The sequence below is a fragment of the Rhipicephalus microplus genome, chromosome X, assembly GCF_043290135.1.
Source record: "Rhipicephalus microplus isolate Deutch F79 chromosome X, USDA_Rmic, whole genome shotgun sequence".
Taxonomy (NCBI): Eukaryota; Metazoa; Arthropoda; class Arachnida; order Ixodida; family Ixodidae; genus Rhipicephalus; species Rhipicephalus microplus.
In genome coordinates this window covers 135811330-135955508 of record NC_134710.1, presented here as the reverse complement: position 1 = coordinate 135955508, position 144179 = coordinate 135811330, and the positions used below count along the sequence as shown (strand labels likewise).

General features: G+C 45.2%; 2 protein-coding genes, 1 long non-coding RNA gene and 1 pseudogene across 3 annotated transcripts; 1 reads left to right on the top strand and 3 right to left on the bottom strand.

The window, feature by feature from the left end:
- Positions 1 to 53688: 53688 nt before the first annotated feature.
- Positions 53689 to 104969, bottom strand: LOC119186062 (uncharacterized). The gene is made up of 4 exons (XR_005111653.2): positions 104862 to 104969; positions 104692 to 104749; positions 104390 to 104593; positions 53689 to 54748 (listed from the first exon to the last, which is right to left on the bottom strand). It is a non-coding gene; the product is annotated as an uncharacterized LOC119186062 (long non-coding RNA).
- Positions 104970 to 116200: 11231 nt separating this feature from the next.
- Positions 116201 to 122089, top strand: LOC119186061 (mitochondrial fission process protein 1). Its single transcript, XM_037434844.2, has 3 exons — positions 116201 to 116353; positions 117359 to 117486; positions 119568 to 122089. Exons 1-3 carry the CDS (start codon positions 116227 to 116229, stop codon positions 119868 to 119870), a joined length of 558 nt encoding a protein of 185 aa, XP_037290741.2. The 5' UTR covers positions 116201 to 116226; the 3' UTR covers positions 119871 to 122089.
- A 349-nt stretch (positions 122090 to 122438) lies between these two features.
- Positions 122439 to 135122, bottom strand: LOC119183148 (tubulin alpha-1 chain-like). The gene is made up of 3 exons (XM_075877801.1): positions 134611 to 135122; positions 126038 to 126565; positions 122439 to 122789 (listed from the first exon to the last, which is right to left on the bottom strand). Exons 1-3 carry the CDS (start codon positions 134950 to 134952, stop codon positions 122490 to 122492), a joined length of 1170 nt encoding a protein of 389 aa, XP_075733916.1. The 5' UTR covers positions 134953 to 135122; the 3' UTR covers positions 122439 to 122489.
- A 7620-nt stretch (positions 135123 to 142742) lies between these two features.
- Positions 142743 to 144179, bottom strand: part of LOC119175807 (tubulin alpha-2/alpha-4 chain-like) — a 14262-nt pseudogene continuing 12825 nt past the window's right edge.

Sequence of the window (144179 nt, the reverse complement as noted above, 5' to 3'; positions counted from 1 at the left end):
TTTGTATAGGCTTCGTAATAAACTGAGTTAGGCGAAAGTCTTAACAAGCTTTTATAGTAAGGCATGGGCTACCTTATCACTAGCCGAGATAGATAAAGTGACAAAACTGATACCTGGAAGTTTAAAATCGCCGAACGTTTATAACTAACACTAAATTTGGCGTAGGTGAGGAGGCGACAAAATTTGTCAGTGGACCATCATATAAGGTCAGGAGGATTTTTCCTGGTCCTTTAGACCCACATGTTTTTGTCCTGCCACTGTTAAGCTTCAGTTATGGACTAAGTAGCCAAGAAGGGCATCTATTATTCTGTCTCTGTTATGAGAGATTAAGGTGAATGTGTCGTATCAGTTTAGGTCATCGTGCACAATGAATGCATGGATCTGATGCAAGCAAATCAACGCAATACAGGCATCACACATGAAGCAAGCACTTCAGCTCCTCAGTCAGACACATGATCGCAGCACTTCCAACCATGCCCTGGTCACCTCAATAGCGAGACGTGAAGACTCCGTAGATCATGTGAGTTTTTCGACAAAATTGTAGTGCTTTTGTAATCTAGCTGCTATAGGCAACATTGAAAGAGGCTCTCGTGCAGTGGCACTACCCATCATTTCCATGGTCGCTGAACGATCGCAGCGCCAGAACGCCCTCTAGTTAATATTGAGAAACTCTATGGCAGCGTCTCCTGCGCCGCGCGGCAACAGTGTACTAGAAGAGGGCAGCGGGCTTACTCCACAGCTACTCTGACGCTTTTGGCATCACATAAGAGAGATGGCGCCACAGGCATCTTCAATGGAAGCTTCACCTGCAGAAGCTGCTCGCCGATGGCCGCTCGTAAAAGTTGGAACGCGCATTTATTTGATATTTGTAATAAACTTGCATGCTTTGACTGCCCTCTGATTATATTAAGAGCTTCTGGCGCTCTCGCTTCACAGTGTTTTTTTTTTTCTTTTGCGATACAGCTTCCCGAAAATTAGTCCCATGGCAGCCGGTGCAGCCTGTGCATTCTCCTTTCAAGTGCGACGCAGCTAACGCTTTTTGTGTGTGTGTGTGCGTGTGTTTAGGAGGGTGTGTGCTTGAGTTAGTAGAGTATTCCTGATAAGCACTATATTTGTTCAGGCCATATCGTGTTTCCTCGAAAATAACACTTCGTCGAATAGGATGATGTATCCCACAAATTATATGTTTTGATACAGTGACCAAACGTACGGTTCATGCTGTTTAGACCGAACTTAAAAAGAATTCGCAACAAGATTATGCCCGCCCTTTCACGACATGATTAGAAAATAGTGCACGTTCATTTCCTAGAAAAGCTTTAACATGCAGGCGTGCTGGCTGGGTTTGCGCCTTCATTATAAAGTGGAATTGTAGTGCTTAAAAAACTTTTGTTCTGCTTCAGTTGTAGACCATGGCACAAGAATTTTCTCGGGGTCAATCATAATAATCATAATTATGCAGATATACGTATGTTAGACATACGCGAAGCGACATAGTGAAAAACTAAATAAAGATACACACGAAGCTTCTGCTCTTCACATGAAGCTCTTATTTGCAAGAACTGAAGTACACCATCTGGCCACTGATTTACACACCTTATTCACTTCATATGTGACGGCTCATCTTCAGCTGCTTAGCCCTCTGCCGCTTCCCTGCCTAATTGTCAGTGTTCAGTTCTTTCAAATTGAACGAATACGTGTGACAACGTAAAAAGTAATTACTTTCGCTTTGAGGGTAGCGGCGTGCACAGTGCAACCAACTTCAATCGAGAGTCTGCGCTGAACAATTGCCAGTATGTCCATAATGCTGTCAAAGTGCAGCTTACTCTGGTAAAAACATTCTGTGAAAATATCCTCGAGCTTTTTCATGAAGCTGTACAGCTGACTTGAGGGATGAAGGAGGCCTCCTCGGTCACAAAAGTTGGTCAACCGAACAAGTTGAAAACAGCCTCGGCGTAGATAATGGGTGAGAAATGCGCACTTTTTTTTTCATCGATAATATGCACAGACGCGGCTGCAAGTGGAGTTTGCAAACTGCGTTGGTGTCTTCCAGAAGTTTGTCCGCTCTGTGCTGGTTTTTCTCGCATTCTTTCGGCCTGTTTTCATCCTTCAGGACGCCAAACAATGACAGGTCCTGCTTACTCTTCACGAACACGTTGCCTGTTAGACACCCAAGCGCCTAACAGTGGTTTTGCCGTTGTCGCGGCATGGTTACAGTATGCACTGTAAAGCATACTGTCATCTTGCGTGGTGCGTAACGCTCAAAGCTGATGGCGAAAACTCGGCGCAACAATGTCCACAGCCACAAACGTGGCTCAAACTCTGTTGCTCTGCAGGACTTGACCGGCTCACAACCGGCTCAGCTGCAACGTCCCTCCCAAAATTCTTCTATTGATGGCGATGCCAGCGCCGCCGCTCGTCCGATCAGAGAACTACAAACAAGCGACATTTCTAGAGCTACCCCTCTGCATACCCTCCGCCGGAGAGTGAGCCCACTGCCCCCTTCTAGTACACTGTAGCGCGACGCAGCAGCCATACCACAGAGGAAGGTCCTGCGCGAGCCATCCCCACACAAAAGTGGCTCCTGCACCGCACGGAAGTGACGTCATTTATAAAAAAGTTAACGTAAATTTATTCAAATGTGCAAGTTATTACTTTATAATGCAATAAACTTACAAAAGTGTTATAAACAAATGTGTAACGTGTTTTTTAATGTACATAAATTAATTATTAACGCATTGTATAAAAAAGTTTGTTTTGTATAGTGTTTTTGTAATATTAGTATATATTGCTCAGTTTAACAACTAAACAAATTATTTTTTGGTTTATAAGTATTACTAAAAGGAAAATAAGTTGATTGTTTGTTCTGTGCTGAAGGGTGCAGCGGGTTTGCCCCTGGTTTCGGTTTGGAGCGTACTTTGATCCTTGACTACCCAAATTATTGTACAGTACATGTGTACGTTCTACATCGCAATGTGCCATGTTAACAGCATTCGCCGAACACCTTGTGATAAATCTGCTAAAGCGAGAGCATCGCACCGTCAACAGAGTGTTTCTTTGGTAGACCGAGAGGAAATCGGTGGTCTGGTGTCAAATTAATGTGCACTTTTGCCTATCGACAGAGTGTTTCTTTGGTAGACCGAGAGGAAATCGATGGTCTGGTGTCAAATTAATGGGCATCCTTGCCTTTCGTTCGCAAAATATATGCGTCCAGTGACGCTGTTCGGGTACCACGTCTACTGCGGCGCGTTTTTCTGTCATCAGAGCCTCAATAAATAGCACGAACAGCATTGCTTACCCAGTGGCGGAGGAAACGATGCAGTCAGCTGCATCGTTTTCACTTACGGGCCTGGAGTTTTGTGTGTCCTTGTATGTCTCGGCAGGAAAGTGCATCGATTGTTGAACAAGCGTATAAATGTCCAATTCTGCGAGGATAATCAAACACTCGAAATCCAAGGAGGTGGCATTCAGGAAGATCAGTCCAATATGTGCTTAGAAGAAACTTGTTAACTTGTGTCGCAGACAGCACATTATTGTTATTGATTTCAGCAGCGCTCTGAGGGACGAGGATCTTTCAGTGCGCTGCTAAAATCAAGAATCCATTCCAACTTGCGTATGCAAGTTTCAGTTTTCATGCAGCACATTATTGATCGCCTTATATGAAAAAGTTAACAAAAAAGTCATTTATGTACGTGTTATGTGTGCCACGTTAAGCTTCTGTGCTAACTATACCCTTGCACTGGATATTAAAATGCTTACATGCTTACACTCTGAGGAAGAGATTGTCCGCTTATTTCTTTTAAACATATCTGGAATGTTGGCCATGTCGCTTGTGCCTCTAGACCAGGTAGTCATGTCTGGACCACCAAGCAAACCAGCTTGACCTCCCTAATGCCCAGGGTCACACATCTTGATTCATGTGGCTACGGTGTGCTGCTGCACTTCCACTAAGTATGAGTTGAATATGTTCCCAAGTAGACTGCCATATAAAGCACTTGCAAGTTCTCTTAGTTTTTTTTCTTTCTTTAGCGCGTTATAGTGCAGCAATTGGTTCGCAGGTAGGACTTGCAAACCTTGTATGGCTATGAACAGGGCTGACTATTGTAGCTTCCTATACATGTAGAAACCTGTTCCAAGTAGAAAGGTTATTATCATCAACATAAGAGAAATGTATACAAGCTGTTTTCATCCAACCTTTCTTCACAAATCAGATAAAAATGACTAACCCATTACCACTTGAATTACTAGCCATACTGTACAGGTTGCCATCAGTTTAATCAATGCAACACCCAACATTAAAACCACACTAATTCATTAATTTCACCTGCGACAGCAATGTTACTACAGTCGACAATAGGCTGGCAATCCTGGCACTGCACGAGAGCCTCTTTCAATGTTGCCTATAGCAGCTAGATTACAAAAGCACTACAATTTTGTCAAAAAACTCACATGATCTACGAAGCCCTCACATCTCGCTATTGAGGTGACCAGGGCATGGTTGGAAGTGCTGCGATCATATGTCTGACTAAGGAGCTGAAGTGCTTGCTTCACGTGTGATGCCTGCATTGCGTTGATTTGTTTGCATCGGATCTATGCATTCATTGTGCACGATGACCTAAACTGATACGACACATGCACCTTAATCTCTCATAACAGAGACAGAATAAGAGTTGCCCTTCTTGGCTACTTAGTCCATAACTGAAGCTTAACAGTGGCAGGACAAAAACATGTGGGTCTAAAGGACCAGGAAAAATCCTCCTGACCTTATTTAATGGTCTACTGACAAATTTTGTCGCCTCCTCACCTACGCCAAATTTTAGTGTTAGTTATAAACGTTCGGCAATTTTAAACTTCCAGGTATCAGTTTTGTCACTTTATCTATCTCGGCTAGTTAAGGTAGCACATGCCTCACTATAAAAACCTGTTCAGACTTTCGCCTAACTCAGTTTATTACGAAGCCTATATACATTTTAGGTACTGATTTTGATGAGATCAACCTTGAAACTTCTCTTTCTGAGAGCCTTTTAGCTGTATGTTCTCCCCATTTTATAGAACGAAAGTAGACGCCGCTCAAAACTACCCGAACTGATTATACGACACATACCTGTTACAACAGTACGGTGTAGTAAATGCGCATTTTTGCCTCAAAGAGCCAATAAAACGAAGAAACAAAAATGTAAGTGTAGGTCTACACTGTACCCTATTAATCCTTGGGCATTCAACAGCAAATGATATGGATTACAGAAAACTGCTCAAAGCCTCAAGCCGTCAGTTGAGGTACTGTCCACTGTCATCATCATCATCAGCCTGACTACGTCAACTGCAGGACAAAGGCCTCTCCCATGTTCCGCCAGTTAACTCGGTCCTGTGCTTGCGGCTGCCACTTTACACCCACAAACTTCTTGATCTCATCTGCCCACCAAACCTTCTGTCTACCCCTAACTCTCATGCCTTCTCTGGGAATCCAGTTAGTTACACTTAATGACCAGCAGTCGTCCTGTCTACGCACTACATGCCCAGCCCATTTTTTCTTCTTGATTTCAACTATGATACCCTTAACCCCCGTTTGTTCCCTAATCCACTCTGCTTTCGTCTTGTCTCTTAAGGTTACACCTACCATTTTTCTTTCCATTGCTCGGTGCGTCATCCTCTATTTTAAGCTGAACCCTCTTTGTAAGTCTCCAGGTTTCTGCTCCGTAGCAAAGTACCGGCAATAAACAGCTGTTATGTACCATCCTCTTGAGGGATAGTGGCAATCTAGGTACCTGTCATAATTTGAGAGTGCTTGCCAAATGCGCTCCACCCCATTCTTATTCTTCTAGTTACTTCAATCTCTTGGTTCGGCTCCGCGGTTATTACCTGCACTAAGTAGACATAGTCTTTTACAACTTGAAGTGCACTATTACCTATCTCGAAGCGCTGCTCTCTTCCGAGGTTGTTGTACATTACTTTCGTTTTCTGCAGATTAATTTTAAGACCAAACTTTCTGCTCTCCTTGTCTAACTCTTTAATCATGAGCTGGAATTTGTCCCCTGACTTACTCAGCAATGAAATGTCATCGGCGAATCGCATGTTACTAAGGTACTCTCCATTAGCTCTAACGCCTAACTGTTCCCATTCTGTACTTTTGAAAACCTCCTGTAAGCACGCGGTAAATAACATTGGGGAGATTGTATGCCCCTGCCTTACACCCTTCTTGATTGGTATTCTGTTGTTTTCTTCATGAAGCATTATGGCAGCAGTTGATCCCCTGTAGATGTATTCCAGGATGTTTGTTGTATATGCTTCATCGACGCCTTGATTCCGCAGTGTCTGCATGACTGCTGATATTTTTACTGAATAAAACACCTTCTCGTAAATTATGAAGGCTATGTATAGTGGTTGGCTATATTCTGAGCATTTCTCTATTATCTGATTGATAGTATGAATGTGGTTGATTGTTGAGTAGCCTGTTCGAAATCCTCCTTGTTTTTTTGGTTGATCGAATTCTAATGTTTTATTAACTCTGTTAGCAATTACCTTTCTAAATAGCTTGTATACTACGGAGAGCAAGCTGGTCAGCCTGTAATTCTTTAAGACCTTGTCATCTCTTTTCTTATGTATTAAGGTGATGTTAGCATTCTTCCAAGACTCTAATAGTCTTCCCGTCAGGAGACACCTCGTAAACAGGGTGGCTAGTTTTCCTAACACAATTTGTTCACCATCTTTCAGCAGATCTGATGTTACCTGATGCTCACCAGCAGCTTTGCCTCTTTGCATGCTCTCCAAAGCTTTTCTGACTTCTTCTATCATTACTAGTGGGGTGTCATCTGGATTACTGCTTGATCTTATAGTATTAAGGTCGTGGTTGTCCTGGCTACTGTACAGATTTCTGTAAAACTCCTCCGTAATTTTAACTATATATCCATATTGGTATTTATTTTGCCTTCTTTGTCCCTTAGTGCATATATCCAATTTTCCCCTATTCCAAGTTTCCTCTTCACTGCTTTGACGCTTCCTCCATTTTCAGAGCGTGTTCAATTCTCTCCATGTTATAACTTCTTACATTGGATACCTTACGCTTATTAATCAACTTCGAAAGCTCTGACAGTTCTACTTTGTCTGTTGTACTTGAGACTTTTATGCCTTGACGCTTCTTAATGAGATTCCTTGTGTGCTGGGAAAGCTTGTGAGTGTCCTGTCTTACTGCCCTGCCTCCAACTTCCACTGCACACTCCGTAATGATACTCGTCAGATTATCTTTCATTGTATGTACGCTAAGGTTGGTTTCCTCAATAAGAGCCGAGTACCTGTTCTGAAGCGAGACTCTGAAGTCCTGTACTTTTCCTCTCATTGCTAGTTTATTGATTGGCTTCTTGCGTATCAGTTTCTGTCGTTCCTTCTTCAAGTGTAGGTGAAATCAAGACCGTACCATTCTATGGTCACTGCGTCATACCCTGCCAACCACTTCCACATCCTGCACGATGCCTGGGTGTGCACTCATTATAAAGTCTATTCCGTTCTTCCTTTCCCCATTCGGGCTCCTCCATGTCCACTTACGGTTTCCTCGTTTTCGGTAGAAGGTATTCAAAATCCGTAAATTATTGCGTTCTGCAAATTCTACTAGTAGCTCTCCTTTGGCATTTCTAGGACCGATGCCATAATATTCTACTGCCTGGTCTCCAGCCTGCCTTTTCCCTACTTTTTCGTTAAAGTCTGCCATCAGTATAGTATAGTGTGTTTTTACCTTATACTCATTGCCGATTCCACGTGCGTCTTCATAGAAGCTTTCAACTAATGCGTCATCATGGCTGGATGTAGGCATGTAAGGTTGTATCACCTTCATCTTGTAAGTCTTATTGAGTTTAACTACGATACCTACCACCGTTTCATTATTGCTATAGTATTCCTATATGTTGCCAGCTATGTTTCTGTGAATTAGAAACCCCACTCTCAGTTCTCTTTTGTCAGCCAAGCCCCGATAGCAAAGTACGTGCCCATTCTGTAGCACCGTATAGGCCTCATCTGTCTTCCTAACCTCAATGAGTTTTATTATATCCCACTTAACACCCTCTAGCTCCTCGAGTAGTACAGCTAGGCTTCCCTCACTAGATAAGGTTCTAGTGTTAAACGTTGCCAAGTTCAGGTTCTAATGGCGGCCTGTCTGGATCCAGAGATTCTTAGCACCCTCTGCTGCATTGCAGATCTGACCGCCGCCGGGGTCAGTTACTTCGCAGCTGCTGGGAATTGAGGGTCGTGAGTTAATTGACGTATGCATGTGAAAGGTAGTGGCCAGAGACTGCACCAGGGTGGCCAATTCATCTCTAGTGAGACCTCCCCTCTCCCCCGTTAGCTCGGGTCCGCGGTGTCGCTACACACCAATCGCCTGCTTACGCAGACGCCCCTGCGTGTCCACTATGCTATGTAATAAACCCTGGAGATTTTGGAATGTAATATAGGCCATATTTTCATCCTGATGCATCTGAACGTTGACTAGCTGGATGGCGTCCATTCTGCCTACCTTATTACAAAAGCGTTCTCATCTGTTTTCACTCTTGAAATGGTTACTCCTTTTCGAGTCTTTAGATCATTTCATGATTTCTTTATTCTATGCAATAAGTTTGAAGTCATCAGTAAAGATGGTATTTTTTCTTTACTTACAAACAATAAAGATGATGCAGGTATGGATGTCCTTGTTCTTAGCAACGATATATTAAAAAAATATATTTGGGAGTATTTTTGAAGCCTTCACTGCACTTTTTTATTGATCATTATTCTTTTGCTGCGTTCCTCATGACTGGTATGAAGCCAAGTTATGCAATGTTAAAATCAGGCGCCTGCCCATATTCTCTAAACTACAGACCTATTCCTTTAACTTACACCTTTTCCAAGCTCCTTGAAGGCATCATTCAAACTCAAATAAATAATTATTTCAAAGATTACATCATGTTTAAATAGCACAGTTTCTGTAAGGAATTTCCTTGTGATCATCAGCTGACATAATCTACTCATGGCTTATTAATAGACACTGGCATTCAAGTTGAAACCTTTTTTCCCAGTTTTTTCGATGCACTGATTGGGTCTCCGACCATAGGCCCGTATTCACTAACCATCCTCGGTGTTACCTCAAGTTTTAGTTATCAATTGTAAGCCTTTATTGCGCTTGATGTGCAAAGTTGGCCAATATTCGTGGACCAGTCTTGTAGTTTTTTACCTCCTTACCATTTTCGTGCCTTTATAACACATGTAGAGGGTACAGAAGCTTGAGGAGAACTCGAGGAAAGGCAAAGGTTGGTTTGTGAATGCAGGCCATAGACTGTGTAGTTAACGCAACTCAACATTCACAAACACATCTTAGTATACAAGGGTTCCTCTGATATCACAGCCAATTCCCCTTTTAATGGCTCTAACTCTTCGACGGCTCAACTAAGATCTGGCACTCTGCAGGGAAGTTTCCTTGGTCCCCTGTTTTTTTCTAATAATTATTAATTATTTGCGTAAATGTATTTTTTCTCAAATTAGACTTTTTACTGATGACCACATTTGTAGTGTACTGAACCATGAAAAGTAACTCTGGCTATCAGTTATTATAAAGCAACCTCTGTTCAATTACGACTTGGTGCTCATCATGGCTACATTTCTAAATAAGTGTAAGGCTAAACTTGTCACGTTTACAAAAAGTTTCATGCTGCTTTCTGAACTTCACATACTCCTAATGACATAAATGTTGATTCAGCTTCCACTGACAACTGTTTAAATGTTCATGCTATGTTTGACCTGACATGGAACCATCATACATATTTCGCTTTGTAGTTGCCACTACCTCTTTGCTTTTTAAATTGTAATCTACAACATGCTTCTGCACAGGTGCATAAACTCACCCACTTTACTTCAATTCACCCTAAAATATAGAGTATACTTCATAGATGTGGCACCTGGATTAGGCCTACATCATAGGTAACATCGATCTCTCTTGAAAAATGCAACATATTTTATTTTTTTTCTGATTACTACCATTTCATTGGTGAGTCAGTCCTAAAGGCTTGTGCTGGTCTTGATAACCTTTACCATCATTGTACCTTAGCTTGTTTACCTCTTTTTTATAAAATATACTGCCACTCATTACTTCAATTTTTTCCAATCATATTTCCACATCACCATCGTCCTTTCAAAATTAAACACATAGCTTGCCGTACTTCCAACTTTGCTAAATTATTCATCCTTAAAACCATTATCTAGTTGAACCAGCTGCCTCCTTATAATGCAACTGACATGAATACACTTAAATTTAATAAACTTATTAAAAATATTACCCAACTGTAGCCTGTCTCACTAGAGCCTTTCTATTTTCAGAACTGCATTTTTTGTTTGTTATGTCACACTTTTTTTAGGTGTTTGTTTGATGAGTATTGTTGTTCTTTTTTTATTATAGCTACAGCTTATCTGTTTTTCCCTCTTCCTTATGTAATATATCCCTACAAGTAAGGGCCTTGAGGCGTTTCTTGCAATAAAATTAGTAAATGACAATTCTAACGCACCAAAGTTCCCTTTCCTTTGAATCGAAACCCCTCTATCAATTTTTAGGCTTTTTAGTCATTGTCCATAAAGTTTGTGAATGTTTTTTTATTCCATTTTTAAGCCTGAAGAAAAAATAGGAAGAAAATACTTTAGCCACAAAAAAATCATTTTTTATTCATGAGAAACGCTTGCATGTATAGGCTAGTGCACATGTATGCGCTTATCGTTTTAGAGGTGGTGCCGCTTCAGTGGCTCATACAGTACCTGCCCAATAGATGCAGCTTTGATTGATCCAGACACCACGGTCGCATTTCTGTAGAACTGAAAACCTAGAAAACCACGCCAGGTTGAATACTAGAGCACAATAAAGAACCCACTGGGGTTCAAATTGTCTGGAGCCCTTCAATACACTGCATCGAAAAGGTCGTACTACTTTGTTAAACCTCTAAACCCAAATATAGAGGTAAAGCTCTAAAGTAAATCATAACAGTACACTGATGAAGTCATGCAATAAAAGTTTGGACACAGCATGGTGGAGTTGACGTGTCAGAATTATTGGTGTGAAAGTATTTGAAAAGTGCAAGTAGTATTGTGCAGTACCATTCAATTTGTTCTTTTGTTTGAATAACTCTAGGGGAATGTTTTTTGATTATTTAAAATTACAGCAAAATTTCAATAGTATCAAACAAGCACGAGATAAAGGTATAATAAATATAATCCAAAATGCCAGAATTTGTTAGATATAGAGAGCAATCACTTATACTTTTTAAGAAGAGTCACGAGATATTTTAGGCGCATGCCAAAGTAGCTCCAGTGTGTTACATGCCACAAATGTGCTACTGACATTCTTGTGGGCCCCAAATCGGAACGAAACATCGTAAATAGTGTAGTGCACGTGTGTGAGTGTACGTGTTGTGTGTTTATCACTGCATATATCATAGTTATCACACAGTATCTGGAGTAACATATCAGGCAAAAAGCCAGACAAACATCTCCCACTCTCCACTAAAATTATTCTCACTCTCGAACAGCTTTTTGCAAAATCTGGCTTAAAAATCACCACATTTTTCTTTGTATTTAAAACTTGCTCTGCTTGCTAATTTCTGTAGACGAAAATTTTCCTACTTGTTTGTGCTAGTTTGTAGCTTTTCGCCGACTCAGCTAGAGAGTATCAAACAACAATTTTCATTCAAAGGACGTCTATAGGGTGCACTCAATAAAATGGTGCTTATGGCAAGCTATTGAGATAATGTAACTATAAATAACTTGCTTATTTATGTATATAAACTCATTAGGGATTTTGGCACGAGCCAAAATGAATAAATTTGTGAAATTCGATATTCACTGTGGAAGCATGTCAAAATAAAACGGCACAAATAATATGTCATAGCAGCCTGTTCAACATGCTAAGAAGTAAAAAATGATTAAGGTGCTCAAGATATATCGTCTGGAAAAGAAATTCCAATTTCGCTTTTTTTTTTTAGAAAAAAGCTCAGTGTTCATTGAAAACCAACTTTGCTGGTCACTTAGTGGACTAAAAGTATTCATAAAGTTATATATTTTAGCTAAATATATGCGAATATACAGAGAGGTATTGTTTTTTGAACTCGAGAAATACTTAACTTTTTTCAATTTTGTAACAGTGTAAGCTTTTTGACGATGTAATGCAAGTGGCAACACACGTTCGCAACAGCAGCCGTAAGCCCAAGCCCACTGACCTGGGATGTAGACAGTGAACTTGGCACTGTCTATGAATGAAATGGCGTTATCATTGGCGTTTTATTGCCAACAGAGGCAATACAAGCAATGTGGTGAGACGGTGACAACATCCCTATGAGCCATCCAGCCATCCCAGATTTACGATCACAACATGCTACTTTCTTCAGAGGGTTCTGCAATCGAAATAGGTGTGTTTTGTATACTTATATAATGATAAATTAAATATTATGCATTTAATAAGCCAGATAGAGCACTGGTGCCATTCACGCAATACACGAATAAAAGCTGACCTTTTCCAGTTGTTTAACATGCAATGCATTTCTTAGTGAGCTTCTGTGACTCTAAATCAACACACACACACACACACACACACACACACACACACACACACACACACACACACACACACACACACACACACACACACACATATATATATATATATATATATATATATATATATATATATATATATATATATAAACACCTATCTTTCTATCTATCTGTCTATCTAGCCGCCTACGACCTCTTGTGCTCTCCTTATCATATCTTTAAGGGGATGTATACCAAAATTGGTATACATAACGTTATACAATGATTGGTACACTCCCAGCCGTTCCATTATACAGATATATGCCAAATATGATAGGACGAGATAATTTTGTACAAATAACATAAATTAAGGGTGTGGTAATGGAAAAACTATGACATGCATGTCATAAATGGGCTCACATACATGTCACGCTCATGGTGTACTTACGGTTAATTTGCTATAGCTTGGTTTATACCAAAATTAATATGACGGGACCATAGGTCAGCAAAACTTATGCAGCTCATTCAGACCGAGGCTCACGGCCTGATCTGAGTTCGATTGAGTCAACTCGTGGGTGAGTTCGCCAACCTATGGACGTGACTGCATGATGAACATAAAGAGCAAATGGTAACATGGAAATTATGACATACAATCATGCACCAAGTGATTTACATGCCGGGCTCTTGGTGTGCTTACGGCAAATTCGCTAGCTTAAAATACAGTGAAATTTGCATAGCATATCACTGTATGATGAACATAAATGACATTTCATAACATGCAAATCATAATATTCACGTCTTAATTGTACAGCATAGTTTCTTCCTTCCTGGCTGCTTCACATTATGCATCGATTCCTGTATACTGTGCATGGGATCTGTGTTTTCTTTTTCTTTTCGAAAAGAGCATCCTGCTTCTTGAGAGCCAAAGAATGTCATAGGACTAAAATATAGTCTAGCCTTATGACGCTGTTGTTTATGTTACAGTAACATGATGCACTGCGAGTGTCAGCGAAAGCTCCTGTGCATGTTACTCACAGCAGCCAACCCATGAATGGGGCCATGTTTGTGTCAGGTTGTTAGAATGGCGTGTATGAATTGCTGTGTGAATATACATACAAGAACTATATATATGTGCACCTGCAGCAATGTTTTTCAGTGTTCTGCTGTAACAATTATAATGCTTCAGAAACAGGTGGGAGCACGGGATTAGTGTACACCGTGTAAATTTGCAAGTGATTTTGCGGGCACATTTATAAAGTACATGTAGCTATAGTTTGTAGTATGCTCCATGCAAATTAATTAATATTTCTAATGCGCTGAACCGAAAGGCAGGCGGTAATATGATCTAGAGTCTGCATTCTACAATTTTTTGGCGGAAAATCTTCAACTGCAGATCCAGCAATTTTCCCTCGTACACTGGTGACATTTCATATGCCAAGCGTGTTATGGTCGAGTTCATTGCTGTGTGCGGCGTGACCACCCTTGCTGCGCATGCGTGTCCCCTCCCCGTCTCTCTTCTCTCCCACACTCCACCTCTCTCGACTCACACCACCGACGCAAGCAGCATCTGATGGCGAGTTCCTTGATAAAAGAAAAAAAAAACTACTGCTAGCTCTGCACAACCGTTCACTGGCCACCCCGTATTAGGCACTGGATATTGACCTCCAAGGTAGTGTTGGTGATAGATTTCTCTTGTGCGTTGTTGAACAATGAAAATGAGCAGAGTTCGCGTTATACTTAGTTAAGAGTGTACTGAGGGTCTCTGCGTCCAATACGAATCTTGTGTCTCTCACCCATTAGCAGTGATTGGGATGTTACAGTAAAAAACACCAGTCCAACACTGCGTGCTTAGCGCCTCGTCCCCAGGTTGATCTCTTGCGCAACGCCCCGATGAGAGCCAGCATCAACGGCGCCGCCTGTGTAAGCGTTAGCGCCCGCTGCTTCACACTTATGCATGGTTCGAATTCCCTTTAGTGGGAGAGAGCAATTTTTCTTCCACCATCAGTTTGTCTATCGGCGCAGATCGCAGACTGCGCAGCTCGTAAGCAGGAGCCGTACATTAGGAATAAGCCCTGCATGTCTGACCAAATGCATCGCGTACCACGAGATTTTAAATATTTATTTCCCATCTGCAGCAGTTAACCTAAACAGCACTGTGCACGCAATAAAAGCCACGCCACATCATTCTATCTATAGAAGTCTGTGACAGCTAAGGCATCTTGTGCAAAGCTGGCACGTGGCTAATTTACTCAAGGACTCATGCAAATTCATCTTGCGATCAACCAGCTATAGTTCCCAAAGTGAGCAATTAAAGAAATATAACAGCTATTATCACATCAGGTATTGCCTCTCACTCACATAATAACCTGACAAATGTGAGCAGCTTTAATACACCAACAGGTAGGTACGATGAATAAGGCATATGTCCTTTGATTGCTGCGCATCATTGATTTATAGGCTTTACCGCAATGCTTTCGCAATGCAGTGAAGCTTGACCATCTTATAGTAATTGTTCTTTTGTCTCCCTGAAACGGACGTGCCAAGGTGCATATTTGGCCTGAGCAGTCGCAAATGCTTATATTTGTTTGATGCACAAGTGACCTGTGCATGCGTTAATTTCGTATCATGTAGTGCTCTTCTGCTCACGCTGGCTTTGCCGCAGTGTTTTTGTAATGCAGTGAAGCTTGATCATATTTTAGTACTTGTTCTTTTATCTGCCTGAAATGGACGTACCAAGATAAATATTTGGCCTTAGCAGTCGCAAATGCTTACATTTGTTTGATGCACAAGTGGCCTGTGCATGCGTTCATTTCGTATCATGTAATGCTCTTCTGCCAACGTTGGCTTTACCGCAGTGAATTCACAATGCAGTGCAGCTTGACCATACTTGCTTTTATGAGTATTGCGACTTATAGAAGTTTTGTAATAGCTCAACTGTTCACGCTAGAAGTGATGCATTCTATGTGAAAGTTTGATATTTAACTTCGGTGATTCATGTTTTTGTAAAGTTTTCAAAATATATCAGTAAGACGATAGTTATAGCACGAGAACAAAACGACGGCACAGAGACAAGAAGGACACGAAAGACACGAGCGCTTCATGTCCTTCTTGTCTGTGTGTCGTCGTTTTGTTCTCGTGCTATAACTATCGTGATGCCATAACAACTAGCCCAAGCTGCCACATATCAGTAAGGTCGAGTTGGAAACTATGCATTCTTGGAAAATGGACACGAACACGACGGAGACACGAGATGAGAAAGACTCAGTACTTCGCCTTTGTCTTGTGCCTCCGTCGTTTTCACGTTCATTTTCAAAGTATCTATCAAAATGCTGACAACGCTGTTTCACTGCCAGCAACCTTTGGCGTGCAAGAAAGGGAGCTAAATTTTCTCTCAGCCTGTAAACCAAGCATTTGCGGTTACTTGATGTGAGATAAATAAAAGACCAATATCAAGAATGACCAGCTGATATCGATAACAGGTGCTCATAGCAGCACTTTTTTTGCTGTGCACTTGAATTCCTGTCTTATGTAATGTTATGGTCTGTGAATACACAGTGACACTACTACAACCAAGAAAAATTTTACTAACATTTATTTGTAAAATAACTGCTACAAAATAAAATTGTGATCCACTTCTTAGTAGTTGCATAATTTAGCTGGAAAAAGACAGCATCATCCAACGTTCTGACGACTTGACAACAGGGTGAGGCCACATTGTACTGGACCTGTACGAGATGAGGAAAACAGGTGAAAACAACAATATATAAATCAGAGTATAAAAAAATGGCACCTGAAACTTTCAACTTGCCCACCACAGCAGTGAAAAGACTCCTGTTGTCATATGTATTTTCTGCCTGTTGGTCCGCGGGCACAAGTGCCAGTCTTGTCTATTGAAGCTGCTTAGCATCACTTCATTGCAAGACTTTTCTCTATCCGCTACCCGAGAACGCGCTCTGTAGCGGTCAGGCTCCGCCTAGAGGCTTGTAGCAGTGCGACGTTAATGTGGGCAATATATACACAGACTTTGGTTGCTTAATTTGTAGCAAACTCATTGTGAGCAAATTTCATAGTTGAATTCATAAAATATTTGAATGTAATATAACACTAAAATGCTGAGGCTTCAGAACATTACAAACTCAGCCTGCCTACATTAACAATCCCAGTGCCACAGGCATGCAAGAACTGCTTCCATAAGCATGAATCAACTAAACCATTTTGATATATTGACAGGTTTTGAAAAATGACTATTTTTAAAAATTTGATATTCATATTTTTCTCCTAAAGGGCAAGTTACTGTTGATGAAAAGAAAAAAAGCAAATCATATACAATATCTGATACTTTTTTTTTTGCAGCTTATAGCTGCGCATGGTAAAACGCTGCATACATGAGTGTTTTTGTGTGCCATTCATGGTATTATTTCCGAAATCCTTATTCATTTGACATTTAGTGATCATCCTATGAATTTTCTTCTGTTTTTTTTTATTTTTCATTCCTGGCATTAGATATGAATATATTTTAGTTCAGGAAAATTTGCTCAACGAAGGAAAGTTTTTCTACTTTTGGCGAAAAAAGCAACAGACCAAAGCAAGAACTAGTCCTAGAATTTTCATGAAAGAGACAGGTTTGACGTGATGAGAATTGAATAAAGAAGGAATGCCACAGAAAGGATTGCCTCAACAAAGAAATTTGGTTCGTTGGGGTAACATACATTTGGCAATGTTTTTATGTACTCCTAGTTAACGCTCCACCACTTACAACAAGGCAAAAAAATAAGGTGGTGCATGCAGAAAGTTAACTCATCACATAACGTGAAAATTTGACCCAGGAAAAGAGAAGAAACAAAGACGAGTGCTCAATTCCAACAAGATTTATCTTGAAGAGCAAACAGATATGTACTCTTGAAATGCAAAAAAGCAGACAAATCATTCAAAAAGCCCACAACTGCCATGCACGAAAACCTTACCTCCTCAGGAAAAACAATTCATTTTGACAAATCCTTAGAGAGAGAGAGAGAAAGTGCTGACGCAGTTCAGCTCTAGTCTACAAATCCTTTTCGCCATGACAATTTCTCTTGTAGCTTTTTTTCCGATGAAAATGGTGTCACACAAAAGTGGTTTGGAGCCACACCTGCTGCAGTGCAAGGCCAAAAAACGATTGCGACCATTCTTGAGGTTACAAGCATGTTCATTGCAGCACGTATGGCTGCAAACTGCTTTTTGATGACACCATTATCACTGGAAGAAAAAACAACAAATAAAATGACAAGATAAATGATCGAGGCAAAGAGGATCTGTTGACTAGAGCTGAACTGCGTCAGCACTCTGTCTCGGGCTTTGTCAAAACGAATTGTCTTTCTTGAGAACGTAAGATATTTGTGCATGGCAGTTGTGGGCTTCTTGAATGATTTGCCTGATTTTCACATTTCAGGAGTATATATGTGTTCGCTCTTCAAGATAAATCTTCTTGAAATTGAGCCCTCGTGTTTGTTCCTTCTGTTGTCCTGGGTCAAATTTTTGTGCTGTGTGATCAGTTATGCATTACCAACATGCCTAACTTCATACTTTCGATCTCTGAAGTCAGTCCTTAAATTAAGGGCCACTCACCAGGTCCCATAACACATTTTAGTTAGACTGTGGAAGTTGTTGTGTGTCCGACGGAGAGCATTACACCACAAAAAGTTTTTTAATCGGTTCATTACGAGCTGAGAAAACACTTTTTTTTAAACAGCAGGAAACAAGGATGAAACGAGGCAAGCTCAAAACCCTTGCCACTTTCCGTGTAGCCTTCACAAGCCAAATTTATTTCCTACCCTCTCCAGCATCCAACCAAGAGGTCACGTGCACATGACGTGCTCAAACAAGCCCAACCCTCGAGCGCGCGAGCGGTGTTGTTTTGTTGATCAGCATTGTATTGTGTCTACTGCCTGTTTTTGCGACATTGTTTGGAAACGCTGGCTTTGATGCGGTTGAAAAGATGAGCATAATGAGTGCTCGAATGCACAGGACCATTAATTTCTTTTACAGGAAAGGAGTCTGCTTGATGCAGTAACCGCGGAGATACAAACGCATGCGAAACGCCAGCACATTAGCTCGGCATCTCGTTGCCATTCACGGGGAAAAAATGAAAAAGACAAACACATTCTCCTATTGCGTCTCAATATGTATCCCAAGTTTTACTAATTTCTTCAAGCAACAAATTACATTAACTACGCATGTCACGTTAAATAATTTCCTCCGTGTCACGTGCCACTGTTGGCAGCGTCAGAGCACAGTCGTATACATAGAGGACCAACATCACTGCACTGCTGTGTATGTAGGGCGATACATACGTGCACATCATAACCTCCTTTTCTGGGGGCGCGACCCAAAAAAAGGGGGGAGAAGCGTTCGTCTTGAAATTTGACCCATTTCCGCGACGCATAGAGTTGCAATGTTTGGAAAACGTGACCATAAACTCCCGATGTACGCATTGCGCTTGTCAGCTCAAAATCGTCAAACCCGGTGAGTGGCCCTTTAAAGAAAAGCAAAAATTAGAGGAGGAGACATAAAGAACAGTTAGAAATTTTGCCATATGTCTACACGAAAATGGAATGCTATTATTATTTAGGAGAACGTATCTTTTCCTTGGCAACCAGCAAACATGATTTAGAACACACGAATACTTTTTTGTTCAAGTTAGCCGCTAAAGAGCCGAGACAAGCTCCGTGAAATGCTCTTGAACAACCTGCTTATGTAATGTCCAATACTACCCCACCATGTAGCGGTTGCCGGCAGACACAATGTAACTTGTAAATACTATCTCTTGGCTGTACGCGAGCAGCCATGGAGTTTATGAGGGGAAAGTCTTCGATCATACCATTCTGTATGCATTGCAGCAAATGTTTGCGTAGCATAACTTGGTTAAGGTTCAAAGTTTCTGGTTTTCTGCCTGATGATATATAATACATGTGAGCAATTGCAAACAAGCCACAGTCAAGTGTGTTGCACTGGTTTTGTGCCTTCATTGTTTGAATGGTTAATGTTGGCGATTGTAATTTTAGAATATGACAGATTGGCCTGACAATATCGGGAGGGGTATCTTGATCAATTTGATATATGAAGACTGTGTTTTTGTCGGCACCAACATTTGTTACTGTAAGCCAATGATTGGGGTTCTGAACATGCAAAATTTGAACGAAAGGGCCTTTCATTTGAGTGAATTGTAAACATTGGCCCAGTAAGACATCTTGAAAGCCGATACAATAGGATATTTTTTCTGAATTAAATACTGTGCGACATTGATTACACTATCTGATATGTAGGTTCCCTGTACCAGAACATTTAAATCTGCACCTGAAAGAGAATACCGTTTGTAGACATTTAGCATGTCTACTTTAACCGTCGCAAGGCCTACCTTTTTTACTTGATTTGGGAAAAATTTACGCTTGACAGCTCTCACTTTTTTTGGCCGCCCCCTTTTTGCTTTAAGCAAAGGTACCACAAGTTTTGTACTGTTAGAATGCCCAACATAACTTGTGGCAGTAGTTTGTGCTAACTGAGCTTGTGCAGCCTTTATGGCTGCTTAAGTTTGGCTACGAGGTAATGTGGTTAAATTTCTGAAGAAAGACTCGCAAGACGAAAGTTTTTCCATTAACTCCTTCTCACCACAATTACATAATACGTTAGCCACGGATTTTGACATTTCGCAAAGACTCCTATAAGCATAAGTATACTTCTCTTGTGCAGCGTCAAGCTTCGCACAGGGTGGTGACTGAATGCTGCTTGTTACCACTGGTGTGGCACCAGTGGTTGTGCAGCTCTCACTCAGGAAATAATCCCTGCTCCACCTGTCCAGTATCCAGGCCTTGTCGAAAAGTTCTTGCTTGGTAAAGTCACGCACTGCTAAAACATGTGCGCAAGGCAGAGTGTACTGGTTATAAAAAGCACATGTGCAAGAAGTCAAGCACAATGAAACACTGTACTGTGATCTTGGTGAAACTACAACATAAGAATTAAGAATGAAAGTGACTTAATAACTTACATACACTTACTTAATAACTTACAATAACTTAGGAAGGAAGACGAAGTGATTCTTTGTAGAACACATCTCGCTCGTCTCAGTGCTTTTCTGGACTTTTCGCTGCAGTTGTGGGGTGTATTGCCCCGTAGGTTGCAGTAATGGATGTACAACCTCAGGAGGCAACGTCTGGCTCCGGTTCGACCGCGGCCACTACCTCGAGGAAGCGAGGAAACACATCCAGTGAGAGCGATGACACTGAGCTGTACTCCGCATCTTGCGACGAGTCCTCAGACGACGACTTTCAACCTGTCCTGCACCGCAAGGCCAAGCGACGGATCATCAATCCATCGCCGGTGTCAAGTACAGCCACCGTGAAAACGGCGCCCCAGTGATGGCCCCATTCCATCCTGTTTGTGCCAAAGAACGCTACCGAAAGTCGGCGTGTTCTGAACAGGCAAGCGCTTTCGCTCTATTTTGAGAACACTGTGCCGAACGAGATTAAAGACCTACGACTTAATACAAAAAGAAACATCCTGGCTGTCGATGTGCGGCACCCGAGTGCGCTGAGCACGCTGCAACAAGTAACACAACTGGGAAACATTGCAGTTAGGTCCATCATCCCAGCCGATGGTGCGACCACATATGGAGTCATTTACGACATTAACACGGAAATCCTAAACGCAGACCTTCCAATACTTATAAAACCAGCGAGTCAAGACAACGTCATTGTCAGCGTTGGACGGCTTGGAAACACACGCTGTGTGAGAGTAACGTTCTAAGGTGACTGTCTTCCCGCATACGTGAAGGTTGGCCATTTTCGTCAACAAGTTCAACCGTTCATTCCTAAACCCGTGCAATGCTTCAATTGTCAGAAGATCGGCCATGTAAAGGGTGTTTGCAGGAGCTCCGCAGCGTGCCCCCGGTGCACCGAACCACACGCGGAAGACAACTGTAGCGCTACCACACTGAAGTGTCCTAACTGTCAGGGTGCTGACAAGGCTTCTTCGAAAGAATGTCCGCACATAAAGAAAGAATTTTCTATTCTGAGGCAAATGGTACGAAACAGCTCAACCCACAAAGAAGCTGCCGAGAAAATCCGGCGAGGACGACGTCGCCGTCAAAGGTCGTCACGTCGAAGAGCGCCAACTTCAGGCGATAAGTCGACGCACCAGGAAAGATCGCCAGCTGCAGTTTACAGCACGGCAAACACAGACGTTGTAAAAGAGCAAAGGGGCAGACCAGTCTCTACAGAAGAGTGGCCTCCACTTACGCGTACACAACGCTCAGAAGATCCGCAGCAGAAGCCGTCTTCTTCAGAGCAAGCTACTGTAATGGAGGACTTGCGGAACACAGATCAGCAAGTGATAGCTCTTTTGCGACCATTATTTATTGCCATCCGCTTGTTGTTAAGCAACTTGCACACACCGTCAGCAAGAAGTGCATTGCAATTACTGGACGCTTTGAGTCCAGTACTCGCAGCGCTTGAGTAAATAATGGCTCACCAGCCACTGTATTTCAGAGAAGAAGTCAGAAAAGCAGCGATTATTCAATGGAATGCCCGGGGACTGAGGTCAAGCATCGCCGATTTCCGTCGGTTCGTGTACACCAATAAGTTCCCCATCATTGTCATCTGCGAGCCAAATTTGCAGAAAGAAATCAGACTTTCTGGTTATGAGTCATTCATGTCGTCTACAACTGTGGACAATAGCAAAGTTCTGATGTTTATTCACCGCGACCTCACCTACATTCATCATCCGGTGTCACCCCACGACGACAATCAATATATAAGTATAACAGTGAAAAGGATACTTACCATCATGGTTGTGGGTGCCTACCTCTCTCCGTCGAGTCGTTTCGACCATACTAGACTACAAGGTATCCTGTCAGCAACTTCTCACTCATGCATTATAATTGGCGGCTTCAACGCCCATCATACAATCTGGGGAAGTTCGAAGACCAATGTTAAAGGGAGAAAGTTCGTGTCCTTCGCCTCCGACAACCAACTTTTCTTGCTAAATGATGGCAGTCCAACGTTCCTACGTGGTTCAAGGTATAGCAGCTGCCTTGACCTGGCCTTTTTCTCACGAGGCCTCGTCAGGCATGCTGAGTGGTTTCCAGACATAGAAACGCATGGAAGTGACCACATTCCCACTTACGTCAAAATCGAAGGATTGTCCCATGCTAAGATACGCGACAGTGTTCAGAGAGTGGACTGGTTGAAATTCCAGTCTCGCATGGAAGAGCAATGTGAAGCAAACATAACCCTCGACATAGAGGAGATAATTAAAAGCACAATACACGATACTACGTGTACCCTCACCTGCTCCCCCAAAGTAACGGAATTTGACATCGAGCAAGAACGACTTCGAGCAATCCGACGGCGTGCTGAACGAAGATACCGACGCACGGAGGCAATAGAAGACTTACGGATTGCTCGACGTATACAAAAGAAGATTCAGCGCCGGATAAATAAACTCGAGTCATAACGTTGGACTGCTTTTTGTGAGTCACTTGACCCACGAAAACCTTTATCCCAATTGTGGAAGACGGTACGAGGTCTCCGCACAAAACCCACTCAGTGGTCACCATTCAGGGCTCTCGCACTTTTTGAACAGCGACGCAGCAATGACGTGGCAGAAGACTTCTGTGCCAGAGTATCTGGGCCACTCGCAGTGCCCAATAGCCTATTGCCCTCGACTTACTGTCCACAAACACTGGATTCCCGCATGGATATGCCTTTTTCCATTGTGGAGCTCAGAGCAGCACTAGCTTTGTGTGGACGCACGTCGGCACCAGGGCCCGATAGAATTTCTTATAGGGCATTGTGTCATCTGGGTGAACGCGTGAGAATCCTCCTTTTGGAGATGTACAACAAATCCTGGCAAGATGGAACGCTCCCGACAAGCTGGAAGACAAGTCGCCTAGTTCCACTTCTGAAGCCAGGCAAGTCACCGTTGGACCTCTCATCTTATCGTCCGATCGCATTGGCCAGTTGTGTAGGCAAAGTTATGGAGAGGATGATCCTGGGACGCCTGGAGTGGTTCTTGGAGTGTGACAAACATCTACCCAGATGCCATGGCAGGATTTTGGCGTGGTCGAGCATCGATAGACAACGTAGTCGACCTGGTCACTTATGTCCAACACGAGAAAGGCCGTAAGCGTCTCTGCGCATCTTTGTTCCTAGACGTCAAAGGGGCGTATGACAACGTTACGCATGAAGCTGTTCTCACCGCTCTCGAAGATATAGGAGTAGGTGGTCGCATGTATCGCTGGATACGTAGTTATTTGTCAATGCGATCCTTCTTTGTGAGCACTGAAGACAGTCCAACCTCTCCACATTACAGCCACCGTGGCGTCCCCCAGGGTGGCGTACTCAGCCCTGTGCTGTTTAATCTTACGTTAATTGCTCTCACTGAGCATCTGCCAAGCACGGTCAGGCTATCAATGTACGCAGATGACATCTGCATTTGGGCATCGGCTGTAACACGCCTGCAGTTACGAGAAAGAATTCAAAAAGCTGCCACTGAAACATTACACTACCTCCGAAATCGAGGCTTGGAAATTTCTGCCGAGAAATGCGCCCTCGTAGCTTTTACACGAAAGCCTATGGATAAGTACACTATAAGCATCAATGGTCAAACTGTACCATACGTTTGATTGCACAAGTTTTTGGGCGTCATAATTAACAGGAATCTCTCATGGAGCGATCACGTTTCGTACATGAAGAAACGGTTAATGGACATCTGTAATATACTGAAGTTCTTTGCAGGGATGACTTGGGGAATGTATCCCAGTGCAATGCTTTTTCTCGGTTTCCTGCGGTATAGTTTACCGGCATTGACCAACGCAAGCAAAACAAGCCTTCGAACGCTACAGAGTGTTCAGTCCCAGGCACTCCGGATTTGCTTCGGCTTGCCTCGTAGTGCGTCAGCAATGGCTACTATAGCTATCGCCGGTGACCACCTCATCACGACACATATCGACGTTGAGGCACTCCGGACACATATAAGGCATATTGCTCAGACACACTGCCACCACCTAGCCTCTTTACCAGCAGACAGACCACGTTCGTCATTTTGCCAAAGGGTCACCACATACCACGATTCTTTGCCAACATGCTTCACACCCGCCGCCAGGCCTTTGACTCCTCCGTGGTGCCTGACTCAGGCTAATATCAGGCTAACTATACCTGGCATCAAGAAAAAAAGCAGATATATCGTCACCTGCTCTTAGACAGCTTGCTCTGCTCTTGTTATACAAGACGTATCAAGGCTGTATACACGTATACACCGACGGCTCAGTTTTACAGAAGAGTTCAACGGCATCATTTGTTATACCGATAATAGACACGGCAAGAAAATTCAAGACCTCCCACCTTACGACATCAACGGGAGCAGAGCTCACAGCTCTTCGTGCCACATTGCAATTTATCAGCGATCAACAGCGACAAAAATGGACAATTTTCAGTGACTCAAAGGCGGCACTGCAATCCCTTCTATCCCCTTTACGCCACGGCCCGTACGAACAGCTGGTATTTGAGATTGCAGAAAAGACTCACCAATTCATTGAGGAAGGACAAGAAATAGCCTTTCAATGGCTGCCAAGTCTTTGTGGAATAAGTGGCAATCAATGGGCCGATAGAGCTGCCTGTTCTGCCCATACTGAAAGCGATGAAATATCAATTCTGCTTTCCAGAACTGACGCTGCACGGAAACTCCGCGTGCTTGCTCGCAAGCACACCACGTCACAATGGAACGAGTCACATTTCTTCCATGCACGGTTAGGTACTTTAGACCCAAGTCTCAGTCTTCGAATTCCTCCGGAATTACGCCGACGAGACGCTACTATGCTGTGCAGATTATGGTTGGGCGTCGCATTTACCAATGCGTACGCATTCCGCATAGGAGTGGCTGACACTGCTGCCTGCGACCATTGTGGCAGTGATGAAACAACTTGGCACATTCTGTGTGAATGCCCACAATACTGCTCGAAGAGACAGTCACTCTGCTGTGCATTAGATGAACTGGACAACCAGCCTCTTTCGGAAGAAAGACTGCGCTGCCGACAGGACTTTATGTCGCAGAAGAAGGCTGTGAAGGCGCTCATGCGCTTCTTGCGTTCAACCGGCCTGTCCAAACGACTGTGATTGGAACTCCCTGAATGTGTGTGCATGGGTTTTTTTTCTAATTTATTTTATATCTCTCTATAGCTATCCTCTATTCGACCCTTTTCCCCACCCCCATACAGGGTAGCAAACCAGTTCGTATAGGTTAACCTCCCTGTCTCTTCCTTTTAATTATTTCTCTCTCTCTCTCTACATTTTTAAACTTCTCATACTGCTCTAGTACTTTACTTGTAGCCTCAGAAGTGAAATTATGGGACAATTCTAGCTGAAATGGGTCCTTGAAATCATTTATGTTTAGGTTCAGCTTCATTTCTTTAAGCTTAGAGAACTGTATAGATAAAGAATCATTATCAATGTCACCTACCAATGCTTCTATTGCTTGAACCAAATGCATGCTTGAAGAGAGAAAATTTTTAATCTTTTGATTGTGGCACTCAATGCGATTATTAGTATTATTACCAAATGTAGGAAGGGCTCGCCGATATGCATGTACCCACATTTCCTTACACAAGTGCCAGTTATGCATATAGTAAGAAATGAAATCTGTGCAAGTCATAGCTTGGAGGTCAGCAAGCTTATAAAAGTAGTCTTGCTCAGTGGGGGAATAAACTAAGCTATTTAAGAGAGGAAACAACTGATCACGTTGCTGTCTAGCTTTTTCATTAACCTTTTGCTGGAAACAATGCAACACATGCCACGTACACAAAAGTATGTTAGAACTAGGAAGAATACTGGTTAAAATGTGCAGTTCATTGAGATCTTTATCAATCATCACTACTTTGCAAGCAGACACAACAAATGGGTTTAAATCTACAAACTTTGTGAACATGGGCTCAACAATTTCAGTTGTCTCATATCGTAAAAAGGCATAACACACAGGTCTCCCACGACCATCTTGAACTAATATAGAGTAAAGAATATAACCTTCAATATTCACTTTATACGTCCTATCAATAAATAGAATCTCTGGATACTTTTCCAAAACCTCACGCATGTGCGTTGTTTGAAGAAGTATGACTTGCAGGTTATTATTTTGATTCATCTCATAGTGAATAACCCAGTTTGGATTATTCTTTAGCGTGGGCAATCCAGCTGGCCCGGACAGCGGTGGAAAGGCTACGCCTCACCGCACAAAACGTAGGGGTGGCCTGAGCCCGGGCCGGTAACCCTGCAGGGTTTCTTTTTTTAATAAAGTTTTCCATCCATCCATCCATTATTCTTTAGCAAGGTCTCTACCTTCTCTAAAACCATTTCACCATGAGCCTGCTCATTGCGAATAGGAATAGAAAATCGTTGCTTGTAATTATTAATGTCCTTTGTAGTTAACTTCTTACCAGTTTTCTGCTCGACCAAGTTTTTAAAATCCTTTGCGCTAATATTACATTTAGCTAAGTCAAAGAATTCTCCTTTTCTCCATAATTCAGGAGCCTCTTCTGAGGATACAAATAATAATATTCTGTGGGATGGTCATGCTTAGCTTGTTGTTTAGTTATCTTGCAGTGCAGAGTGGGCAATATACATGGGCTTACCGATACTGTCATTTCACAGCCACTACCATTGTAAGCTTGCTTTGGTCGCTTTCATACCCCCCTGGGCTTTATTATGCGACTTTGAATACAGCTATATTTAATCCTATTATACTCAAAGTCCTTATCTTCTGATGTGAATGGACTTTTATTACTCTTATTTATCATGACTACATGCCTGCCCTCCCTGCACTACTCATCAAAGCTTTTCTTAAAAGAAGGAAAGTTATCAAATGTTGCATTTAAATAAACTTTGCTGCCCCGACCATATAGTGTATTTACTGGGTTATTGAGGACAATTGGGTTGGCACCAGTGTTTACACAAATAGCCTGGGCACCAGGGCTGGCAGGCCTGCTTCTGGATGTCAAAGCAGCCTCACAATACTTGCTTGTACTGCACAGTTGCAGTGCACCCAGCTTCCATAGGGTCACCAGCCTCTGTGCCAGGATCGCGCTCGATTCGCATGCAATCCCAAGTCAGTGCTGGTAGATGGCTTTTGCAGACAGAAACCTCATTCACAGCGTCATTCGTGACAGATTCACAGTGAGTCGCGGAACTAACTGAGCAGTCTTTCAACTGCTTGCTAGGAACACGCTGCACCTTTTTAAAACTATCACGAATGATGTTGTGCGATACACTGGCTCGTCCTTCAGGCTTTCTACCACAGAGAGCGGAAGAAGCAGACAATCTGTTTCTGGCTCACAACTGCTGTCATAGTTGAAGTGGACCTGATGAACTTGGCAGCTGTCACAGCAAGAACTTTGCCTTCACTGTCTGCACACAGTTTAGAGCTCTGTTCTTGCTTGTGCAGTGCCGCAGCCTTCCGTCGGCTCTTCTTTGACTGCACCAGTTTCCACTCACTGTCGCCACACTCGCCGACAGCCTGTGGCACAGCTGCTTTTCCAGCACTGGCCTCCTCTTCCCCCAAAGAAGAGCGCACAAGAGTACTCTCATGCTCCTGTGAGGCTCTTCTTATTTTCCTGTCACAAGTGGTGCTTGCACCTCGACTAGAGATCATTGGCTGAACAGGCCTCTCCTCAGTATTTCCCTTGCATGGTGCACTTGTGTAATGGAAAATGGGGGAAGACAGGCTGTCCCAGGTCCACCAAGCCTTGCTTCCCTTGCAGCGAATGCGGACACCACCAACGAGCGTAAAGCCAATACCATGAATGGTACTGGCCAGTTGGTCAGTGCCGTGTCTCTGCATGAGAGCACTGGTGGTTTTCCAGACAGGAGCCGGTGCAGCGGAAGGTCCACCTACTGCTGGGGAATATTGAACTGCATGCATACCAAGTGCAGGAAAATCGGCTTCCAAGTTGATGGCAAAGGGCTTCTGCCGAGCCCACCCACTCCATGCAGATGCCTTGTACTCCTCGTAGGACTGTTGGATGTGTCTCCTCTCTAGATGGGTGAACAAGGCAAAGGCCTCCCGGTGCAGGAAGTCTGCCAGCACCTTGTTGCCAAGCCGGCTGGGGTGGACACCATCCCTGCTCAGGAATCCAGGCCAGCTGCCCACAAGACTATTCAGGAAAGTGGAGCCCCTCTCCACGCAAAGCTGTGCGAGTGCGGCATTCACATTCCTGTAGGGGCCATTCAAATGACAAACAGCAGACAACTGTTCTTCCCCTTCGCGGTATCGATTCTGCCCCGAGGAAGAATGGCAGAAAAAGCTACATGCAACGTGGGATTGCTTTCGATGATTCCCTGAGCGAGCTGGCGATATTTGTCCATGCACATATTGACACTGTCAACAGTGTTGTTCGTGCCAACATGTACAATGACAACATCAAAACTGGCCAGCTTGTCAGCAATCACTGAAAGCAAGTGCTCAATCCTTATTCCTCTGTGTGCGGCAACGCTAACAGGCAAGCCACGGCGCGTTGGGAAATACTGGTCCACGTATTTAACTATCGAATCGCCAGCGACTAACACACACGTCATGTTGCGCACACTTTCAATTCAGAATTACACCATGAGAAAAAAGAAACAAGAAAGTGAATATTTAATCTAAAACACGGCTGTCAATTACGCAAATGCACTACGCCACAGATGCGAAGCACGTTAACACGGATGACCAAAGAAAGGGCCGCGTACAGTTACTGCTAAATCAGCCGACACGCAAAAAATCACAAAAATACGTATTGGGATGGATATAAACAACGTTAGTAAATATAAAATAGCAGTGAAAAATATATACATATATTTGTTCCCAAACCCTGACGAAGACAGGCCCACCGGTCGAAACCGTTGGTAATAAAATTAAGACAACCGCTAAGTTGTGTTTCTTCTCTTTTCAAGTACTTTTGGCCCATTGGAAAAACTTCTTCAGTATATATATATATATATATATATATATATATATATATATATATATATATATATATATATATATATATATATATATATATTTATATATATATATATATATATATATATATATATATTTATATATATATATATATATATATATATATATATATATATATATATATATATATATATATATATATATATATATATATATATCGTAGGAAACTATGCGAACGACGACGAAGAAGCAAGAAACGGCAAGCCACAGCGTTGGTACACACGCGCGACCCGAGCTTGCGCTTGTTTTGTATTTTCGGCCTGTTGACATTCCTCGCTCTTCTGGCGTTCCTTGGCCTTCCAGTAGGTCTATACGTAAATAAACTACGTGACATCTGGTGGAGGTGTGTGGACTCCCGTACAAACCTGGAACTTCGCTCCTGTAAGCTTCCCCCTCTACGTGACACGAACATGGCCACCGATACGCCTCTCCAGGTGGGACCTTCGACCGTCCACGTCACTTGCGGCGCCGATTACACTCAACGAGACCCTCCTATATTCACGGGCTCCACTGAGTCGGATGTCGAAGATTGGTTGGCGAGGTACGACAAAGTCGGCGCAAGTAACAAATGGGACGACCCAAGTAAGCTGGGCTACGTCACGTTCTACCTTGCGGACACCGCGCAACTGTGGTTTAATAACCACGCAGCTGACATTCCTACGTGGTCTGCATTCAAGACTGCTATTACGGACGTCTTTGGACGACCTGCGGCACGCAAGCGTCAAGCCGAGCACCGTTTACGTCACCGTGCGCAGCAACGAGGCGAGACCTACACGGGCTACATTGAAGAAGTGTTGCATCTATGCAACCGCGTCCACTCTACCATGCCTGAGGAAGAAAAAATCAGGCACATTTTGAAAGGCATTGACGACGGCGCCTTTCAGATGTTGCTCGCGAGAAATCCCCCCACAACTGCTGTGCTTGTTTATCTCTGTCAGAGCTTCGATGAGTTGCGTAGGCAGCGCGCAATTGCTCATCAAGCCCTCACGACGCCAGACACGCTCGCAAGCTTGCACCTAGCTGCCCATCCTACCGATCAGCAGCCGCTGCTTTCGACAATCAAGAACTTCGTCCGCGAAGAGGTAGCGCACCAGCTCTCACTGCTGCCACTGACACATGAGCCCGCGCAAGCTTTGGCACCGGACCTCCAACACGCCATTTGAACCCAAGTCGCTGAGGCCCTTCCACCAATGCATCAGCAACCACCTGTCACTACGGCTCTCACGTACGCCGCCGTCGCTGCTCGGCCTACACAACAGCGTATGCCGTATGCTCAACCTGCCTCGCCGCCCTATGTCGTGCCTACAACCCCAATCGCTGCGCCGTATCCCTACGTGAGATCTTCAGCTCCATTTTACCGTCGAGCAGACGCTTGGGGGACGCCGGATAATAGGCCCATCTGTTTCGCCTGTGGTATCGCTGGACACGTCGCCCGCCACTGTCGCCGAGATCCCCCTCCAGTTGACACCGTGGGCAGGCCAATTGCGTCGTCGTCTAGGACGCCATCAAGGTACACCACTGACGGTCATCGACCTTTCGCAAACAATCAGTCACCATTGCCCTGACGACACTCCCTGTCACCTATGCGTCGCCGACCTGCTACGGAAGAGGGAAACTGATCGCTGCAGCTCCGGAGGCAACAGCTGCATACCTTTCGAACTGCTTAAGGCCTCCATCTTTCTCGCCGCACAACGTTATCGACGTCAATGTTGAGGAGACCGCCGCACAAGCGCTTATCGACACAGGAGCCGCCGTTTCCATAATCTGTGGGACCTTATGCCGCAAGTTGAAAAAGGTGACGACGCCTCTTTCGGGCCTGATACTCCGCACGGCCAACTCGCAGTGCATAGAACCTACAGCTGTGTGCACTGCACGTGTCATTATCCAAGGTGAACTTTATGCCATTGAATTTTTTGTGCTGGCATCATGCTCCCACGAAGTCATTCTTGGATGGGACTTTCTTTCGCGTCATCGGGCCATCATAGATTGCTCACGTGCAGAAGTTGCCCTTACACCACTGCCAAGCTCTTGTTTGGTAGATTCTCTTTCTGAAGCTTACAAACATGTCGTTGTTGCAGACACAGTAATAGCACCGAGAACATCCACCCTTGTAGCCCTGACCTGTACGGCCGCTCCTGCCGGAACTGTTTTGTTCACTCCGTCTGACGTATTCACCCGCCGCCATAGCCTACACCTGCCCTTTGCCATACTCACCGTGGAATCCGGTGCTACCGCCATGCTCGTTGCGAACTCGCTATCGTCACCAGTTACCTTATCTCGCGGAGCATATTTGGGTAACATACAAGACGTTGAGCTCTTGCGCCCTCTGGAGTTTGCCGAACACCCTCCTCACCTCCAGCTGATTGCTATGACGCCACCTGTGGCCACACTGCCCGCGCCAGACTCATTCCAGCCCTCTGTTGCCGCTGAGCTATCGCCGACACAAAGACGCGAACTCTTGTCCCTTCTTCGAGAGTTCCGTTCTGCGTTCGATTGCGCTCAACCATCTTTGGGTCGCACAGCGAACATCACGCACCACATCGACACCGGTACTCATGCTCCCTTATGCCAACGACCATATCGAGTTTATGCGAAAGAGCGCCGTATTATCAACGAACAAGTCGACGATATGCTCAAGCGTGGCGTCATCCAGCCATCGCAGAGCCCTTGGTAGTCCCCTGTTGTACTTGTGCGCAAAAAGGATGGGTCTATCCAATTCTGTGTCGACTACCGCCGGCTCAATAAAATAACTCGGAAGGACGTGTGCCCATTGCCACGCATCGACGATGCTCTCGATTGCTTGCAAGGAGCAGAATGTTTCTCCTCTTTAGATTTACGCTCAGGATATTGGCAAGTTCTAATGGCTGATCCTGACCGATCGAAGACTGCGTTTGTAACACCTGATGGGCTGTATGAGTTTAACGTCATGCCGTTTAGACTCTGCAACACCCCAACTACCTTCGAACGGATGATGGACACCATACTTCGCGGCTACAAGTGGAACACGTGCCTCTGCTACCTAGACGACATCGTCGTTTTTTCCCGCGATTTTGCGACTCACCTTGTTCGTCTTCGTGCTATTCTCACATGTCTCACCTCTGCTGGCCTTCAGCTTAACATCAAGAAGTGCCATTTTGCCGCACGTCAGCTCACTATACTGGGTCACGTCGTCTGCAAAGAGGGTGTTCTCCCGGATCCGGCGAAACTCCGCGCCGTGGCCGACTATCCGAAGCCCAATTACATCAAGACGCTTCGAAGTTTTATCGGCCTGTGCTCATACTTTCGTTGATTTGTGCGAAACTTCTCTTCCATCATCGCGCCTCTTACCAACCTGTTGACAAATTCCAAAGGCATTTCTGCTTGGTCAAAAGAGTGCGACGAATCCTTCACCGTGCTTCGGCGGTTATTATCATCACCTCTAATACTACGTCATTTTGACCCCGATGCGCCTACGGAGGTCCACACCGACGCCTGTGGTGTCGGTCTTGGTGCTGTATTGGCTCATCGAAAACCAGGATACCAAGAATACGTGGTCGCTTACGTGAGTCGAACCCTCAAGAAAGCCGAGTGTAATTATTCCGTCACGGAGAAAGAGTGCCTCGCAATTGTCTGGGCTTTGACGAAGTTCCGCCCATACCTTTATGGCCGCCCTTTCGAAGTCGTTACGGACTACCACGCTCTATGCTGGCTATCATCGCTCAAAGACCCGTCGGGGCGCCTTGGTCGTTGGGTGCTTCGCCTACAGGAATACGACATTCGTGTTGTATACCGATCCGGCCGCAAGCACTCGGACGCTGATGCGCTATCCCGCTCACCGCTACCGGCTGACCCAACCACCTCGTCACCTTCTTCAGCTGTCATAACACCAATCGACTTCACAGACATGGCATCGGAACAACGCAAAGATGTGTGGATTTCCCAACTCCTCGCCTTTCTGACTGATCTGTCAGCTCATTTGGTCTCAAGAACTATCCGCCGTCTAGCCACACATTTCGCTATCCGAGACGATCTCCTCTATCGGCGGAATTACACGTCTGAAGGTCAGAGGTGACTGTTAGTGATACCCAACCACATGCGCTCGGAAATCTGTACAGATTTCCAGAACGACTCGCAAAGCGCTCACGCCGGTGCTCTCAAAACGTACAACCGTCTACGTCAGCGGTACTACTGGCGCGGCATGTACACATTTGTTCGCAAGCACGTACGTGCTTGTACTGCATGCCAGCGACGTAAAGCCCCACTTCAACGCCCTGCCGGTACACTTCAGCCTCTGCCTTGTCCAGCGCGTCCGTTTGATCGCGTCGGTATCGACTTATACGGACCACTTCCCACGTCGTCTTCTGGAAATAGGTGGATAATTGTCGGCGTGGCCCACCTCACGCGTTACGCGGAGACGGCAGCACTACCCGCAGCAACCGCGAGGGAAGTTGCGTTTTTCATCCTGCGCAACTTTGTTCTTCGCCATGGTGCTCCCCGCGAACTTTTGAGCGACCGGGGGCGTGTTTTCTTGTCTGACGCCATTCAAGCGTTGCTCGCTCAGTGCAACATGGTTCATCGCATGACGACAGCATATCACCCGCAGACGAATGGCCTCACAGAACGATTTAATCGCACTCTCGGTGATATGTTGACAATGTACACAGCTTCAGACCAGACCAATTGGGACACTGTCCTTCCATTCGTCACGTATGCGTATAACACCGCTACGCACGCGACAACAAGGTTTTCCCCTTTCCTTCTGTTGTACGGACGCGAACCATCGTGCACGCTGGACACTATCCTCCCATACACGCCCGACTCCTCTGAGTACACTGCAATTTCTGATGTTGCCAGGTACGCAGAACATTGCAGATGATTGGCCCGTTCACTGACAACCGAGGACCAAGGCCACCAGAAGCTACGGCATGACACCGACCGACACCTCTCTACTTTCACAACTGGTGCTCTCGTTTGGCTCTGGATTCCACCGAGTACGCTTGGCCTTTCCTCGAAATTAGTAGCACGATACCACGGGCCCTACCGCATTCTCGCCCGTACGTCACCGGTCAATTATGAGATTGAGCCTTTGATACAGTCTTATGACTTACGCCGTCGTGGCCGAGAAATTTTGCATATGAGTCGCCTGAAGCCGTATTACGACCCCGCTATAGTGACTACGCCTTAAGTCGCCAGGTTGGCTACGCTATTCACCGGGGGCCAATGTAGGAAACTATGCGAACGACGACGAAGAAGCAAGAAACGGCAAGCCACAGCGTTGGTGCACACGCGCGACCCGAGCTTGCGCTTGTTTTGTATTTTCGGCCTGTTGACGTTCCTCGCTCTTCTGGCGTTCCTTGGCCTTCCAGTAGGTCTATACGTAAATAAACTACGCGACAATATATATATATATATATATATATATATATATATATATATATATATATATATATATATATATATATAATGAGGTATAACAGACAATATTGGCAAGGAAGGTATAGGGGAAGTTATTAAGCCAATTGTAATGTAAATAAGAAGAAAGAAAAGTGGGTGAAAAGATAACTTGCCGTGGGCAGGATGCTGCCCACGACAAGTTATCTTTTCACCCACTTTTCTTTCTTCTTATTTACATTACAATTGGCTTAACAACTTCCCCTATACCTTCCTTGGCAATATTGTCTGTTAGATCTCATTATTATTGTGTAAAACACGAAAAACGAGCCCATAAGTATACACTTCCTTCCCATATATATATATATATATATATATATATATATATATATATATATATATATATATATATATATGGGAAGGAAGTGTATACTTATGGGCTCGTTTTTCTATGTTTTTGCACAATATGAATGCGATATACCAGACAATAATGCCAAGGTAAGTATAGGGGAAGTTATCAGATCGAATTGTCACGACAATGTGCAGAAATAAAAGTGACTAAAAAGATAACTTCCCGTAGGCAAAAACCAAACCTCGACTTTCGAATAACGTGTTCGATGATCTACCACTGAGCTATCACGGCGACTATCACCCCAGCCACTTTATTGGGTATATATGTGAATTTAAACGTGGGAGTGTTAGTCACCGCCACCAGTAGCCATGGCGGCGAGTGTGGCACACTCTTGATGAGCCTGTTTGGCGTCACATAGCACGTGAACTTATTACGAGCTGGCAGCTGCCCAATATATATATATATATATATATATATATATATATATATATATATATATATATATATATATATATATATATATATATATATATATATATATATATATATATATATATATATATATATATATATATATATATATATATATATATATATATATATATATATATATATTATAATGTAAATGCAAGGTCAAAAGGGGTATCAGCATCGGTACAGAAGCAGGAGAGCTAGCCGGATCTACGGGCAGCGTCGCAGCAGCAACCAGGCAGTCTTCGCTCATGTCTCGCGCCAACGTGTCGATGTCACTGCAGTAGTGGGCATTCCTCTTCCCTACACTTCGTCCCTCGTCGTCGGAAAAGGAGCCATCTTGGCGTCTCACGGTGAACAGACTACGAGCGGATCGTAATAAGGTTTTAGCCGCTTTACGTGAACAGTTTCACGTCCCCGAAAGGCTGGTCTGTGGATGGCGTAACGGGTTCGACGATGTAGTTAACTGGTGAAGTCTGCGAGACAATGCGGTAGGGTACCTGGTATTTTGAAAAAAAAAACTTCAAGGAAAGGCCTGTAGGCACAGCGGGAACCCAGAGCCACTCAAGAGTGTCCGGAACAAAGTTAGGGTACGGGTGGTTATCGTCACGCCGAGATTTTTGTCTCCATTTGTTGATGGTTGTGAGCAACTGGGCGAGCTTACGGCATTCCTCGGCGCGGCGGGCAGCTTCAGAGATGGGCGTAGACTCAGAGGAATCGGGGTGATAGGGCAGAATGGTATCTAGTGTGGTGGAAGGGTCTTGGCCATATAACAGGAAAAATCGTGAAAAACCCGTAGTCGCCCGTGGAGCAGTATTGTAGACGTATGTCACAAAAGGCAGTATGAGGTCCAAGTGGGAGTGGTCTGAGGCAACATACTTTGATATCATATCCCCTAGGGTACGGTTGAATCTTTCCGTCAATCCATTCGTCTGCGGATGGTAGGCAGTGGTAGTCCGGTGAATGATACGGCATTCGGCAAGGAGTGCGTTGACGACTTCAGAAAGGAATACACGTCCTCTCTCGCTGAGAAGTTCACGCGGTGCGCCGTGACGGAGAATGAATTGCCGCAGGAGAAAAGAAGATACGTCGCGTGCTGTGGCAGAAGGCAAAGCGGCTGTTTCTACGTATCGCGTCAAATAGTCGACAGCTACAACAATCCAACAATTTCCAGAAGCCGTGGATGAAAGGGGCCCGTACAGATCAATCCCAATGCGGTCGAAAGGCCTGGCTGGGCAAAGAATTGGCTGGATCGGACCAGAGGTATGATGAGGCAGAGCTTTCCGTCGTTGGCACTGCGAGCAAGACTGAATGTACTTGCGCAAAAAGGTGTACATGCCTCGCCAATAAAACCGGGAGGAAAGCCGAGCGTATGTTTTGAAGATGCCCGCATGTGCGCCCTAAGGGTCAGCGTGGAAAGCTGAACATATTGCAGCACGAAGATGGCGAGGTATGACCAGTAACCACTTTCGGCCATCAGACTTGTAATTCCTGCGATAAAGGAGGCAATCGCGGACCTTAAAGTGAGCCGCTTGACGGCGCAACGTTCGAGAAGATGGAGAAGTCAACGGATCTGAAAGGAATCGCAGAAGAGAGCTGATCCAGTCATCCTTGCGTTGCTCAGACGCGATGTCACAGTTTTCTGGGAACGCAACCATTTCGTCCACGGCAGATAAACATGCAGAGCTTTCGGAGGACATAGGTGAGCGTGATAGAGCGTCGGCCTCAGTGTGACGTCGGCCAGACCTGTAGACAACACGCATGTCGAACTCTTGCAACCGCAAAGCCCAGCGAGCTAAACGGCCGGAGGGGTCCTTCAACGTGGATAACCAACAAAGCGCATGGTAATCGGTGACTACGTCGAAAGGGCGACCATATAGGTATGGTCGAAATTTACCTAGAGCCCATATAATTGCCAGACACTCCTTCTCTGTCACAAAATAGTTCTTCTCCACTTTGGTGAGGGTACGGCTTGCGTATGCGACTACGTACTCCTGGAATCCCGATTTGCGCTGCGCGAGCACGGCGCCGAGTCCAACACCGCTGGCATCGGTGTGTACCTCCGTCGGAGCAGTCAGGTCGAAATGACGCAAGATTGGTGGCGAGGTTAACCGGCGGCGCAACTTTACGGAAGCATCGTCACAGGCGAGTGACCAAGCATAACTTTTCGAGTCACTACGTAGAAGTTCAGTCAAGGGGGTGGTGATCATAGCGAAATTCCAAATAAAGCGGCGGGAGTACGAGCAGAGACCAAGAAAGCTTCGCAGATCCTTCAGAGACGCAGGTTGGGAACTCTGAAACTGCCCGAAGCTTGGCGGTGTCAGGAAGAATACCCTCTTTAGATACAACATGACCGAGGATGGTGAGCTGACTTGCGCCGAAGCGGCATTTCTTCAGGTTGAGCTGAAGGCAGGCGTCAGTTAGGCACTACAGCACTTCATCTAGCCTGCGGAGATGCGTTGGAAAATCCAGTAAAAATATAATCACGTCATTCATGTAGCACAGGCATGTTTTTCACTTCAGGCCACGCAAAAGATTGTCTATCATCCGCTCGAATGTTGCGGGTGCGTTGCAAAGACCAAAAGGCATGACACAGAATTCGTAAAGGCCATCAGGTGTGACAAAGGCCGTCTTAGGCTGATCTTCAGGTGCCAGAGGGACTTGCCAGTAGCCACTACGTAAGTCAATAGAAGAGAACTCCGCACCTTGGAGGCAGTCAAGGACATCGTCGATTCTCGGTAACGGGTAAACGTCCTTTTGAGTTATTTTGTTAAGACGACGGTAGTCAACCCAGAAGTGAATCGACCCATCCTTCTTCTTAACGAGAACGACTGGAGATGCCCAGAGGCTGTTCGAAGGCTGGATGACGCCACGCTTGAGCATGTAAGCTACTTGGTCATCGATAACCTGGCGCTCGGCTGCGGACACGCGATAGGGTCTTTGACGCAATGGCGCATTGGTACCCATGTTGATGCGGTGACACACGGCTGACGTGCGGCCGAGGAAATATGCTGCCAGTTGAAGGAATAGTGCAACTTGTTCAGCAGTCGTAGAAGCTGAGCACGTTGCGAAACGGTTAACGTCTCGGCGATGCAGCTGCTCAGTACGTCCGGCCTAGTAGTCTGCGGCGAAGAGGCACAGGTCACTCCGGCGACTTCGTGTTCGGCGGAAGGACCAGCCGGCATGTCGATAATTGCAGAAGGGTCGAGACTCTAAACACGCCCGACGCACTCCCCCCGAAGGAGTGTTACAGGACATGACAACAGGTTCAAGATGAGCAGTCTGCTGACGCCGTCATGAAGTTCTAGAGGGGCATAAGGTAGCGGCGAACACTTGCGACAAACAAAAAGAGCAGATGACGTGAAAAGGGCACTAGACTCGGCGAGAGAGTTGCAAGACACCATGGTAAAGGCAAAAGAGTGCGGCGGTATGATGACGTCTTCAGCAACAAATAGTTTGTCCCCGGTTTCATGAGCACTCTATAATGGAGCGTCGTCAAACACTTCAAATGCCACCTCGGCGCGAGAGCAGTCAATGATGGCCTTATTAGCGGAGAGAAAATCCCAGCCCAAAATGAGGTCATGGGAGCAGGAATCCAACACTAGCAATTCAACGACATAAATGAGGCCATCAATCGCTATGCGAGCAGTACAGGCAGCGGCCAGTGTGACGGGATCTGCGCTGGCAGTACGAAGTGATATACTTGCTAGGGGCTTCATAACATTTTTGAGCAAGCGGCAGAGTCTAGCACTTATCACTGAAACTGCGGCACCAGTATTGACAAGAGCAAGTGCAGCGACGCCGTCTACATGTACGTCCAGAACATTCGTTGGTGAAGTGAGAGGCCTTGGTCTTTTCGCTGGCGACGCAGTTCCTGCCTCTGGAACTGCGGCAATTAGTTTTCCAGCTCCGGCGATGAAGGACGACGACGCATCGGCGGTGGCGAGCGGCGTCGAGGTGATGGCGAGTGGCGGTTAACAGGAGGGCGGTGGTCGACGTACGATGACGTCTGGTCGGGGGGCTGAGAGCCTGTGAACGAAGGGCGCGGTGGCACATAAAGGGCCGGTTCGAAGGTCTGGTCGTAGCTCTGATGGTAGACAGGGACGCGCCGACGGCAGTATCACGCTATGTGGCCAGGTAGCACACAGGCAAAGCATATTGGGCGATTGTCGAGTGTACGCCATTGTCCACTACTCTAAACGGACCTTGGCTGAGCGAACCAAAGAGTGGGTTGGAGCAGTACGGCTGAGGGAAGTGACGTGAAAGTCTGAAGAGGTGGTCGAGCCGCTACTTCAGCATAGCTTAGAGGTGCATTTACCTCGGCACAGGCAACAGGGCACGGCTATGCTGAAATGTCACGGGCAGATGGCAGAGCCGCGCAAACTTGCTCCTGGATCACCTGGTGAATGTTTGCTGGCAGAGGTGATGGTGGTTGGCCGGCTGTTGATAGCAGCGATAGCTGACGAGCGACCTCAGCACGAAAAAACTCCTTGATCTGCGATAGCAGCGACTGAAGGTAAGATGTGGTTGTCAGACTTGAAAGGGTGTCATCCAGGACGCCAGGGCGTCACCTGAGAAGACGCTGTCATCGCAGCTCGTCGAAACTCTGACACAACTCGATGACCTCAGAGACAGTGACAAGGTTCTTGGAGAGCAGCATTTCAAAGGCGTCGTCGGAAATGCCTTTCATGATATGTCGCACCTTGTCAGTTTCTGCCATCGACGGGTCGACACGCCGGCAGAGGTCGAGGATGTCCTCTATGTAGCTGGTGAATGTCTCCCCAGTTTGTTGGGACCGGCCTCGTAGGCGTTGTTCTGCGCAAAGTTTGCGCACACCAGGGCGTCCAAAAACATCTGCGATGCAGGTTTTGAAGGTAGTCCAAGTGGGGATATCCGCCTCATGGTTTCTGTACCACAGCTTGGCAACATCCTTCAAATAAAACATCACGGTACCAAGCTTTGTGGGATCATCCCATTTGTAAGTAGCACTGGCTCGTTCATAAGATTCCAGCCAATCCTCAACGTCTTTATCGTCGGTGCAGCTGAAGATGCCGGGTTCTCGCAAGAGCTGGGCACCGGGACAGCTCCTGCGTGGCGAAGCCGGTGGGGGTGTGAAGACAGCGTCGTCAGGCATGACGGACGGCAGCTTTCGGCTACACAGTTCCAGGACTGGGGAAGACCGCAGCACTCTCCGCCAAAGTGTAATGTAAATGCAAGGTCAAAAGGGGTATCAGCATCGGTACTGAAGCAGCAAAAGCTAGCCGGATCTACGGGCAGCGTCGCAGCAGCAACCAGGCAGTCCTGTGTCTAGTCGCTGCAGTAGTGGACATTCCTTTTCACTACAATATATATATATATATATATATATATATATATATATATATATATATATATATATATATATATATATATATATATATATATATATATATATATATAAAGGAAAGAAGTGCATACTTAAGGGCTCGTTTTTCCGTGTTTTGACACAATAATAATGAGAGCTAACAGACAATGATGCCAAGGAATCTATAGGGGAAGTTATTAGAACCAATGTAATGTAAATAGGACGAAAGAACAGTGGGTGAAAAAATAACTTGCCGTGAGCAGGAATCGCACCTATGACCTTCAAATAATGCGTTCAATGCTCTAACCAGTGCTCTATCACGACGACTATCCCCCCCGCCACTTTATTGTGTTTATATGTGAATTTAAACGTGGGAGTGTCAGTCAGCGCCATCTGTAGCCATGGCGGCGACTGTGGAACACCATTTTATGAGCCTGTGTGGCGTCACGTAGAACGTGAACTTATTATGAGGGGGCAGCTGACCAATAGTCCCTCGTATATAACCTAACGGCACCAGGTCTGCCAGTACGAGACCCTCGTTAATGAATAAGGGAAAGAGGTGTATACATAAGGGCTCGTTTTTCCATGTTTTGACACAATAATAATGAGATTTAACAGACAATGACGCCAAGGAATGTATAGGAAAGTTATTAGAACCAATGTAATATAAATAAGAAGAAAAAAAAGTGGGTGAATATATATATATATATATATATATATATATATATATATATATATATATATAATATATATATATAAATATATATATATATATATATATATATATATATATATATATATATATATATATATATATATATATACATGGTGTTCCAGGTAACTTTAGCCAGAGTTCATATGCCGGCACACGCGATTACGACGCGACCAAATGCATGTTACCGTTGCCTGGAGTTAGCCAAACCCAGTGCTGAGTCAACAGGCAAAATCCAATGATCATGGTGGCCCACCGGCTCGGCAGAACTGAGTCCGTAGTAATTCTTTTTGACGGGAAGAAAGTAGAGTACTACGCGAAGTATGGCGGCGTAGTGACAAAGTGCACGCTATACAGGCAACACCGAGGAGTGTGCAGCACGTGCAGGCAGATCGACTCGCTCGCTGGATTCCATGCCGACCGGTTGTGCCCTCGCGATCTCTGACGTCAGCGTAGCTCTGGCCGACTGCACGGCTCGCCCTACGTCATCTCCTGACGCTGACGACCTTCGACGACAGTGTAGCTCTGACCAACTGGACTTGCTCTACGCCATCTACTGACGCCGAGAAGAAGATCTCTCGCAAATGGTGCCCCGTCCTCGGATTCCTGTGACCGTGTTTCCATCTTTCCTATCTCTCCTATCCCCTCGACATGTCGTCGCGCTCGCTCTCTGGCTCACTGTTTCTCTCTCTCTCTACACCTTTATTCCTATTCATTTAATCCCTCTTCACCCCCATCCCTCGTGAGCCACAGTTAAGGTGCCGCTCCCTGAAGCAGACAGTTACGGGGCTCACTTTTCTCTTCCTTTCTCTTTTAGAACCACTTAGTGGGGGCAGATCGGGCATAGAAGAGATATATGCCCGACACCCAGCATGAAGGTGTGCTTTGCGTGCGAGCGGAAAAATCCCGACGAGGAGCACGTAAACCATTGCAAACCAAGATGCAAACTATGTGGCGGCTCCCACGTCAAAAGAGCGGGAAACTGTAAAAACAAATTTAAGAGGCCACCGCAAATAAAGAAGGGGATAGTGGCAAAACTGAAAAACGAAAATATGGAAGGCAGGATGGCGCCGGCTTCACACCCGGTGGCCAGGCCGTCTAGAAAAAACGACTCCGCACAGAAAACTCGCGAAGCTCATACGTCGCAGGCAAAAACGAGGAGCAAGAGCAAAAGCAGGCCGGATGGACTGTTGTGGGCAAATGTCACATCCAGCAAGGAGCACAGAAAATGCTTGAAATCGAGCCGAAGGTCCGTATCGGGGTGCCAATCCGTTTCCAAGAATACACTGAAACCGGTAAGCAAATCTGACGTCACAGCCAGGCCGGCGCCGGCGAAACCCAAGACACAGAGCGTTGCGACGGCAACGGGCAGGGAGCCAGACAGAAACGAAGACAGAGGCGGTGGTGAGAGCAACCGCACAAAACAATGCAAAGCAGAACTCGCGAAATGAAAGCGTAATGAGTGCGCAGAAAGAAATACAAAACCTGCAGATGGTGGTGACAGCCCTACAACTCACCATCAAGCAACAACGCGAGCACACCGCCAAACAGGACGCCATCATCAGAAACTTCCAATATGGCGGCGTGCGAAAGGATCGGCGTATACAAGAAACCGAAGAAGAGCTGGCGACGGAAAGCACCCTCGAGGAAACGGGAGTGGATTCACAAGCAACTAGCAGCTCCTACGAAAGAACAGCGAGAAACAGACCTCAATTCAGAAAGGCAGCCTTGGCGACAGCCAGAGGGATCGAACTGCAATCCGAAGATGAAAACGGCAGCAAGAGCGAAGTCAAAGAGAGGGAGTACAATGACGACGCGCCGTCAACGGCAACCGGGCCCGAGGGGAAGGAGAAAACGCAGAAACCTGTGGGCTACGTGGGCTTCAGTAACAGGCTTACAAGACTAGAGAATACGCTAAAAAAATGGGATAGGAACCTAGAGGCAATGGAGCAGAGAATCGTTCAAAGATGCTCGCAACTCATGCAACAGCAAATAGCTCAACAAATGGAGCAGCCCCAAAAGCGGTTGATGCAGCAGTTCGCGGACTTGCAACAACACAAATATAATCGCAAGCCCCAAGATGGACAGCAATAATCCGATCAGACTATGACACTGGAACGCAAATGGTTTCAGATGCCGCAAAGCTGTCCTACGCAATAAATAAGAGCGTTGGAGCCAGAGAAAAGGCCCCATGTGATCCCCATCCAAGAGACGCACTTGGAAGAGACGCCAAGAACGCACGAAAGCCCACTACCAGCCCGAACATGCGGGAAAGGTGCAGTGCAGGGGGTGTGCACGCTAATCAGGAAAGGGTTAGCGTACACCAAACACCAACAGTTCCTTTGTAGCAGGGACACCGCAATCGAAATGTGCGTAACGCAACTCGCTTTCATGAGACGCAGAAGATCGCGGGGAAGCAGAAAGGGCAAAGCGACCATGTCGCTTCTCCTAGCTAACATTTACAGCAATCCGAGACACAACGGGCAAAAGTTCAAAGCCCTCTTCAATAAAATCAGAAACGCAAGACAAATGGCCGGGAAAGAAATGGCTGAAATGGGGTATGCCATAGCACTAATTTGCGGGGACATCAATGCTCAGCACGAAGGGCTGGAATAACAGTCACGACACCGAAGGGCAGAGACCTACTCGAAGACGCCGCAGAAACCGGATTCATGCTGCTAACGAACCCGGCACAACCATCCAGAATCGGTACCTCCACGGCCAGGGACACGAACTCCCGACCTGGCTTTCGCGCTCCTACCCGAGGGCGGAAACACGAAGTGGGGAAACACCGGGATCAAACTCGGTAGCGACCACCATATTCTAGAGATAGAAATCCCGTTAGCCCACAGCAACGGTAACCCGGGCAAGATCAAGATCGACATAAGATCGTAGACTGGGACAAGTTTAGAAAGCTCGACCCGGGCGTAATAACAATCGTCGAAAAATGGTCCGGGAAACCCAGGGATGCCACAGAGCAAGCAACGAGAGAAGTTGAGGCCACCGAGGACACCAGCACAATGGATTCGCGACTGGCCCATCTATATGACGCGAGAAGATCGCTGCAGCGAAGATGGCGAAGACAACGACGTCACTGAAAGTTGTGCAAGAAGATCGCCGAGCTAGGTAAAGAAATCGAACGACACAGCAGGCGGCTCTGTAACCAGCAATAGTTAGCCCTGTGTAATCAGATCGACGGACAACTCCACCGCAGTGGTACATAGAGGATTCTCAAACAGCTTATGGACGAAACCAAAAGCAGGGAGTTCCAACATACCCGCATGGCACAGATTCTCCACGCTATGGCTCGCCGCATGAGGGAAGAGGAAGTGAACAAGCAGCTCAATGACCGGTACCTCCCGGAGACGAGCAATGAGCAGCATCGAGACTACGGCGGGCAGCCTAACGCCCACCTAGATAAAGACATCGAAGAATGAGAAGTCCGGCTAGCGACACAGAACATCAATGTTCGCTCGGCCGCTGGTCCGGACAAGATCTTCAACAAGGCGCTTTGCTGCTGAGCGACTCATCTATTGCGGCACTAACGAAATACTTCAACGAGTACTGGCACTCTACCGAAGGCTTGGAAGACATCGGAGACGATCTCCCTACCCAAGCTCAACAAGCCACCGGAGATCGAGGGCCTGCGTCCCATCTCATTCACGTCCTGCGTGAGTAAGGTGCTGGAGCAGGTACTCAATACCCGAAATGACGACTACGTGGAACGGCATGGCATCTGTACGGACGCGATGCTCGGTTTCCGGGCTCGTCTGGGCACCCAGGAAGCCATAATGTGACTGCAGCGAGAAGTCCTGTATCCCCCAGGAGGGCTACCCAGCAGGGACAACCGGACCATCCTGGGCCAGGACCTCTAGGGGCCTTTGACAACGTGAATCATTCTGCAATCCTGGAGCAGATCTCCCGCCTAGGCCTGGGCGAGGGGTCGTACAACTACGTTCGAGCGTTCCTGACGGACCGCACGGCCCGGCTGGAGCTGGGAGGCAAGAAGTTGGAGGAACGACGACTGGGCAGTGTCGGAACCCCGCAGGGCTCGATCATCTCATCGTTTCTCTTCAACATTTTAATGATCGAGGCACTGAGCCCGGGGGTCCTGCACTCTCTGTACGCCGACGACGTCACAATTCAGGTCACCGGTGGCAGCGACGGGGAGATCGAGGCCAACCTTCAAGAAACAGTGGATGCCGTACAGACCGCGATATCGAGCACGGGTCTGCGGTTCTCGCCGCAAAAATGACAACTCCTAATACTTCTATCGTCTGGTCGCTTCAGGAAAGCGGCTAACCAAGCAGCAGCAGAGAACATTGTGGTCCGAACGAGAAATGGGGCACCGAGCCCGCACGAGCACGGACTGAGAATTCTGGGGATGTACATGAATGGAGTCCGAACGAACACCACGGCGATGAAGAACATCGTGACGAAGATCGGAATCGCCACTCGCCTGGTAAAGCGGCCGGGTGTCGACGAGATATCAAGGCATGAACGAGAGAGGGTTCCTGCGTCTGTTGCAAGCCTTCGTAATCCGCGAAGCGGCATACACGGGAGCCTTCCACCGTTGGACCAAAAGACGCTGCCATAAGGAAAGCATACAGAAGTGCACTGGGCCTATTACCAGGCACGATAACGTCAGCTTTGCTCTCTATGGGAGTGCACAACGCACTCTCGAAAATAGGCGAAGCTCAATGAACAGCGCAACTAGCCCGCCTGAACGGCACAAGGATGGGCAAAAGTATCCTGACTTGGACCGGGCTCAGCTTACCCGGAAACGAGAAGGCTGAGAACAATGAGCTGTAGGACCAAGTACCCATAAGGAACGAGGTGGCGAAGGGCATCATCGTGTTCACACTGCCAAATAATGTCGACCCAGAACGAGATCCGGAGCGGCGCAAGGCAAGGGCGGCGGCCCTAGCAAGACAGTTCTAGAGCGACGAGAATGCTGCGTTCGTGGACGTAGCCAAACACCCAACGAGGAAAGAAGTGTTCGCAGTGGCAGTCATCCGGGCGTCAACGGGTGAGCTGATCAACGCGGGCACAGTACGAGCCAAGACCCCGGGCCAAGCAGAGGAAGCAGCGATGTATGTCGGGCAATGGGTAGAGTTCCGGGCATCAAGACGATCCTGAGCGACTCCAAAACAGCGATCGAGAACTATGCCAGAAGCACAATCTGGAGGGAGGCTGAACGGATTGTGGGGCTCGCCAGAGCCTCACGAACCTCGGACGGCTATACTACCGGACCGACCATCACCATGAAATGGTTCCCCGCCCACGCGGAGGACCTGCTAAATGCGGTCAACCGCAACGAAGAAGTAGACGCAGCCACCCATGAACTCATCAGATGCCGGGATGGTAGCGTGGATTCTCGTACGGAAGAGAACAACTAACACGCGCCGGAACCCCTGACCGACTATGGTGGCATTCTCACATGATTCAGGGAGGGAAGAAGAGTCTATCCGGCGCTGCATAGAGATCTGCCTGGTGCGGAATTGGTGTTACTCAGATACTTACAGGTGAAATGCGTATGATCCCCGGCGTTGGCGCGCCAAATCTGCCCGAAGATGTTCGTAAGCTATATATGCAGTGTTTGTGAACAAGAACTCGCGACACTCGAATAAATTGTGCGGTGTGATGGTGCAGTGCAACCGAGCAGTGACGCATCCAGTGGAACTGCCTGTGAAGAACACGTCAATAGTAGAGGCGTAACGAGCGAATGCGAAAATACCAACCTCGTCTCCGAGCAGCCCCTACCCTGGCAGATGGACCGATGGATTCTGTTTGTGGACTGCCAATCTCAAAAATGGGCGATCCAGCGGCTCGAGGAGGCGCTGGTCAGGCAGAAGAGGACGAGAACCAACGGCCAGTTAAACCGAGCCAAAGGGACCAAAGTATCTGATGCTAGGCCAGACGTAACCCTCGAGATCTAGGCCCAGTGTTTTTGGGACTCTATTAGACTAAAGAACTAGAAGGGTAGTCCGAGTCCTGCGCGGCCGGGAACTATACCTGCACGCAGGATCCTGCAAATAAAGTATTTTTGCTCTCACACACACATGTAGTTTTGACGTGTTAGCTTATATGCTATTTCATGCGATGGTTTATATCCATGAGTGGAGCTCTCGCTAAGTAATCACGTATGATGGCACGCTAGTTCATTCATACGATAGCTCATTCTTTAGGCGATATAGTTTGTATGTGAGATACGTCCACAAGGCGCACTTCTGAAATATGATTGGTCGTCTAACCACTTCACGAAGCAACCACAGCTGTTCGAATGTATCAAATGTGCACTTTTTGACACATTATTAAGGCTTTAAATGCCTCACCAAACGATAAAATTGGCTGTCGACGACATCGTTGTCCCGCGTCGACAGCGTCAACTCGAGTTATTGCTTTCATTGAATGACAGTCACTGTGAATGATCTCTGCCCATACTGTGTATCCTATACATGTGCACGGTGAAGCTTGCACCACCAGTGTGCTGAGTAAGGAAAACAGTAGCACTGTCCTTTCGGTCACCATCGCGCCAGCAAACAGAAAGGTTAGCAATAGCAGCCGCACATGAACGTTTGAGCTATCTTATTTACAGTGTAAAGCTTATTCGGAGACGCGCTAAATGATGTGCCAAGAAAAAAAAACGGAAAACGGGTGTTCTCACTAACGATCACATTTTTACGTTTAAGAACATACTAAAGGGTGATGCGCACGAAGTTAACATCCAGTCACTGCGATGCCGAGTCACTTGATCAAGGCCGGATCATGAGCACGGATATGGGCTAACGATACACTCGTTAGAATAATTTTTGGATGAGTTAGATGATTGGCGCGAATGCTTTCAGCGCACTGCCTGCCGAGCAAGCGCTCTCTTCGCGAAAGGGTGTCTGTTACGCAGGAGCAATGCAGGTGGCGCCACGTTTGAAATGCGAGCGCAAAGGAGCAGAGACCGAGGAGAAACGCGAGCGGAGAAGAATGGTGTCGCTACTTTACGAAGTTGTAGGTCCACCGCCCCACCACCAGCCGCCTGAGGTCCACCTGTACCTGGACGGGGTAACCAAGCACCGAACGCCTGCTGCAGCACTGCAACAGGCCGCCGTTTCCAAGCTCCAGCAGCAACTGGCAGGGCGGCTCCAGGTCTTCACTGACGGATCCGTCATGCCAGACAGTTCAGCGGCGGCTGACTGCGTCATCCCATCCCGGGCCATCAGCAGGCCGTGCCGACTACCCTTCCCGGCGAGCTCGACGGCCGCGGAGCTGGTAGGGCTACACCTGGTGGCGGACCTGCTGGCCGAGGACGTTCCGGCGGAACCAGTCACAGTCCTGTGTGACAGCAAGGCAGCCCTACAGACGTTGGTCAACCATCACCGTGCCGGGCTCACGGGGAGTCTCCTGGCAACCAAGTACCGAGCCCTTGCAGCAGCCGGGACGTCGGTCTCCTTCCACTGGCTGCCCTCTCACGTGGGCATAGCTGGACGAGGAGGCGGACACGCTGGCCAGGGCAGCACACCAGCCGGGAATCCCCATCACCCAAGCCGTGGTGGTGAGAGACTACACGCAGGCCCGTATCAAGAAGCTCCTCGCCTCGGTTCACCCAGACCAGAGGGTGGCCAATGGGCGAGGACCCAGGCGTCTTCCCGAGGCAGGCCTTACCAGGAGAGAACAAGCCAATCTGCTGCGGCTGCGGATTGGATGCGTGTGGACCGCGGCCCACCGCTACTTCAAGGGATGCTGCGCCTCCCCAGCCTCCAGCCGCTGCGGCGACCCCGAGACCCTCGAGCACCTCATCTGTGCCTCCCTGCCTTGACCCAGGAACGCTCGAGGGTAACCGCAGCCTACCAGAGACATGGCCTTCCTGCCACCACCCTGGAACACCTGCTGTTGCTATCTCGTCCCCATCTACCAGCGCTCCAGAGCCTGGTGGAGTTCTTGGACGAGACGGTAATTGTGGCCTACCGCTGAGGACGGGCCCCCTGTCACCCCTACCCTTGCTTCTGGACTGCTGCTCGTGCTGATGACGACCGTGCCACTGATCACTTAATCTTTTCTCTTCTTTCAACTTTTCTTCCTTTTCCCTTCCCCGCGGGCACTGCGCCGTGCTCCCGAACGGGTTGCAGAAATTAGGTGCCTTTTCTCATCTAACCACTACCACCACCACCACCAAGTTCTAGGGGTTTTAGGGTACCTCTAGTTTTACCAAAAACCAAGTTCAACTACCGCTACCTAGCGTGTGCAGCTCTTGGTCACGTCAGCACACAGAACTGTGACACACTTCCGCATGGTCCACACCAAGAATTACTTTCCAATAGAAAACCGGTCCGCAGTGTCGCCAAGTCGCCAAACACAAAACTTTCAAAGTGTGCACTACGGCAAGCAGCCGCCGAGAAGTATAAACTGCGGGAACAAACATGGCAAAGAAAAAAATGGTGGACATGACGTCATCATAACTTGTTTTATGGACTGCAGCGAGTTGACGGGAGGGATGTAGGGGGTCCCCTTTGAAGGTATCAATGGCACGACGGAATCGAGGGCTCACGTTAACTTCAAAATTAATTTAAAATACGTTCTCAGCTATATTCGTTCTTGGTGTTTCGCGGATGATACACGAATGTTCACGGGAATCAACCCCACAGGCTATGTATTTCGGCCGCAAAACTTTTTGTCAGTACCCCTTCAAGATTGCTCCACCGCGGTGGTCTAGTCCCAAAGGTACTCGGTTGCTGGCCCACAGATCGCGGGATCGAATCATGGCTGCAGCAGCTGCATTTCCGATGGAGGCGGAAATGTTGTAGGCCCATGTGATCAGATTTGGGTGCACGTTGAATAACCCTAGGTGGTCGAAATTTCCGCGGAGCCCTCCACTACGGCGTCACTCATAATCATATGGTGGTTTTGGGACGTCAAACCCCACATATAAATCAAAACAAAACCCTTTCAAGATTACGCGCACTACGCGAACATTACAATAATTCTGGAACCTACGTGGCCGCTAGCGATAACACTAGAAAGAGCACATGTAAAAATGCCGACGCGCTTCACCGCTTATGAGTTGATCGACCGCCGGCGCTCTGTTCGTCACTGTTCGTCAGTGCCAGTGTGTACCGCTGTAATCCGACTTTACATTCGCCGTTTACAGGTTTGTCCAAATAAACAGTTTTATCTTCGACCTTCAGTCTGCTCCATTCGCCGACGTCACGACCCCGTGACAATATCATGTCTGTGCATTCGTAGTGTGCCTATTGTGCGCGCATATACCTGCTTTGAATACAAACTATACTGCCAACACGAACGATTAAGCGAGCGTTCGGAAGCGCACTACCTTATTCATAAAAAACTCCGTAACACTCACGAACTAAAAAAAAACGGCAGATCCTACGTACAGTGGGAATCTATGATATGCGAAGCACGAATGAGGAAGGTTGATATGTCACTATAAAATCAGCACAATGTTAGGAGGATGAGGTAAATTATGCGGTACATGACTTACGTGTCATAACTATCATGTTTGGATGTGTCGTTTACCTTCGTGATCTATTCACGTCAAGTGTTACCAAATTTAGTATATGTGGAGCTAGCGAAACGGCTGCGAGAACGCTATGAGCGTGGTATGTTGTAATTTCCTTAAATGGCACGCTTGTCAACATTATCTTGTTTGCACTAGTCATATATGTCGTCATCAATTGGCGTCACGTAACACTGAATTTGGTATATATAGAGCTAGCAAAACGGCCGCGAGCGCATCATGAAGGGCCCGATATACTCCAATGTAGCGTTGACGCGCACGCGAATGGGCAGAGCAACACTACGTTAACGCCAGGCTCGACCGGCGGAACCAGCGTCCGTCGGCGCGGTCCGACGGCAACCAGCGCGAAATGCGATGTGCTGCATTTCGCACCGATGCGTTACCCAGACAGCACTGCGTCTCCCTTTTTTTCGAGACGGAGGGGCACCAGACGCGCTAAAACGCGCATGCGTCAAAGCAACGTAGCGCGGCGCGCCTGCGAGTATACGGCAGGACCGGCGGCGTTACGCGACGAAATGAATGCCGGGGAGCACGCGCACTGCGTCACGTCGAAATGAATTGGCGCGTTGACTGTGGTATGTAGTCATGTTTTCATATGAAACGTATCTCATGATTGTCATGTTTGCACCAGCCACGTACCTTCATCATCCATTGACGTCACGTAATAGAAAATTTGGCATATGTGAAACTAGCGAAACGGCCACAAGCGCATCATGAGTGTGCCATGTAGTCATGTTGTTACATGACACGCATGTCATGATTCTCATGTTTGGATGTGTCATTTACTTATGTGGTCCGTTCGCGTTGCGTAATGCCGAGTTTGGTACATGTAAAGCTAGCGAAACGGCCGCCAGCGCATGATAAGTGGGGCATGTAGTCATGTTGTTACGTGACACGCATCTCATGATTTTCATTTCAGGATCGGTTGCTTGTGTTCGGCATCCAATCATGCCATACTGTAGACATTTTGCAACATGCCATGTGAACGAAACCACCGCAAGGGCTGCAGGACCATGAAATGTAAATCATGGCAATAATGACATACATGTCATGATTTCCATGTTATGTCTAGTCAAACATGTTCTTCATAGTCATGTTATGCCAAGTTTGGTATCGATACCATTATCGAAACGGCCACGAGAGCTAAAAGTCATAGGCGGCTAGATAGATAGATAGATAGATAGATAGATAGATAGATAGATAGATAGATAGATAGATAGATAGATAGATAGATAGATAGATAGATAGATAGATAGATAGATAGATAGATAGATAGATAGATAGATAGATAGATAGATAGATAGATAGAGACGCTCAAAGTCACTGAAGTTTGCTAAGAAATCCTTCGCATTTAAAAAAGGAGCACTCCTATTGCAATCGAGAGTAGTATTTGCTTCATCGCAAGATATGCTGGCCCAGGTATAGCTCTGTTTTATATAAAAGTGAACGGCATGCGTATTTAGCTTTTCACGCGAAAACAGAACTCAATAAAATACATGCAATCGGCACCACAAGTTACACCATAGTTACCTCGAAAACTGTTGGGGCCTTGCCTGTAGTAGTGTATATCAACGCAGCGGAAAAGTGCTAGCACCTTTCCGAGAGGCCTGCTGCGCATGAGCAGTTGCTTTCTTCAACCTCGGGCTCGCTAGGCAGGTTCTTCAACTTGAAGTAAATTTATGTGGTTCGCCGATGAGACTTGACGTTTGCGCGCACAGCGCCACGATTTCCGCTGTTTCTCGAGTGAAACCCTTTAGGCCGCTGAGAATGGAGACAGTCCGTGGCCAGTTACTTTACGCCTTTGACGAAGTAACACGCGATCCGACGCCGCAGTCGAGAAACTTCAGCCTAGCTCCAAGCGAAAGTGCCGTGTTGACTCCGTTAAGCGCAGTCATTTTAAATTTTTTACCATTGTTGCCAACACATGGAGTGTTTTCTGGAGCTGCGAATCATGGCCGTATCGCTGACACAGCAAGATATATTGAAAAAAAAAGCTATCTTTACTACATTAGCTGGCATGAATTATCGACAGCAGTATAAATGAAGGCATGGCCACTAAAACCGACTTCATGACAGAGTTCCCTAGCACTCTCTGCATACTCCCTACTTCTGTCGGTATAGTGTAGGTTATTTCGATGAACAGGTTTTTTATACGAATGTTCTCGGTGGGTTTTGCCGTCACCGTCATGTTTCGTATAATGTCCAAATCGGTTACATCGCCCTGCACATTGTGTGTTCTTTCCGTGCCTAAAAGCGCATGAACGCTGGCCAAGAACACGGTTGCAGCATATCTTGCCAGCCATCTCCGTCGCACAGAGGCGCATGCGATAACATTACCCAGTTGAAGTAATGTAGCGGACTCAGGCCAGGACCACAAGAAAAACAAGGTTTATTCCAAAGGCAAACGATTGTCGTCTTCATCAGTCCACGAAGAGCTGAGAGAATGCACCGTGCAGGTGCGCCCAGCCGCAGTTCCGCAATTAGCGCGATGCACCTCATACTCTCGGGCCGCTCGGGCGTTTACAAAAATTCTCATTATAAACCGTGTCTTTGACAAATGTGCTGAAATTCAGCCAGCTTGTTTGTGAACCCACATAACACAGATTATGAGCGAAAACTGGGTGTCATGATCTCCTTAAGCTGTTTTTTGTAGAATATGAAGGTGCGGTCTCTTGCCTACACAACTATCAATGTGCGACTAATGTATCAGCAGTGTTTGTTTGCCCAAAAACCCCTCAATAATAGTGGTCTCGAACAAAAACTTTACACACAGCAGCGAAAGCACCAAAGACATAACAGTACCAAAGCACACACACACACACACACACACACACACACACACACACACACACACACACACACACACACACACACACACACACACACACACACACACATACACACACACACACACACAAAGCTACATGGTCATAAAAACTTCCACTTCAATCTTTAATAAACAACACAATAAAGTGCACCTTAACCATGTTGCAAGGAATAGTCAATATTCGCTTGCACTAGAATATTTCAACATTGTCCCAATACAACGACAAAAAGAATCAAAAACACAAAAAACAACATCAATTAGAGCGACATCAATAACTCAATCGATAATTACGAGGTTGAATTTTATAATTACCCCCCAGACATACTTCACTGGGTAAACACATCATTATAGCCAACACGGCTGTTAAATTAGGCCAGCCAAGCTAGCAAAAAAGCAACATATTTGCAACGCCCAAAAAAAATTCTGAACGTAAAGCACTTCACATACAGGCAGTCCGCAGGAATTGTGTCATGTGAGCTTGGAGTAGATAGACGGAGCAGCTTTACGATGAAGGTACTTCAGAACGTAGAGCGGTGAACAGCTCACCAACGTGATCACCGTAACTTTCCACAGAAATGCAGGTGTTCGAATGAATTGGGTATCTAAAAAGAAATAAACTTTATACAATAACTGCACCACTGTGTAAGTAAAAGTAAGAAAGACAGCACCAGCCAGGCCTCATGGTATTGTTGAAGTTCATTATATTGAGCACAGACACAGCTAATAATCAGTTATACCAAACTAAATATGAACGTTGGCTGTTTATGTATAAAGAAACTAAAAAAACACATGAGCTGCCGCCGCATCAGCTGAAACAAAGAAATAGTTGGTTCACACGAGGCCCAAAACTCATAGGGAAACATAAAAAGAAACAGATATAATGAAAAGTAATTAACAACCACATTTTCTTTAATTGTTTGAAGACCTCGTGAAAACTCGATCGTCCAAAAAAGTGCATTTGACTGGCTGCACCACTGTATGAACAAAACGGGGACTTTGCTTTAAAAAAATGTTTACAATAGTAGGTTTGAAGCCTTGAATAATGCGTCGTTGTATTGAAGATGTTTGCACAAGCCAGACCGCTTACTCCTTGTGAGATCTGATTTTTATTTCTACCGTTACAACGAATATCAGATAAAACAAACTAATTTGTGACCCCGACGCTACTCTGTTATTATGACCTTTGATTGTAACAAAGGATTGTAAAATACAAAGCAGATCACTCATTGAGGTCGTACTCTGAAAATACCTTCCATCCTGCAAAACATTACACTATATCTTGCATTTTAACAAAGCCCGTGACTTGCCGCAGTCAGCCCGATTTTTGGTGATGTAGCTGATGTTCGCGCCACCTGGAAGCAACAACACAAAACAAAAATAATGTGTTTATTAGTGGGCGTGCGGATCAACAGGTGGCGAGACAATCTGGTCACTCCCAAGAGGGCGGCCAATCACCTGTTCGGATTTGGATACATGGATCCTATAGGGAGTCTCGCAACTCATATGATTGAATCACTTTGTTCCGTGCAAGTTCACAGTAGATACCAGGCTTTGGCAAACTTTCCTTGTCGTAAATTCACTTAGGCGCCAACGAAACACCATGAAACAGACACGTACGATGTTTGTTTGCATCGGTATGTCGCCGCAGGATTCAGTTTCCAGACGAAGCGCAGCGCAGCGTCACCGATGTTCGCTGCAATCTCTCTTCACTGGCTCACGGCTCACAACAAACACATGCGGCACAAATTGTGTATCGTAAGCTCACAATAACATTTCAGCGTGACAGACCACCGCACATAATTCGAATTCACTCTGACGAAGGAAGACGCATACAGGCAACGGGACTCGTCCCAGTTCGAAGCGAGGGCAGCCATGTTAGGCATGTTATCCGTCGGCTGGGTCCGCAGCTAAAGTGTAGTCGGGCTCATGACGTCACATAAAGTGCGCGTCTATCGTGGAGGCTCGTGTACAGCCGCCTCTGAGGGAAAACGCCGCTGCCTTTTTAAGTTGTACACGACTATAGTCCGTATTCTTTCCAGTATAGCAAATGAGTTCTGCGGACATCGGAATACTGTATACTGTAGTGGTCACTGCTATTTTTCATGGGAAATAATATTAGCCATAACTATATTTGTAACACAAAAAGAACTCACCCTATTATCAAAATGTAAAAGAGGCAGATGTGCGAATGTAGCACTAAATCTTTCTTTGCCACTTTCGACATTATACTGATTGCCTGCTTATTTGTTCATGTTAATAAATAAAGCCCGCGAAATCTGATATTTGACACATGACCAGACGGCTGCGTGCAATATCTCACATCAGAAAGCAACTCCCTCAAACAGGCTCACTTTGAAAAAAGCCAGTATCCCTGAAAGAATTATAGAAAGGAGAAGTATCACAGCTTTGCCGCAAAGGTGAAGCAATGGACGCAATAGCAACACTTAGGAATTTCACGCGCAGAACCGCAAGAATTGAAACGTGCCGCGCGCTTCTTACGCACAAATTACGGACGAAACGTACTCACAGGCACAGATGAACGCGAGTAAGCGTCTCAGTTGTTACTTTGCAGTGTCTGAAAAGCACGCTCTTTTCGCTAACGGAGCCGTGCAACGATTGCAGTGACCTTTGTGTGCCAATAACTACAGCAGAATCGCTCCGGTGAAAGCCATAGGCCAACCAAGACGTACGATTCACCCCACTACGAGATGAGGGCACGCGAACGAGCGTCTATTCCTCCTCTCCACGAGGCAAAATATGCATGGGAGATGAGAGCGCGCGCCGCCGCGTCATGACGACGTGGTGACGCGCGCTCATTGTGCCTTCTTGCTGGTAATGCTGAAAACACGATTGTCCCCCCCCCCCCCCCTGAGATGCCCGTCACCTGTGGTAAGTGGTAGATATAACTAGCTTGCCGTCAGAACGTTGAACGACGTGCACACTGCTCAGTTGCTAACACCTCATACTCGCGTTTCAGAGGTCCCACGTTCGGTTCGGCGCACTGGTGTCTTGTTATGAATATTTTTCTTTCTTGCGATACATATATATATATATATATATATATATATATATATATATATGCGTATACAGATACGGTGAGTGACGACGACGTCCGTGTAGGCGTTGACGCCGGCGGCGAAATTCAGCCGCGAGTGTCGATTTAATTGATATCGCAATAAAAAATACGAATTGCGCTATTCGCCAGTTTCCGTCCAAAGAAACCCGCTGATTTGATCGTACACATCCAGGCTTTATACAGAACAGTAGTCTGGTCGCGTTAATATCTAGAACAGCTGGCCGTGAGATATGGATAATGATAAATACGCACAATCAAGCAAAAGAAAGCCCTGTAAATTTGCGAACCATGTTGTTGGCATCCGACCAGTACCCTCGCCAAAATACGGAATGCAGTCTCTGCCAAAGGAGAATTCAAAGCGGCTGCTTGCATTAGGCTTATTTAAAGTCACTCCTTTCCTATGCACGCGAGAGTGCAGCCATGTGTTACTTTTTATATTTCGTGGGCTGTCTTTATTAACAGAAAAAAATGAGCACGCAAATAGTACGTTGTTGGAAGTAGCACAGACAGATGTAGTTTTAACATGCACCTATCTGCCTCTTTGACATTTCGATAACTATGCAAGCACGTTTGAGCTGCAAGTACTATTAAAAATAATATTGCCATTCACAAAAATAGTAGTGGCTACTAAAGTATACTGGGAACAATATGCACTAGGTTTTGGTCCGTGCAACGCTGTTCCTGTTTTTTTAATCGCTCTTCGTGATAACTTGGACACCCTGAGTACGAACAGACTGCTCCGCCGTGGTGGTCTAGTGGCTAAGGTACTCGACTGCTTACCCGCAAGTCGCGGGATCAAATCACGTTTGCAGAGGCTGCATTTTCGATTGAGGTGAAAACGCTGCAGGCCCGTGCGCTCAGATTTAAGTGCACAATAAAGAACTCTATAAGGGATCAAAATTTCCGAAGCCCCCAGCTATGGCGTCTCTCATAATCATATGGTGGTTTTGAAACGCCGAACCTCACATATCAATCAATCAAGCGTATACTAACAGACTGCAAAGTAAAAAAAACGAGAATAAAGTTCCATCACGGGACTTCGAAGCAGCACTTTCTTCCTATCCAGTGCACTGCGTTAGCTACAAGGCCACGTACTTTTATTCATGGTGCTTAATTAAGTATTTGGGTAATAAATACAAAATTAAGCAAACAAAAGTACAATCACATCACTATAATAAGTGCTCAAGTGTTAATAATAAACACTCAATGGCTAACACAGCGTGAGTTCTTCACATTGAGAGTTCTTCATATTGTGTTATACAGACAAGACAGGGGTCAGGTGGAACACCTCACCAAGATGGAGTACCAGTCCGATATAAAGTCTAGGACGTCGTAAATGTCTTTAGGTGAATAGCCATCCTGCGCTACCGGGAAGCTATTTAAATTCACCAAATAACGTTTGACGGTCCTCAGAGCTTCGCAACTTCAGTGCGTTTTCGTCATCAGTAGCGAGATGGCGGGAATGGCTCGCGATGGGCGTGCTGTGAAGGTCATATATCCTTTTGCGTTTTGATGAGTGTGGCCTTCCATAAAGCATGGTCTCTTCTCCACGCGCTTATCAGACTCGGGATGCAAGAGAGCACGAAGGTGGCTTCGCTCGCTGCCGCAGGCACGTTTACCAAAGGAGCACCCTGCCCGCACATGAAGCTGTCATAATTGTGACAGCTGTTCGCGCTTGTCCTGTGCGTCTGTTTCGCGCGTCTTTGTTCCTGTTTGAACAGCATGATCTTAGTGTCAAGTTGTGACAGTTAATTGTTAGTCCGCTCTCATTCTAAGCTGCTGGCCGCTTTTAGCGTTACTTTGTAATTTCCTCTGGTAGCATTCATCTCTTTGCCCTTGTGGTGAAACAATGCACAAAAATGCTTAATTGCCTCTATGTAGACAGGTTTCACTTTTATCTTCAAACATTTTCTAGAAAGAGGGATAAGCCCCGTTTATTTTTCGTGTGGCATACCAACCACAAAATGCACACTTCGCCACGTTTGCTTGGCCGGCTCCGACTTCAAATCAGAGGTCCCCCCCCCCCCCAAAAAAAAAAATTAACCCCTATCTGACCTATTAATGTTTAAAGTGCAAAAAATATACCGTTGACAAACTTTTCGCTCTTAGGAAAAAGACGAAATTCCATCCCCATTTTATTCAATTTCTATGCTTCGGGGGGACGCCACAATGCTCAGCCTTATCTCCGACTTTCATATGCCTCAACATGATTGGTTTTTCTCAAAAACTCTACGAAGTCGATGTCATTAATCATACAATCTATGCAGACGACATCATTGTATGGTGTAGTGGAGGCAGCGATAGACGAATGCAGGATGTTCTTCAAGAAACTATTGAGGAGGCTATTGAGGACCTTAAACCGACTGGTCTTCGATGCCCGTCGTGGAAATACAATTTGCTTATGTACAGGCCCAAGTGCAGGTACCCCAAACCGAGAAAGCTGAAGCCAATAGAGGGTCACTCTTAGCACAGGTGAGGGCAGCTTGACCCTCAGGGTCGAGACCCTCCGAGTTCTTGGTAAAACCGAAAAAGCTGAAGCCAATAGAGGGTCACTCTTAGCACAGGTGAGGGCAGCTTGATCCTCAGGGTCGAGACCCTCCGAGTTCTTGGTATGACCATCCAATCGAATGGCTCCTATATCCTGATGGTAATGAGACTTGCCAAAAAACTGAAAATGCTGTCAGACTTATGAGAAGTGTTGCCAAGAGATATCATGGCCTTAAAGATGACAACTTTGTAAGCCTGGTAAACAAAGACGTTTGTCTTTGTGATATGTCATTTCACTTACGTGGCAACTATGCACAACTGGCTGAGGTTGGAGTGTGATAAGCTCATTACGTTAATCAGAAAGCCGCCAAGAGAGCTCTTGGGCTCCCCATGTACATAAGCTCGTACAGACTGCTTCGTTTCAGCATGCATAAAACGCTGGAAGGAATTGTGGAGGCACAGGAGAGGGCAAAATTTGCCAGGCTGTCCACCATGCGTTCCAGTAGAAATATCCTGCGGGAGCTGGAGATTCCACCGATGGAAACCAAGTCTTGCTTCTGCGGCATTCCTCGTCAACAGCGAGAAGAAATCATCGTTGTCCCATTCCAACGAAATGTCCACCACGAGCATAACGATGATAGAGGGCGGGCCAGGGCATAGGCCCTACTACAATCGGCTCATGATTACGCCAGGAACTCTTGCTTCGTCGATGCGGCCCAGTATCCCGAGGGTAAGGCTTATGTGGCAGTGAGCATCTGCCATCAGGGCATTATAAAAAAATCAACAACAGTTTGGACGACAATGGCTGGAATAGCAGAGCAAGTGGTAATCGCGTTTGCTTTTCTGGATAACAGCAGGTCTACAATTTACAGTGAATCGATATCAGTGGTCAGAGCATTTGCCAAGGGTACAATATCGGAACAGGCTTTGCGGATCCTTCGCGACAATGAGACCGAGCCACACACACTCGCTTTGTTCCCAGCTCACATGGAATGCATTGAGGGATCCCCGCCTAATTTGAACGAGTCAACCCACCTAGCTGCGCTAGGACTAGTTAACCGCGCAGCTATCGGGGGTGCAGAGCTGATGTTTTGAAAAACCAGGACTCTCCCTTCTTGTATAATGAACTGACAAAACATTTTTTTATCTAGGGTGGAGACAATACCCACCACCACACAGAAAACTGAGCAGACCTCAGGCTCTTATACTATGCTTTTTCAAGTCAAGGTGTACCCTAACCCCTCACTATTGCACAATATATATTCCTAAATGCAGCCAACTAACACACGTTCCTACTGCAATGATATAGCTAATTAAGAACACTTGCTCAGGTGACGTCCCGCGTTGCACTCTGGTGAAGTATCATGCCATCCAAATGGGAGGGTTTTATTACCAGCTCCGGACTCGAACAATAGTTATGGGCAGTCCGACGAGCCCGTGGCGCAGAACAAAGACTTGGTCTTTATGTTCCAACGTGGGAGCAGCCCGCAACGCGCTAAAGAACGTTCAGAAGGACCTAATATGGTTCACCCATTCATCCTATTCCATTCGTCCAAGCGTTGTCTCTTTTATTCGCATTTCATTCCGAGGTCGTCAAAATGTGGAATCATACCGGAGTAATTCCAATTATGAAGTGGCAACTCCATAGCATTCGTCTAAAGGGAAACCTATTTGAGAAGCTGCTAGTACATTTAACACAGCTACCTTCTCCGCAAAACACATCCTTCATGTTATTCACTGGTGGCCTTTGGTGATACGAGTGATATGCTTGACATGCAAGCTTTAACGCGCATCAACATTATTTACAATATTGCGCTGCACTCAGTAAATGTTATGGTGTCTATAATGAGAGCACCCCCGAAAAATATCGCCCCGTATCAGCATGTTACACTGCGAATGTCGTCCAAAGATGATAGTCTTGCGTCTCGATCGGGGAAAACGTTCATTTGATGTTCTGCGCAAGGAAAGTGGTGAATGGAATTCTGGAGGCGCTGCGTTAGAGTGTCTCGAGCATGCAGCGGATTCGAACGAGCGCATCAAGTCACGTAAGACGTGAGAGATGAGCGCTATCTGGCAGTTATGTTGGAAAGCGAAGCGCGCGCACGCTGTTCCCCCGTCTCGAAGGTGATAAGGTGTAGAACGCAAGGCGACGGTTAGGTGCCACCACCGTGTCGTCTTAGTAAAGCGTTGGAAACACTTGCCTTTTCGTGCAAGCGTTTCATGGTTAGCGCAACGTGATAAACGCTATGGTCTTTACAATTAGTTATGTATGAATTTTCTAGTAGAGGACACACATAAATAAAGCTGACGTGTTGTTATGGTGCCTCAGATATTCGCAATAATTGCGTTTTAATTGACAGTCGCACAAGTAGGAACGCTGAATATTGAGCAATATTGGTGGGCGCTGCGGATGGGGTCGGCCGTTTGGAGTATCGTTTGACCACTTTGGTGCCTTTTAGGGTACCGTTAAGGGCGGACAAGCAGACCAAACATTTTGCGTCGAAGGTCCTCAAGAAAGAATATATCGTATTTTGAAAAATTGCGCAGCTTCCACTAAGCCAAGCAAGGCTTTAAGCAGAGAAACTGGACGATTCTAAAGACTCATGTAGTTTCTTTTCGGTGGTGTCTGAGCCTTAGCTCGGTTATGCGGGTTCTAGATTGTTTCTGGGTAGTTACTAGGCATTAGCTAGGAGATGCTAAGTTGTTTTCACGTTCAGACTCAGTGCAAAGAGGTTCGACTTAAACCACAGATAACCACAGAGCCACACGGTTGTCAAACTACACTGAGCTAACTGTCGCCTCCTTGATTTTTTTCTCTTTATTCCAGAGTGAGCACGCACTGACCATGGGCGCTAATGCACGAGGTGTTCCTACAACATAGATCAAAAAATATGTTTCTTTTATTTGGATGATATATTTGTTATTCAGATAGCTTCTTTTCTTCCGCTACACGTTTTTCAAAAAAATATTTGAGTGAAGATGCATTGTTTTAGGGGACCAGTGGTGGATAGTGGGATGACCCAAGTTATGTGGTGCATGCCAGTTTATGATGATGAAAGCTTTCTGTAATCGACTCACCAGGAAAACTTAGTTAAAAAGCTTCACTGTTAAACATTCCTAGTATCTCTATTCCTGTATCCGCTTTCTGGGAAGCTTTATCATATTTTTGAAAATATATTTCTGGAATATCCCGCCACATCCAAGAAAATGTGCCCAAGTATCTGTACTTTAGATTTCCAGGACGTGTATGTCTATATTTTTATTCCCGAATACTTTTCTGATGATGATGATGATCAAAACTTTATTACTCCCAAAAAAGGGGGCCGGCCGAGAGGTCAGTTACGCTGCTTAGAGGAGGTCAGCGTAGCGCTGCTTATCACTGCCACCACCGGGACGCCGAAATTAACGCAGGGGACCTCATCCTCCTGTGGTCTGTGTCTCGGCATGCTGGCCTTTATTAAGACTGCTCTAAATGTACTCCGGCCCCTGCCGTAACCCAAAACAGGCTACCATAGTTACGTTCAAAATAGCGTCGTTAGGATAGGCCCTACCGCAATTTCCGCATCTTCGGCCGTCTTCCACGTCGCACGCCTGAAGCCGTATTATTGGACTTCTGTGGCCGAATAGGGTGTTGTTACCGCCAGACGTCGATCTTGCCGTACTGCGCGTATGATCTATAAGGATTCGGTGAAGACGAAAACAACCCCCATATTAAATTATTGGCTGTTATCCTTTATTTATAAGCTGTGAATATATTCGTAACAATATTTACGGTTCTAGTGATGAGTTCATTTAATTTTTCTCCTATTACTGTACACCTTTAAAACTGGCATAAAACTGGCATACTAAAATAATGGTCCACTGACTTTTCGTATATTACATCGAAAGGTGTTATGAGATCACAACACTGGTCACGTGCACCGTAGTTGTCAGGCACCGCCACTAGTGTCCGTAACCACTATCACGCGAAAAAAAAAATCTAAGTAAATACTACCACTAAGAAAACGTTGGGATTCGAACACGGGTCTTATGTGCTTTGACCCAGTATTCCTGCACTGATCCACGGTGGTGCTGGAAACTTAAAACTGACCATCACAAATTGACTATAGCAAGGTTTCATTTCGGAAAAGTAATTGCGTTAATGTGTGTATAAAGCTTTTCAGGACAGCAAAGGACCAACCAGGCGTCACACAAGGGGAATTGAGTAACGATTGGGTCCTCGAATGTTCCAACCCGTCACAAAATCTTTAGGCATTAATTCTCCATCGTCGTCAGCCAGAGCATCAAAAAATTGCAACACATTCCTTGCAAATGTGTAGCACGCGGGTACCACGCTTCTCCGAAGAATGAGGAAGGCTGGCATAGTGAATGCTTCCCTACTATACAAACGTTATGATTGTTTCTAGCGTAGTGGGTACCCCGCAGGTGTCAGTTACCTAAAAAGTGTTATAAAAAGGCTCAATGTACACTTTTCTAGCTTTCGCCGTGACTGTGCTGCGCGTTCCGCGCAGGACTGGCGACTCTTTTTTTCATGTTGCAGGCATATTATAACAAAAGAAAATCTCAATTATAACAAACCAATTACTGCAAAAAGGAAAGCCTACAAACACCCGCTCGTAGCAAAAAGTTATAGAGAAAACCCGTGCCGATTTCCCAGAAAGAAAGCATGGAGCTTTTTTGAACGGGTAGTTCTCAGAGTTCATCTTATCTTTTAAGCTACCTTGCGGCTTTCCGCTGAACTAGTTTGCAATATATAATGACTTCGAATGAACCAAAGAAAACACTGTTCGTGTACTCACTCTTCTGCAAGCACCAGATGGAAGCACAAAATCACATAGATGGCACAGACAGTGGCCAGCACCATCGCCATGGCGCCAAGCGAGGAAAAAAGCCTCAGGGAGACGGTTTCAACGACACTTAAGCCACACGCCAAACGAGGAAGTCAGCAGCCAAGCTGTGCATATTGACTTCTAGAGTGTATTGCGAAGTTTCGAGTAAGAAGGTTTCTTGCCTTATCAGAGCTCAGATAGGCAGCACCTTACTCGACTTTTTAAGGTGTTCATTTACGCGTGGAGGGTGAAACGAGACGCACAGTAGCACCTGAGACGGAAGAACTAAAAAAGTGCGAGTCAACTGAGCAACACGTTTTATTCATCATAATTTCAAAACAAACGTGACAAGGCGACAAGGCTTACATGAATGTGTTGTGGACAATTGCAAGCAAATAATTAGCGGATAGCCACGCCGCGTTCTGACCACCCACATTCAGATCAAGGCACAGTATGTTGGAAGGAAGCAAATGAGAAAGAGGAAAGACAGGGATGTTAACCAGCTTGGCATAACCGCTATGCTACCTTGCATTGGGGGAAGGGATGAGAAGTTAAAGAAAGTGTAAAGAAAGGAGGAGCGTGCGCACACGCACACATAACGCCACAGTGCAGAAAGGCTGTCTTGTGCGGGATACGGCATCCATATATCCACTCGTGCAAGTCTGTTGTAATTAGAAATTTTAGCAATGCTTTGTTTTCTAGAAATTTCGTTGAGCTTTTAAGATTGCATTGGAGACTTATAGCTTCTGGCGTCGTCGTTTTGTAGTGAAGACAAGCGAGAGCGATTGAGGGGGATTGTCTCTGCACAGTGTGGCGACGACAGACGCAGAAGGGCATATGGCAGGCCTGTCTATGTGTGTGCGCCCTTGTAGGATCGGGGAAAATTGCACTGCTAACAACATGATGAAATCCACTTGGTTCATATTGCCACACGCCTTTATTTTCATGTGTTTGGGTTTATCTCACAAAAACTTATAGCGTGTCGCTTCAATTTTTTTCTTAGCCAAAGTTACCAAATTAATTGTTTTGTCTATATTGCCACTAGTACAAGTTCTGAAAGTACTATTTCCATAGATGCTGGCAGGCTTGTATGTGCCGCTGTTCAGAAGAGGACGAATATGCGCGGGAAGAGAAAAACGATAAAGTTGTATTGCCATTGTTCGAATCAGTTTGACGTGACCGTGGCCGGTCAGAGAAAGTGCTGGTCAGAGAAAGGACTGTCGAGCTAGACAACTGCCAGTTTCATCTTCCGGCGCTTACGGCGCTCTGCAAGCCTAACGTCTGACCTGTACTGTGAAGCTCGACTGTCAAGAAGGTGCCCAGGCTCAGGATCGGGCGGCAGTATCCTTATTGTTATTTCAGAGTTCGTTATTTTTCAGTAACTGTATCGGTCTTTTTAAGCTGAAGCGAGTCATTCAGTCTTGATGTCATTTTCTTCCCCCGGCCAAGGGCGCTTTCCTTGGTTAGCTTCCACTCCCGCCAAGGATTGGCCGATAGACTATTTGTTACGCAGTGGGGCGAGCAGTGTTCCTGTGGCGGTGGTGCCTACAGATGGGGGCAGTATTTCGATGAAGATCCCACCGGCGATTCAAGTGGAGCTTCGAAAAGCCACTTCGCATTTCCAGGAGATAACTGTGGTCCACCAGTTTGGTCGCGGAGGCATCCTGAGCTGTTCCGCAGATCAAGAATGCATTCGTGAGTTTCTGCAATGTTCCGAATTCGCAGCGTATCCGGGAAGCCCATTTATTCCGGCACACCTCGCATGCTCGAAAGGATTAGTCCGCAATGTAGACACAAGCCTGACACCTGCAGAAGTACTCGATTTGTTTTCGGTGGTGGGTGTAATTTCAGTGTACAGGTGCACCCGTACAATTGACAACATAAAATCCCCAACGGAATTGGTGATAGTGACCTTTTTAGGAACAGTCCGACATTCCGAACTTAAAGCATGGCCACTGAGCTATAAGGTAGAGCTACTTTCCCCCAAACCCCTGCAGTGTTTGAAATGTTGGCGATATGGACATAGCGTCAGAGGGTGGCGATCAGTTCTTAGATGCCGTCGGTGTGGTGAAAATCTTGACAACCGCAAGTGCAGCTATGAGAAAGAGAGGTGCTGCTTATGTAATGGGGCGCACCCTGCAGACTCCGCAGACTGTGCAGCAAAAGAAAGGGAGCTTGCCATATTGGATACTGTAAAACGCAAGTGGTGCTCTTGGAGAGAAGCCGTTGCGGAAATTCAGGAGAGATCCAAAGGATATGCAGGTGCTGTAGCACGTAATACCACCGCCATAAATGCATCTCTCACAACATCTATCGCAGAGGCCATAGAGAAGGCTACGGAAAAGGCAATGGAACGCCTCGCAAACAACCTTTTTGAAAGCTTGGCACAATTGGTTTCCAATCAACTATCTCAAATTCTAGGTGTAGCATATACGAACGATTGGGATCCTCAGGCATCAGTGGTATCGCAGCGTACGGAAATAGACAGTGCGACAACACGTCAGCGATCGGTTTCTCCTGAGGCAAGGACTTTCAAAACAACGGAAGAGGATGATCTAACGGATGATTCGGAAGCATGTGCAGATATGGATACGGACTCTCATAAGGCTTTGAAGCGAACCCGATCTCCCCAAACAAAAAATTCTTCGCATAATTCGAAATCTCAAAATATTTGTCCAAAAAAGAATTATTTGAGAACGTGTCTAAAAAAGACTTTTTGCGAAAGGACATTTTGGACCAAGCAGTTTCTGCGATGGTTCTGTCATTAAATTGATTCACTAACCATATTACAGTGGAATTGCAGATCTATATTTTCCGCAGCCACATACCTATCATACCTTTCTTCACAACTTTCACCGGATATTATATCACTGCAAGAAACCTGGCTTTCAACCAGCCAGAAGTTTTACCTAAAAAAATTATCGGCTATTTCGATTGGACCTACATAGCTGAGGATGTGGGGCTTGCTGTCTTGATAGCAACTAAGTTTACTCACAAAGCTACGATCTCTTATCGTAGTGTGACTCCAAATTGTGAAATTTTGACAATAGACACAATATTACCCGACGGTTCTCCTTTCTGTTTTGTAAATGCTTATTTCCCAGCCGGGGTGCAAGACACACGAAGTCTAGACGATATGTTCCCTGCCTGCAGAAAGGATATATTATTCACTGGAGACTTCATTTCACATCATGTGGCTTGGGGTTTTAAAACAGATTTAAGTGGAAAACGCTTGTGGAAATCGGCTATTGACAAGAATTTATCTTGTTTCAATTCGCAATCTGCTACTTTTGTCCGAGGTCTCTCTAAATCTGTAATTGACTTGACCTTTTCAAGCTCATCTCTTAATATATGTTCATGGCAAACTTTAGATTGTGCTACTAGCAGTGACCACTTGCCTATTAGTTTTGTACTGAACTTTCCGAGAATACTTGTTGCTGAAAAGGCCGGCTCATTCCTCAACTATAGAAAATTAAAAAAAAAAAGACTTGAGGGCTACTTTTGATCGCCGCAAAGACATACAAGGTGACATTAGGGCAATGAAACTGTGTGCAGTGTTAAAAATATCAGTAAAGACCCAACTTTTAAATTAAACTCGGTCACAAGAGGTTCTTTTAGTCCATGGTGAACTGAAGAGTGCATGTGGAGCTATAGAAAACGGAAAGCTGCATGGAAACAACTGCTGGTCAACCAATGTCCAAAAAACTGGTGTGATTATAAATTCGCAGCAGCAGACTTCAAACGCACAGTAAGTACAGCAAAAGATGGTTATAATATGAAACGACATGATTATCTTTCTAGGGCTAAAAACAAAAAAGCGCTCTTCAGATTTTTAAGATCTCAAAAGATGTTATCACCTGCTGAAAATATTGACTCTTCCGTTCTTTCTCCCCGTGAACTCTCTCATTTAGTAGAAACTATTGCGAAAGGGCTCCAAGATAGATTTATGTCAACTAAACCACTGCACATTGTGAGCCTAATGGCAGGCGAGGATTTCGAGGAGGTTACTTTAGATGAGCTGGCAGAGATAATAAGGCACTTATCTCCTTCGGCACCTGGACCAGACGGGGTAACAAATGCAACGATAAAAGTAATATTAGAGATTTCTCCAACTGAAGTACTTAATCTGGTGCATTTTTCTTTGACAAAAGCTTGGATACCTGCGGAATGGAAGCTGTCTAAAGTGACTCCACTTCTTAAAAAGCAGAAAAAAGGATTCGCCTTGGACAATTTAAGGCCGATATCACTCACGTCAAATCTGGTTAAGCCAATTGAAAGAGTTTTGAATGCCCGAAAAATGAAATAAATTAAAAATAACGCAATAATAAACCCCAGTCAAATTGGTTTTAGATCCGGTTGCTCAATATGGTGTGCGCATGTTGATTTAGAGAGCCGAATACAACTTGCTCTGCGTCGGCGCTAATACTGTGCATTAGTTACTCTAGATTTGGCTAAAGCGTACGATAGGGTTGAGCATTCAATTTTATTAAAACAGATGACATATAACCACTTTCCCAACTACATCACTGCGTGGGTGTCGGAGTTTTAATTTAAGAGGGAGAGAATATTACTGCTTTAAAGGTGGGTACTCGTCGAATAGATATAAGCAGACACGTGGCGCCACAGGGGGCTGTCCTGTCACCAGTTCTATTTAACATCTTCTTAAGCTCCATTCCATCAACTAAGGATAGTCAGTTATATGTGTACGCGTACAATATTGCTTTCTTTGCAAGTAATACTGATTATCAATCCCTATACCCGAGTCTTTAAAATTATCTCAATATGATAGAAAGATGGCTTAAAATATTCATATGACCCTAAACGTAAAGAAAAGTGCGCTTCTTGCATTCGCTTTTCTACAGCCTATCAACATCTCGTTAATGTACAGTAATGGGCTGATTCCGCAGGCGAATTCCCTTAAATATTTGGGCATCCTATATTATGACACATTAAATTGGAGAAGTCACATTGATGATGCGTACTGCAAGGCAACACGGGCCATGGGGTGGCTACGAAAGCTCGCAAATCGCAAAGCAGGTTTAAGAAGAGATGTGCTAATAATGATATATAAACTTTATGTGCGGCCCATCACGGACTTCGGATGTGTAATATTTTCTGGCAGTGCAGCTTATAAAATGAGCCCCTAATACTGCTGGAAAGAAAAGCGTTGCGTTTGTGTGTGGGTCTACCAAAAGTTGTTGCAAATAACGTGTTGTATATGTCCGCTCTCCTACCTTCTCTGCAAAATAGGTTTAAAATGCTTACTGTGCAAGCATTCTTAAAGATATACAGTTCACACCAAAGACTTTCATTTTACGCTGTCATTCATGAACCGGCTTTATTTTTCGATACACATTGGTCGCGATTACACACCCCACAAATAATATTAGCACAAGCGCTACTACAGCAAGTGAATGTGAAAATTAAACATATTGGTCCAATACACAACGTAAAGTCAATGCTTAGCATACAATTTGATGATATATTTCCTCATAACGCGAAACAATTGGCACATGGGTACTTAAATGACCAGTTAGCAGATTATCTAGCTCACCTAGAGATAAGCAATATTATTGCGACTGATGCATCTGTGTCAAAAGAAAAGGCGGGGGTTGGCATCTTCTCTCCTTCTTTGGAATAGTCCTTTTGAATTCGACTCCCAGATTATACCCCTGTATTCATTGCAGAATTATTGGCTATTGCTCTTGCCCTACGCAAATTGCCCTCAAGCGAATCATTAGCAGTCATCATTACAGATTCGTTATCAGTATGTACTGCACTTTCTGCGGCAGTAAATGCAGATCCGATGAATACGTTTCGGCATTTAGTACCGAAAAACGTAAAAAAAACTGCATTTGCTATATGGGTACCGGGCCACCGTGGATTATATTTGAACGAAATGGCGGACTCTTTAGCAGCAGTATCCCTGAGTGGGCCCACCATCCCAGTTTTGCCAGATTCGGCTTACGTGACACCGCTAAGGTTCCGAAAAGTTGTCTGCAATGGAGAAAAGGTAACTTGGATAAATTTAAAGATTTCGAGCATTTGAGGCATTGCTGGAATAAATAATGGTGTGTATCTCACCAGTTAGAGGTCACTTATACCAGATTTCGCTGTGCAGTTCCACAACTAAATTATTACCTTAACAAAGCTTGACTCAAGGCGTCACCGCTATGCATTTGGTGCAACGACATTGAAACAAGTGAACATTTCTTTTTATTCTGTCATCGTTATTCTTATCAGAGAAAAAGATTTTTAGTAACCCCATTACAAAAGCTAGGAATACAAGTAAATCTACCAGTAATTTTATCACTTGTCCGAACTTCATTTGGTTACTGCCACAGGGATATATGCTCCCCTGTGTTTGATTACATCAACGCAACTAAAAGATTACCGTGCTAGTGAACCCTAAATTTTCAGATCTTTAGTTTATAATTCGTAGCTATGTATGTCAAAAACAATTATGGATTAATCACTTTTTCAGAAAACATTTTTGTTTATTGGTAGTAATATTTCTAAACTACTTCTTTCGATTGGCTTTATTTTCATTTTAGGTTCGTTCAAGTATCCTGCCGCCTGGTTCTTGGCCCATCCTCGTCTGTGGGTGAGCGCCATCCATCTGAGGTCATCAGCATCAGCATCGGTTTGACGTCCTTGTGTGTCATTATCTACAGGTTACAGTTACGGTTTAACGTGGCACTGGTGGAGGCGCAGGGTAATAGTCTATGCACTGTTACCACGAGGAAGATCTCGGCCCCAACATCGACGCCTTGGTAGAAACAGCCAACCTTCGACGCAGTCAGCGGCAACTAGGCCTACCACCCCAATTTGGTCCTCTTCCGGAACGCTCCAGAACCATGAAAAGTGCGACAACTGCAAGCCAGCCTGAAAAGACCGCGACTCCACCAGCTCCACCACCACCAGCCCCTCGAACCCCAAAGCCCTTCCATGGGGAGCCCTACAAAGACGTTGAAGGCTGGCTGGACGATCGAGTCGCCGTCGCCAACGAGTAGGACGAGCACCAGAAACTGCGGTATGTCTATTTCTACCTGGAGGATTCGGTGCGTATTTGGTTTGAGAACATCGAGGCCACCCTGACAACCTGGCCGGTGTTTTGCACTCAAATGCGGAACACGTGTGGTAGCGCCAACTGGAAAGAACAAGCTGAACTTCTCCTCAATTCTCACAATCAAAGACCAAATGAAAGCGTGGCCATGTTTGTTGAGGAGATGTCTCGTCTGTTCCGTCGAGCAGATTCTGCAATGACGGAAGACAAAAAAGTAGGCATTCTGATGCGAGGTGTCAAGGAGAAGCTGTTTGCAGGACTTGTACGAAACCCATCATCTACCGTGGCGGAATTCCTCCGTTAAGCGACGACAATGGAGCGAATGCTAAGACAGCGGTCTTCGCAGAATGAGTGGCCCGAGAACCTTGCATGTCTGTCGGCACCCTTGGTAACACTACTGCTGGCCTAAGCTTCGTCGAGACGTGAAGCATTACGTGAAGACGTGTCACAAGTGCCAGCGCCGTAAAGCACCACAACATCGCCCAGCCGGCTTTTTGAAGCCCGTCGCTCCTCCGACACAACCGTTCCAACATATTGGCATGGATCTACTCGGACCTTTCCCCAATTCTCGTGACGGCAACTGCTGTATTGTAGTCGCTACTGATTACATGACGCGCTACTGCGAAACGAAGGCATTACAACGTGGCACCACCATTGAGACTGCAACTTTTTATGAAGAACATCGTCCTCCGACATGGAGCACCAGTAGTTGTCATAACTGATTGGGGCACAGCTTTTACCGCCTGGATGATACAAGACGTCATGCAGCTTAGCGGCACAGTACATCGAAAAGCTACTGCATACCACCCACAAAGCAACGGCCTTATAGAGCGACTAAACAAGATGATCGCCGACATGTTATCCATGTACGTTGACCAAGACCACAAAAACTGGGATAACATCCTCCCTTACGTCACGTTCGCTTACAACACCGCTGTGCAAGAAACAACTGGATTCACACCATTCCAGTTGCTTCAAGGCAGAGAGGTCACTACAATGCAGGATGCCATGCTTCTACCAGACAGAGACCAGATTAGTGTCAAGACGAACGAATTTATCACACTGGCAGACGCAGCTCGTAAGCTTGCAGTCGAACGAATCCATAAGCAACGATGCATCGACTCGCTGCGGTACAATGCTCGTCGTCGCGATGTTTCTTACCAACCCGGAAAACGAGTGTGGTTGCGGACTCGCATTCAACAACGGGGCCGGTCAAAAAAGTTGTTACGTCGCTATTTTGGCCCTATAGAGTTTTCCGTCGTCTCGGCGAAGTGAACTACGAGGTTCTTGACGAGCACATGGCTCGTAAATCCCACTGTTCACAACAGCCACACGTCGTCCATGTTTCGAGGATGAAACCCTTTTACCAACGCTGACTATTCGTCAAACTCCCTTGAATAGATTTACAGTGATTCTGAACACCCCCTTGTGTATTGCTTATCGTATGTGTTTTCTTTTCATCAGGTAATTATGTTGTGACATCAGGATGATGTTTTTTGGGAAGGGAGTAATGCCACTAGTATAAGTTCTGAAAGTATTATTTCCATAGATGTTAGCAGGCTTCTATGTGCCGCTGTTCAGGAGAGGATGAAGATGCGCGGGCAGAGAGAAACGATGAAGTCGTATTGCCGTTCTTTGAATCAGTTTAACGTCCTTGTGTGCCATTATCTACAGGTTACAGTTACGGTGTAACGTGACAATATCATCTAGTGTCCTACTTGCCTCACCGTGACAACCACGTGACCATTATTTAGACGTTATCTTGAAATAAAGCGATTGAACAGGGAAAAATTGGTCGGTCCTGCGTAAAAGTGGCAATCGATGATATGCAAAGCAAGAATGAGGAAGGTTTTATGCCACTTTAAAATCAGCTGCGTTACGAGGTGGACGTAAATCATGCCGTATATGACTTTCATAACATGATTATCATGTATGAACGTGAAATTTGCCTTTGTCGTCTATTCACGTCTCTTGATTCAAACTTTGGTATATGCTGAGCGAGAGAAATGACTGTAAGCGCGCTGTGAGCGTAATAAGCAGTCATGTTTTATATGACACGCATATCATGGTTATCATTTTTGGACGTGTCTTGTACCTTCATCGTCCATTCACGTCACGTAATACCTAATATGGTATATGTGTAATTAGCGAAACGGCCACGAGCACGCTATGAGCGTAGCATGTAGTCATGTTTCACATGACACGCATGTCATGCTTATTATATTTGGACATGTCATTTACCTTCGTCGTCCGTTCACGTCCCGTAATGCCAAATTTTGTATATGTAAAGCCAGAGACCCAATCGCGAGTGAATAATGAGCGTGGCATGTAGTAATGTTGTTACATGACACGAATCTCACGATTATCATGTTTGCAACTTCGTCATCCATTCACGTCCCGTAATATCAAACTTGGTATATGTGAAGCTAGTGAAACGGTCTCGAGCACATCATGAGTGTGGCATGTAGTTACGTTCTTACATGACACGCATTTCATGATTATCATGCCTGCACAAGTCAAATGCCTTCGTTATCTATTCACGTGACGTAATACCGAATTTCTTATATGTAGTGCATATGTATGTAGTCGTAACTACATAGAAACCAAGTGGAAACTACATTTTATTGCGATAGCATTTATATGGACGCTAACGACTGGATTTGCCGCAACCATCGGCGTCCCTCGCAGCATAAGCATACGTAGCTATATGTCTGAAAACGCAAGAAAAAATTCAAAAGAAGACTCCCGTGCGTGGAATCGAACGTGTCACCTCCGTGTCGGGACTTCGAGGCGTTAACCACTAAGCCACTGATGGGCACCACCTTAAAAGTTCAAACGGCAAGATATTTATATCTACCACTTACCGCTGTTGGCGGGCATCTCAGGGGAGGGGGGGACTGTTGTGTTTTCAGCATTATCAGAAAGATGACGCAATGAGCTCGTGGCGACAAGCGTCGGCTCTCATCTCTCATCCGTATTATGGCCCGTGGAGAGGAGGGGAGTGGACGATCTCTCGCGTGCCCTTATCTCCTGGTGGGGAGAATCATACGTCTTGACTGGCGTTCGGCTTGCACTGGAACAATTATGCTGTAATTGTGGGGCGCACAATGGTCACTGCAATCGTTAAACAGCCTCCGTTTGCGAAGAGGGTGCGCTTTTCAAACACAGCGAAGCAATAACTTAGACGATTATTCGCGTGCATCTGTACCTGTGAGTACGTCTCGTGCGCCATTTGTGCGTAAGAAACGCTGGGCATGTTTCGATCTCCTTTCCAGTCTGCGCGTGACCTTCCCATTTGTTGCTATCACGTTCATTGCTTTGCCTTTGCGGCAAAGCTGTGACCTTTTTTTTTTCTTGAGACATAGTAAGCGCTATCTGAAGTTCCAACCTCTCTGACTAGAAAGGTTTGCCTGGCTGGTGCATCCCAAATATTAGAAAGGAGCTCTCCTCAAGACAAGGGCGCATTTTGCAAAAAGCAATAACGTGCCACTTACTGTTTTCCTTCCCAGACAACCTTAATATTTTTCCACACAGCCTTAGGGAGCGGCCACAATTTCGACACACATTGGCCTCTTTAAACATTGATTGCAAAGCTTAGAGAACAGATTTCAAAAACGACTCTCTGTATTGTATTGGCCGATAAACGATCTTTTGATTGACATAATGCGTTGCTCTGTAGCTAAAGCCATGTAGCTTCCTGAGTCGTTTTTGTCAACCTTATAGACCATTTTCATAATTATAAAGCTGGCTTATCTGCAATGCGCTCGCATAACGGAGAAGCCAGCTAATGATCAGTAAATAGCAAGTTGCGTTGTTTCCTTACGCTCTGACGAGGAAAATGCATACATGTGCAACTAGAGCATCATTTCCACTTGATGGAGAGCAGGTACCGCCGTTAGTTTGGCGAGTATGCAGTGCAGAGAAGTCAACTTGCGGAATATGAAAAGTGCTTATTTGTTGTTTCGAAGGCCCGCATTTGCATCGGGATGTGTCAGAACTGCTCGTGGTGCTGACAATGTTTTTCAATGCATGTACTTTGTATTGCGTATACTTTCTCACGTATCACTCATATGAGAAAATAACGAGGTTTGAACTGCAGTTCATGCACCAGATAGAAGACTAAGGATTGCTTCAGCGAAAATAGAAATGGTCGTGAGTAATATCAATCGAAAGAACTATATCGTGCAAGAGCACCCTAAATGTGAAGCATTAATTATTTACCTTTAGTAAATTTGGGCGTATCTATCGTTCTATCTAGCCGCTTATGACTTTGCGCTCTGCGGAACATATCGTTCATGAGGTTTATATCAAAACTGGTGTGGAACAACACGAGTGTATAACGATCATAAATGACAGGTCATATTAAAATTGTCTTGCTTCTCATTAACACTATTCTTTATAAGTCATGGTGCTCTAGTGGCCGTTTCGTTAACTTGATATATACCAAAATTGGTACGATGACATATTTGTGTGTGACTAAGATAAATGACAGATAGTAATGTGAAAATCATGACGTGCATGTCATGTACTAGGACAATATGCCATGCGCATGGTGTGTGTGTGGCCATTTGGCTAGCTTTACATGTACCGAATTTGGAATTGGGTGACGTGACTGTATAACAAATATTGTAGGCATTAGGATGACAATCATGAAATCCTTGGCATGTAACACATTATTTACGTGCCCTGCTCACGGTGCGCTGACTACCATGTCGCTAGCTTGAACAACGAAATGGATATTGCGTAATATGACGGCAAGACAAACTAAATGACATCTCTACACATGTAAGTTATGGCATGAATGTTATGTAAACATGACTTACTCCTTACATGCTACTTTGCATTACACCAGTTGAGTATGCGCCAGCAAAAAAAAAGCAAAATAGATTATACTCGTTAATCAAACAAAAATCAAAGATGTTACTACACTTCGTTACATGCAAACAAAAAAAGGCTGCGCGTTAACGTTACCTTTACCAAAAAAAAGTAATGGACGGTTACCTCAGCCGTTATTCTGCAATCGTAAATTTTAAATTGTGTGTTAGCTGCAGGATCTCAAATACAAGATTTAAAATCTCAAATATGTTTCACATAAAACTTCTAAACTAGGCTTATACCCGAAATGCTGATTTAATGAAAATTACTTGCACAAATGTACCAAACCTAAGCAATGTTATAGTTTGCTTGCCTGCACAGTTAGAACTTCAGGTACGATGGCTTCGTGTCAGAAGCCATCGTGGCTTCGCATCAGAAGCCACGATACAGGCCTTCGTATGCCAGTATGTCAGTATGCAGGCCTTCGTGTTTGCCAGTACAGGCAAACACGAAGGCCTGCATTGGCGCCTTCCTTTATTTACTTTTTTGGGGTGGGGTGCTTCTACTAGTAAAATATATGCACAAATTTTTCGGAAGTAAGGAAATGCATTTATGGCATACGCACGAAACAAATACGTGCGTAAATATTTTTTTTTTTTTCGTTCCAACCTGTATAGTTATCACGAAAGCTGGCCAGCGATCATGTCAAGGAGTTCAAACTTCAGCCTGTGCTCAGGGGTCTAATAACCCAAAGATGTAGTTGCTGTTGAAAAGGAAAAGAAGCAAAACTTGTTTTGCAAACAACGTTGAAAAGTCTTATGAAATTTCTATCAACTACAATGTATCAACTATCATGAAATATTGCATATTTAGACATTTCTCAAAAATAATTGTCTGTGCTTTAGAAGTTACCAACAATGTTATTTGCCCTTTGTTGTGTAAACACTTCATGCGCAAAATGTCTTATTTGTAACAGTAATATTTGAGTTTCACATCGTTTTTCTGCATAATATAACAAACATGAGCGGTGATCATATTTTAGAACATATCTTTAAATCAATTCAAAAACGACGCTCTGTACGCTGAACGCACCACATCAATTTGACGTTTGAGGCGTCTACTACGTTCTTTGCGTAAGTGCCTGTATTATGGAAAGCGAGCATGAACCACTGAGATTCGCCATCGGTGCTCCAATGTTTGTAACTTTGGGGCCCCTGTACTTCTCACCCTTGACTCTCAGCCGTAACTGAGAGTCAAGAGTCAGTGATTTTTATCAATATAACTTGCATTGGCGTAACTAGTGTCACCATCTTCAGGTACTAGCTAGTTGAGATGCTGCGTGAACTCTTGCACGACCACACGGAGCAAAAAAAGGTGGCATCAGATTAGTGCCGGGGCGCTGCACCGTGCTTCCAACCGGGCTGCAAAATTTAGGCTCCTTCTTCTCACCACTACTACCACCATCATCGCCAGTTCTTTGTGTTCCCCTTTGGCGCGGCTGGCGATCGCAAGGAAGCGGAGAAAGCATGAAAGGATGCGAGAGATCTCGGCTCTGGGATGGCGCGCGGCGCATTCGCGGCCAGTGCAGACACCATTGACCCTTCTTTAGTACTGCTTTCTCGTTCTCATCTCTCCCGCATTCATACTCCTTGCTCTCCCCACTACCCGTCCCCTGCGCGTCATTGTTGAGGTGACCTCCTTCAAAGAGAGACAGTAACGATGACGCTCTTTCTCTTCCTCTTTTCCTTCAAAGGACACTTCACGAACAATTCACTGTCTTCTCTTGTAAAGCCCCGTCATGCGTTTTCCGCTGGCTTGTTTAAGTAGCGCCAACTCGTTCTTCCCCTCTTCTTTTACGCCTGTCCTCCGACCAGCGAACGTGGAGGTGCCGCCATGATGTTTCTGCTGCTTTTCCGATTCATGACGCACCTCACGGCTAGCCCCCAGGAAAGCTCACACCTCGTCACGCGCCAACCTCACCTCATTCATGCTGTCCCACCGCTCGGCCGTTGACCCCGTCATGCCGCCTCGAACGCAGCAGCGAGGTGGCATTCCTCGCGAGCTTAGAAGGAAACTCCAGACGACACTTGTGAAACAATATATATATATATATATATATATATATATATATATATATATATATATATATATATATATATATATATATATATATATATATATATATATATATATATATATATATATATATATATATATATATATATATATATATATATATATATATATATATATATATATATATATTGACTTTCTCACGTGCTCAGAAACTAAAGGGAAGGAAAAAAGCGGAAAGAAGTGGCTTGTTGATAACTTCCTTTCAGAAGCTCCGGAGAAAGGTGGCGTTGGTGGAACAATGGGTCACGCTGCTTAACGAAGCGACTGTACGCCCGATGGAGGGGCTTTAGTCCCTTGCACTGAAGCTCTCAAATGTGATAAAAGGTCATGGTGGCCGCCATCTTCAGGTACCTAGCACAGCGAACCTGTCTGTGGCGTCGCGTACAGCTTAAGTACTCGCAACTGTTTCAACTTTTATGTTTATTATGCCTATGGCATAGCTAAGCTTCATGTGTGTAGACGCGAAATAGTATAATTCTTGCTCTTCAAAGAGTCCTACGATTCACGTAGGTCAGCTCCAGATTTCCAATTATACTATGTGAAAAAAAATTCTACACAGTGGTGCTGCGAGCTGCGTGTGACAGCCACTTGTCGCAGATGCGGGAATGTTGAAAGCTGTGCAGGCACTGATAATGTCAAACACAAGGCACGCCCGGTGCACGTGCGGAGCGTCGAATCAGTTTCTTTAAAAGCGAGTCCTTGTTGCTCGTGCGAAAAATGTGAAATAAAAATACCTTGTGGTGTGTTGGTACTTATAATCTCGCAATTTGTGAGCGAACATTAGCCCACGGTTGTTGGTGACCTAAGATCTAATGGCTTGTTTACACATGCACGTGCGTGACGAGAAGACCAAACACTTTACTCCCAGAAAGCTGCTATATTCAGTGAGACATGACGCTGCCCTACAGGTAGGCATAAAATGTCTGTGTAATGTTTATTTAAATGTATTCAAGGTGGAAAATTAGGAAATCGAATTAGAAAAGGCGTTAACTTCAAAACGCCGAAAAATTATTATACCGAGAAGATAAAATACCGGAAGTATACTTGAACCATGCCGTAAACTTTGATCGATTCTGAGAAAAATGGACGAAGACGCAATGTAGTGTGCTCTCAGAAAGGAAAAGCTAAACGTATTCGCAGGGGCTGTTATGCTTATATTCTTGACAAGAAAGTAGCTTCTGCCGTGCCGTGGTTGTCTAAAATTTATGGCGCTCAATCACTAACCCGAAGGTCCCTAGACCACAACTTGGCTAACGGCTCCTGCAATTTCGATGAAGGCGAAAGTATTCGAGGTTCGCTTAGTTCGATTTTGGTTCACGTTAAAAAACCCCAGGAGTATTATTATTATTATTATTATTATTATTATTATTATTATTATTATTATTATTATTATTATTATTATTATTATTATTATTATTATTATTATTATTATTATTATTATTATTGTAGTGAAGAAACAACGGCACGCAACCGATGGGCTATCGTGGCAGTGGATCATCTAACATGGTACGCTGAAACTGCTGCTCTCCCCACAGCTGCAGCACAAGACGTCGCAACTTTCATACTCAATTGTTTTGTGCTTCGTCATGGTGCTCCTGGAGAACTCCGCAGTGACCGAGGGCGTGTTTTCCTTTACGATGTAATACAAGCACATCTTCAACAGTGCCATATTGTTCACCGGAAGAGTACAGCCTACCACCCACAGACGAACGGCTTGACTGAGCGCTTTAATCGTACTCTGGGGGACATGCTCGCTACGCATGTCGTTTCTGATCAAACAAACTGGGACCTCGTTCTCCCATTTGTGACATACGCTTATAACACCACTACACAAGTCACTGCCGGGTTTTCCCCATTTTTTCTCTTGTACGGTCGCCAACCATCGCACACCATCGACACTTTAATGCCATACTCGCCAGATCCCTCCAAATGCAAACCTGTCTCGGAAGCCGCTCGTTACGCAGAAGAGTGCCGCAAGCTAGCCAAGCGGCTTACTACATCCGACCACCAGTGCCAGAAGGAGACCCGTGACGACGACCATCGTTCTGCACCAACGTTCGTTCCTGGAGCACTTGTATGGCTACATGTACCCCCCTGCGCCCCTGCTGTATCACCCAAGCTACTCTCTAATTATCATGGTCCCTACCGCGTGGTCGAGCGTACTTCACTCGTGAACTACGCCATTGAACCCCTCACGCCACCGAGCGACCATCGTTGGCGTGGACGTGATATCGCTCACGTAAACCGTCTGAAGCCCTACTTTGACCCGCTTGTCCCCACGTGTTAGATTGCCAGGATGGCTTCGACTTTTTTGCCGGGGGTAATTGTAGTGAATAAGAAAGACGTTGATACCATCAGGTCAGCTATCATCAGCACAAGAAAAAGGCACGAGATCGGCGATCAAGCACCGTCATCTGGGTCCGCCTGCGTTCCTTCAGAGCTACCACCCGCTTGCTCAGTCCTTCAATAAACCCCTTTTACATTATTATTATTATTATTATTATTATTATTATTATTATTATTATTATTATTATTATTATTATTATTATTATTATTATTATTATTATTATTATTATTATTATTATTATTATATGAAAGTAGATTCTGCATGCGCTGCAAGACGAAAGGAAAACGCAGCGCCAAAGTGATTATCGAGCTTCCTGTAGCAAATAATGCCATAATCTCCAATAAAGTGATTGATGCTTTTCTGGCTCATCGCCTCCTATAGGAGTGAACAATCTGGCTCGAAGAAAACGTCGGGGAAGTGATTAGAGACAATCACCACCGCTTACAGAGCAAGAACAAAGGGTTTCTATTGCGCCCCCCTCCCTTGCTATCATTGCTTCCCCTCCTTTCGGAAGAGGCACGCGAGGTGGTACGCCGCCTGCATGGTTAGCAGGGTGTACGAAATTCCGCTTAGTAGTGGTACGGTTTTTATTAGCCCAAACGGGCCAGTGCGTACACGGCAGAATTAGCGAGCATGAACTTTCTGTGGAAAATGAACTTATGGCACATTTGCATGTGCACTGTGGTTCCTGGAAGCGTGAGCCTGGGTTTTCCAGTCACCCGTCCTTGGAAAGAGTAATGATGCCTTAGGGGGTAAATCGCGAAAGCACACTACATTAAAAAAAGGATATATGCGTGTTAGTTATATCTGTTGCTCTGTGCGATGGGGAATTCAATTTTTTTAGGATTTTTTTGTTTAGTGGCTTTTTTGTCATTATTTACTTTTTTGTCAATCCGCTCACGTTTCCTAAGGAGCATGTGAAGGGATGAGCACGCGCATGGTTCCTAGGCTTATATATGCAGCTGATGTTCTGAGAATGAAGTTATTTCTGAGTTACGCCCTTGCTGTCCTGTCCTTATTTGTTCTTCCTTGATGATACGCATCTTTTCATTTTTTCGCATTTCAGTAAGCATGTATCAACTAGCCGAACAAAAATTTTTTATCAAGCCAAGGGTAACGTGAAAATTATTTCGCAGCTTCCCTATCGGCAACCAGTACGATATCGGCGTTTCAAATTTTAACGCAACATGTTTGTATGAAATGCAATATAGATTGCTCGCACGTGACGTCATGGTCATAGCTTTTCAACGTACTCGTTCACCAGCATGAAAACTTTCACGTAAAGGCAGCATAATCACAGCGCGTTCTACCTGTGTCAATATGATAACGATGCGGCGAGAATTTCGTTCGCCTGTGTCTGTCAATAACAAGACAGTTTTGTTAGCGCTGAATTAAACGTGAATGCACAAAAAAGAGCTGACATAGGCAGGTGCTCTCTTTTGTGTTTACTCTCCCGCTGTCTAAATTTTCTTGATGACGTAATGCCAGCTCGCCCAAACACTCCCTTTTGATCAGTTACGTCAATAACAAAAATATTGAGATATAATGATAGCATTAAGACGTGACGTCACAAACCTTGTGTGTATTATGTGGTGCTCAACATTGCAATGTCTGTGATGTCTGTGCTAGTCGTCTATGCAAGGAATCGGTGATATTTTCCACGACATATGCAGTTATGCATTGTTTTTTTTTTTTTTTGAAAGTTTGAATCACAAGCAAAGAGGACATGCCTGTTGGAAAAAAGGTGCAAAGCGTATAACCATTGTACACAGCCGGCGGAACCTTTATTCTAGCAAAATACTTTATGTTCGACTATAGCTAGGTTATGGAGGCATTTTGTCGTTTCGGCATTTCAATGTTTTGTCATTTTGCTTTTTCGGCATTTCAAATTTAGGTTTTTCCTCAAATCGGCTTTTTATATTGTCTGTGTTTTAAGTTTCAGAATTGCAATAATTGGTCATTTTTATTTGGCTGTTTTGCGTACCTATAAAAAGCCGAAAATTAAAAGGCTTAAGTATGCAAAAGCCGATTGTGGTAACACCCTAAATTATAATGCCTAAAAACATAGGTAACAAAACAATTCTTTTTTGCCTATAAGTTTTATTTGGTGGTCCAGCCTTCTTCGGAGGATGTAAGTGAAATGACACGTCCCGCAGTGGAGGACAGCCCAACCAGTTTGAGGGCCAGAAAGAAAAACAAAGAAATAAACTCAGAGAACGAACCAGCACGAGAAGCAGCAGGGATTATGGCTTTTCTGAAATGTTTGTCAGTCAGAAAAAAAAAACGAAAAAAAAAGCGGGAGGCGGAGCTGCCCGAAGTGAGCGGATTGTCCGTGCATTGCCCCGAGGGGGAGATTAAATGGCCGCCTGAGGAAACAACCCAAGAAAACAGGAAAACAAAAAAATTCCACTTCTTCGCATCACCACATGACCTGAGTTCAAGCTCAGGTGGTTCGGTCACTCGGTGGTTCACCCAGGGCACCGAGCCGTACACACCAAAATGGATACATACATACGACCCACACCAGCTTTAGGAAAGCATTGGCTACGATAAAACTCAAAATAAATAAATAGAGGTGCGGTGAAAGCGTAGTGGTTAGAGCATTCGCCTCGCATGCAAAAGGTCCGTGGCTCAAATCCCTGTGCTGCGCAGTTCCCAACCTAATAAAAAAAACTGCCTGGTGATGGACCTGTATTAAAAGGCCTGGGGTGTGGCCTCACCAGAAACCACCGCCGGTAACGCACTCCCTCACTAAAGGACAAAGAAGGCAAAATAACTACCAATATGGATAGGATAGTTAAAATAGCGGAAGAGTTTTACAGAGATCTGTACAGTAGCCGGGACAACCACAACCCTAATACTATAAGAAATAGTCATAACCCAGATGACACCCCGACAGTAAAATTAGAATAAGTCAGAAAAACCTTGGAGAGCATGCAAAGAGACAAAGCTGCTGGTAAGGAGCAGGTAACATCAGATCTGCTGAAAGATGGAGGACAGATTGTGTTTGAAGAACTAGCCACCCTGTTTACGAGGTGTCTCCTGACGGGAAGAGTACCAGACTCTTAGAAGAATGCTAACAACATCTTAATACATAAGAAAGGAGATGACAAGGACTTGAAGAATTACAGGCCGATCAGATTGCTCTCTGTAGTATACAAGCTACTTACAAAGGTAATTGCTAACAGAGTTAAGAAAACATTAGAATTCAATCGACCAAAATAACAAGCAGGATTTTGAACAGGCTACTCAACAATCGACCACATTCATACTATCAATCAGGTAATAGAGAAATGCTCAGAATATAACCAACCACAATACAAAGCCTTCATAGATTACGAGAAGGCGTTTGAATCAGCAGAAATATCAGCCGTCATGCAGACACTGCGTAATCAGGGCGTCGATGAAGTATATATAAACATCCTGGATAAAATCTACAGGGGATCAACTGCTACCATACTGCTTCATAAAAAAAGCAACAGAATACCAACCAAGAAGTGTGTAAGGCAGGGGGACACAATCTCCCCAATGCTATTTACCGCGTGCTTACAGGAGGTTTTCAGAAGCCTAGAATGGGAACAGTTACGGATAAGAGTTAGTGGAGAGTACCTTAGTAACCTGCGCTTCGCGGATGACATTGCGTTGCTGAGTAACTCAGCGGGCGATTTGCAACTCATGAGAACTGAGTTAGACAAGGAGAGCAGAAAGGTGGGTGCTAAAATTAACCTGCAGAAAACAAAAGTAATGTACAACAACCTTGGAAGAAAGCAGCACTTCGAGATAGGTAATAGTGCACTCCAAGTTCTAAAAAATTATGTCTACTTAGGGAAGGTAATAACAGCGGAGCCGAACCACGAGATTGAAGTAACTAGAAGAATAAGAATGGGGTGGAGCACATTTGGCAAGCACTCTCAAAGTATGACAGGTAGATTGCCACTATTCCCCAAGAGGAAGGTATATAACAGCTCTATCTTCCCGGTACTTAGCTACAGAGCAGAAACCTGGAGACTTACAAAAAGGGTTCAGCTTGAATTGAGGACGACGCAGCGAGCAATGAAAAGAAAAACGGTAGGTGTAACCTTAAGAGACAAAAAGAGAGCAGAGTGGATTAGAGAACAAATGGGGGTTAAGGATATCATAGCTGAAATCAAGAAGAGGAAATGCACATGGGCCGGGCATGTAGCGCGTAGACAGGATAACCACTGGTCATTAAGGGTAACTAACTGGATTCCCATAGAAGGCAAGCGGGTCAGGGGGAGACAGAAAGTTAGGTGGGCAGATGAGATTAAGAAGTTTGCGGTTATAAATTTGCAGCAGCAAGCAGAGGACCGGGTTAACTGGCGGAACATGGGAGAGGCCTTTGTCCTGCAGTGGACGTAGTCAGGCTCATGATTATGATGATTATGATGATGATGATGATGATAATGATGATGAAATAAATAGAGAATCTCTAAGAGATAAACACAAGAGCATAAAAACAGCATAAAAAGAAAACTATTTATGTTAGTGGTACTAACATGCGCTGGCTCATGACCGATTGCGCTTATTTTCAAGCGCTAGAATACTTGTCCTGTGTGTCCAAGCTCACCTATTTATGAACAGTTGAAATAAATAAATAAATAAACTAAATAATTTAATTTCTGTTTCTTACTATAAGACGCGTCAATCGCCTAGGACTTTCAATGTTTCGTGGGGGAGTGTTTCGAATTTGCTTATAAATCATAATTCCTGTTGTTCGATCCCGTGTGTTCTGAAGGCTGCATCATATTTCATAAACAAATTCACCTCGCTCACCGAAGAAATTAACAACAGCACTGGGTGACTGACGTGCCCTCGCGACCTCTCGTAGAAGACAGAAAGTGAATTATTCAATTTAAATATTTATACATACGTGAATTTGGACATTCAGTACGATTAATCAAGCGCTTGAAAATAAATGTAATTGATGCTCTGGGCATGAGTCGATTCTAAAGCGCCCATTCTTCTAAAGAAGGTCTCATGAGAACAGCTCTCAAATGCGTACTTTTGCAGTTTGACACCTAGTGCAGCAAAACTAAAATATTCACAGCAATTCTGCACTCGCATTTTGCCTTAAAATTTTATAAGTAACAATAGTACAGCTGAACAAATGACTGAAAACTGAAAGCTTTTTTTAGCGTGACCAAAAATTCTTTAATTCGTAGGCTAATCATTTTCACAGAGGCCCCTGATTTACCTGCAATTTCAGTACGAGCACGCGACGACATGAACCGTAAGAATAGGCTCTTGGGTAGCCTACTGGCCTGTGCCCCAGACATGGGCCGGTGATAGCGAAGGTGAAAGCCGGTGCCTTCCGAGGCGTGTATCGAGCCACGGCCGGGTTAGACTGCACCTGCGCGCTCGCTGAGAGAAGCACGCGCAGATGCAGTCTAGCCCGGGCGTGTTTGAGCGATGGGAGACACAATGATCAGGAGGGGGTGTGGGAGGGCAAGAGCGAAGAAGGGTACAATGTCTCATGAGATACCCTCGCCACTGCTTTGTCAGGCGCAGCACGGGCACAATTTCTGACAGAGTGGTGCCACCAGGTGGGACACTTCTTCAACCCCCGCAAAGTATATGATTTCTGGCCATAGGCTAGCAGGAATCAAACCCGAGCATTCTTCATGGCAGCCGAGTATTCTGTCACAGAGCCCCGCCAAGACTCGTAACTGCTTTTCAAATAGACACTGTATTTTCGCGAAACGCCGATTGCGGTTCCAGTGCCGGCTATCCTATCTTATAAACATTACATATGTACTTCTATGGTACAGCCATCACGTCGAGTTAACGTCCATTGTAGATGAGCGCAATCCGCTTAAGTTCATTCATGTAGCATTGTCCAGGGCTAACATCCTTGCCAGCACCAGCGCCTCATATCAGCTTACCGCTTCTTAGTGTTCCTGTTGGCATTGTTACACAACTGCCAACTAGTTATATAATGAACCATATGCGGCTGTTTAACAAGTGTGCGTGCGTGCTTTGTCACATATCATTAGCACCACTTGGCAATGTTTTGAGCAATAAAAAATTACAACACAGCCACCTTCCAACCGTATAATACGACACCCAAGGTACGTGAAATTTGACCATTTTCTTCTTAACGCTCTCGCGTTCAAATTACCACTATCTGTTCTCGCCAGTTCCTTATAAAACTCTCAATCACTTGGGGCGTATTCGCCCGTGCATAGTATACGGGTATATGTGCCACAAGTGTGTCTGGCGGAAAAGGTTTTGATGACATTTGGTTTTTTTTATTGGCGCAAGGGCCACACTTGGCCAGAAAGCGCCAGGAAGAAATACATTAAAATAGCAATGATGTGAGGTTTGCGGGGACGCGTAGGAGATGCAAACTATGAGGATGTTACGTTGCTGTATAGGGGCATATACTCCACATAAGGCGCCTAAAGCGTGTCAGTATTTAAAAAAATCACGAGGGTGACATGCAATGCTTTTAACACAGATCAATTGCAGTGCTCGTTGAATTTATAATGAGGTATATGGGTCTGGCGGAAAGGTTGTGGCAACGTACGCGACGGGATTTGGACATCATGCATGTCATGATCAGCGAGCGATGTTCGTCAAACCATCCTATACCTTCCCATGCAAAATTTTGTTTACCCCAAGTTAACGGAGTGAGGACGAGAGCCCCGATAAGTAGGTAGCTAAATAGATATAGAGATGGATAACCAGGTATGAAGATGCTAAAAGTGGCCGCAGTACGTACAATTTTCGCATTTACAAATAGGGGGTCTCCAGCGGCACTGGGAGTCGAACTCGGTCCCTCCAATGCAGGAAGCGAAGGCTCTACCCACTCGGCTACTATGCACTGCGGTTTGGGAAGTGGTAGCCGAGAAAACATCCACAGGAAACCTGACAAGGAGGCGGGCGAAAGGCAATGAAGATGAAAAGGAGGGGGAGGGCTGACACTTAACCTACCCCCCTACCCTGTCAAGATCCGCCACTGTTACAGCATATTCAGACAATAATTGAGCAATACAAGGGGAGGCAAAGAAATGAATTTTATTGCACAATATTGTGCCTAGCAGAAGAGGCCCTTGAAACCTCGCCACTTTTTCAAAAAAGAATGCCAATTAATTATTAAGCCTGGCTCTGCTAGATCAGTCCTAATGGCTTTGCCTACTTTTTCTTCCGATCCTTGGATGTCTTGCCCGTACTAGTGCGCCTCCCACGCACAGATGACGACCGGCTGCTCGGGGCCATCCGTGCCTTCCCGTGCCTCCCTCCGTGCCTCGAGGATGAGTGACTACGGGTGTGGCCTCGCTTCTTGCCACGCTTCGAGTGCCGGCTCTTGGTCGAAGAAGACGTAATGGACCGGACATGGCGGCGGCTCCGGGTGCGCCTATTCCTAGGGTGGCTTGCATCCGACGATGCAGAAGAGCTACGTGTTCGCGCTTTACGAGCGGGTCCGGCATAGCTACTGCGCGATGAGTGCCTTGACCAACCCCGGCTCACCTTCTTGGATCGGCGACGCTTTGGTGCCTCGCTTGCCGTGTCGTTTGGGCTTTCCAAAGAGGAGCTTCGGGAGCGCTTTGTACGTCTGATTCTCGGGGCTTTGGCTGCCACTTCCTTGCTGGACGAAGGGTTTTCTCCCTCGGGCTGCGCCACCTCCATGGCCTTGCGCAACTTCCGAGCTGGCGTCGGTGAAATGGGCATTACGGCGAGTGGCCCTTCCGACGAGGTTTTTGGCGGTCGGCCGCGTGGACGCTTGGTAGCTGCAGCCTCGTTGGAAGGACCAGCCACATGCTGGTCAGCCGCAGCCTGACGCTTCCCTCGCCCGGCCTTTGGCGGAACACCATTGGCCTCCGCCGCTTTTTTCACCATTGCGTCGTCGCTCCGGGACTCGTTCTCGCCTCAGTCGTCGAACGTGAAAAGCCCGCCGTGCTCCTCAGCCTTGGAGCTCGCCGGCAAGCGGGCGCCAGGAGACGACGGCTTTGGTGGGTCAGTGGCGAGAGCGCGGAGCGTGCATCCAGCTGGTCTGAGCCCCTGCCACTGATGATGATGATGATGATGATGATGATGATGATGAACCTTCAGCTTTGCTGGCACTCACCCACAAAGGGGGAGCGGCCAAGAACTGGGCGGCAGGATCATCAAGTGTGCTAAGTCAGGCATTCAGGTAGTCTCGTAGCCGTAAATAATAATAATGGGCTAAGAGGGTAATCTCTTTGTTGCCCTTATGTACTCGCACGCAGCAGAGAAAACCATCCTGTGGCTATTACCTAATGTAATTTCTCCGAAGGATAAAATTAGTTCCACACATTATTTTTAAACGTAGCTTCTCAATTGGTTCGACCAGGTATCTTTTCCTTTGATAAGCATAACGTTGACAGGATAAAAAGAAATGATCTATTGATTACGATTCCTTGCAAAAGAGACACAACGGAGATGCTGTTAGTCCAGCTTTATGTAGGTAGTAATTCAGATGCGGAATTCTGCATCGTAATCTGGTCATTGTAATTTCTAACTGCTGAGATACACACCAGTGTTTGTTCCTGCAATATCTTAGATGTACGAAGTCTCTGACTTTATCCAATGATAATTTTTCTATTTCTTTGTGCAAACAAGCCTTTCTATATCTGAGTGCTGTTACGTAGACGAAATCAGGTAAAATAGGTAAGAGTGGTCCGCCTAAAGATGCTTTGGCTAACGAGTCTGCCATCTCATTTGGATAGATCCCGCAGTGGCCGGGTATTCATAGCAAGTGAAATTTTTTCAGGTTTTCTGTGCTAATCATACTCAATAATGTCAAATTTTTTGCTGTAGATAGTGCAGTGCATACTGACAGAGAATCGGTATGTATGACCACTTCTGATTCGCTTGGAGGAAGTTTACAAAGCGCTAGAATTATAGCAAATAATTCAGCGATGAATATAGGCGTGTAATCTGGTAATCGAACATAGAAAGACCAGTCGAGAGAAGTACAGATGATGCCTATTGCAGCCTTTTTGTTCAATACGGATGCATTCGTCGCAATAATGTTGTTTATGGACAGATGAGTCAAGTAATCATTTAACCGAATATTTAAATATTGAAGGGGCAGTCGTTTCGCATTACAGGGGAAAATATCATCAAACTTGATTTCAAGTTTTGAATTAGGTGTCTTCGTTATGCAAATCTGATAAATATTTACATTGAGAGGCTGTAGCAATGCTTGGACGAACCTAATCTGAGGGGAATGTAGTCTAGACCATTGTGTTCCAAAGAATGCGGTTCGTTCTTGAATAAAAACGTATGAAGCTTGTCGCAGAGGCGAATTGTATATTTTTAAGAAAGTTTGAACTGTAAGTATTCTAAACCGAGTTAACAAAGGTGGAAGGCGTGCTTCCACATACAAAACAATATTTGCCACAAATTTTGGGAGTCCAAGACACAAGCACTAAGCTTCTCTTTCTAACAATATTGTCTCATCTTGTAAGCCGCGCTGCCTGAAAATAATACACACCCGAATTCCATAATACGCCGCACATACATCTTGTAAATCATTATCAATGAGCTCCTACGCAATCCTATTTTTCTGTTTCCCAATTTGCGTAACCACCCCAAGGCACGTGACGCTTTACAGCCAACCTCGTCTATATGGCTTTTCCAATTTAGCGTCCTATTATATACGATGCCTAGGTATTTCAGGAAATCGAGCTGGGGAATGAGCTCGGTACGATACATCAGGGAAATGTTGACACGATCCTTAAAAGAAAATGGCAGAAGCGCACTTTTTTTGACGTTCAATGACATATGTATATTGTCAAGCCATCCTTCTAGCATGTTCTAGTAATTCTGTAATGCCCGATTCAATGAGTGCTGATTACTGTTTGTTGCGAATAAAGCAATATCATCTGTATATACATAAATTTGGATATCCTGCTGAGTTGGAATGGAACTTAGTAATATGTTGAATAATACCGGGGATAATACTGAGCCCTGAGGTACACCTCGTGTCTGCTAATATTTTTTAGAAGAGCATTCATCCAAGAAGCAATAAAATTTTCTGTTTTTCACAAACTCTGTAATCCATGCTGTTATATATTTTGGAACGCGATAGTCTTGCATCTTCTGGATTAGGACAGGATATTCCACTTTGTCGTACGCTTTAGCTAAGTCTAGAGTGACTAGTGCACAGTATTCGCGGCGATGCCGAGCCAGCTGTATGCGACTTTCCAAATCCACATGTGCACACCAAATGGAGTATCCCGATCTGAAGCCAATTTGTCTGGGGTTTAGTATTGTTTGTTCATTGATGTAGTTTATTATACGGGCATTTAAGACTCTCTCTACAAGCTTGACCAGGTTAGATGTCAATGAAATAGGCCTTATGTTATCCAGAGTAAACTCCATTCCCTGTTTCTTAAGTATCGGAATTATTTTGGAAAGCTTCCAATCGGCCGGAATCCAAGAATTTTTCAGTGAATAATTAACTATATTACGGATTTCGTGTGGCGATATTTCGTATAGCACTTTAATCATTGTAGAGGTCACCCCATCAGGTCCAGGAGCAGCGGGCGGTAAGCTCTTCATCACATCCGCCAGTTCAGCTAAAGATACTTCCTGGAAATCACAATCCACCCTTAATTTCACCATGGACTTTGGCATAATTGTCGTAAGCCTGGTTTACAAGCCTTTAGCAATATTTTCCGAAAATTCAGAGAGTTCGCGAGGAGACATAATGTTGGAATGACTGTTTTCTGTCTGTGGAATCATTTTTCTCGCACGTAAAAACCGGAAAAGCATTTTCTTATTTTTAGATTTAGACAGATAATTAAATTTATTCATATCATAGTCTTCTTTTGCTTTACGCACTAGACGCTTAAAATCGGCGACCATGAATTTATAATCACTCAAATTTTTGGGGCATGGGTAATTAACAGCTTTTTCCAAGCGGCTTTTCGCTTTCTATACCCCCTGACACATTCTAGATTCTACCACGGGCTAAAAGACCCCGCTGTGTTCGAGTTTACAGTAAACGTTGAATTTTTTAGTGATCGTTTCAACACCGCACATAGACTCATAGCTCTAAGGTCTTCCTGCATTTTCTCGCGAAAAGTTACCGTAGATTTTATGTCTTTTTGTAATTTAGCATAATTTACGAATGAGCCAACTTTCCCTGCCATACTAAACCTCGGGAACTTAATTTCAAACGTAATGGGAGGGTGGTCGCTGTTTGTAGCCCAATCTAATATATTCCACGAGGATATGCTTAAAGTGGAGCTGGAAAATGTTAAATCAATAGTCGATTTAGAGCTACCTCTTACAAATGTAGCAACGTGTGAGTTCAAGCAGGAAAAGTTATTATCAAGCGTCCATTCTCACAAACGTCTTCCGCATACATCAGATTTGAAGCCCCAAGACACATAGTGTGAATTGAAATCACCACACAGTACTATTTCTTTTCTGCATGAGGCTACCATAACATCGAGGCATCTCGTGTCTTGAACTCCTGCAGGAACGTATACATTTTCAAAAGAGAAAGCCGAGCAGTCTGGTAGTGTTATGTCTAACACCAGAATTTCGTAATTCGTATCCATACACTGATACGATATCTTGGCTCTGTGACTAAATTTAGTTGATATTAAGAAAGCCAGACCACCACCTCTACCCGGCCGATCCAGCAGTATTAATCAATAATTTTTCATGTAAAATGTTTTACCGTTACCAAGCCAGGTTTCCGGAATGGCAATTATGTCAGGAGAAATTTGCGAAGAAATGTATTGTAAATCTGTAGTTGCCGACCAAATAGAATGGCAGTTCCACTGCAGAATTTTTAGGAAACCTATTTTGATGCTATACCGGCAGAAGAAACTGTCTGATCCAGAATATCTTTTTTCAAGAAATCATTTGTTGAAAGGTTCTCAAAGAAGTCTTTCTTTGACAAGTATTTCTTGGATTTTGGGTTCTGAGAAGACTTTTTAGAAGGGGGAGATCTGTTACAATTCAAAGTTCTTAGAGATTCTGTGTCCATATCTGTAAAGTCTCCTGAATCATCTGTCACAGGTTCTGATTCAGCCTGAACTCTATTTTTTGAAGGTCCCGCTTTCGGAGAGATAGATCTATGATTGACTGTCTGATTTTCCTCCTCTGTACCCTTGAAATCTACAGAGCGTGCGAATCCCGATTTTGCACAGAAACTGTACCAATGATTTGTGTCAGCTGTTGTGTTAACATATCAGCCAAGGCTGACGTTCGCGCCACCTTGAAGCAATACACAAAACAAAAATAATGCGTTTAATAGTGGGAGTGCGTATCAACAGGTGGCGAGACAATCTGGTCACTCCCGACAAGGGGGCCAATGACATGTTCGGATTTGGATCAGTGGAGCCCATGGGGAGTTTCGCAACTCATATGATTGAATCACTTTGTTCCGTGCAAGTTCACAGTAGATACCAGGCTTTGGCAAACTTTCCTTGTCGTAACTTCACTTAGGCGCAAACGAAACACCACGAAACAGACACACACGATGTTTGTTTGCATCGGCATGTCGTCGCGGGATCCAGTTTCCAGACGAAGCGCAGAGCTGCGTCACCGATGTTCGCTGCAATCTTTCTTCGCCGGCTCACGGCGCACAACAAACACATGTTGCACAAATTGTGTATCGTAAGCTCACAATAAAATTTCAGCATGACAGACTACCGCACATAATTCGAATTCACTCTGACGATGGGAGACGCACACAGCCAACAGGACTCGGCGCAGTTCGAAGAGAGGGCGGCCGTGTTATGCATGTTTAACGTCGGCTGGGTCCACGGCTAGAGTGTAGTCGGGCTCACGACGTCACATAAAGTGCACGTCTATTGGTGGAGGCTCGTGTGCGTCCGCCTTTGAAGGGAAAACGCCGCTGCCTCCTTATGTTGTACCCGACTATAGTCTGTATTTTTCCAGTATATCAAATGAGTTCTGCGGACATCTGAATACTGTATACTGTAGTGGTCACTGATATTTTTAATGTCAAATAATAATTAGTCTTAACTATATTTGTAACACAAAAAGTACTCACCTTATTATCAAAAAGTCAAAGAGGCAGATGTGCGAATGTAGAAACTAAATCTCTCTCTGCAACTTTCCAACACATACTGATGGCTGCTCATTTGTTCATGTTAATAAATAAAGCTCACGAAATCTGAAATTTGACACATGATTTGTTGACTGCGTGCATCATCTCGCATTAGAAAGCAACTCCCTCAAACAGGCTCACTTTGAGGAAGCCAGTATCAGTGAAAGAAACACAATAAGAAAAAAGAGTAACAGCGTTGCCGCAAAGGCGAAGCAATGAACGCGATGGCAACTCACAGGGAGGTCTTCGCGCAGAGCGGCAGGTGGATCGAAACGTGCCTCGCGTTTCTTACGCACAAATCACGCACGAAACGTACTTACAGGCCCAGATGAACGCGAGTAAGCGTCTCAGTTGTTGCTTCACTGTGTTTTAAAAGCACGCTATTTTCGCTAATGGAGCCTGTGCAACAATGGCACTGACATTTGTGCACCCAGTAACTACAACAGAATCGTTCCGGTGAAAGCCAAAGGCCAGCCAAGACGTATGATCCACCGTATACCGCGAGATGAGGGCGCGCGAAAGAGCATCCTCCCCCTCCTCTCCGTGGGGCAAAGTATATGTGGGAGATGAGAACGCGAGCCGCCGCGTCGTGACGAGGTGGCGACGCATGCTCATTGTGCCATCTTGCTGGTAACACTGAAAACACGATAGTCCCCCCCCCCCCCTGACATGCCCGTCACCTGTGGTAAGTGGTAGATATAACTAGCTTGCCGTCAGAACGTTGAATGACGTGCACACTGCTAGTGTGGCTAACACCTCACAGTCGCGTTTCGGAGGTTTCACGTTCAGTTCCGCGCACTGCTGTCTTTTTCTGAATTGTTTTCTTCCTTGCGTTTATTATATATAGATACGTATACATATATGGTGAGTGACAGCGACGTCCACGAATACGTTGACACCGGCAGCGAAATTCAACCGAAAGTGTCGATTTAATTGATATCTAACAATTAGTAAAGAGCGTGTTGCGTTGTTTGCTTACACTCTGACAAAGAAAACGCGCACATGTGCAACTAGGGCCTCATTTCCACTTGATGGACAGCAGGTACCGCCGTTAGTTGGGCAAATATGCAGTGCAGGGCAGCGAACTTGCGAAATACGAAATGTGCTTATTTCTTGTTTCCTTGGCCCGCATTTGCATCGGGATGTTTCTGAACTGCTCGCAGTGCAGACTATGTTATTCAATGCATGCGCTTTGTATTGCGTTTACTTTCTTACGTATCACTCATATAAAAAAAATCACGAGGTTTGAACTTCAGTTCATGCACCAGATAGAAGACTAAGGATTGCTGCAGCGAAAATAGAAATGGTCGTGCGTAATATCAATCGAAAGAACTATATCGTGCAAGATTACCCTAAATGTGAAGCTATAATTATTGACTTTGGTCAATTTGGACGTATCTATCGTTCTATCTAGCCGCTTATGACTTGGCGCTCTGCGGACCATATCGTTCATGAGGTTAATATCAAAACTGGTGTGGCATAACACGACTGTATGACGATCATAAATGACAGGTCATATTAAAATCGTCTTGCTTCTCCTTAACATCATTGTTTATATGCCATGATGCTTTAGTGGCCGTTTCGTTAACTTGATATATGCCAAAATAGGTACGATGATATATTTTTGTATGTCTAACATAAATGATAGATAATAATGTGAAAATCGTTGATTTGTGGGATTTAACGTCCCAAACCCACTATTTGTATATGAGAGACGCCGTAGTGGAGTCTCCGGAAATTTCAGCCACCTGAGGTTCTTTAACGGGCACCCAAATCTGAGTACACGGGCCTACAACATTTCCGCCTCCATCGGAAATGCAGCCGCCACAGCCGGGATTTGATCCCGCGACCTGCGGTTCAGCAGCCGAGTGCCTTAGCCACTAGACCACCGTGGCGGGCCAATGTGAAAATCGAGACGTGCATGTCATGTAGCATGACAATATGCCATACGCATGGTGTGTGTGTGGTCATTTGGCTAGCTTTACATGTTCCAAATTTGGAATTGGGTGACGTGACTGTATATCAAATATTGTAGGTGTTAAGGTCACAATCATGAAATTCATGGCATGTACAACATGATTTGCGTGCCCTGCTCATGGTGCGCTAACGACCATGTCGCTAGCTTGTACAATCAAATTGATATTTTTTATTATGACGGTAACACAAACGAAATGACATCTCTATACATTTAAATTATGACATGCATGTCATATAAACATGACTTCCTCTTTGCAGGCTGCTTCCCATTACACCAGTTGAATATGCGTTAGCAAAAAAAGAAAAATACTTTGTACTCGTTACTCAAACAAAAATGGAAGGCGTTACCACCCTGCATTACATGAAAAAAAAAGGTAGCACGTTACCGTTACAGTACCAATAAAATATCGGAGGGTTACCACGGCCGTTATTCTGCAATCGTAAGTTTTAAATAATAATAATAATAATAATAATAATAATAATAATAATAATAATAATAATAATAATAATAATAATAATAATAATAATAATAATAATAATAATAATAATAATAATAATAATAATATTAATTATTATTATTATTATTATTATTATTATTATTATTATTATTATTATTATTATTATTATTATTATTATTATTATTATTATTATTATTATTATTATTATTATTATTATTATTATTATTATTACCCCACCGCGGTGGTCTAGTGGCTAAGGACTCGGCTATCGACCCGCAGGTCGCGGGTTCCAATCCCGGCTGCGGCGGCTGCATTTCCAATAGAGGCGGAAATGTTGTAGGCCCGTGTGCTCAGATTTGGGTGCACGTTAAAGAACCCCAGGTGGTCGAAATTTCCGGAGTCCTCCAGTACGGCGTCTCTCATATACATATGGTGGTTTTGGGACGTTAAGCCCCACATATAAATAACTTATTATTATTATTATTATTATTATTATTATTACTATTATTATTATTATTATTATTATTATTATTATTATTATTATTATTATTATTATTATTATTATTATTATTATTATTATTATTATTATTATTATTATTATTATTATTATTATTATTATTATTATATAAAAAATTCTGGATATGCTGCGAGACGTGAGCAAAATGCAGCGCCAAAGTGATTATCGAGCTTCCTTTAAAAGGTAATGCCATGATCTCCAATATAGTGATTGATGCTTTTCTGGCTCATCGCCTCCTAGAGTAGTGAACAATCTGTGCTCGAAGACAACGTCGCGGAAGCAATTAGGGACAATTACTACCGCTTACAGAGCAAAAACCAAGGGTTTACTATTGCGCCCCCCCCCCCTTGCTATCAAGGGCATCCCCCCCCCCCTTTCGGAAGAGGCACGTGAGGCGGTATGCCACCTGCATGGCTGGCGTGGTGTACGAAATTCCGCTTAGTTGCGGTACGGTTTTATTGGTCAAACAGGTCAGTGCATAAACGGCAGAATAAGCGAGCATGAAGTTTCTGTGGAAAACAAACTTTTGGCACATTAGCATGTGCACTGTGGTTCCTGGAAGCGTGAGCCTGGGTTTTCCAGTCACCCGTCCTTGGAAATAGTAATGATGCCTTAGGGGGTAAATCGCGAAAGCTCACTACATTAAAAAAAAAGGGGGGAGATATGCATGTTAGTCATATCTGTTACTCTTCGAGGTGGAAAATTCAGTTTTTAAGGATTTTTGTTTAACGGCTTTTTTGTCATTATTTACTTTTTTGTCAATCTGATCACGTTTCCTGAGGAGCACGTGAAGGGATGAGCACGCGCATGGTTGCTAGGCTTATATATGCATGCTGATGTTCTGAAAATGAAGTTATTTCTAAGTTACGCCCTTGCTGTCCTTATTTGTTCTTTGTTGATGGTACGCATCTTTTCTTTTTTTTCGCATTTCAGTATGCATGTATCAACTAGCCGAACAAAAATGTTTTATCAAGCCAAGGGTAACGTGAAAATTATTTAGCAGCTTCCCTATCGGCAACCAGTACGATATCGGCGTTTCAAATTTTAACGCAACATGTTTGTATGAAATGCAATATAGATTGCTCGCACGTGACGTCATGGTCATAGCTTTTCAACGTACTCGTTCACCAGCATGAAAACTTTCACGTAAAGGCAGCATAATCACAGCGCGTTCTACCTGTGTCAATATGATAACGATGCGGCGAGAATTTCGTTCGCCTGTGTCTGTCAATAACAAGACAGTTTTGTTAGCGCTGAATTAAACGTGAATGCACAAAAAAGAGCTGACATAGGCAGGTGCTCTCTTTTGTGTTTACTCTCCCGCTGTCTAAATTTTCTTGATGACGTAATGCCAGCTCGCCCAAACACTCCCTTTTGATCAGTTACGTCAATAACAAAAATATTGAGATATAATGATAGCATTAAGACGTGACGTCACAAACCTTGTGTGTATTATGTGGTGCTCAACATTGCAATGTCTGTGATGTCTGTGCTAGTCGTCTATGCAAGGAATCGGTGATATTTTCCACGACATATGCAGTTATGCATTGTTTTTTTTTTTGAAAGTTTGAATCACAAGCAAAGAGGACATGCCTGTTGGAAAAAAGGTGCAAAGCGTATAACCATTGTACACAGCCGGCGGAACCTTTATTCCAGCAAAATACTTTATGTTCGACTATAGGTAGGTTAGGGAGGCATTTTGTCGTTTTGTCATTTCAATGTTTCGCCATTTTGCTTTTTCGGCATTTCATCTTTCAGTTTTTCCTCAATTCAGCTTTTTATATTTTATGTGTTTCAAGTTTTAGCATTCCAATAACTCATCATTTTCAATTTGGCTGTTTTGCGTGGCTATAAAAAGGAGAAAACTAAGAGTTGAACTATGGAAAGGCCGATTGTGGTAACACACTAAATTATAATGCCTAAATACATAGGAAACAAAACAATATTTTTTGCCAAACAGTTTTATTTGGTGGTCCAGCCTTCTTCGGAGGATGTAAGTGAAATGGCACGTCCCGCAGCGGAAGGCAGCCCAACCAGTTTTGGGGCCAGAAAAAAAATGGAAAAAAAAAAACCTCAGGTAACGAACCAGCACGAGAAGCGGCAGTGACTATGGCTTTGCTGAAATGTTCGTCAGTGAGAAAAAAAAACGAAAAAAAAATGGGAGGCGGAGCCGCCAGAAGCAGACGTATTGTCTGTGCATTGTCCCGAAGGGGAGATGAAATGGCCGCCTGCAGAAACGACCCAAAAAACAGAAAAATTTAGAAAATAATTCCACTTCTTCGCATCACCAAATGGTCTGAGTTCAAGCTCAGGTGGTTTGGTCACTCGGTGGTTCACGCAGGGCACCGAGCCCTACACACCAAAGTGGATACATACATACGACCCGCACCAGCTTTCGGAAAGCATTGACCACGATAAAACTCAAAATAAATACATACAGAATCTCTAAGAGATAAACACAGGAGCATAAAAACAGCATAAAAAGATAAGTATTTATATTAGTGATACTAACATGCGCCGGCTCATGCCCGTAGCACTGATTGCGCTTATTTTCAAGCGATAGATTACTTGTCCTGTGTGTTCAAATTCAGCTATATATGAACAATTGAAATAAATAAATAGACTCGATATTTCAATTTCTAATTTCCAACTATATAACGCGTCAGTCGCCCAGGACTTTCAATATTTCTTGGGGGAGTGATTCGAATTTGCTTTCAAAGTATAATTGCCGCTGTTCGCGATCCCGTGTGCTATGAAGGCTGCATCATACTTAATAAACAAATTCACATCGTTCACCCAAGAGATTAATGACAGCCCTGGATTACTGACGTGCCCTCGTGACCTCTCGTAGAAGAAAGTGAATTATACATTTATTTATTTTTACATACGTAAATTCGGTCATTCAGCATGATTAATCTAGCGCTTGAAAATAAACGCAATTGACGCGAGTAGATGCTAATGCGCCCATTCTTTTGAAAAAGATCTCAGGATAACAGCTCTCAATTGCGTGCTTTTGCACTTTCACACCTAGTGCAGCAAAACTAAAATATTTGCAGCAATTCTGCAATCGTATTTCGCCTTAATATTTGTATAAGTAACAGTAGTACAGCTGGACAAATGACTAAAAACTGAAAGCTTTTTTAGCGTGACAAAACAAATCCTTTAATTCATTCAACCAGTTCAATTTTAACTGGTTATATATTAAATCATATGCGGCTATTTAACGAGTTTGGGTGCGTGCATTGGTACATATGATTAGCGCCACTTCGTAACGTTTCGAGCAATAAAAAATTACAACACAGTCATCCCCATCAGCATCACATCGACTCCTAGGGTACGTGAAATTTGACAATTTTTTTCTTAACGCTCTCGCGTTCAAATTACCACTATCTGTTCTCGCCAGTTCCCCATAAAACTCTCAATCACTTGGGGCGTACTCGCCCATGCATGGTATAGGGGTATATGTGCTACAAGTGTGTCTGGCGGAAGGGGTTTTGATGACATTTGGTTTTTTTATTGGTGCAAGGGCCACACTTGGCCAAAAAACGCCAGCAAAAATTACATTAAAATAGATATGATGTGAGGTTTGTGGGGACACGTGGGAGATGCAAACTATGAGGATGTTACGTTGCTGTATAGGGGCATATACTCCACATAAGGCGTGTAAAACGTTTCTGTGTATACAAAAATCACGAGGGTGACATGCAATGTTTTTAACACAGATCAATTGCAGTGCTCGTTGAATTTAAAATGAGGTATATGGGCCTGGCAGAAAGGTTGTGGCAACGTACGCGACGTGATTCTGACATCATGCATGTCTTGACCAGCGAGCCATGTTCGTCAAACCATCCTATACTTTCCAATGCTAATTTTTGTTTTAACCAAGTTAACGGGGTGAGGACGAGAGCCCCCATAAGTAGGTGGCTAAATAGATATATAGATGGATAACCAGATATGAAGATGCTAAAAGTGGCCGCAGTACGTAAAATTTTCGCATTTACAAATAGGGGGTCTCCAGCGGCACTGGGAGTCGAACTCGGTCCCTCCAATGCAGGAAGCGAAGGCTCTACCCACTCGGCTACTATGCACTGCGGTTTGGGAAGTAGTAGCCGAGGAAACATCCACAGGAAACTTGACAAGGAGGCGGGCGAAAGGCAATGAAGATCAATAGGAGGGGGAGGGCTGACACTTAACCTGCCCCCCTCCCCTGTCTAGATCCGCCAGTGTTACAGCATATTTCAGACAATAATTAAGCAATACAAGGGGGGCAACGAAATGAATTTTATTGCACAATATTGTGCCTAGCAGAAGAGGCCCTTTAAACCTCACCACTTTTTAAAAAAGAATGCTAATTAATCATTAAGCCTGGCTCTGCTAGATCAGTCCTAATGGCTTCGCCTACTTTTTCTTCCGATCCTTGGATGTCTTGCCCGTCCTAGTGCGCCTCCCGCGCACAGACGATGACCGGCTGCTCGGGGCCATCCGTGCCTTCCCGTGCCTCCCTCCGTGCCTCGAGGACGAGCGACTACGGGTGTGGCCTCGCTTCTTGCCACGCTTCGAGCGCCGGCTCATGGTCGAAGAAGAGGTAATGGACCGGACATGGCGGTGGCTCCTGGAGCGCCTCTTCCGTGGGTGGCTTGCTTGCGACGATGCAGAAGAGCTTCTACGTGTTCGGGCTTTGCGAGTGGGTCCAACATGGCGACTGCGCAATGAGTTCCTTGACGGACCCCGGCTCACCTTCTTGGATCGGCGATGCTTTGGCCCCTCGCTTGCCGTGTCATTTGGGCTTTCCAAGGAGGAGCTTCGGGAGCGCTTTGTACGGCTGATTCTCGGGGCTTTAGCTGCCACTTCCTTGCTGGACGAAGGGTTTTCTCCCTTGGGCTGCGTCACCTCCGTGGCCTTGCGCAACTTCCGAGCTGGCGTAGGTACAATGGGCGTCGGGGCGAGTGGCCCCTCCGACGTGGTCTTTGGCGGTCGGCCGCGTGGACGCTTGGTAGCTGCAGCCTCGTTGGAAGGACCAGCCGCATTCTGGTCACCGGAAGTCTGACGCTTCCCTCGCCCGGCCTTTGGCGGAACGCCGTTGGCCTCCGCCTCTTCCTGCACCATGGCGTCGTCGCTCCGGGACTCGTTCTCGCCTCAGTCGTCGAACGTGAAAAGCCCGCCGTGCTCCTCAGCCTTGGAGCTCGCCGGCAAGCGGGCGCCAGAAGACGACGGCTTTGGCGGAACTGCGGCGAGAGCGCGGAGCGTGCAGCCAGCTGGTCTGAGCCGCTGCTACTGATTGAGGCCCCGTTCGGTTCTCGAGCACCGCGTTCAAATATTTCATCTTTCTTCTTTGCTTGTTCCCATACGTCCTGGTTTATACCCATTGTGGCGGATTGGCCGAAAAATCGGCACGTATTTTAATGAGTGAAAATGAATTTTTGAATTTTGATCAAGAAAAAAAATACTATTCTCGTGGAAATCTTCATAGCATGTGCCCTTACTAAAAAGAAACCGGACTCGAATGCTGTTGAATTGTCAATCAAATATTGCGTTCTGTTGAACCACAGCGCCGTGGACAATTTGAATAAAAGCCTAGACAAATTTACCTAAGAAAGTTAGTGTTATTTATTTATGAACTGTATTTAGTGCTGTTCGCCGAGTTGAACTTTGAGACAATTATCCAGGGCATTTTGTAATCCTGGAGCGCTACTATAGTGTAGTAACAATAAGCGCTACACCACTACGGTGGGCTAGGAAGAAATGAGAAAGAAAAAAAAGACAGGACGAAAAATAAGCATGGGGACAAAGAGAGAAAATAATAAACGTTTATTTCGAAACACTGTTCCGAGCAATGGCCGGAATCACTTTAAGGTAGGAGGTCTGGCTAGTAATGCCCGGCTGGTTGAGAGGGGAAGGAGGAAAGTCGCGCATGCATAGTGTGAGGGCTGACTATGGACGCGTGACCTACCCGCCAGCAAGAGAGGCTCAGCATCTAAAAAAGAGGAAGGATGTTATACAGAAAAAACCTATTGTCGGGTACAGCTTAAGAAGGCAGGAGAGGCCCCGCCCTGATGACCGAAGCGCAGCAGCCAATTTGCTCTGCGATAAAAGAAATAGTACCGCTCAAAATATTGTTACTGCTTCTAAAGCGAGAATTTGTTGGTATAAATAAGAATTTTTTGTGTGTCGTGACGAGTGCTTTGGGAAGACTGTAATGATGAAAATTCTACAGCACATGCCGGATCACAAGAGAAAAATAACTCCGTACCTTCTACACGCTGTGTGTCGTCTACTACGGAGCAAGATCGACAGCACCGGGCGTGTAATTGTAAAGCAGTCACTGGTTTCATAGCATAAATTTCGTTCTTTGTGTGTGTTTGCACAAGCTTTTCTTTTCCATGTGTCAGGCTTTTTTTTTTTTGGTTGCGAACCTGATATCTCGTGAGTTCACGCACGTTGGCACATGGCATTTCGTGCCAGAGTTATTCAAGTATACGAGTTGCGAAACTGCGTTCTAAAATTCGGACCGATTGCGAGTTCTGCGTAGCTGTGGTGAGTGAAAAAACATTTTGCATCATGCTGCATACAAAGTTGAACCCTATGCATACTAATAGTAGCTCCCACATCAGTCCACTAAGCAGAGTATTTATACACAACACCGAACCACTTTAATGAAGGCCCTGCAATTTTTTACAAACTGTTCGACACTCTCCGTTTTGTTGGCCATAGCGAAATAGGCATTCTTCCTCATGATACTTGCAGTCAATAAATAATTTTGTGAATTGAGCAAATCAGTTCACTTACAAAAAAATGTAGCAAATAAATAATTGAGCACTGAAGTTGATATTTACTTCTTCTATAACTAACAGCATTGACTAGAATATATTGTACCATGTCAGCTCTACTTCAGAGAAGTACCCCCAATTCATCATACTGCCCATTTATTGAGCTGCTTTTTACGGCCAACTGAAATAAAAATTTCGAGGTGACTGCACTTCATTTTAAGGTGGTTAAATTTTGATGTAGTAACCTAGTAAGTGTGATTTTTGGTGACTTTACTGTACTACTCAGATTTAACTGCATTATAAATGCCATTTTCTGACTTGAACATTCGAGAAAACGGAAGCACGTCAAATTCATACATGAACACTTTGATACAATAAGACTTCACTACTTGGTACCACAAGTTGGACAGAACTTACGAGTTTTATAGTGCCTACACTTACTCTTTGCTTTTACAAAAGGGCATAACCTTCAAGGAAGGCCACATTTTCCTTTTTTTTTTTGGGAGCAATATTTTTTGCCTTTATAATACTTAACCAAACACAGAATGTCCATAATCTTAATTTGTGACTGAAGGGCAGCTTTGTGGCAAGTTGTACTTGTGAACTAACTGTTGTTGCTCATGCAAAAACACTCACATGCATCAAGTTCGTTATACAAATGAAGAAACAGCTCTAGCTATAACTTACCAAAAAACTCATAGAGAGCAAAAAGCGAGGCAACATATATGCTCAAGCTAAGCATTTCAGCAGCAATCATTAACCAGTGCCAAGTGCGTATTGTCAAAGCAACCATCAGCAGCTCCGTCAAAATCAAGGAGGTAAAACTGATGGAAACAATGTGGATAAACTTGTCTTCAAACAGCAGCAGTGCTCCATACATAATAATTCCACCTGAAAAAAAAGTAATGTCTGGTCAATGAAGTCCCAATTAACAATGAAAAAAAATCTGATAGACTATTTTCAGCCAGAGTAAAGAGTGCAGAGGTTACCTTGATAAATGCTAATCAACACCCACATGAAGAATGTCTTGAAAGACAGAGATCGCCCCTACAAAAAAAAGTGGCATAGCTTCTAAAAAATTATTCTACAATTGATCTTAGCTAAATAAAATGAAATATAAACTACATAAAAAATATCAGTCTACAAAGCATAAAATCACCTTTGCAAGTTTCTTGTAAAGCTCAGGGTAAGTGAGGGCTAATTTGGGTTGCACATCTTGGTCCAAAACAAGTGAAAAAACAGAAAACATAGTGTACACTGTGACATACCTGAAAAAAAGAGAAGCACTAATGACATTGAAGCCAAGCATCTGAAGAAATCTCAGCTTGTAGGTAATAAACAATTGGAACACGCACCGACAAAATATGAATACAGTCTCCACCCCTTAGAACGAATCCGGCAACAACCGCCTTCTGGTTAAAACGAAACGCATCCGTAAGTTTGTTTCGTCACCACTCATCACTTTGAATGTCATCCACTCCACTCACAATGGACCATGCTGTAGTGGACTTACGGCTGGAAGACTAAATTTATGGCGAAATTGTTTGGGCAGAGCGTATATAGCGGACCTATGGGGCGCCTAAACCTGATAATGTTTTTTTTTTTTCACTTAGCTGGGAAACAACTAGTATGTCTGGCAACATTGTCGGCATCGAACGGGTTTTCGGCGCGGTCGAGCCGAGCCAATTAGTGACATTTACAACGGCTCGCTGCTGCGTTCATTTTTTACTTGTGTTTGTGCCACCAGCGACTATCTACATGGCTCGGCTGCGTGCTTGAGTGAAAGGCCTGGACGCAAGAGGAAGCAGATTTCACTGGCAAAAAACAGGCGGACATCGCCAGAAGAGTGGGTCTGTCTAAGCAGAGACTCAACTTCATCCTGAAGAACAAGGACGTCACCGAAAACTGTGACACCAGCGAGATACAAGTCTCACCACGTAGCCACATCAAGTCTGCCCTTTTGATGTGGCTACGAGATGCGTGTGCTCGAAAATTCCAGTTAACGGACTTTTGCTCAGGAGCAGAGCTGCACAAGTCGCTTTGATTTTGGAGCATAGCGAAGTCATATTTAGCGAGGGCTGGCTCAGCCAGTTTAAGGCACGGCATGGTGTTGTGTTCAGTGCAATGTATGGAGAGCGGGACAGCATCAATGAGAGCATTGTCTCGGAATGGCAGACAAATCTGCTGCCTGCTCTTTTCACGAAATATGAGGAGTGAAACATCTTCAATGCGGATGAGAGTGTACTTGTGTTTCAAGCCACGCCGAGCAAGTTGTACACATTATCCGGCGAAAGTGTCCCAGTGGAAAGTGCTCAAAAGGCGCTTATCTGTTCTTTTTTGCTGTAGAATAGACAGCTCAGAAAAGCTGAGGCTTCTGCTGATCGGGAAGTTAAAGCGTCCTTGTGGTTCACGTCACATGCAAAGCCTCTCGGTCAACTGGGAGGCTAATAAAAGCACGAATAATGAAAGATTTGTTCAACGCTTGGCTGCTCAAGTCACAGAAGGATATCAAAAGAGAAAAGGAAAGTTCTTTTTCTTAGACAACTGTTCATTTCACATTCAACCCCCATCACTTGAGGAAACAGAGCTGGCGTACTTTCTGCCTGATGCGACGTCGGCACAGCAATCAATCGACCAAGGTGTGGTCCATTCCGTTAAGGTTGCATACTGGACCCGCCTTACAGAGCGCATGCTTTTTGACATGCAGAAAAAGTGAGAATCGAAAATTCCTGTCAAGTTTCTTGTGGAAGTTTTTCCAGCAGTTTGGACACAGCTAAAAAGCAATTAATCCACAACTGCTTCAAGAAGGCTGGCTTTTGCAGAGTGAATGAAGCACCCAACACTGCATCACAAGATGCACGTCTGCCAAGTGTGTGGCCCTAAAAGCAAGGAGCTTTCGGAGCCGCAGACTTCGTCAGTTTTGATGATGACATTGTCGACAGGGAAGAAATGACGGACGACGAGACTGCAGCACTCGTGAACAACACTTCTGAACCACTATCAGAAGACGACAGTGATGAGGAGGCTGGAGCTCCTGTTCAGCTTCCTTCGTCCGAGGCCATGAATTACACTGAGGCCTTGAGAGAATATATTCTGCAGCAGGAAGGTGACTGCTCTGCGGAAGTTCTGCAGCTCACCAAAATGCGACACAAACTGACCATGGCTTTTCTGGCAGGAGACAAGCAGGCCCTCATCACTCAATACTTTGTAAAATAAAGTCACGTTCAGTGAAATTTATTTCCTTGCATGCACCTCTCACGTACGATGAAAAAAGGTAGGAACTGCCACAAGCAGAGCGACGGCACCGAACCCTTGTGTACTAACTGCCGCTGCCATGCAGTGACAAACTGGTTTCTTTGATCCCATTCCCGTAATTCATCAGATTATTTTAAATGCAAAACATTTCTTAGCGAACTTCGGCGAATTTGAATGTATCTATCTATCTGTCTGTCTAGCCACTCACGTTTGGCTACTCTCGTGGTCACCCCCTTAACTTAGCATGAACCAAAAGTAGCATGAGAGGGTAAGATAGTTTTACGAATATGAAGCACTGGTCAAGACATGAATAATGTCACAATACCGTAGATGGTCAAGCATTTTCCGCCAGACAGTGGCAAATACCCACGGGTGGGTGTTTGCCACTGGTATGCGGGTATGTGCCACAGGTGATGACAGTTAGTATCTACCCAGGAACGACAAGAACACACATGGGAACAGCATTAAAAAATACCCGACATCGGTACCAATTCCAGGGTCCCAGCTGGAACCGAACCCAAGCATTCTGCGTGGCAATGAAGCATTTTACCACAGAGCTACGCCAGGTCTCAGAACTACTTTTCAAATTGACGCTAAACTTCGTGAAACGTCAGTATTGGTTGCAATGCTCCCTACCCGATTTTATAAACATTGGATATGTACTCCTTTGATACGGCCATCACGTTGTGTTAACGTCTATAGGGCTTAGTTTCTATGAGCTGAAGTTGATTTATGTAGCAGTGTCCAGGGCCAGCATGTTCACGAGCATCAGCGCTTCATATCAACTTCTTGTGTTCCTAATACGCATGCTGCAGTTGGTATCGTTACGCAAGTGCAAACAATTGGTTATAAAAACATATGCAACATATGTCTGTTCGTGCAACATTTGTACATATATTTAGCGTCATTTCATGACATGTCCCTCAATAAAAAAAATTGCAACGTGGTCACCTTCCCTCCGCAAGCTTCCCATAACGTCGATTTTCAGGTATGGGGGATCTACCGGATTTTAAAAATCAGCTGTTCTACCGGCAGGAGACCAAAATAAAAAAAGTACGTCTCGGTAACATTTTGATGTGCTATTGACAATACGATTGCCCCCCCCCCCCTCCTCGTTGGACACTGCATATTCCAGATACAGAGGACATTGATTGGTATCTGTGGTTTAACGTCCCAAAACCACCATATGGTTATGAGAGACGCCGTAGTGGAGGGCTCCGGAAATTTCGACCACCTGGGGTTCTTTGATGTGCACCCAAATCTGAGCACACGGGCCTACAACATTTCCGCCTCTATCAGAAATGCAGCCGCCGCAGCCGGGATTTGATCCCGCGACCTGCGGGTAGCAGCCGAGTACCTTAGCCACTAGACCACCGCGGCGGGGCATGCTTTGCAATACGACCAAAAGCTTCTGTGGGCACACTGACTTTTTGTGGGCACACTGACATTCCTGCAATGGCTGTTCCTGCAATGACCAGTGAGCGGGTAAGACCTATTGCTGTGAAAGAGAATGGGAGTGCGAATACAGTATAGTTACTGATTGGACCCACATGGTAAGGCATTTCAAGGGAGGCAGTGCTAAAAAAAAATAGGATGAAAAAACAATGCTCTGACAGAGTGTTATGTAGTGGTCTTGATTTTCTTTAAAGAACTACTCACGGCCTTATTTATGTTTAACTTTTACACATTTATGATAAGGTTGTTTGATTATCAAGAAATTAAATCATAAATGTACTCGTATAAATAATAATTAAATCTAGACTAGTTAATTATAAGATCACATGCACTCAAACTTTGGAGACGTTAGGAGAGTGCTCTTTTAATTACAGCTCCACATGTGAAAAGAAAGAAATTGCATGGCATCATAAAGGGCTGCACCCCAAACATTTTACCACATTTAAACCTTTCATCTTGAATGAGCGATGGATGTGTCATGAATACACTTCACCCAACCTTCTTATATGCCTCGCTGTTAGCGAGACATTCCTAGGCCTCAGGCATCACTTGTTTGGGTATCTGCGGAGCCCACATATTGACATGAGCGTTGCCTTGGAGCAGGTTGACTTGGTGGTGACTCAGCTGAAAGAGCTGGGAATTAACGCAGAGGCGGAATTCTACAAAATATTTTCTCTATGTCAAGATAGAGCAGCGGAGTTCAGAGTGAAGTGCGAGATTCCGTGGGAGGAAGGAACAGAGAGATACTGGGCAAACCGTGATCGTAGTTCTGCGAAAGAGTACTACAGGCAAGCCTTGTTCATTCCATACATAGATGACCTAAAAGGTTTGCTCAAACGGTGCTTTGTAAACCATTGCAAAACACTGCAAAGTTTGCACTTTGTATTGCCGAACCTTGTCTCTAAAGGCAAACTTGTATCCGTGCAACCGGCCTTCGATTTTTACTCGAGAGATATGACAACAGCACATATCCTTACATTAAAAGGTGGATGGGAAATCTGGAAGACTAAATGCCAAGCCACGCAAGAGAACAATTTCCCCGCTTTGCGATGAACGCTTTGCATGAATGCGACAAGGACCTCTTCCCGAACATTCACATACTCCTAAAAATATTGACAACGCTCCCAGTGAGTACTGCTGCTGCGGAACGCAGCTTTTAGACAATGAAAAAAGCAAAAACGTATTTGAGTAACCAGATGATTGAGGAGGGGCTTGATGGTCTGGCCCTAATGTCGGTTCTTTGAATACAAGTCAGTGTTGACGAGATTATTGCTGTGTTTATGGAGAAACCGTGACGCACGAAACTTGTAGCATGAACTGCTCCCTTCGGTTCAGCTACATTTTCATTTTTAAAAAAAAAAATTTGGATTCTCTTTTCCTATATGGTAGAACCATTTGCGATGCCATTCCTTAGTATTGCTTGCTAAAAAGAATGATAACTTTCCGCCGCTTTTGTGTTAGAGAAGCATCCGTGTTTTAGTTCTTTCTGTCCAATAAAACTGCTTTCCCAAATACGTGTTCTTTGTTTAAAAATTTCTGCCATAAAATGGCTCCTGTTCTTTTCGCAGGACTGTTGTTAAGACAGAGAATGAGAAGTTCAGCAGGAAAAGCGTCCTGATATTTTTTATTCCTGCACATGCATAATAAGACGACCGTTTCCCTTGAATTCCTCCCCCCCCCCCTTTTTTTTAAAATTTTGTCCCTTGTTTTCCTATTACTGACTCTGTATGAGCCTTCATGGTGAAGATTATTTGGTAGGAAAGCATTCTTTTTGGTGAACGTGCACTTGCTTTACTGCAGTGTCAAAATCTGCTTTCCATCACTAATTAACTCGCCTCTTGTGCTGCATTCCTATTTGTTCTCAATTTCTTCAAATAATTCATCATTTTCTAAATTTCCGGGCAACTTTCTATTTGCCATGAAAAGACTCAAACAAGTAGGCCTTGCCTCCTTCCTCTCCCCCCCCCTCCTCCCTGAAAAAAAAATCCTGGCTATGTGCCTGCTGGTAGCAATATTTTTTTTGTGTTGCATTGTTAAAAACATTAACAAAAGGATCAGTGCTCACAATTCATCGAGAAAGTGAAACTTGAATGATTACAGTTAAACCTGGATATAACGAAATTGACAAATTCCCGGAAGAATTCCTTATGAAGAGGACTTCTTTATATGCAGGTTTAGTACGAAAATTCAGTAAAAAAAACGAGTATTGTAACTTTTCGCATCGTTTTTTTACGAGGGCCCCGTTACGGGTCTAGTGGCTAAGGTACTCGGTTGCTGACCCTCAGGTCGCAGGACCAAATCCCAGCTGTGGTGGCTGCATTTCCGATGGAGGCGGAAATGTTGTAGGCCCGTGTGCTCAGATTTGGGTGCACGTTAATGAACCCCAGGTGGTCGACATTTCCGGATGCCTCCACTACGGCGTCTCTCATAGTCATACGGTGGCTTTGAGACGTTAAACTCCACTTATCTGTCAATCTCTTCCACAACCTCGCGCATTTGCCGTCGTTTGGAATCTGAATTACGTCCGCCACGGTGAACCAGTGGCCATGGTGCTCAGCTGCTGGCCCGGAGGTCGCGAGTTCGACCCCCGCCATGGTGGTCGCCTCCCGATGGAGGCAAATTAAGTGCTAGAGGCCCACGTATACTGTGCGGAGTCAGTGTGCTTTAAAGAACGCCAGATTGTCAGAATTTCTGAAGCTCACCGCTACGGTGTCTCTCATAATCATATCATGGTTTTACGACGTAAAACCCTAGATAATATTATTACTCTGAATGACGAGCAGTTATCCTGCCTATACACGCGCGCTGCATGCCCGGCGCATGTCTATTTCTCATTGATTTCGATGGTGCCCATGTTTGTTCTATTACCCACTCCGCTCTTTTTATAAGCCCCTATTTCGCCACTGCTGCTACGAGACCACCTTGACCGGGATCCAAACGGGGAATTTTGGGCCAGTAGCCAAGCACGATGCGAGAGTTGGGACTGTGCTCTTTTGCGCTGCGCGATATTTCACTACATATATTTGTCTTTTCTGGATAAATAAAAAAAAATCACAGCATATCCACGGAGTGAATGGCGATGAGTGGGGCGAAGCATCCATCAGTCATTCGTTCTTGCTTTCGTCCGTCCGCGCGACCATCCGTGCGTTCATCCATGCGTCCGTCTGTCTGTCCATGCGTCCGTCCGTGAGTCTGTCCATCCATCTGTATGTCTGTTCGTGCGTCCATTCATCCGTGCGTCCGTCCCTCTGCTAGCCTGTGTGTCCGTCTGTCCGTGCGTTCATCTAGTGAACACTCCAAGTACCGCCATCTCCCATCTCGCATCCCCTGTGGCGCATACCCGCTCTAGAGCGGGTATGTTCCACCGGTGGCTACGTACTACTAAATACATACCAGGGATGGACAGACGCACGCCTTAAGAAGCTAAAATCAGATGTTTTCTTCGCGCGCTGCGCATTCGAGAGGTATTCGAGAGTTAAACAACGACGCCTTATGCCCAACACAAGTTCGCCCACAAACGATCGTCAATAACGTGCTTATACCCGACTGCAGAAATTGCGAGGAATAGGCATAGGATGACGCGTCGCCAGTCTCGCGTATCTGAGCGTCGATTGAGCCGACGTTGATTTCGAAGATGTTGAACGACGAAGACGTTGACGTAGCGCAAGCGTGTGAGCGCGCCTCGAGCTTCCCCGCCACTGCAAATTGAGCACCCGCCGCGTTGCTTTGACTATACTTTGTAGCCTTTTTCATTTATAACAAAATTCCGGTTACAATGTATTCTTACAACCAGAGTTTATACTATTTACAAAAGGACGCCGATATTTTGCTTCCGAATTTGCGTCATCGATAAGTCTGTACAGATTCTATCACGAAGACCATGTCACCGACACAAAGCATGGTTGTAGGTGACTACGACACTCTCAAGGCATTGCAGAAATCTATGCGTGCAAACACAGACATTAAAGAGAAGCCACGACACCACAAACGAGGCAAGATTACAGTTGATGCATTAAAAAAGCGCCTTTCAGGCTCATGCGCCGAAAATAGGCAGTCAAAATAACGTTTTAGGTCACAGACACCATAAATATAGGTCCACTAAATTTTACATAAATAGAAAAAAATTACAACGAAGGCTAGCGCGATCAATCTGCGACGGGGGAATTGTTTATCACGGTCAAAAGGCGCCAACGGTTGAACACAGCAGTGCCAAAAAAGGTATTTGTAAGCACTATCACAGCCCTTCTTCATTAAGCTCTAATTCGCGCTCATATACCAGACTGACGTGAGAGGAGCACAAGGGACAAAGTAAACGTTCGCCTAAAATCCGCTCTGTATTCATAACACAAAATTTCCAAGCTGAAAGGTAGCGCATCCTAAAGTTTAGTATACGCACGTTAATATCGGCACGTTTCAAGTACAATCTCTGATTAAAAATAACTTTGGTGTTCCCTCGTATGTCGCTCGCGATTGTGCATGGTTCTGGAAAACAATACTGGAGTCCTGTTGGGCCAGGAATTCCCAGCTGGATTTCCCAGAACACATGTAGCCGATTGTACCTTCTTTATATTACTCTGCGGTGTATCAAGCAAGGCCACTTCAGCATATGAGCGACGAAAAGCCCATCGTGTTTGGATAGTAGGTTTAAAAGTTCGGTCCACTTGAAAGCCACCAAGCAACAATGGGCACATGATAACACGGCGCACTAATGGAGTTTCACGAGGCTTATCGTGCCACATCTCAATTTTTTTATTTTGCGTTTTTAAGCGTTATGTATTAGCGATTCAAACGTTGTTGAAGTAGCAGCAGCAGCAGCAGCAGCAGCAGCAGCAGCAGTAGTAGTAGTAGTAGTAGTAGTAGTAGTAGTAGTAGTAGTAGTAGTAGTAATAATAGTAGTAGTAGTAGTAGTAGTAGTAGTAGTAGTAGTAGTAGTAGTAGTAGTAGTAGTAGTAGTAGTTTCTACGTTTGCATTTGATCATCTCGTATTCAGTGTCTCATGTGTAGTAGTGGTAGTAGTAGTAGTAGTAGTAGTAGTAGTAGTAGTAGTAGTAGTAGTAGTGGGAGCAGAGGCCTCTGCAGCTTAGTGGTACTGGCAGCCATGGCTGCAATGGTAGTAGTTTCTACGTTCGCATTTTATCATCTCGTGGAGAGTGTCTCTTGTCAATTCATCCGACGAAAATATTTAATCTCCTATTTCATGTGATGCTTAAAATGCTGTTCGTTTCATTAATTCATGTAATCAAATCATGCCCAGTAGCTTCAAATTCATCCTACGTGCAAGACCTCATTTTGCATGCAGATCTTCTTCGTAACTGCCATAAATGGTCTCTTTCCATGGAATATATATTCTGTGCTCAGCCGCGCCACTTTCCTCATATGACCAGCCACGACGGGGCTTGACTGTAGGCGCGCGCGTCATGTCTCCCCTCAAGGGGGCAGCGATTGGAAAGTGTCTCATAACTCCCCCTCCCCCTTTAAAGACGATAGTCTTTCTTGGGGACCTTCGACGCAAACAATTTGGTCTATCTGTACATTTGTCTGTTTGTCCGCCCTTAACGGTACCCTAAACGACACCAAAGTGGCCAAACCATACTCCAAATGTCTGACCCCATCCGCAGCGCCAACCAATGTTGCTCAAGATTTAGCGTTCATACTTGTGCGATTGTGAATTAAAAAAAAACAGTTATTGCGCATATCTGAGGCACCATGGCAACACGTCAATATTCTGTATGTGTGTCCCTTACTAGAAGAGTCATACATAAGTAATTCTAAGGACCGTAGCGTTTATCACGTTGCGCTGACCATGTAACGCTTGCACGAAATGGCAAGTGTTTCCAACGCTTCGCTAAGACGACACGGTGGTGGCACCTACCCGTCGCCTTGCGTTCTACAGCTTATCACCTCCGAGACGGGCGCGCATGGCGCGCGCGCGTCGTTTTACAAGATAATTACCAGATAGCGCTCATGCCTCACGTGTGATGTGACTTGATGCGCTCGTTCGCCTCCGCTGCACGCTCGAGGCACCCTAAAGCAGCGCCTCCACAATACCATTCACCGATTGTCTTGCGCAGAACATCAAATAAACGTTTTGTTCACTCTCTCCAAACGCAAGACTATCGTCTTTCGTGTAACATGCAGATATGGGGCCTTTTTTTTTTCTTGAGTTTATCGATTTTGCATGTGTATAAACGCACGCAAACATTCATTCAAACACGCTTAAACCAGCAAAGTCACCGCCCGTCCCCGCCCCTTCTCCCAAAGGAAAAACTTATGGCTACGGCCCGTCGCAACTTTAAGACACGATTGCGATATTAAATATACCTAATAGTGACCCTGCCATCTTATTTTTTTTGAGCGTGTTCCCGCAAACCGCCTTATAATGCGTAGTTCAGTTACCATTGCTACATGACGTTAAAGCTTAATGTTGGTCATAAATATTAATAATTGTTGGGGTTTAACGTCCCAAAACCACCATATGATTATGAGAGACGCTGTAGATGAGGGCTCCGGAAATTTCGAGCACGTGGGGCTCTTTAATCATGCACCTAAATCTAAGCACACGGACCTCAAGCATCTTCGCCTACATCGAAAAAATGTTCGTCAGAAATCGTATGGAACTGTTTCAGTGAATGCACTGAAACAGTCAGTCACCCAAAAAGAGCCACTAAAACAACGAAAGGGAAAATAAATAAATAAATCGAGAGGCAGAAGCAGAGGCTGTGACACAGGGGTGGCTACTAACAACTTATATTTAATTTCTAAAAAAAAAACGTCTCCTCCTATGTTACGGAGCATGCTAGATCACTAATTCGATCTTATTCATGCAAATCACCGCTGTTCAAGAATATCCACTCAATTTTCTAGTCAAAAACACGGACAGTGCACCTACACATTTTTCACGCATGAGTTTCCAAAGGCGATATGCCTTAATCAACTCAATTTTACGCTGCAATGTAGTAAGTCTTCTTAGCCTTACCTACAATAAATACATTTCCGAACATGGGTGTACAGCCGCACTGCTTACAATATAGCCGAAGGCTGTCATCAGTGCAAGAGGGTAAAAGATTTGCATACTCCCGCAAACGAAGATTAACACAGCAACCAGATTTTCTAATGCATTGCTTATCACAACTAAGCGGAGCACTATATACATCACACATGTGTATCACACCACACGCGCAGTAATTCTTGACATGTTCGACGTCGCATGCTTTCCTTTCTATGCGTAGCTGCGAAACCCTCTTGCACCGACTTACAAGTTTGCATGGTGTAGAACAGACCAATCTGATATATTTCTCGAAGCGACATTTTTCAAACTGTGTGAAATACCGTGTACACACGTCATAAGCGCGAGGTGCTTTTTCTGCGGGTCCCGAACATCGCAATCACTCCAGTGTTATAAATATACAGAGTAAAATACGTCAATGCTCACTCTTTTGTTGATGCTTGGCCGGTACTCGAAATCCACCATGTCACTGGCAAAAGGCTACCGTCAATTATCCCGCGCAAACGTAGTACCCGCGTTTGTCCTGCCATCTGTTGGACGTCAATGCAATCTTTCGTCATGATACCCGGCCTTCAAGATTTACACATGCCCTTTCACAGAGACTTGTTTTTTCTTTATCAAAACTGCGTGACGTTACGTGAGTTATCTCAACAACATAACCGGCAATAATAAAAACATAACATACCAGGCAATTTAAATAAAAACTATTTTCACTTGTGACAGCTTGGTAGCACGCCCTTGATTCGTCTTTTTGACGCAACCAATGACGTCACCAGGCGAAACTGAATGGGGAAAAACGCCGCATTGTATGCAGACGCTTGCCATGGCTGCGGAAGATTCGAACGAAGCGAGGACACACCACGAAACGGCGCACTGCGAGAAATCGGCGGCACCCGGAACCGACATCTTCAGACATACACCGGTTCGCTTGCTAGGTATGTCTCCGAAAGCTTTCGTTTTGTCGATGATCAATGTGACGGTGATTGGTAAGACTCAGACGGGCACGCACATACGGGCGTGTGCTCGTCACGTGTGGAAGGATTAACGAGCCTATAGCCGTCGATCTCGTGATGTGTCGAGAAGCACTGGTGAAAAAGGAAGTTCATATGTCGCCAGAGGCCACATTTTAAGGCAATCACTTTCGGCTATACTATCGCGCTTTTCCCATAGACGTGGAACAACCAGAGAGATCCAACCCCAATAAAGCTGGGACTTTAGAAACTAGGCTATATGTGACTATGCGTACGTGGTATTTCCAAAATACGCAGTGCGTGCGTCCGCGAGCAGCACTAGAAGCTTCATTTGAATAATTCGCTCGCGCTCGCAATCGGACGCGTGGTATTGCTGTTATTTTCGGCATAAAAGCCCCGCCAGAGGCCCCGCTTGAACGATGTTCCGTGGAGTGCGACATTTTTTTATCCAAGCTGGTATTAACAGATGTTATTCATAAGGCACAATGGTTGGTTTATCGTACATTATGCTAGCTTGCACAGCGTCTTGCTCGCTCCTGGTAGATTGAGCTAGCCATGTGCACTCGTGAAAGTTTAACCTGGGTGTACGTGCGGAGGCTCTCTGGCCATAGCCATGGATTTATAAATCCAGTGCACCGCAGACTCGCGATGTGATCGTTTTCGCGAAAACGTGTCCTATGCTTTTCACTCCTAATTATTATAAAAACTGAAAAAACATGAATAAGGAATGGTGTTAAATGATTCCTTTAGAGAGCGAAGGAAATAATAAAGAAATAAATATTTACAAATATGAAATGCGCAAGTGATTCAGATACTAATAATATGTCAGGCAAATCGAGGTTTTTTTGTACGCTTTCCAATAAAGCCAATTGCTGACAGGTATTTCACCTATCATGTACTACTTGGATGCATATATGCTGCAAGACATCTGTCGATACATGGCCTTGAGACATCCACTTCTCTTTTCAGGCTATGCAAATGAAGTAGGAGAAGCCTTCCGGTCCCTAGTTCACGTCAACGTCGTCCGCCTGTCCTATGCTGTAGCAAGTGCCTACGTCGTGGTCGACACAACAGACAAGGTCTTGAAGGCAGACAAGGCACACGAACAACACCACCAGTAGAGTTACTGGCGACCATTAATCATTGCTGTACTGTTGAAGTTATTGGTGCCCATTGTATTACACACTGTAGTTGTACAGCAAAACAAGACTGCTGGGGGTTAGCATCTAGGAATACGGAGAATTGACCAGCCGTGCAAAAATGCAAAGCATGGTCCGTCCATAACAGGGCCGTTCCAAAAAGCATTGAGACGGTATGATAAAAAGAATTTGTTGATTCAATCCGTACACATTGTTAAAGGGTCTCTAAAGACCGAAACAATTTTTCACGTATTAGTAAAGTACAATTTCATGATCCCAAAAGCATCACTCTTACCTGACACATGGTAAGTGAGGAAACGCGCGAAATTAAACCTCCAGTAGAGATTCCACTTTGAGATTCTCGCACCAGACACTGTGACATCATAAACTTTGAAGGCAAAAAGCAGCATTTTATTGCGTCTCTTGATGCATAAAAGGTTCTTTATTTAGTGCAGCTAGATCAATTACTAGTAATTATTGATAGGCAGTTTGCCTGATGTCATCGGTATCATTTTGATAAAGTCCTACTTCAGCGCATGTATTCTTTTGAATATACCTTAATTTCTTGGTAACTAGGGCACTCCTGTTGATAATATTGTGATTTTAGATTTTGTCATACGTTAAGCTTTCACTCCGACGTCAATTGTTAGTCCACTTTAGTGTTCCTTTAAGTGAGAATAAGTAAAGAATGACGCGCACATAGCACTTCTTTATTACCTTTTCTTCAGTTAGATGTTTTTTTCACATGTTTTGGTGAACACAGGTGTGTAGTTGCTGCTTTTGTCATGTGCCCCATATCTTATGTTCTGTTTCACTTTTCAAAAATTTGCTGCACAGCTTCCAGTGTTAAGAGAAAGTTTTCTAGATGAAATGACTGTATGGAAATTCAAGCTTTATGTGGAAGAGACCCAATTGTGGTAGTTTACTTATACTTAATGTTCAACATCAGAAGAACTGCACAGTTACATTCATTAAAAATACTTGAAAGTATTTTGTTTCAATGTAAACGTGACAACGTTGACAAAGGCGTGACTAATGGTGCTCGGTGAATTCTAATGGCGCTTTGTTTGTAGCATAAATGCAGATAATAGGACAAAGAACATTACAAGGATGCGTACTGTACTCGTCTAATGCGTGATTCATTTAGAGCTGTCCTATTTCATTGGGTTGTACTTTCCTTATAAGTTGTCCGGTGTTTATGCGGTTTGTAGAAAAAAATTAAGGACAAAAATTTTATGGTTCGCTCTGTTTCTTGATGTGCAACACAGAAAAAAAACAAGTAAATAAGAAGGAACGAAAACTGTGACATTCTGTGAAAATCTATACAATGAGGGACTGCATACTGTTGCAGTCAGGAAGTGACGTTTTTATAGGGCATTTCGACATCGTGATGACGTCCAACTGGTTTATTCAAGTAGAAATACAGAATTTATATCACTAGTTGAAAGTCAGTGCTTGGTTGTCTCTGCGTGTCCATCTGTTGTTTCTTGCGCTGTTCTTTTGTATATCTTTGCGATCATAAATATAATCAACTAGCTCGATACAGCCCCATTACTTGACCAAGTATCTACATGCTACATATGGATGAGGTAAAAAGTTGCATTCCTTGATTGTACCTGAAATGCAGAATTTTTGAAAATTTCAGTGTTAGAATGCATTCGGGAAGGTCGTGTTTGTTTCTCAGGCATGGCAGAATAAATGGAACAAACCAGGGGAAACATAGAAATCATTGTCTTTACTACTAGCACGCTAAAAATTGAAAAACAATCCTATGTTTCTTTCTGAGCCGTTTCGTTTCTGCAGCGTTAGTCATGATCTCAGCACCGACAAAAACCTCACAGTCTGCGGAAAATACGTATATGTGTGCTGCTTGAAGTTCCTCCTCACGTCTACATGTTATTTTTTAGACTTGTGCACAATAGCAACACTACAACTAAATTTGAGCCTCACGGAGGTTTAGGGGCCCCTTAATATGGGCCTCTGTACACGTGAGAGCTCCACAATGTGTTCACTCTAACGTAAGCAACACTGTCTTGCAGGTCAAGTGCCCCGATGCTAAAGCCCACTGTAACAAGCTGTTCAACACTGTCGTGAACACACTGGTGTGGCAAGCGTTGGACTCGGTCATCATACCTGGTTTCACAATCAACAGGGTGTGCACGCTGTCTCTCTTCCTGCTCAAGCACTACTCGAGCATGCCCCTCAAAGCCTGCAAGTGGACTACGACCGGCGTGGGTCTGGGCTGCATCCCTTTCACTGTGTCGCCCATAGACCACGGTGTTCATGCGCTCATTGGCAAGACGCTCCGTCCGTGGTTGCACGCAAAGGAGTCTTCCGACTGACCATTTTCTTTTTTAGTGTCAAGCAATACCTTTTACTAGTTCAAAGATCTTTGCAAGATGCTCATAAAACAAAACGTGTATGGACGCATTCGAAACCCGCAGTAATGAAATCACTCTCCGACGACATGTCTCAGTGTCCCAAGCGAGCAAGTATTCAATGCGTGTCATATTTTCGAACGATGGAATTTTTCTAAGCTGCAATATCACCCAACAAAAACGGAAGGAATGTTCTCCCACACATTTTCTGCTCCCACAAGGCCAGCATATTCGAAAATGTGCTCGTATATCTTTGCTTCACGTTTAAATTGTGAACAAGTACAGCTGCAATGTGCTTGCCTAGGTGCTTTCATATTTGCTTACGAAATTGGAACACTGCTGAAAGCGGTCTCATGTGCGAGACATTGCCTTTCCCACCATGTTGCTTGTTTAGTCAGTTCTTTCTCTTTTTTTAAGTGTTCATAGCCACAGTAGAAAGTAGCAACTCAGCCGTCCAAATAATCGGCACAGAAGCTCGCTGTTTGCTGTCCTCAGGCTGCCGGGAACAAATATTTTTGCTCGCACTTGTAAAGTTAAGCTTTGCTCGCGCACATAAAGCATCAGTTAAGGAAGGAAGGAAGGAAGTATGTTTATTTACAGAAAGGCAGAGAAGTCGGCCTGAGCGATAGTTTGCTCTAGCCTGCTACTCTACACTGGGGGAAGGGAAAGGGGAAAAGAAAGATTAATGGATGACGATGGTGAGATAGAGAGGTGAGTATGTAGTGTTCTTTCTAGCTGAGACAAATTTTAGAGCCGCGCACATAGTCCAGTTGTTTCTAAAAAGGTAATAACTGCTCTTGTGATCGCAGTTGCACTGTTGGTGTCTGGCCAAGGGCCCAACATGGTCTCATCAGTTAATGACCTACTGCGATATTAGCATCAGTTATTTTAAACATCATTAAGCATCAGTTATTTTAAAACGGTGCCTACAAGTACCCTTGACCAGTGCACCTATTTGTGTTCAGCCACGCTTCTATGCCATCACCAGTGCCTGGTTTTTCGTGAACTATGCCGCTGCCATCAAGACTTGTGACTCATAGACACATTGCTTAAAACTTTCATTCGTTGAGGCGTCACATTCTGTTTGAACGCAGACAAGTTCCTTTGCCAAAGATTGTCTTCACTCACATTCTATGTTACTATAACTCGTTACTACATGTTTGTCTTCATTGTGTTGTTTACCATGTGTAGCAGCGAACGTATGCTAAGGAGCTATTGAAACAAAGTTCAAGCTAGTATACCTGCAATCACCAGTCTTTCCACATGGTGCCATAATGCACCAGTCATGTAAAACAAGGGGTAGCGTTCTTAAAATAGTGATGTGCAGCTCACGTTTTTCTTGATTTCAGCATCCGCTTAAAATCCTACAAAGGACAAACTTTTTGGCAATGTAAAGAAACTTGTCTGTTGCTTACGTAGACGTGGGCACGATCTTGTCTTAGGCGGCAATTGGCCGCTCCTTGGTAGCGCACGCTTGGGCAGCTGCCATCTCATATGGCGTCCCGGACTAGGGACTGCCACCAAGGTGCACGGGAGCTCTCTAGTGCATTTCAGAATAAAAAGTTTACTACCGCCACCCCCACCACCGCCTTTTTGTGAAGTTCATAGAAAAACAAGCTTCGAAATGAGTGAAAAAGCGTAAACGAAGCAATGACGGGCTTAACAACTTTGGGCAATTGTGGGTCAAGTTCATTTGAGTAACTTGGCAGCCCACCTCAGACTTGACACTTTCCTCAGATGATTAGAAAATTTCCTCTCTTTCCCCCATTCCCGTAGCCCTTGTGCACGCACCTTCATTCGCGTATAAAAAGTAGCCTTAGAGCAAGACATTCGTGCCAGGAATAAGAATGATTATGTCATAAAGTTTGACCTTCACAATGTCGAGACTGGAGCTAGTGATGCAAAACTCCGAATGTTACATTTGAAAACTATCGCATGGTCTACTGTGAGTCAACATGCCATAAATCACATGTGCATTGTTACAAAATGTGTTTTACATGCATTTCACATAGTTTCACATATGCAAACTTCTTCAGTGTGGGCGTCGAAAAGGGCTACTTGTTTGAATGTCTTTTTGGGTTTTTTGACGTCGCATTTGGTTACTTTCGTACGCGCCATGAAGTGCCTGTGAAGACTTGATGTAAAGGTGTTCAACATTAAAATGTTATGGTTTCCCAAGTCCACAGATCTGCCAAAAATACTTCCATTGTACACTGTTGTTCTTTATTAAAGAGAACACGCGAACGCGTGGCCGGCGCTCTGCGGCGTGGCCTACAGTGCCATCAACCGACAAGTGAACCATCAACCGACAAGTGAAGCACCATCCACCGACAAGTGAAGTGAAGAATTTTAGTAGCCTAGAATTTGCATGCAACAAGATATATTGACAAACTCTACAGCTGGTAGGACTTTAAAAAGTCAAGACTGCAACTTGACAAGACTCTTGGCCAATTCCAGAGAGAGTAAATCCTCATCACACCAGCGAATCAATGGATGCCTACTGTTCACAAAAACCCAAGAGATTTCAGGCAATTAAACTGCTCTTTTATTCCATGGCCCCGAGCAGGAGGGAACAAACGCTTTTTAAAACTCCTCGCCACCATCGTCCTCCGCACCATCTGCAGAGTCGATGCCGACCTCCTCGTAGTCCTTCTCGAGGGCAGCCAAGGCCTCCCTGGCTTCGGAGAACTCTCCCTCCTCTATGCCTTCGCCGACATACCAGTGGACAAACGCCCGCTTGGCATACATGAGGTCGAACTTGTGGTCGAGACGTGCCCAGGCCTCAGCAATGGCCGTTGTGTTTGAAAGCATGCACACAGCACGCTGGACCTTGGCGAGGTCGCCACCGGGTACAACAGTCGGGGGCTGGTAGTTGATGCCAACCTGCAATCCGAATCGGGTGTAATAATTGAACAACCGAGAATGCAGTAACTACTCTATAGCAGCCACTTTTAAGAATTCCATCTGGTTTATTCTTCCTTAAACTCCTCTTGGTCGTTTTGGATTTCCAGGTGCTTTAGAAAGAGATCAAAATAAAATTGCGCACCAAAATCCTAATAAAAGAATGCCTCAGAAAACCTTTGGACAGATTGGTGAAATGAATGATCCTGTAAAGTCCAGGCTTCATCTCTGGCTCCCTAAACAAGATTCACTAGAGCCCTTAAAGGGACACTAAGTCTAATAACAATTTACGTCAGAGTGAAACCTAAATGTATGACGTCTAAAACGACAATATTATTAACAGCAGTGCCATACTTGCCAAGAAGTTAAGAGAACTGCACGAGAACAAATGCGACACAGTAGGACGTTTGCAAAACTATTTCGATAAATGATTACCACCTAGAATTAAGGGGGGAGGCTACCACGAAAAGGCAACTTTCTTGTTTGTTAAAATATCCTAATAAAATTGTCAGAGTGGGCCAAATAATAAAGCCATGTGAATAACCACTAAATTTTATGCATCTAGGTTCACTGGTTGCCAAGTTACAGCCATATATCGGGATAGTCCACATAGGTTTCTTACTTAGGCTCTGGTAAATTTAATAAATGTGCTAGCACCATGAAATTCTATGACTATTCCTGGATGGATGCTTTACACTAGAACAGAGCCCCCCCCCCTTTTTTTAATTTCCTTGCTGAAAATTTAAAAGAGCCCTGAATTTAGTGTTTGCCATTGAGTATTTATCAATGAAATTGTGATTAATTATCAAATTACACACAATAAATTTAAAAACGGCTGTCAGTGTGTGGGATATTTATTAGGGTACATAATAATACAAATTTGACATATCAGATCAGTAGTTGCAGAGATGCCACCAGAATAAACATAAACAGCCTTACTGCTCAAAAAGTCATTCAGAGAAAATGGACTGAAAGTTTCGAACACATATTTTGGTCTAAAATTACCCTGCAAAGTAGCTGGAAATGTTTTTTAGGACATTTTTCCTTTTCCGCTTTTCCTGCTTGTGTTGCAGCTGTTTTTGAGCAGTTTTCACACTGAAAGGGTCTTTCTCCGCAGCCTGTTGGTTGCCGTCATTGCGCTATCAGTTGCCGACATAGCTCCGAGCTTTGGTTGCACAACAACATGTATGTTATTGTCCTCTGCCAACTCCTAGCACGTCCAAAAACGTGTTGGCGAATGCACAGTTGACGATGCGGTCGCACTGTTCGGGGCCATAATCACTGTAGTTGGCGAGTGCAACGTGCCAGGCGCACAAAACACCAACCCCAGCCTCACTTGTGAAGACTGGGCGTTGCGCACATTCCCGATGTCGCGATAAGCATCAATGCAGTTGTCTTGAGACAAAGGAGAAGATGCTCAGCATCGATATGACTGTCGCCCATGCGTTGACGCGTGAACGGGCCTCACCATGCGTAAAAGCTTCATCGGCCACTGTCTTGAACAGAGCGCGTGCAGAGTACCAAACTTTGCCCTGACCATCGTTAGTGACAGGAAAACAATCGGCGTCCCGTGAACAAGGTGAAAAATCGTTTCGTAAAGACAGATTGGAGCGCACGTGTGAGAACCGAGCGGAATGATGGCAAACAGGAAAACAACGCATGCGAAGAGAACACCGGCACTTGCAAGGCCGGTGCTGGAGCAGAAGGAAAGCCACAGATTCATCATCGCACCCAGCAGCCAATAGGAGCTGCGTGATCGCCCACTCTGTCGATCGACGCGTGCTTCCTCTAATCGCGGTTTCGCATCGAGCTCAAAACAAAAGCAGCCACGCCGCAGCTGCTGCCACACGTGGCGAAAAAAAGCAATCCACGAGCAAAACAAGACCAAGACGGCAGTGCTGGGCCGGGTGGTTGGGAAATTATCAGTGCTAGCTGGCCACTCGCCGGCTGCCGTGGCATGTTATGTAATTGGTTTGATGTACTTTCGCGATGAATTAAACAATATTTACAAAACAGATAGACATGCTACCTCAACACGTGGTTTTCAAAAAACCAACTGTCACTGTTTTTCTGTTTTCAAAAGGTGCATCACCCCTTAACGCACAGAAGATTCTTTAGTGCAGCTAGACCAACTACTAGTGATTAAAAGACAAAATCCTGCTTGTTCACTTATGTGTGATTCATGGAAAAATGAACCGCCGAAAAATAAGTTTTCACCTGGTGAAGAAATGGGACAGGTCGTGCCATCTAGCGGGGCCCAGTTAAGCCAAGCACGCCTGCAAACTTGAAGGCCATCGCTAAAAATTTTTCAATGGCTGTAGTTGATGCTGGGGCTCCCGCTATATTCTCTACTGCTACAAGTTGTGGAGTCAGCGCAGTAAAGCCACGCAACGTAAGCCACGCAACGCAGTAAAGGCACCCAAATAAGCCCTTCCTTGGCACAAAAGGAAAACTACTAGGTTTCTGGACTGCTATTTCAACAATCGCCATCGACTTAACAGTTGTTATTATGGTCCCTTTAAAAGATAAACTTTTAAGCTTTAAAAAGGGGGCGGTAAAGCTTCGCTTCTTCTTTATTCGCACTTTGCACCGCAATTCTAAATCAATACATCTAAATAATCATATCCTATACCTAAATACAGTCGCTGACCGAAATTCGGAATTGTTGGCTATTTCGCACTTGAAGTGCACCATCAGTGTTCCCATAGAGCTAATGAATTCTTTCGACCGATTTTTCGGACTAAATCACTTGTTTTGAGCTGCACCACAAATCTGTATGAACGCCATCATGTTGGATTTTACCCCGGCTTGACTAAGCTTAGTGGCTTAATTTTAAAATAGCTTTCCTGCCTCCAAGATTGGAAAGAAAACGTCATATTTAAAGTTTTGAAAACCGTGTCTGCTTCAGAAATCGCCGCACAGTACCATTTTCTCGCATTCAGTCAGCCATAGGGGTCAGCACTGTCATCGCACCGTACAGGGAGGAGGGTGAGATGCACAGTAGTGGAGTGAATGTGCCTGCCACAGCGACATTGGGGAGTTTAGAATCGCGCACTGCAAGCCCTTGAGGTGCTGTCGTGACCACTGCAAATGCGTCGTAACGCAAGTCGTCGTAATACATCTACGTAATGTGGCAATATTGTTGGTTCTCATTAATACATAGTCCCTTTAGAAATACCTGGTTCTCTCAATTACGCTAAGCACGACGCACAAGGTAGCACCAAACTTACCTTTATTCCAGTGGGGCACCAGTCCACAAACTGGATCGTGCGCTTGGTCTTGACGGCCGAAGTAGCAGCATTTACATCCTTAGGCACAACATCCCCTCGGTACAGGAGACAGCAGGCCATGTATTTTCCGTGGCGAGGGTCACACTTTATCATATGGTTGGCAGGCTCAAAACAAGAGTTGGTGATCTCAGCGAATGTCAGCTGCTCATGGTAGGCTTTCTCAGCAGAGATGACTGGAGCATAGGTGACGAGGGGGAAGTGGATGCGAGGGTAGGGCACCAAGTTGGTCTGGAACTCAGTCAGGTCGACATTCAGGGCACCATCAAACCGCAGAGAGGCAGTGATGGAGCAGATGATCTGGCCGATGAGCCTGTTGAGATTCGTGTAGGTGTGCCTTTCAATGTCGAGGTTGAACCGGCAGATGTCAAAGATTGCCTCATTGTCCACCATGAAAGCGCAGTCTGAATGTTCCAGGGTGGTGTGTGTGGTGAGAATAGAGTTGTGGGGTTCTAAGACTCCTGTGGAGACCTGCAGTGAGAAGACGTGAAGTAAAGACTATAATACACCGCTGCCGGTAGACACACTTAAACCTATTTATAACGAACCTCCATATAACGACTCATTCGATCTGTGCTTGAGAACGCACGAGCTGTTTTATCAGCTCGTGAAAGTTGCGATGCGTAGGGGGGGAGGGCATGATATCGTTTTGGACTTGTTACGGAATACGGCGGCGGCAAAAAACCGCTGAGAATGTCCATATAGAGGCTACCGAATTTTTTTTATTGGGCCAGTATGCCCTACTGGCATCAGTTAAATAGAGTAAAATCTGTAGAACGAACCCCACATTAACAAACTTTCTAAAAAATCCCACTCAGACTCCTAATAGTTCAGTGTAAAATTATTTCACTACTACTACTTCAGAATACGGAACTTTTCAGAATAACGAGCATTTATTCAGTTCCACATTATATTAACAGCACCTCAGTACTACGATCTCGCGTTCTGAAAACAGTTGTGGCTACCCAGGAGCAGTACCTAAGCAGACGACAAAGCGAATGAACGCCACGCTTCTCTAAAGACGCGTGGCAGGGCAAAGGGGGGAAAAGAAAAGGGCGTATTTCTGTTCTATCTTTTTGATGAAAAGCTAACGCTGCTGGTTTACAAGCAGCAGAGGTGAGGGGGCGAGGGCAATACGGGAGGGCAAGGTCGGCGAGGCAGAGCGGGAGTTGCAGAGCAAGAAGCATAGGCACTGAAAACCTGAGACAGCGAAGGAGCACAAAACAGAACGAGAAAATTTTTTGGCACTTTTTTTTTTGTTCTGCGAAAGAGGTCAGTAGTAGCAGCGTGTCAGTAGTGTTCACCTTTTTTTCGGTGATTACTTATCGCGCCCGCAAAGCAACTCTGCATTCATGCTGCGGTGATTTGAGACAAAGAAGCAGAAACTGTTTTCGCCAAGCAAGAAAGTGGATTTCTTCGGCAACGGGAAGTCAAAAAGCAGGCTGTTGTGACCAAAGAACCAAATCGCACCAGAGGAATGTGGATTAGCTGGAGGCCTTCTCACTGCAAGGACCTTTTGTAAACGTGTAATTTTAGGCGTTTATTTGTGAATTTGTTTTTTTTTTTCGTGAAAAAAAGAGTTCAAAACCCACCGTTGTAAAAGTGGGTCGTTTTGGTTTGCGAAAAATAAGCATGGTGAATTTTTGAGCTTTCACTACGACCTTGCAAAATAACGAATTTCCAAGGTGCCCTGAAGTTCGGTATACCGAGATTTCACAGTGAAAATGAAAAGCTCTGTTTCCTGTATAAAGGCCAGGAGTGGTCAATACAGTCGACCGTGCGTCCAAAGCGTCAAGTCAGCAAGTCAGTGTGGTGGTTTAGGCCGCATAGGCGACGATTGAAAGCCTGGTAAAAGCCTGGGATATAATAACGCAGTGATTTCACTGTGAAAAAAGTGGTTCGGCTTAGTTGTGCCTTCAGTCTCCCTTTTTTTTCAATTGCGCATATTGCGCACGTTCAGTACGAAAATTCGGGAAACAGTCGAACCCCGCTATAACAAGGCCGCTTCAAAGAAATTTCTGCTGCAACGAAAAAATCAAAGTTCCCTGTCAGCAGTCCATAGAATACAATGCATAAATATTGTCGCCACGATGATCACCTTTTCTTCTGCCGTCCCCTGCTTCAACGAAACTTCACAATGCGATTCCCGGCTCGAATATTTATTGCTATACAGGAAACCCAATCTAACACTGATGCATTTCCAGAACCTGAAAATATGTCGACAAAGTCTAAAACGCGCCTTGGCACCACCAAAAACCGCCGCCATTGCCCAATAGTGATGACAATGACACTGTTCTGCTTTCGCCGCTGGCTTGCCTTCTAACCGCAGACAATCCGAAGATAAAGCTCAGTTGCTCAGTGCATGCTTTCCTTCTTGCAGCTCCCCCCCCCTCCGATTCCAATGCTTAATTTATTCGCACATGGCCAGTGTGGTACCTAATCAGAGCAGCTGTTTGTCCGCATTATCAACCAAATCAGCTAGGCGGGAGTGATGGATGGTAAGAATGGCATAGAATAAGGCGAAAATCGCCGCTCCACAATACCCTGCCTCCATCTCTGCGTTGTCCGATACACTTTGACGGCGAAAGACTGCTGGTGTTAAGGTCTTAATGCAACTATTTGGTACCTTCAGTGCAGTTTTCACCATGGCCTCCCAAAGCAGGACTGAATCGCGTTGCAACGCTGCTGGAAAAGAATAGGAAGCAGCGGACACTGTTTTCATTTGAAAGGCCATCTCCGGCAATTTTTCGACAATGCAAAGTAATGGTGTATCTATGTTCCTGAGGCACTCTTGTCATGAGCACAATAGCTGAAACGCTCAGGAAGTCTGAAAATAATTTTTAATAGGCAAAAAAGCACAACACAAACTGAAAAACCAACCGGGCATCCTGTCTGTGAATGATGTGCTATTTGGTAAGAAACTGAGGCCGTATATTGGTCCCGCTGGCACAGACTATAAAAACAAAGGCAGACCAGTGAGGTGCCGGCCTGACACCACAAAGGAGGGAAGAAAGCTTTCCCGTGGTATACTCATGCTAAACATCACCGCCATTGCCTCTTGGCCAGCAGAATAAATGCTGTAGCGACCAAAGTAGTCATGCCATCTGCTGCATCACTTTCGTTGACATGACAAACATGACGTCACAAAGGCAATGTTGCCAATAATTCGCAAGCGAGGTGAGCTTTTTGAGGCAATCTTAAAAAATTCATTTCCAAACAATCAGCGCATCTTTCAAGCCTGTGATTTGGCATAAATGACAGAAATGTGCAAAGTGTAATGATGAATTTAGTGGGTCATGCAAATCTCTGCAAACACATTGTCAGTGCTAAGCACGAGACGCTCGGCCCGGACTGTCGCTGATTTCGCTAGCTAGGCCTACGCTCCTACCTGATCTCGGATAACAGTTTTGACTATCTTCGTTCTTTATTATAACTGGTGGAAGTGCGGGGTATCGATCCCAGTACCTCTCGCAGATCAAAGATTTCGTGCGCGAAGAAGTTGCCCGCAAACTCTCGCTCATCTCTGGCCTACCGGAGCACAGTGCACCGCTTATCCCTACTCTACGGACTATTATACGAGATCAAGTGTCTGAGGTCCTTCCTCCGCAGCTGGTGCCACCAGTTAATGCACCATTGATGTACGCCAAAGAAGCAGCACGACCACGACCACAGACGTTTCAAGCGCCGCCTCCACTGCCTGCTCCTGTTTATGCCACCCAGCCGCCACGACCTCCAGTTCGCCGAGTCCCTAATCTATGGCGCACTGCCGACAACCGACCGATCTGCTTTTCGTGTGGTCTACCTTGGCACGTCGCACGTCTGTGCCGCCGCCGCCCACTCCACTCACGTGAAAACCTACGTCCATATGAGAACGATTACACGTACACTCAATACACCCCAGACCCCGAATTGTACGCTCCTCGTCCAACCCACCGACCAGCTCCTGATCACCGATCTCCGTCTCCACGTCGACGCTCGCCCTCCCCGATGCGCCGACGCCGCCCTACAATCGACGCGGAAAGCTAAATGACGCAGTTCCCGAGGCAAGAACTGCGTCCTCGTCGCAAAGCTCAAGCCCTCTTCGTCCGCCATCGAATGTAATTAATGCCGTTGTTGAAGGTGTACCCGTACTTGCCCTTATTGATACTGGTATCGCAATTTCTGTCATCGCCGAAAAAGTTTGCCGTTCAATTCGAAAAGTGACAACGCCTTACTTCGGTTCATGTCTTCATACTGCCACTGCACAGCCTGTGCAGCCTGTGACCGCGTGTACTGCCAGACTTGTAATTCAAGGAGTGCCCTACACAGTGCAGTTTGTAGTACTCCCGCACTGTTCTCATGACATAATTTTAGGTTGGGATTTTCTCTGCCATCACCAAGCCGTCATTGATTGCGCCCGTGCCGAAGTCGCCTTTTGTCCGTTTGGTGATGCGCTACCAGTGCATGATCGCACTTCCGACGCGAAGTTAGTCATTAGTGACGACACCCAAATCCCTCCACGCGCTACTGTCTTCGCACCTGTGTCGTGTTCCAACGTCGTCGACGCTACCGCATTCTTCACGCCTTCTGCTGCTTTCATTCATCGCCACCTATCACCGCTCCCAATCGCTCTCGTTACTCTTCAAGGGGGTGCGACCAACGTGCCTGTGGAGAATCCGTTACCATTCACGATTACGCTACTTCGAGGCGAATGTATTGGTTCGATAGAATCATTCCTAACCATTGCCACACTTGACGTTCATGATGAATCATCGGAAGTCAGTGCCCTCTCCTGTACTTCCGTGAATGACCCTTCCACTACCGACATTTTAAACCATGTCATCGACGAAGGCCTAAACCCACAACAGAGGTGTGAGCTTTTGAGCCTCCTTGACAAGTTTCGACCATTTTCTGACAGTCACAGCGCTACTTTAGGTCGAACATCTACCGTATGCCACCAGATCGACCCAGGTAATCACCCACCACTACGGCAGCGACCATACCGTGTTTGGCCGACTGAACGCCGTATCATCGATGAACAAGTAGGTGACATGCTAAAGCGAGGCGTCGTTCAACTGTCAAACAGTCCTTGGGCGTCACCGGTTGTTTTAGTTAAAAAGAAGGATGGCAAGATACGCTTTTGCGTAGATTATCGTCGCCTAAACAAAATAACACGAAAGGATGTTTATCCTTTGCCTCGAATCGATGACGCCCTCGACTCTCTACAAGGCGCAGAGTTCTTTTCCTCCCTTGATCTACGCTCTGGGTACTGGCAAGTGCCCATGAATCCGGATGATAGGCCAAAAACTGTCTTTGTTACACCAGACGGGTTATACGAATTAAACGTGATGCCATTCGGGCTATGAAATGCGCCGGTAACATTTGAGCGCATGATGGACACTATCCTACGAGGCCTCAAATGGAACACGTGTTTGTACTACTTAGACGATGTAGTGGTATTCTCGCCCGATTTTCCCACGCACCTTCGTCGCTTGGAACAGGTTCTACGCTGCCTGTCTGCAGCAGGCCTCCAACTCAACTTGAAGAAGTGTCACTTTGGAGCGCGCAAGCTGACCATTCTCGGACACGTCGTGTCAAAGGATGGCGTTCTTCCTGACCCCGCTAAGCTACGTGCTGTTCGCGAGTTCCCGACGCCCGCGTTTCTCAAGCAGCTGCGTAGTTTCATTGTGCTTTGCTCATACTTCCGCCGCTTCGTCCGGGATTTCGCCTCCATCATGGCGCCTCTGACAGACCTACTTCAGGGAGACCGCAATCTATCTGCGTGGTCTCCAGCTTGCGACAGTGCCTTTGCGAAGCTCCGTGAACTGCTTACAACACCACCCATACTGCGTCATTTCGATTCAAGCGCTCCCACAGAAATCCACACAGATGCTAGTGGTGTCGGCCTTGGCGCTGTATTCGCCCAACGAAAGCCTGGTTACCAAGAATATGTTGTTGCGTACGCGAGCCGCACTCTTACAAGAACAGAAGCAAATTATTCGGTAACTGAGAAAGAATGCCTCGCGATTATCTGGGCCATTACGAAATTTCGGCCTTATCTGTACGGCCGCCTTTTCGATGTTGTTACCGACCACCACGCGCTCTGCTGGTTATCCTCCCTCAAAGATCCCTCAGGACGCTTGGCATGATGGGCTTTACGGCTCCAAGAGTACGACATCCGCGTCATTTATCGCTCAGGCCAGAAGCACGCCGATGCCGACGCTATTTCGCGTTCGCCTGTTTCTACTGATATTGCGAGTGTCTCCATCCAAGACAACTTCCTTCCACTAACAGGACCCGTCAACATGGCTGTGGAGCAGCGCAAAGATTCGTGGATTGCGTCTCTGACGGATTACATATCTGAAACACTCGCCCACCCGCCATCTCGAGCGCTACACCGACAAGCCTCTCACTTCGCCATCCGTGATGGAATACTTTATCGCCGCAACTACCACCCTGACGGTCGCGAATGGCTACTCGTCATACTCAGGCATCTCCGCGCCAGCATATGTGCTGCTTTCTATGCCGATCCTCAGTGTGCGCACGCCGGTTTGTTTAAAACCTACCCCAGGCTACGTGTTCGGTTTTATTGGCGCGGCATGTACACATTCGTTCAAAAGTAAATTCCATCTTGCACAGAGTGCCAATGCCCCAAGCACGATCCTAGCCGTCCTACTGCACCAATGCAGCCGTTACCGTGCCCAGTGCGACCATTGGACAGGGTTGGAATAGACCTTCATGGTCCTCTACCATATACATCAGCTGGGAATCGCTGGATTATTGTAGCGATCGACCATCTCACGAGATATGCAGAAACGACCGCTCAACCAGCCGCGACGGCACGTGACGTTGCGTCTTTCTTGCTGAAACAATTTTTCTGCGTCACGGCGCTCCACGTTAACTTTTGAGCGACCGAGGCCGCGTCTTTCTCGCGGATGTTATTCTAGAACTTTTTGCAGAATGCCATGTGATTCACCGCTGTACTACCGCATATCGCCCACAAACAAATGGCTTGACCGAGCGTTTCAACCGTACTCTTGGCGACATGCTTTCTATGTATGTCGCCTCTGACCACACCAACTGGGATCTTATCCTTCCTTACGTAACGTACGCTTACAACACGGCGCCTCAAGCAACGACAGGCTTTTCTCCATTCTTTTTACTTTATGGTCGAGAACCATCACCTCCAATTGACACCATTCTCCCCTACCGACCCGACTCATTCGAAGGCACACCAGTTTCCGAAGCCGCGCGGTATGCGGAAGAATGTCGGCAATTAGCTCGCACCCTTGCAACACAAGAACAAGGGCTACAGAAATTTCGCCACGACGATGGATGGTCCAACTACCAATTTTCGCCCAACTCTCTTGTTTGGCTGTGGGTGCCCCCAGTGCTGCTCCTGGTGCCTCTACAAAGTTTGTCAGCAGGTATACCATGGACCTTATCACGTCATAGAACAAACTTCCGCTGTTAAGTACCTCATCGAACCCATCAGAGCCACTGTGGACCTGCGTCGCGAGGCCGCGAAATCGTACATGTGGATCGCCTCAAACCATATCACGAACCACTTGTCCTCACGACACCTTAGAACACTTACTTGGCACCATCTTTAGCGAGGGGGAAATATGTAATGATGAATGTAGTGGGTCATGCAAATCTCGGCAAACACATTGTCAGTGCTAAGTACGAGACGCTCGGCCCGGACTGTCGCTGATTTCGCTAGCTAGGCCTACGCTCCTACCTGGTCTCGGATAACAGTTTTGACTGTTTGAACATACCCAGTGAATTTCATTGAGATCCATTGACCTCGAAAAATCGCCGGAGTTGGCCTTTAAGAATAAACGCCCCTTTGTGTTGCTAGCTCAGTTCAGCTATATTTTCCTATTTCACTACAACAAAATTCTTGCTTCTACGAAATATTTTCCGAGCCCCGCGAGTTTCGTTCTAGCGGGGTTCAACCGTATAACTGAAATCCACCAATGTTTCAAGGAATTTATCAATTTCGTTATATTCAGGTATAAGTGTACTGACCATGGGCAAAAAGTGGGCCATAACTGTCAAAGGGCACTCCTTGACTGGACTGGTGATTTATTAAAGCATCGGCACGACAAAAACAAAGTGCAGTAAAAAAGGTGTGCCTTGCCTAACCCAAACAGAGAGAGGCAACAGAGAAGAGTGGTGGCAGCAGACAAATTGAGCAATAACTGCCAGGCGACACAGCCTGCAATTGACAGTTATTCACAACAAAGTGGATTGCAAAGGTGATGTCTCCTGCATGGTCTCTCCCCGGTGTACTTGTCCGATGGGACTACACGAAGAACAGGAATAATCAGGAGTGCAGCCCACACCAGCCACATGGCTGGGGACAGGTGTGCTGTCAGACACACTGGCGCGGAAAACTGACATAAAGCAGCTCCTGGGCCAAAAGCATTAGCCAGCAACCGAGCCAGAAAGCCGGGCCGCCGACACCTCCATAGTGTCTGGGTACTCTACGCACAAACTACAACACAGAATGGGAAGCTATAGAAAGTAAGTACCTGTGGGGCTGGGTAGATGGCAAACTCGAGCTTGCACTTCTTGCCGTAGTCCACCGAGAGGCGTTTCATGAGAAGCGAGGTGAAGCCCGAGCCGGTGCCACCTCCAAAGCTGTGGAACATGAGGAAACCCTGCAGTCCCATGCACTGGTCTGCCACCTTCCTGATCCGGTCCAGCACCAGATCCACAATCTCCTTGCCGATTGTGTAGTGACCGCGAGCATAGTTGTTTGCTGCATCTTGCTTGCCAGTGATCAGCTGCTCGGGGTGAAACAGCTGCCTGCAGCAGTCAACAAGACGATTAATACAAGCCGTGAGTGTTGTGCCAAGAGTTATCAGCCACATCAACTGCACAAACTAGGGCTGGTACTTTGGCAACTACAGTGAAGTATACATGCACTCTGCCCAACAGCCTCTAAACGTGTCCTAGTCTCATGCCACATAAGCATGGGCCTTTTCCTAGTCCGAACAGCACCCCAAGTGGAGACTGCTGAAATCAAAACTGGTGGCTCCTGGACTCCGAAAGGATCCGCCGTGTTCCAGTAGGCAATCTCGGAAGCCCGGTTCGCGCCTCTTTTTGGGAGGAACGTTTGCTTGTTTGTGGCACCGCTTGTTGGTTGGTCCGCACGCGTCGTCACGGTTTGGCCACCAGAAATGATGGCGTGTGCCTCCTTGAGGCCGGCGTGCCTGGGTTCATTCACACCCAAAAAAAGGCCCACCAGTGCAACAAAGGCCTGCATTAGGTTCACCTTTAACAGACTGAACAAATAATCTAGACGGCTTAACTACCAGCACTGTCCTTGGTGTTAATAATTTAGGGGAAGTTTGTAAAAGACACGCATCGTGAGCAGAGTGCATAAAGTCTCAAGTGTGTTTAGTGGCCACTCGAGTGCAGTATTGGCGTGAATACGCAGATATACGCTCCATAACAATACACAACAGTCTGACTGCATGAAGGATCCTTGCACTATAACTCAATGCAAAAATATATCCGAAAGCCGAGAGAGTGCACGGTTAAATATATGTACGACTTAATGGTGCCCCAATGAAGGACAAAGAGGACAGCCCTCCTTGTGCAGCCCATTAAACATTGCAGTGGCCCCTTCCGAAGAAGACAGAACCAGTAGAGCTTGCAAGCGTGGGGGAACTACTATTCGCTACATCATGCCCATGTGGCACCTCGATTTTCAATGACATCACCATACCACTGGAGGTGTGCCTCTTCAAGCTGCAGTGAGCAGTCTGTCCTGGTCTCTCAAAGCCCCTTGTGCCCACTGCAGTAGTTTCTGCCACACAACTGCGACAAACTTGCGTGACGAGCTCGGCCTCTATTATGGTGGCAGCCACCCCGAGGTTGCCAATCCAGCACAGGACATCCGTGCTGCCTCAACTTTAAGTGCAACCAACAAACTGTGCTGCCTGTTTTCGCAGGTCTAGGGCAAGGCACAGTCATACTCTCCTCTCGGGATGGCTCTACGATGCGCCGGAACAGTTCAGGACCACTGTCAACAACATCAACAGGTGAGGAAATGCAGCGGTCGAGAAGACACACTCGTTTTGCGACGCTATCGGTGGTGGCGGCTGAATGACATCGGCAACGTACGCAAACCTCCACGAGTACGCTAGTTCCTCCCACGAGCTCAGCCACCACACCGCCCCTTCCTACGAGAGCACCAACTGCTACCACCGAGAAGGATGCGATGTTCGCCTCACTAGCTGCGGCCACACATGCTGTGCTCGTGTTGCTGCCGATAGACTGCAGTCTACCAATTATGTACCACGGCTCTTGCTGCGCATGACGCCATCACAATGGGGAACATTGGCTAGTGTTACTTGCACAACAAGGCCAACAAGACGGCCATCCAAGAGTTTGAAGAACTATTTTTTTGTCCCTTGACATGTGCTACATCCCCCCCCTCGCCTTTAACAATTTATACGCGCCTTTGAAAAACTAGTTTGTTTTTCTACTTTCGCAATTACTTTCTACGACCTCCTTGGCAGCTCGCCCGATCGGCTGCGCGTTGCGGGAAGCAGATAGGATGACCCTTAATATGCGAATTCCGCGAAGTGGTTAAAGTTTGCAAAAAAACTACAGAAGCCGTGCAACCATCAGAAACTGCTGCCCAGCTGTAAGTGCCAGTACGGACTTCGTCAACGACTGTGGGTTCGAGGTCGCCATAGACGGCACGAGGCACGTGCTTGCCGGCTCCGGTCTCACAGAGGAATGTGTTGTAGGAGTCATCACCTCCGCCGATCGTCTTGTCACTGGGCATCTGGCCGTCGGGCTGAATGCCATGCTCCAGGCAGTAGAGGTCCCAGCAGGCATTGCCGATCTGAACGCCCGCTTGTCTAACGTGAACCGATATGACCTCGCGCATTTTCTTCGTTTAGCTGCGGCAGAATAAGAAAACAGGAATGTCGGTAAGCACCAATGACAATCTTTGAGGCAAGAGTGTTTATGAGGTCAGTATGTTCTAGGAATTAGCCATTTGCATGAATTGACAGGTCAGCAATGGTGTCGCCGAAGAGAGAGGGGTTTAAAATCCCCATCATCAACCCCCACTGAAACTTTATGTGCACACAAGCAAACACACGCGTACAGGGCAGTTAAAACACCCCACAACAGCAAAATTGCAAGCAGAAAGTCGTGACAAGCTGACTGATGCGACACATTTATAACTTGCACTATTGCCATATTTGAATTCACAGAGCACATGACAAACCACAAGTTGTAACCACGCTCACAGTAAAATTCCAAGTTCCAGTAAAATTCCAAGTTTGGCTCTCTGCCATGCTAATGAATGGCACGTGTGCACCACATGGTCTTTCCTCAGTGTCATTGCCCAGAAGTACGGGTACGAAGATCAGGAATATGCGGGACCACCACTCACGCCCGACGCTAGCGCCATGGGACAGTAGTTCGTGTTTGACACCGTGGCTGTGGACCGACTGCCAGTGCAGGGCAGCTCCGGTGGCCACGCCCGAGAGCGAAGCGCCATGCAAAGCAGCAACTTCTCTCAACTGCGCCTCAATATGTCGGTTATCACAAATAACTATTAACCGCAACGTTTTCTCATGGACACCCAACATGAGATTCGTAAAACATGCCAAACACAGTCTTGCACTTGAGCTGCTTACGCATGTAAAACGTTTTCAGTAAGAGCATAGAAGACAAAGACAGAGCGCATCAAAGCGTGTACCCGCATTTTTTCAGTGTATAGTGTCGTTCAGACCTAACGATAGAAGACTATGGTTACGTCAGACTTGCAAATAATAAATCTTGAAGTTGCGTCCAGCGTGACAGCAACGCGCTGTGCACAGCAAACGAACCAGACAAATGAAGACTACGTTCGAACGAAGATACATCAAGGAAACTTTCGCTTTCAGATAGTACCGCCTGATGAAGCAGCTCACTCATACCATGTCTCGACGTCAGTGTACAGTAGGAACCGAAACGAGTTTTCAAAAGCATGCTCCGAGTTTTCAGGGTGCATATGCGCTTACATCTGGCAGCCATTGGCTGACTGTACGTGGAACACTCATTCATTAAACAAGATACCAGTACATTTCCTACGCTCTCAAAGTCTTGGCTTATTTGACGCTAAAGAAAGAAAAAGAAACAAGTGAAAAATTCTGTCAGTACCCCTTAAAGGGGCCCCCAAAACACTTTTTCAAGTAGATTTAATGAATTCACTGGAAGATCTTATTGTCTCACGAATTCAATGACAACCTATTCAAGAATCCGTTCAGTACGAGCGGAGTTAAAAGATTCCTTGCATGTGGCAATGGCATTCTCTCTTCTTGTCCCGACGAAAAGCGCTAGAAGCAGGGAGAAATAGCATGAGGGAAAAAAAACTTCACGCGCGCCTAGCGATGTTGAGCATATTTTTTTTCTTCGAATGTGCGGCCTTGTTAGCGTGATCGCATCGCGCGTGATCGCATCGCGCGCACGCGTGGACAAGTCTCGGCCTTTTGGGCCGATCTCTAACGACCGAGCGTGCCATGTTCAAATCAGCTAAAGGATGATAGATGGGCATTTTACGAGCAATTTTTGAGCATCTGCCGTGATTGGTCAAGAGAAGAGAAAGCAATTGTTAGCAGACTGACAATTTGTGAATTCCAGGCCGCCTCCACTACCAATCAGCAGAGTTTTCTGACCATGCTCCAGGAGTGTTGCACGGCCCCTTTAAAGATGAGCCTAGCCATGCAATAAATTGGCACATGAGTAGCAGAATCACCTCACAAAGAGTGTAAAACGAAGTAATGAACCTGACCAAAATAAGGAGGCAAAAGGTTGGCGGGACCGTATGGAAAACCTTAACAGACAATCCTGCCTGCGAGCAAAACATCAGTTAATTTTAAATTCGCACTAGAGATTGCATAGTACAGATACTGAACTGAGACATGTGCATCACGCTATTGCAGAAATTAGGCCTGTTCTATTCGGCGCCACCACGTGAAGCAGTTCACGAGGTGCTGCACATTATCATTCATTTCAGCGGTGCAGCATTGACCCCTGAACCCTCCCATTGATTTCGAAAGGTGCGGAAGATATGCACCACTGGTTCACGATTTTCCTGCACTTCCTACGTTGACAGTGCAAGCTTGGTGCAGCCTCGCGTGCAGCTGAGCACACAGCGCAGCACTGAGGCGTAGGCGCCGTACCCGCCTCTACTAAGGCGGTACCAGTCTGGCAACCACTTATGCAACGCCAAAAGGAACCTTGCCGTCGCGCCAACCCGCGTCAGGTGGCACCTATAGCCACAGTATCTTGACGTTCAGCACCGCCACTCGCTCAATCAGCCCATTAGATTCAGACAGTTTTCCAATTAATGAATGTTCCAAACACGGTGCCAGAATCTCTGCGATATTTTTTACAATAGCTTAGGGTACCCCTTACCGTTACACGTAGCAGAGGTTTTCTATTTTCATTGGGAGCAGGTGAAACGGGTGCGAAATAGTGGTTATACGTTTTGGCATGCAACGATCCTTCGTGTGAGCTGATTTCTTCGAAGTATTAGGGCCGTGTGATTAACCTGCACCAATTAAAACCAGTTCACAGCTGTACGCGTCAAGTTTAAAAGTTGTGCAGTGCGAGACACCCGAAACTAATGACGTTCCGACAAGGTGCAGGCCTTACTTCTCTTCGCTCAATTTACACCGCTCAACTCGCACTGACCCACGTCAAATCGCGCATGAGGACAGTTTATGAGGCGCAAACGTCTTTGGAAAACGCAGGATGGTCAGGCACGCCCGGCTGATGACCTCTGTAGCGTAACGGGCGGACACTCTCATGAACCAAGACGTTCACCCGCAAGCGTCGTTAAACTAAACTACATCCTCAAGAAAACTGTTCAATTCAGCGACGCGATAAGACTGACTTCGAAACGCGATCAAATAATTTATCCTAGACCCACTGAGCAACCAATCACGCCAAGGCTAAGCCTATAAAGAGACAGTTGCGGCTTGGCCGGCTACGACAGCACTTCGCACGTCCACTCCGATTATAGAAAACGAACACCCAATTGCTCTGCAGCGCAGCTAGTTCTTCAAACGCACTGACCTACGATCAGTGTGAATACACATATATTTCCGGCCACGTACAGCAAGTCGTGTTTTCGACCATGCCGGCGCTAGGCCTATGAGAGACGGCGCCAATCCAAGCTGCCCCGATGCGGTAAAATTTCCTGGACGCACAAAAATAGGAAATCTAACCAAGCTCATCGCACATAAAAACGTGTATTTAGCTAACTAGTGGCGGAATACGCACTTACTTGAGGGTTGACAGCCAAAAGGAACGTTTACTTCGGCGTGATCAACGTACTCTCGTAAACTGATGACTCAGTAAAAAGTAGTGCGGCGAGATGATGATGATGATCCTTGGTACTCTGGCGCACACCCAGAAAGAGGGATCAGCCAAGAACCGGGCGGCAGGATCTTAACTAAAAGGCCTATGGTTTTTCAAACACAACATAATTTTGGGCAGAAAAAAATATATATCTCGCGATGCATTATATAGGCACACAAATCAGTCACGCAACTACAGTAATGTTTCAATATTTGAGCTCACAAAAACGTTAGGTTGTATTTTTTTATTTAAACACCGTGAAGATATTTATGCAGCAAGAATGCGTTTGTTTAGAGTAATATGCATGTTATTGTATTTGAAAAAATTGTGCACTCTTTCTTCTAGCGGACTTGGTTGTGACAGCAGTGCTCCTACGTCACACATCGCATTCTTCCGCGTCGAATTGGCGCCGACGATGAATGAGAACTGAACATACAAATAAACCTGTGGCGTCTGCGGGGTGGAGTGGTAAAGTGCCTGCACAAAAGATATTTTATTAGGTGTTCTCTGCTTTCATATAGAACAGATTACATCTATGGATCTTAGGTGCGGGTACATTGGACAAGGTGGCAACGCCCATAATTACGTGTGTCACGAACTGCGGGCTTGGTTTGAACGCAATGTAACACCCTTCGCTGTCTTCAACGCCTTTCGATGGTGCTCGTCAATCAACAAACGTTTAATCTCTTTGTAATTGATTTTTGCGATGGGCTTACGAGTAGACAAATGCAACGATATAGTCATATGAAATAGGTACTTCAGGGGAACAGTAGCTGTTGTCTGATCATTTATTGTACGTACACAATGAAATACACTGTAGACATTCAATGGTATGTCGGCAAGCACGAAACGTGTGATCTTATACTCTCCATTCGTGAGACAATTCAAATTTCGGAGTGTTGAACTTGTAGGTATGAAAAAGAAAAATGAAGAAAAACAATGGCTGTACTTATCTCGAAACCTCGGTTTTACCATGTTTTTCGTTGCACCATTCCTTCCTGCGTGCGTTGCACCCAGCCTTATAGATAACGACCGCTTATGGAGATTGATTTATTTACAATTCCCATATGTGAAGCACAGTTATATTGATTGTGTCGTGTTACATCTTTTCAATTCTTCGCGTCTATAAGGTACAAAAATTAAGCACGTGGCGGGTACAGTAAATATGCCAGAAATGGCATGGCTGGTTTACGCAGTTGATATTTTAAGGTTTGAAAATCACCTGCACCACAAGCTGCAATTTGGCTCGTCAAAATGTTTCCGTGCTTTAAGTTCGTTCAAAGGGATCAATATCCCATTCTTTATCTCAATTTACCGCGTTGCATATTAGGTTAACTTTTTTTTCTTGCTCACGTACTCGAGGCTGAAGAGTTCTTTTACAAATCATGCCTAGTTGCGACATGTAGGAAATCCTCTACGCCCTGCAACTGGTGGTAACCTTCCGCTACATTGTACGTAGTGCGCGTGTACACCATGTTTGGAAATGCACCAATTGTAGATAAAGCAAAGGGAACTGCTTCGTGCGTACCATATTTGCAAACTTACTCCGTAAAAATGTGCAAGCGCTGATTCAGAGGTTGTGATAGCGAAACACCAAGACTTCCTTGAACAAGCGTTGTAGCCAAAATAACTTCCGGTCACCTCATATACCAGCTTCTGACGTCGAAACTAAAAGCACGTTTTCAAGCGTACGGAAAATCCCTTTCAAAGTCTGTCACATAAAATAAACGTGCGTAAAGTACAAGGGAATGTTTCGGAACTTTCACATAGCTATAATATTTGAAGTGATTTAGCCAAATTTCAGAAGGAAACTGGAAAATTGGCGGGCTATTTTCTGAAGTCCTTGAACGAAACCGGATCTCATTAAAGGGTTGTGTCGGCAAACAGTGGAAGGGTCTACAAGACAGGCACAGTGATACTGCAGGGTCCCTTTCGCACATGCTCTGTACAGACTTGGTAGGTGGTGTTTTATCAGATTCAGCACCTATTCGTAGCCACCTCAATGATCACTCTACATATGTTTCCTTTTTTTTCGAAGATTTAGTGGCATTTCAAGTCTTGAAGCTAACAGCAGCAAAAAAAAAATGGTTCGCTGTCACAAACAAGCAGCCCCACAAGTTCAGTTGCCCGGTTTATGGCTACAAAAAAACGAGAGCGTGGAGCAAGACCGCCACTACATACATGCTTTTTATTGTTAAGACCACTGACAACTTGGATTAGACATGGCAGGAGCCACTAAATGGCGTGGACAGACTAAGTCCTTTAGTATGAAGAATAAACAAACTCAGGCATGGACAACTGCTCTTTTATTGCATGGCCCCGAGCAGGAGGGCACCAACGCTTTTCCTCAAAACTCCTCCCCACCATCATCTTCAGCACCCTCTGCAGAGTCTATGCCAACCTTCTCGTAGTCCTTCTCGAGGCAGCCAAGTCCTCCCTGGCTTCGGAAAACTCGCCTTCCTCCATGCCTTCACCGACATACCAGTCAACAAACGCCCGCTTGGCATACATGAGGTCAAACTTGTGGTCGAGCCGTGCCCAGGCCTCTGCTATGGCTGTTGTGTTTGACAGCATGCACACAGCACGCTGAACCTTGGCGAGGTCGCCACCGGGTAGAACAGTCGGGGGCTGGTAGTTGATGCCAACCTGCATTACGAATCGGGTGTAGTGATTGAACACCCAAGAACGGACAAAGCCACAATAGCACATTGTAAACACAAGCTATGTTTGAACAAAAGTCACCGCTCACACACAAAGCCACTAAGAATTGTACAAGTCTTATGAACTCACTAACAGTTGAGAAAGCGGTAAATATGAAGTTGTGCAGCAACGAAAGACCAAAAAACTGAAGTTTGATATTGAGCTCCCTCAAGAGATTCGCATCTTTAACACAAATTCTAAGCCAGCGATAAAAAAATGAATGGGGGGCTTTCTTGTTCTTCATTTCAGTTTGCACTACAGTTTGTTATGTGAAGTCCCACTTCGAAATACACAAATAACATCTACGTAACGTGGCAATATTATTTGTTCTCAAAGTTATATATCGTATTCGTATAATCCTCGCACTTTTTTTGCCAGAATATCGATGCAAAGTTGGGGGGATCGACAATTGCGCGGGGAAAACTTTCCACGAAAGCTCTGAGAGCGAAAAAAAAACGAAGTGGCCGCAAATCGGGATTCTCTCACCAGCAACTCACAGCAAGATTTAAGAAGTACTAATTAAAACTTACCTCAACAATAAAAGCAGAAGTTCAACACAAGGGAAGATTTATTTGAGACACAAAACGTGGAAGAAAATAGTCGATATTTAGAATACCCTACGCGAAGCTTGTGGGCGTTGGGGGTCTAGCGGTCGCGGTCAGCGCTCAACAGGAGCCCTCAAAACGTAAGCCTAGGACGTCAGCATTGGGCATATGGCTATTTAACAGAATCGTCCACAGTTTTCTTCTGATGAAATGAAGTTTACCATTAATCCCAGTTTTAGGCACACAGCAGGCCCAACGCACCTTGGTGGATTTCGGCTGCGATCACCAGTAGCGAATACAAAACTCGTAGGCTCCGAAGGGCCTACCGGCGGCCTTGTTGCAGTTGTTTAGCGCATGATGTATCACTTGAAACTTGAAGCAGCCCTGTGGCTTCAGTATCGCCCCATAACGTGCCAAGATAACCGACACAACATACAAAACACGCAGTAACGTGCACTGGCCAATTTGGATTGGCTTGA

What these genes read in the sequence shown, in the direction of transcription:
- LOC119186061 (XM_037434844.2), top strand. Translation starts at nt 116,227, where the DNA reads ATGCAGACGCTTGCCATGGCTGCGGAAGATTCGAACGAAGCGAGGACA. An exon ending in TACACCGGTTCGCTTGCTAG is followed by an intron (nt 116,354 to 117,358) that starts GTATGTCTCCGA and finishes TTCTCTTTTCAG; the next exon opens with GCTATGCAAATGAAGTAGGA. An exon ending in AGGTCTTGAAGGCAGACAAG is followed by an intron (nt 117,487 to 119,567) that starts GCACACGAACAA and finishes ACTGTCTTGCAG; the next exon opens with GTCAAGTGCCCCGATGCTAA.
- LOC119183148 (XM_075877801.1), bottom strand. Translation starts at nt 134,952, where the DNA reads ATGTGGCTGATAACTCTTGGCACAACACTCACGGCTTGTATTAATCGT. An exon ending in CCATCTACCCAGCCCCACAG is followed by an intron (nt 126,566 to 134,610) that starts GTACTTACTTTC and finishes TTCTCACTGCAG; the next exon opens with GTCTCCACAGGAGTCTTAGA. An exon ending in GGTGCCCCACTGGAATAAAG is followed by an intron (nt 122,790 to 126,037) that starts GTAAGTTTGGTG and finishes TTCGGATTGCAG; the next exon opens with GTTGGCATCAACTACCAGCC.